The following is a 144,179-nucleotide window of genomic DNA, read 5'->3' on the forward strand; positions in this document are numbered from 1 at the left end:
TTTAGTCCAGGATCTGACAGCACTTCTGTAGGAAAGTTCGAGTAGGGAGAGTTTTTTTTTCAAAAATGTTCAGTAGGTGTCCTAGAAAGTATTTTGGACTCGGGTGAACATCCCTGCCTGGTCACTTCTCCTGCTATGACGTCATCAAAGATGGCGGCCGCTCGCTCTCATAAATGCTAAGGAATGCGATAGGAACATTGAGTACGGAGAATTTTTCTTCAGAAATGTTTAGTAGGTGTCCTAAAAAGTATTTAGAGCTTATGTGGACATCTGCCATTTCGTACATGTTCTAGCTATGACGTCATCAAAGATGGAAGGCGCGCGATTTCGTCTCCATATAAACCCAAATTTATGTTATTACTTAACAAAAAAAAAAATTAAAATTTGGCCAGTAAGTTACAATTAGTGTTTTTAAGGCGAATAGCAATGTATTTTTACTACTGCTATAATTTAATAACTATTTTTTTATTTTTTTTGTTGCACTTAATAAAATTATACTTGAAAGAGGTTGTTGGTTGCAAACCCGTACTATTACACTTACAGAAAGAGCAACAGGTTATTTCATTTGCTCTACAAGTACAGGAAGATTTGGCACATTTCAAGCAATTACATGCTTTAATAAAATCAGCTGGAAATCTCTGTAAGTTCTTTTCTGGCATCAAATCATCAATCATGCAAAACCAAATTCACAAGGATCAACAGTAACATCGTCAACAGTAACATCGTCAATACAATGGCGTTGTAGGTATGTGTAAAAATATGATCTTAATAAGTGGCCCTAAGCACTTCTCCTAGTCGGTGGCAAGTTATCAGTGTTAATATTTTTCGCATGATGATACAGCCATAACCTAAGTTCATCTAAAGCTTTACAGAATGACCCTTTTTGCAGTACTTGCACTAAGTATTCTTCTGCAGATTTAAGGCTTTGCTCTATATAAATCCAGTCAGATGATACGCCAAAACTCTCCAAATACCCTACAGATGCACAATAAAGAGCAGATTTTTTTGGTACCAAATTTACTTGTATAATCTGATCCAGATAGTACGTGGGGTGGCAGGAAGCAACGAACATAAGTTTTCACCTATTTTTCGGTGAATATCATTAACAGATAAGAATCGCGTAGAATCACCAACTCCAGTACGCACCTAAAGTTCCCGAACACCAAATCGGTTGAAGAGTAAGATAGTGAAACAAAGCTAACACCATTATATCAGTGTCGGCGCTAACAAGAACGATTTAGTGAACCCACACAGGGATGCATGTTTTGAATGAATCAACATTCTGAAGTCAGCTTCCTCTACTGTCAGACAGTTTAATTCTGGGTGATTTATCTGTTTTCCACTTTGCAAAGATGTACAGTTAAATATTACATCATCCTCTTCATCACCATGAAAGGCACTAAAAGTGTGTTGGTATTATGTGGTGTTTGAGTCAAAGAAGCTGTCACTGTATCAGTATTTGCAACATCAGTTTGTTTCTTTGAAGATCCCCAAAAGCTGCTGAGTTGGACAGGCAATGGAATATCTTCTGAGATTTTGACCACATCTATAACGATCCTGCTACCTTGTCTTTGAACCCTTTCAGCCTTTTTAGGAGAAAATTTGCGATAAACTGTCAAAAATGTAATCTATTCTTCCACATTTCTTCGTGATGCTCCCGATGTATGACGAAAAAGCTGAAACAGCTCCACCAAAGGTTTTACTTTCATTTGTTATAACCTTTCGTACAGAGTTCATGACGTCGACTATAAAAACAGGTTTTATCGTCAGACTTGAACTACGAATCAAATTTTTGAGAAGTTGGACGAGTTTCAAAAAATTGTCTCAGTACAAAATTGCTCTGACATTTTCCTTCCTCGGCTGACAAACCTCTCAAAGTCCGAGAAGAGTTTTTCCACATTACCATCTACATCTATATGATCTGATTTTTTTTCCCATGCCAGAGAAATATTCTGCTGAATGTTCTGTAAGTTTTCAAACTCTGTAGCGTAGGACTCAATGGAACGTTCTTCCAAAAAAAGATTTCACTTGCAATCTTGAACATGGTTTCTCCCAACATGAACATCCCCTTGACACCTCTCACATAATTCTTTCCATGTAAAAACGATTGAAGCAAATTTACTCCAAACACTGAACATTCAATAAACACATCGGATATTCCACTTCCTCGAAGATATTTACCTAAACAACATAGCACAATTTTAGCCATATGGAATGCACCCATCACCAGTACAATACTGGAAAATTTATCTGGATTGCTAAGTTGCACTTCGCGTGTAATAGCGTATACACCTTCGTCACAGGTTACTGGTAAACAATTTTGATCCAACTGGTCAAGAACACTATTGAAATTCAATAGAGCAGTGTAAACTGTAGCATGCTGATTTACTCGGTTTGGAATCACTGGTAGATATCCGACTTGTTGTTGCTGCATATTTTCATCTGTACAAAGTGCATTAAAAGCGCTTCAGGATGGGACAAGCTGTTCAAGGTTTTTTTCTTGATTACAATGCTCGTAATCAACAATGACATCAGAGCTGTGTAAAAGAGGTTGTGTAATTCTTAAAAACTGTCATAACTTGTCTGAATTTTCGTATTTCTTCTTTTCATTCTCATCCATTCTAAACAAATCTGAGGAAACTTCATAATCGCTTGGAAGATCAGGACATTTTGCCGGTTTGAAATACAATTGTATCTTCTGGCATGAAAGTAGTTCTTGAATTGCTTTCAAACCTCGTGTGATACCAGTTTCCGATAAGCATGGTTCAACTGATATGTCTTGTTGTTTATCTTGGAATAGTTCGCACACAGTGTCATGAGAGCCTCCTATACCGGATAAAGTATATTCTTCGTGGTCAAAGTTATCCAAAGCGCTAACCGTATATAAATCAGTCTTAAAATGACTGGGCATTGGCACTGCAGTAGGAGATTATTTAAGAGCATATTGTGCAAGATTATGGTGGTGACGAATGACCTCACTGTAGCTGACACTGAAGCCGAGATGATTCAAGCTTGTTATCAATGTTTTACTTTTGCATTTCTGATGTATTGCTTCGCCCATCATCATATGTAAAGGAGTTTTTTTTAGTTCCACGATGAATGTTATAGTACATTATTTGTAAAAACGCTTGTGCCTTCAGATACCACTTCTGAGAATACTTCCTCTTTTCTTCCTCTTCTTGTTCATTGTCAAGTTATTTCATGGAGTTTGGATCTATGTCAAATAATGCACTGAAAAAGTTTATTAAAACATCAGGTATTTTACTTTTAGTCGAAGAGCTTTTAAGGTCTTGCGCATCACCAAATTTATCGCTGAGCTCGAAATCTAGCCCCTGCAAGGCGTCTCTTAGTAGAATGGCTCATTCTGTTACAGGATTGCAGCTTCTAAGGACATCTGCTACTTCTTCTGGGTGAAGATTCGCAGAAAAAAATATAATCGGTTTGTTTGTCTCTTTAGGTTTGGCGAAAGTAATGTCATTTTGAAAGTTATTACACAGCATTAGTTTAAGCTCCTTGTTGCTCATTTTGATGCCCTCATTTTGCATATTAAACTTGTCTCGAATGTAACTGAGCGTGTATTCGTAGTCTTCATGCAGTCCAGATTTGATGTCATGAGCTATAAGCGAAAACGCTGCCATCTTTTCTGAAACTGGAGGTGTACTCTTCTCATCTGCTTCAAGTTTTTGTTTGTACTTCAATAAATATCCAGAAATACAATTGTTATGGCACAAAACATCGGCGCCGAAAACACTTGATACATCCTCCAAATCACAAGTGCGGTTGCAAACATCATCTTGTAAGTATAATGTGGCTTTTAAAAACTCCTTAGCTCTCGGATACTCACTTATTCTGTTCTTCTCGCAAATGCGATTATGTGGTACATGGTTACAGATGATACACAATTGTAATTGATGAGGAATACCTCCTGCTTGAGGACTGTGATGACGCGCACACTTCTTTCCAGATTTCCTTAAACTTTCCTACACATTTGACTGAGCAGTAATGATACCGTCATCTTTATCTTTTGATATTTCCTTCTCATTTTGAAACTGTAAAAAAGGTTTCTTATGACACTATTGCTTATAAGCATTATTCATATGGCAGTACAACAACTCTTCTTACTTAAGGCGTTCAAACGCTTAGTAACTATGTCATTTCGCAATTTTGCAGCTGCCCTGTATTTTTCACGACCATTTTCTGTACTTACCACACTATTGTCGCTTTTATTACACATAATGCAAGCCTTTTCAACTGGTTTAAGGTCTTTTATGCTGTCTTTTGACACTCTCGACAATTTAATAATATCCATATCTCAATTTTGTTTCGATAAATCACGAACAAAAGAATCATTCAGATTAACAGCGTTTCATCATTTCAAAAACCACCCTCTGTCGCACTCGTAACACATCGCTTAATTCAATGGCTGCCAACTTACTGCTTCGAAGAATAACAACGCGCTCGAATGTTACGTCTGCGCCGCCTATAGTGGCGCGCCTAAGTGGAGCGACTAATAAACATTCTGATTGATTAGTCACACCAGGTAAAAATGGCAAATAAAAATTTTTTACGTAAATAGTTTTTGAGTATAATTTTATACGGTTATTCAACGATTGACAGTTGAAAAAATAATTTTAAAGAATGAATTTTAAAAAAGGAAAATAAATAAAAAACAATAAAATAAATTGTTTTCAAACTACTTTTTCGGGAAAACTTTAACACTGTAACTTAAAAGTAAAATAGTTAATATAAATTAGTATAAAAATGTGCAAGAATCACGCAAAAAAGTCAAGTATTAAAATAAATATGAGCATTTATGTGATCGAGCGGCCGCCATCTTTGATGACGTCATAGCAGGAGAAGTACGAGACCCACGTGATAACAGGCCAGACAACTCCTTTCCCCCCCCCCCCCGCTTCGTTACGCCACCAGTCGTCGCTCTATGAACTTGGCACGAAACTTTGAAAGCAGTGCGTTTTACCAGTAAACAGTAGTGCTCTGGCTGAAATAGATGAAATAGGAAATATGTAACTTCGAATGCACATTTTTGAGTACAATACTGTTGTATTTATCTCATCCTTTCCGCGTACCGGAATGTAGAGGCAATTAAAAATATATATAATTAAGTATTGCAACTGTCTGCCGAATCTAAGTGAGTCAGCGATTTCAGCTTCCGAACAACCTGCATGCGAAAAAAAAAGTTGGGCTTCTCATGGAATAAATTTTAAAGTTCGGAGGTAAGTACTTTTCTCAGATAAACAAATTTACATTTTATGCTTTTAAGTTCATGCAGTTAAGGTTACTTAATTTTTCCTCTATTACACAAACAATTGTCAGTTTCCTTTCTGATATCTTTGTCTGTAATTTGTCATTTCAGCGTACTGCTTTAATATTTGAAATGGTTAACTTGCAACTTTTTATTTCTTTATTTTTTCAACCTTGTGCACGCATTTATTCGAAATGGATTTTCCAAGCTGACAATATACATATGTCAAAAATTTCTGCAAATATACTTGTTGCTATCAGAAGCAACGTAACTTGGTGTTGATATTCAGTTAATATGTATGTAAACAAGTTTATTGAAACAGGCTTTTAACTGAACTAATCTTATATTTTCGGTTTCGATTAAATTGTTTCATACGCTAGCATGTGTTATTTTGATCAAAAAACATTCCTTGATGGGCTTCCGTAGTTCTGAGATAGAAGATTAGCTTTGAACGCCGGAGGTCGTGGGTTCGATACTCAAACATTTCCCCCGAACTACGCCCCTGCAATGTTATTCAAACAAGCTGGTTCTGTGCGTAAATTAAAAAAATATATATATGTTTTTTTCCACTGTTGTCTTTAAGTTTTATGATATTTATGCACAAATTGTGGTTGAGTTAAAGGTATTCATAATTTCTGAGCTTACGAAAGATTACTTTTGAGCAGTGGATACGCAACGTGTTTTTGCCAAATGCTCTATGCTTGTTTGTTTATGCTTAAAAAGGACAAAATGTTTTGAACTAAATATTTTTTGAACTCCTTGGGTTTTCGGTTAATAAGCTTTCAGGAACTCTGAAACTGTAACATAAATTGAATTAAGGGGCTGTCCATAAAGTATGTTGCAAAATTTTGAACAAATGCCCCCCCCCTCCTTGTTACACGTAACGCTGTTCAACATGAGCATATTGTTATAAACAACGCGTGATGTCATACTTCTTGTTATCCCCTCCCTTCCCCCTGTCACAAAACTGTCACACTGAATTCCTAAAAGAGCATACCCAGCAAAATGTTGATCTAAATTTAACATATATAAGGTTTTAAGTATTGAAGAAAGTTGCTAAAATGGTCATTCTACGAAAAGTTTTTTGAAAAAGGTTACTTTGTCATCAATTAATGCTTTTTAAAATAATTTTTCAAAAGCTTAAAATGATGAACTATTGAAGCCCCCCCCCCCCCACAAGAATCATTAGCAGCAGAAAAAGCTGAAAATGGAAAAGTAGCCAAATTCCAAACAAAAAAAAAAAAAAAAGTCTGCTTAGATATTGAATACATTTTTTTTTTTTTTTGATGTACAACATACAGTATTCATGATGTTGTATAATTCCTTCTTTAATTAACGTTTTTCAAGTTGAATTCCTGTGGGCAATTCCACGGTGTCGGACGTAAGAATTGCACGTTATTTACTTCAAAAAACCAACACATTTATTGGTTAACAATTTTGAAACTGAGCAAAATATTTTTTTAAATACTTACTAATGTATGTAGAATTGTTAAGCGTAAAAAGAATTTCTGATACAGAATTTTATTTTAAGAAAAGAAATATTTAACTCATGGTGTCGGACGTATGAGCTGAATCTGAAAAATGAGGCTAGCAAAAATAAAATCTAAGATTCAGGTCAATGGCTTGATCTGCAACAATGTAACTACTTTTATGTCAAAGAGCAATGATGAAATATTAATAACTCATAAATATTTTTTTAATTTTAGAGGTATTAAGTGCCAAAATAGGGACTTTGGTATTGGTGTCGGACGTAAAAACTTGGTGTCGGACGTAATATGTACAAAATTACCATGGTGTCAGACGTAAACAAAAGTTTAAAACCTTTTCAAATTACTTTTAATTTTGCTTTAAACCTTAAGTAATATGTTAATGACAATAAATAAGATGTTTACATAATTACAACATTAAATATCAAATATTTTTCGTAAATGTTAATTATCACCCACTTTTAATTGGGATAGGTGGAAAAAAATTCTTAAAAATATTTTATTTTTATAGAAGATTTTATCTTCCTCTTTTTGCCATTTAAAATGCCCTTCTGTCCTATACATCAGATATTACAATCATTTCACCATTTAACAAGGGATTGCATCTTGTGTGATGTACAGACTCTTCGTTAACCGCAACCCACTTATGTACTTTAAGTTGTGCAACAAATTCTGTATCTTCAAATTCATCCAATGAATCACTGTCAGATAATTCTTTAAATAGAGCAACCATCCTAAGTGTTTGTGAGAAAGAAGTGTCTGAGATAGTAATTTTATTCAATGAAATTGCTTTGACTCAGTGCATGCAGTGCTCAAGGATTTTCTCAAATATTGTTCCACTGTTGCTGAATTATGCATGATCTCTTCTGAGGATATGTGTACTTCAAGTACACTGCTGATTAATGAAGGAGCCACAGATGCATAAATCTGGTGGCATACCACTTAACACTATTCCAGCTTTTCTAGTACAATGGATCTTTGGTTGCAGTGGTGGTCTGATTTGGTTGAGCCCCCCCCCCTGTCATTTTACTTCCAGCTTTAAAAAGAGGCCACATTTTTTTTTTTTTTTTTTAACCTTACCAACTATGCTGTCCACAGCTCCTTCTCCAGGGAGCACTGAAAAGAAATTCCGGGTTAATCTGGGGTGAATTTCTGCTCAAATAAATGTAAATTTTGTTAATAGGTATTTTTGCTTAAATTGTAAGCTGAGTCTATCTGACAAAACCTATTTTTAGTGCTTGGGTACTTGGTTTTAAGATATTTTAACAGGTAACTTACACAGCATATAGCACGGCGAGTTTAGTATGATCCAAAGTATCAAAAATTATTGCAAAAGTTTGAGAGAATTCTTTGGAAATCCACGCATGGGATGTGAAGATTGTGGCTTGGGCATGTTTACCAGATTGAATTTCGTTCTGCTGTAAAAATGCAACATTTTGAGATGCTTAAAATAAAGAAAAACTATTCCTTATAACGTCAGTGCTTCTAAAAAAAAATTAAGTAACAAATTGAACCAGTTAATCAATTACCAGTTTCATGGTTTAAAAAAAAATGTTTTTAAGTAAACGTACCTATTAATAAAGACATTTTAATGACTAAAGTATAAAGAAATGTTGTTATTGCTGTCCTCTATCCCTTCTATTTTAAATCAGAGAAAATCTGTAATCAGAACGAGGTAATAATTTTAAAATTCTTGGTGTCGGACGTAATGTGGTGTCGGACGTAATTAATTTGTTACGTCCGACACCATAAAATAACAAAAAACTATTTATTTGAATTTTGTTCGGATTGCACATTTTCAATAGTAACTGATGTTCTGATTTGCAGGTAAAATGTTTTACAAAATATTCCATTCTATTTTATACAGCACAAACTTTTAGGCAATTTAGTGTCGGACGTAATATTATCAAAGTGCCTGTTATAAATAAGCTTTTAAAGACAAAAATATTTTAATTTAGCTCTCATTTTTTGTGCTACATTTGTTCTAAAGTGTTGTAGCAGGCATCTGAATCAGTTACAATTTGAAAAATATTACAGCAATAGTTTGAAATACCAATTCCAACAAGATATCAAAAAATCCATTATGGCAGCAAGTCGAAAATACCTTTGTTCAAAGGCTTGTAACTCTTACAAACATAAACTTTTGCGATAATTTTTATTATTTTCATATAATTCAACTCATAAGCTTCAAAATGATACCTAATTTGTGAGAAAAAAAGGATTTTGAATATTTGGTCATCAGTTCCCCATTTCCGTGGAATTGCCCGTGTGTAATTTTTCGAGAGTGCCTACCGAAGGGGGGGGGAGGGGTCGGAATCATAGTCTCATAGTAATGGTAGCTTTTCAACGGCTATGGTTAAATAACTGTGCCCTTGAAATTTTAAGGGAGATGGGGGAGATGTCTTTTGGATATTTTTCTTGAAGTTTTCATAATTGAAGGGGGTAGGGCAGTGTTTATTTTGGGGGATGGCACCCAAGCATTCATGTCTTTTTAAAAGCATAAATTTGCTCAGCTAAGTAAACATTAATAATCTGGTATTATGTACTTTAATTTGATGTTATGTCTTTGAAACACATTGCAGTCATGTTTCCCATCTACTTAAGTAAAAATGTTTATTTATTTTTTAAAATTTCATTTAATTTTTATTCAAATACAATGGTAAAATTATTTTTTGTTTTGATGTAATTGTAAAATGAAAGTTCATTTATTTATTTGAATACTTCTTAAGAGTTAATGTTTCAATACAATATACAAGTAGTTAAAATACGATTAGGTTAAAAAAATTCAAATGAAAAATAAAACTGTTTATTTATCACTTCGTTTTAACATGATTGTAAAATAAAATCGTGTTTAGTTATTTGAATACTTTGTAAGACTTATAAATGTTTTTATGTAAAATACTATGAATTAAACTTAGTGTATTTTTTAGTGTATGATTATCGGTTCCTTTTTATGTTTTCAAATGAAAAAGTAGAACTTTTAATACTACTAAAATAATAGAAGACAATAATAAATAAACCAAATAGTTTAATTAAACCAAAATACTAATCGAAGTGCTCACTTCCCAATATCATTGTGGATCGACTAACGATGACGTCATTTGCTAGTTGGATGGCCTTCCTATCTCGAAGGTCTCGAGAAGTGACCAGGTGGCGGATGTCCACCCGAGTCCAAAATACTTTCTAGGACTTCTACTAAGCATTTTTGAAAAAAAATTCTCCCTACTCAAACTTTCCAACAGAAGTGCTGTCAGATCCAGGACTACTTCTAATATTGACTTTAACTCGAAAATTTCTAAACCTGTATTTGCTAATACTGTTAGCCATTCTGTTAAAGACTTAGTTTCGAATTCTGATCTGGTTGTTAGAGCATCAAAATTATGTGAAAAAACAACAATTAAATAAGTCTAGTATTGCTCAACATTGTTGGGATTCGAATCACTCTTTTGATTTTAATTCTTATTAGATTATCCAAAAATGCCCCAATTCATCAGATCTTGATTTTTGGGAATCTTTTCATATTTTGTGGAACAGTTCTAACTTAGTTAATGATCTTAAGCAGTTCCATATTTTTCCAACATTCGGCTCCCATTTCTTTAATGCTGTCCTTTCCCCATCCCCCCTTTTTTAATCTATTTTAATTTGTTTATTTTTACCTTTTTTGTCTTGTTGACATCCCCCCCCCCCCCCATTTTCTTCTATTTATCTTTATTTTTCCTTTTTTCGAATATTTTTGTTTCTGTTTCTTTATTTCGTGTTTTTTTTTTTTCTTCCATTCAGCTTTTCCTTTCCTGCGGTTCACGGTTACCGACATTTTCTTTTTGTTTAAACTTTGGCTTAATCTTTGTCCAATTGAATTCTTTCTTTCTGGTTTCCGTACCTAAGAGAAAGCGCTTGGCCTTTGCTTGAATTCCTATTGGTTCCTGATCGGTTTATAATTTTCTCATTGGTGTTTGGCTAATCCGCTATTTTTATCTTTTAAACCGCATGCTTATCTACTCTTGGCTTTTGTCGGATGTCTTTTCATCCATAAGCTCATTACTTTTTGCATTGAAAAAGGCGTTCCCTGTAACGCCGAAACACCTGTCTGCTGTAATTGGCAAATTTGTGTTTTTTTAACGTTGTTTTTCTTACTTTACATAGGATAATATCTGTCTGAACTGTAGTTGAGCCTGTCTGCCAAGAGCTTTATTGTACGGGAGAAATAGTTCTGTCAAAGAAGTCTTGAGCAAAATATTTTCTTATTAAGTCAGAGGGATCCCAAGGTTGATTCAGTGGCATCCTAGGGTTGGAGTGAGAGAAAAGAGCGTCCTCAAATGCCCATGGCGTTAATATATAAACTTTTGTAAAAAATAGAGATAGACTGGGATGGTGTGATAGAGTTCTAGTTCTTCAAAGAGTGCTGCAAGACAGAAAATTTTGGGAACTCCTGGATTAAAGTATTAAAATTGGACGATTTACATATTTCTTTTGCATTTATATGATTAACCCTAGAGAAGTCGCGCTTCGGTCGATTCCCCGCCTGTTGTCAGATATTTTGGTCCATCCCACCACCCCTTATTCTAATAATGGGGCCGATCTGTGTAGCTGAAGGTCAGACTCTCCCCAGCCCACACACTTAGTTCTGAGAATTTTCTTCGGTATTGGTATCTTTTGAAAATGTATATTGGTCATTTAGACAATAGCGCGCCATCCTAGTCAGGTGTCATTTTCTCCCCGGCACTTCCTTTCTTCTGCTTTCGTCTTACGGATCGCTACGGCGGGGAAAAGACCGAAGCACGAGCACTAGCGTAACAAAAGGAAACGCGACTTCTCTAGGGTTAACCAGTTTACTGGAATGATTTTCCGTTATTATTAGCTTTACTAACTTTATTAATTTCATCGATAAAACGTACATGCAAACCTTTACTGGCTAAAATCTAATATTATTTAAAACTGTGGTATCTATGTATCTATATAACTATCTATATGATTATGTATATATGTCATCGCTACTCCTGGTGAACGACAGAAAACTGAGCATCGAACCAGGTATCGATAGGCTCGTAATTTTCCAGGCTACATGTTTAGCTAGGTAAGATAATTGTATGACTTAAGTTATCGGAGATATTAATTAAAAACTTCATTTTTCCCCTTGGCAAGTAGCCAAAGCGGAAGCAACTCGCAGACAGGAAAACAGGCAGGGAAAATGAATGCTTTTCGAGTGGCGTGAATGAAGCACGTTTTTCGAAGAGTAGAGAGAAAATTGCGTCGAATGGTGTAAAGCGCGTTTTTTGATGCCATGATTTTTTCTTCCTTTCCTTTAACGAATGTAATTTACATCCAAAAAAACGTCGATTTAAATTCCTTCACTGGCTTAAGAAGTCTCAGGGGGCAAGTACGGGGCAAAGCCCCAAAAATACTGCTTTCAGGAAATGGGTTGCTGCACAAACCTGTTGTAAGCGGGTTAAACGAGCAGCCGTAGTCGGCGAGGCAGATGCTGCGCAGCAGGCGGCAGCAATAAATCCGCCCAGCCGTTGAAGTACATCTTCAAAGGTGATGTACACTAACCCACCGCATTCGGCTAATCTAGCCGCCCTGGCGACTAGTTATTTTTTAATAAGTGTTGTTAAAAACTATTTTGATTCTATTTTATCATCAGTTGAGACACTCGGATTGCATACAAAAAACATAGCAGATAACTTCTTCTCATTTCAAATTTAAAGCTCGTTTTCTTCCACCATTTCAAATATGTCTTTTTTCTCCAATTTTGCATGTGGATTTAACGTCTAGTAAGCTTACTCCTTATAGACGTAATTGATGTAAAGAGAAATATGAACAAAATGTTACTTAAAAATGTATCTAAAAGTAAAACAATCAAGATTTTGGGAATCGAAAAACTATTTCTGCCAGACATAATTTAGTGATTTATGAATATTTTGGAGACTTTTTTTAGGTTTAGTTAAGGTAAAAGGAAACATGGAGTAATTGAAAACGTAATTTATTACAATTAAAAGATTACTGTCGTGAACACACACACACAAATCGTCATTTTTAGAGAACTGCACCAAAATAATTAAGAGGCAAAAGCGCACAGCTGTAACGAACAAACTACCACCTCTGCAAACTAATAGCTTTAACCATTTCCGCCTATGAACCGGATTTTCGCCTTTCCATATAATCGGGGGTTAGACTGTTGGAGCAGAAATTTATGTTGAGTAGCTAAACTGAAACATTTTACTCTTTTCAACGTCTTTTTATTCCTTTAATCTCTGATTCCAGGACCCTGGAGGAATCCTACGTCGATAACAATTTCGTCTCTGATTTATGAACTAAAGTTCTTACTAGGCATTTTTTTTTTTTGATCTCATTTCTTCTTTTACCTTCGCTGAAATCCTCGAGCGCGATTAATGAAGTAGGAAAAATAATTTGTCTGCGTAGTAAGGGAAAAAAGAAAACCATTTAATGAATTCAACTAACGGTAAAAGCTACAAAATTAATATTTTATTAATCACTAGAGACATACTCAAGTATAAATTTAATGTTTTAGAACAATTAATTTCAGATACGAGTTTCGTTTGAAAGTTATGCAGTACATAGAAAAATATGCGAAAAAAAAAAGTTAAAAAATTTTGGTCTTTTGACCATATTTAATGAATCCTCCACGGCTGATGAGCTCTGGATTCATACTTTATCTTTTCCTATTAAATAGCTTTTGCAATTTCCCTTTTTATCATTATTATTTTTATATAATTTGTTTAATATTTGGAATTTGGCTTGCTTATTATATATATATATATATATATATATATATATATAAGAAGGCTCGTATCTTTGGTTTGCATGTGTATGTCTGAAAAAACTTTCTCATTGATATTCAAAGATTTTTTTTTTTTTTGTAGAAATAATCTTCGTTCCTGCATAAATTCTATCCTTTTAACATAATTTACTTAATCTCTCTTATATCGTGATAAATCGGCTATTTCACTAAGTGGACTCGACTGTACTTTGTTTACTGAAATTTACCTGCATTTTTCGCGGATATATGAAGAGTTTAACATTTGAAATATTTAGTTAAATTACGTTAGCTACGTTGCGTAATTTTTGGGGAAAAGCAATATTGCAAACCGTTGTAATTTGTTATTTTGATCCCGGAAAATGGAATACTTCGGATATTATAATAATAATTATGTCGTGGCAAATTTGTTATTCCACAGAGAAGGCTCGACTGTACTTTTGTTTACTTACACTGACATGTATTGTTCTCGGATATAAGAAGAGCTTGACTTTTTTAAATATTCCATTAACACTAGAAAGACGGAGGGGCCTATGTGGCCCCTCGCTTAGTTTGTTGTTTAATAACTCGGATAATATCTAATGGAACTTAATGGAATTTTCTGACTTTTCATTATTTGACACTATTTGAATGCTTGTTTAATCATCTAATCTTTCGCCTCATAGTACTGTTAATATTGATCCTTATACCTAGAAAGACGGGAGAGGCCACAGTGGCCCCTAAGCATTTTGACAATTAAAAAATTTATTTTTTTCCTTTCTCCTAATTATTGTAGCATAAAAAAAAATGCCATTCACTCTAGTTTAACCTGTAACTTCCTCTTTATGCAGCCGATTGGATATCCAAATGCTATAAACAGTACCGACTGCTTACCATCCTAACGGTGGCCATTGCTCTTCGAAAGGAAAACTAATTCAACCTTTTGCCCAGTATAGAGAGAAAAACTAAAAATAATTAAGTACTAAGTTTTTATTTAGTCATGAAAGAAGGTGTATCAGGCATGTGGACTCCCTCAGGAAGAATTTTTTAAAGAATTCACTCTAAAAAGGGGTAGGGGCCACACTGGCCCCTTCAGTCTTTCTAAGTATACATAAAATGTCAGTCGTTCTAGTGTTAAAGTGCATTAGTTACGTTGTGTGAATTTTGGAGTAAAGCAATAATGTAGTTTTGTTTCACGTAGGAACTTATTTTAGGTAAAAACGTAGGTAAACCAGTACTGCTGTGCGCAGGTAAAGGGCAATTTAAACTTTCTTTTTTTTTCTTTTCAATTTTTTCATCTATTGCACGCTAATTTTATTCTACAAGCTTGCTTTATTTGGTTTCCGATGAAAAAAAAGCGCGAAAAACCATCTGGTTCCAACATTTTCATATTGTTAGTATTGTATCTGTTTCTTGAAATATCTCGAAAACTCATTTCGCCGGATACTGCGTTTTACCTACCCACAGCCAGAGTACATATTCACACGCATAATCTAAAAAAATGTAATAAGCATTAATTTACCGCTAAACCTATTTTTTGCATAGTTTCCTTAAAACATTTGTATAGTCTTTAATTCAAATGAGATTACTTGCTATACCCCTTTTGAATTTAAAAATTGAATCTTCAAGCAGTACACTCAAACCTGTTTTCGTGCGATCTTTTTTTTATGCGATTTATTTTTTGTGCGATTTTTTTTAATGCGATTTTTTATGCGGTCCCAATCTACCGCACAAAACCAGATTTGAGTGTGCACTTAGATCAACTTGCACTTAGTAGCGAAAAGTAGCAAAATAGAAAAAAATAATGCAAAACAAAATTTCAATCAATTTTATCCATTTAACATTATGTAGATGTTCAGCAAACGAATGTATAATTTATTTCGCATCAGAGAATTAATTAGGGTTATTTAGGGTTTATTATGAAAGGAAAATATCCGTCTCTCAAAATTGAAAATACATTTCGTCACACATTCTCAAGGAATAATTATCAGACATTTACTTTTCAGGGCAGATTATGGTAAGGATTTTATGTAAGTTTGGTAGCTTAACCCATCAGTTTTAAACAGGTCAAACTTTTTAAAAATAGTTAAGGTGACATTTTCGGTTTAAAAAGGCATTGAGGATATTTTGCGGATTACAGTTTAAGTGTCTACCTTTTTTCAGAAATATTTAAAGTGGTATTAGATAAAAGTTAGTACTTGAAATGCTAAGAAAATTTTTAGAATGGATTTAGGGGCCTTTTAGCTTGAAAATATTTCTTACACTTGCGTATAACTACTTTTCAGTCTGTACTTTATTTTGGATCAGGGCCGCCGAGAGGCCGTATCAACTTAGTCGAAAATTAGAGTCCCGCCTGTTTAGGAGGCGTGGCTTTGGATAGAAGTATTAGTTGATTTCAGATATCTCTGCGTACACAAATTAGAATAAAAAATGGTTCTACCAAGGAGTACATATTAATTTACATATGTCATGGATTTGCTTTGTGTGTGTATGAGACTTATGAAACTTATCTTTAATCACCAGAAAACCCATGCATATGGCATACATATGTTTAAAAACGGTATCACGTAAAATTTACACATTTTGTTACCATTATAAAAATTTCTGTAAAAACTGCGTTCAAATCGCTCTTATTTTCTTGCAAACAAAATATAAGAAAAAATTAACTCAAGTACAAAACTAAGGAAATTTGCTTCATTTGTTCAATGTTTAATTCTCATGCTTATACATTACAGCAATTTAGCAAAGCAACTGAAAGAAAATGTTAAGCAGTTCGACGTGACAAAGGAAAAAAAGACAGTTTTCTTCTGATTCCTTGTCTCTGAACAGCAAATACATGATTATGTAACGTAATGATATTTGTCGAGGGGGGGGGGGGCATTATACGCCCCCTATGATTTACAAAAAAGGGAACGGGATAAAAAAATTTGAAAAGTGGCCGAGATAATTTATAGACAGCCCCTTTGGCATAAGATAAACTACAACTTTAAGTAAACGTTGCGTTTAAGTTATAAAAAGACTTCTGGAAGCAGGAGAAGTTACACAGAATGTCAATTTAACTGTCCAGTTAAAATATATTAGAAGCCTAACCGTAATAAATTATTATTAAGATAGTAGCTATTATTGGTCAAAAGATAACGATAATTATTTCCTTTTCCAATTGTACTGAGTTGCTCTAATATTATAACTAATACTAATTAGTTGATTAAATATTTTCCGTGATCATAAAACATTTTCGTTTAGCTTGTTAATTCTCATCAAAGTTACTATCGCAAAGTGCACGCAATTAATTTAGACATAACCGAACATATCTTCTAATTTTAAATAATGTTTTACATTTTTCGTCGATTGGTTAACGTTCATTAACGTATCGATTTCCCATTAACGTCCAAGTGATGAATTTTTAACAAGTTTCTGTTTTATCTTTCATCGTTCTTAGCAATCACTATTTAGTTTTTACCCACCCCGGCCATCCCCTTCTTCTGCTTAAGATATGACTGCTATATGTTGCCTTATTCTTTGTTTATTCCAAACTAGGGAAGTTGCAACCTATTAAATGTTCATATTTCGGATTATTTATTTATTGGATATTGTTAATTGACCCTCAAAACTAAAAAATTCACCATCGCCGAATTTTAAAACATCGTGGTTGATTTTTAATGAATTTTTAAAAATCCACGCGCAAAAGTGCACGCTTCTGAAACGTCACGAGCCTACGTCACAGGGCGCGAATGAGCAGCCTTCCGCCGAAGATCCCTTGTTTTCGCTAGGAACATTTTGAGCGCGCTGATATTTTTATTTTTTAGAAATTCAATAATCCTTTTAAACACACTATGGAGACCGGATTCCTTAAAGCACAATCTAAATAATCTTCCTCGTGTAACATCAATGATTTTATTCGAATATTTCCGAGAGGATGAGAGGTTTAATGTTCCAGAAACGCGAGGAGTTAAATACGAGGAGATAAGCCTTTTATGTTTCGTTTTCGAAGGCGAATGCGTGACCTTCGGCTTCTCCCCTATCGGAAGAGGTCATGACGTCACTTCCTATGCTAATTGACGTCACAAGCGCTTGAACATTAAAAATTTATTTAAAAAAAACTACTTATCGTATCGCAAAATTTTTTTCACCTATGATGTTCATACATGTTACTCTATCATATAAAAATAAAATTGAAAAATCGAAAACTTCTCTATTTGGAAACCGAATTTCAACATTCGGAATTATTTCTTTCAGTTTCTATCGATGAAACTTTGTATTTTTAAAACCGTTAATATATTCTGTGAAACAATTGACAGTTGGTAACACAAGTAAATTGCCGTCTTATTCTGAAATCACTGCTTTGTAGCTATTTCTGAAATAGTTAAACCCCGATTTTGCGTCCCCCGAATCTATGTTTACTCCGTATTTAACGTTCTTTCATCGAGTCCCGTTATCAACTTTGCCGCTATGTAATTCCTGTATTTTACGTTATCCCGTATTTTACATTTTTACCCAGTACCTTGAGAAACGTAAAATCGGGGTTTCTCTCCAGTTGAAAGTCAGGCGTTTAGTATAAAAAACCAGCGCAGTAGGTATATTTTTGAAATTCATTTTTTTCCCTTTTTTAATAGTTTTTCGCTGATACTATTACGGAAAGAATGATCTAGTCCCTATGTACTTTAAACGCGCAGAAAGCTGTTGTTAAAAAAAAATAACTAAAAAATTTTTAAAAAAACCTATTTTTTAATGGCAAATATTCGGGAGTATTTTTGGTCTCCCCTGTAAAATTAAAAACAGAAAGAAGACTAAACTGGTGTTGATAGTAAACGTTTCAAACGGTATTCCTAGATTGTAATATTGTCAGCAACAGTATAAATGATAGAAATCTTGCTATAATGTGAAGTACAAAATAGAATTAAGCAGTAAGTAACCGCCCTTAGAACTAAGGCAGAACTACATGCAATATACTGACAGCCCATTTGTAACACCCAGACACTGCAGTTTCTGCCTTATTATGGACTCACCAGGAAGTAGTCAATGGGGTCGTTTCCAAAATTTTAAAAGTATTTTTTTCTGAAAGAGCATGCTTAAAAACATAGTATCTGATCATTTTTTAAATAATTTATTTAAGTTTAATATTTTTTAAAAAAATACTTAAATCGGTGCGCTTTCATTGTTTACACTTCTGTCGTGTGACATCACAAATGATGAAATGCCATTCAATGTTGCCATTCACAGAACAATATATTTAATTCGCATCTTTACTCACGTGTATTGGCAACGATAGGGTTGATAGCAAGCGAGGAGCAGTGTTGCCAGATTGGGGGAAATTTCCCCATTTTGGGGAAATCTGGTGCTCCCTGGGGAAATTTTGGGGAAATGGGTTTTGAGGGGAATTCTTTGGGGAAAATTTTTTTCTTGGGGAAAACCAGGGGGAAAAAACTTCAAGGAAAAAAGAATTCTTTTCGTATTTAGATTCGTGTCAAGAATTAGTAGTTACATTGTTTGTATCAAACAACGTTGGTTTAGCTTTGCTCAACTTTATGGAATTCGCATTATGTGGAATATTATGCTACGGAATTCGCATTAATGTTCTGCATGAGTAACTAGTTGATACATGAAATGGGTAAAAATAAGTGTGATGAAGAATGTTCTTGGATAAATATATACAAAAATCATAGTTTAAATGTACATACAGAAGCAGAGTAGTAATTGCAAGTAGAAAAAAAACATTTGGCTATTTCTTATCTTTCGGTCAGACGCTTGTATTTATGACTAGTAGCACCTGCACGGCTTTGCCTGCAGTAGAAAATTAAAAGGTCTTTTGATTCCCCAGTACATTTACAAATAATGCATGATGAATTTCTCGCCAATTGCCTTGCCCACGTAACGGTTCCACGTTATGATAGGTTGGTAATTTACTCATCCATCTTATGATAATTTTGCTCGGGAAAATGTTCTTAAAATTGGACTAGAAAAAGAACAAAATCGAATTTTCGAAATTCACTCAAAGTGCGCACACCCATGCTACAAACAGCAGCAGCTACATGCAACAGAGAGATGTCCAGACAGAGAGACTTTCACCTTTATTATTAGTACAGATAAAGAAAGATAAAGAAGACAAAAAAAAAAAAAAAAAAGAGGGAAAAAAGGTGGGGAATTTTATAAGAAAATTTGGCTATTTGGGGATTTTAAAATTGAAAAATTTTTTTTTCAAGAGACAAAAATATTAGAGGAAGTCGATTCATTTCTGAAATATTAGTGGAAAAATAATTTTTGAATTTGGGGAATTTTTGTAGAAAACATCGCTTTTTGGGGAAAAATTGGAAGGGAATTGGGGAAATCTGGATTTGACCATCTGGCAACACTGGCGTAGAGCGCGATTTTAATTCTCTGCTTGATTATCATAACGTGGAAACGTGGTAGAAATATGTGCCAAATTGCATCATTTGTGACGTCATCAAGACCACGCCTTGTTTGAAAAATCGGACATTAAAAAAAATTAATTAAAAAAAACCTGTTTGGAAAATGAAAGTATTTTCTGGGTCCATGAAATTTTTTTTGCTCATTCTATCCATTTCAATGACTAAAAGTTCTACTTTTGACTGAAGGAAAATACCCCATTACCAAGCTGGAAGCAGAGTGAATCTGATCTCATTGAAGCTGAGAGTGCCAACAAAGAACCAAAAATAAATTTAACATAACAGTGAGACTCCGCAGCCATGGTAGGGTTCAACTCGTAATTTGAAGGCAAAGGTATTAAACGATAAGCTACCTCCTTTAAAACAGAGCTAAGGCAGAACTACAAACAATATACCGACATATACGTTCCAAGGTTCTTAATAATTAAGATATGATTAGGAACATGGAACAATGTTCAAATCTTATGTAGTCTTTTAAAAACACACACATTTAATGTTAAATAGTTATTCATAATTCATTATTAATTATTAATGATTTAATTCACCACCGTGATTTTTTTTTTGGTGCAAAATGAGTTTAAGTCTATGGCTGTTTTCTGAATCATGAATTCAAAGTTAGTTTGTAGCATGGGGGTGTGCAGCTCGAAGCAATTTTTCGAAAATTCGATGTGGTTCTTTTTCTATTCCAATTTTAAGACCATTTTCCCGAGCAAAAGTATTATAAGATGGACGAGTAAATTTTGAAATTATCATAACGTGGAACCGTAACATGAGCACAAGCCAATTGGCGAGAAAATTCACCATACATTATCTGTAAATATACAAGCGAACCAAAAGATCTTTTAATTTTCTATTACGGGCAAAGCCGTGCGGGTACCACTAGTTAAAAATAAATCGATTTTTGTAAGATATGAAGATTTTATTTATTTTTTTTTTTTTGAAATTTTTGAGCAATCGCGATTGCTAATTATTTTTATTTGACCGTCCTTGGAGTCTGGTTCCTTTTTCAACCCCACCGTCCTCTGCAGGCGCGACTCCTCTGGTCCTGAGCACTATCCCTCGGTAGCCGCTGCTCCTGGACGGTGGCGTCCATGTCCTAAACACACGCACACTCATACACACTAACACACATACACATACACACACGCGCTTTTACACACATACACGCACGTCAGCGTGCATACACACAGGTCTACGCACACACACAAGCCTACACATACACACCTATACACACGTAACCGCACAAGAGGAAGGGCAGGAACCGTTTCTAGAAACAAGCGAGTGGGGTAGTAACCAATGAGTAGGGTCCTGTCGCAACTCGTGACTGCGAAAAACATAATTTGAGATCCAAATTTTAGAATTAAAATCAATTTTGAAAATTCGAAAGGATTTTTACTTTTTTATTTATTTCATTCATCATCACTTATATTACGTAAGCACAGTAAAAAATGCAAAAATAACCAACCTTTCATATTAAAATTAGACAAACAGTATTTTGTTAAATAATTTTTTTTTCAAACTCTCGAAATTTTCACCACAGAATTTGAAAAAGCTGTTTACTGCGTAGGTGTCTTTCTTCCCTTTTGAGCAACATTTCCCCATTTTTAAAGGCGGAAAATAGTTTGATCCCTTGGTGCGAAACTTCCTAAAGCTTTTCAAAACATATTTTTAGAAACGGCACTGTGAAAAAAAAAAAAAAAAAAAAAAAACTTGGAAAAAAAAAAAAAAAAAGGAAAACTCAAAGGAAGTTTTAAATCCCGATCACGGAATGGATTTGGTTTTTCCTGGAGACTGAAAAAAAAATGTCTTGAAAAGAATCTCCAGTTTCGAGTATGTTATGTATAAAAAAGTACTATTACTGCAGCTGTGGAAAATCCTTCAGTAAGTTGTGTGTAACATTCCAAATTTAAAATAAGATTTACTCAAGAGGAACATTTTTCATGGCACTATTTGATGCATTTAGGGTCAGTTCAGGTAACTGGAAACTTTAAATCTTTCTCTACTTCATGGATAAATTTAGAGACAAAATGTTGGTCATTTCTGTGTAAGACAAACTTGACTTTATGACTATTTGTTAGCAAATGAAATTGTATTTTCTGTTGCTTCAGCATGTTTACATTTGCTCCGGAGTCTGCACTGATTTAAAAAAAAAAAAAAATCCTAAAATTTTACGACAGAAGTCACAGGCATCCATGTTGCCATTAACTGTTACCGCAAATTCCTACTGCAAATTACTGTAAAATTTTTATGATATAATAAACAGAGCTAAAAAACGCAAAATGTGTATAGCAGATTCAAACTCGGGCCATTCGTATTGGCAAGCGCATTTAGTGACCACCGTATCACTCGGGCCCCATCGACCGTGGGGAAGCACAGTATCTACTTTCCACTCTAAGTCACGTGTTGTATAAATAGGCACTGCAATTGTTTTTTTTTTTTTCGGTAAAATCCACTGTATTATTATTTTTTTTTTTTTGAGCAATCACGATTGCTTATTGCTTTCATTTGACTGTTTTTGATGTCCTATCATTTTATTTTCCCACCAACACCCTCTGCACCATCACCGTGGACAGGCGGGCGATGCCGCACCTATAGCGAAAGCCGTCTCCAGGTTGCATCCATGTCCTACACACACGCGGATACATACACAACTACACACACACGCGCGCACATACACACACACACAAACACATACACAACATACACCTACACACACATACACCTACACACACAAACACATACACACACAAACACATACACACACAAACACACACGCATACATACACACACATACACACAACTACCCACACATTCATGCCTGCACACAGACACAAACACATATGCCGACATACACACACGCATACATACACACACATACACACAACTACCCACACATTCCTGCCTGCACACAGACACAAACACATATGCCTACACACACATACACATACCCCCCCCCCCCACACACACATACACATACCTCCCCCACACTTATGCCAGCACACAGACACAAACACACATACCCCGTACACACAAACACCCCCCCCCCTCACACACACACAAACACACATGCCTACATACACACACTCGTGATTGCGAAAAACATAATTTGAATTCAAGATGTCAAAATTTGAATTATTTTTTTTTTTTACTGTTAACACTCCATTTCATAGTAATATTTACCATAAAATTTTCCTGGATTTTTAACAATGTAGGTTGTAAATGGAAAGTCATATTTCTGTGCCTCTGAGCCAGACTAACGCAAGTGCAGTGATGGGGTCGTTTCCAAAATTTTAAAAGTATTTTTTTTTGGAAAGAGCATGCTTAAAAACATAGAATCTGACCATTTTTTAAATAATTTCTTTAAGTTCAATATTTAAAAAAAGATACTTAAATCGGTGCTCTTTCATCGTTAGCGCTTCTGCCGATGACATCACAAATGATGAAATGCCATTCAGTGTTGCCATTCACGGTCCAAAATATTTAATTCGCATCTTTACTGATGTGTATTGGCAACGATAGGGTTGGTAGCAAGCGTAGAGCGCAAATTTAATTCGCTGCCCGATTATCATAACGTGGAAACGTAGTAGAAAGATGCGGCAACGTTCATCATTTGTAACGTCATATAGAACACGCCTTGTTTGAAAAATCGGACATTAAAAAAAATTATTTAAAAAAACTGTTGGGAAAATGAAAGTATATTCTGAGTCTATGTTATTATATATTTTTTTTTTTTTGCTCATTCTATCCATTTCAATGACTAAAAGTAGTACTTTTGACTGAACGAAACCACCCCATTGCGATGCTCCATGTATTATTGCATTGTAACCGCATCGAGCCATATGAACGTAATCCTAAAAAATGAAATCATTTGTAATAATTTACCAGTGTTAAAAAAACGCGAGCCCAATCTCTTGTATGCACTAAGCGACCATTTTTTCGGTGTCTTGTAAAATAGCAACTACGTGACTAACGTTAGCCTGGTTCTGAGGTACAGATGTTTCCTCTAATTTGATGTAAATAGAAAATCCTGACATACGCGTTCAATTTAGAAGTTTATGAAGATTTAGATAATGATATCAAACATCCGGCCTATTAGCAGTATGCGACTTTCAAAGGAGACAGTAAAAAGCAAAGGAATACAAGCAAAGAATTTTAGACATAACACGAATTTCTCGTCCGCAACACGAAAATTTTCGGAAGGGAATAGCGGTTTGTAAATAATCGGATTTGTTAATGACTACTAATGTATTTTACTTCCGTTTACAAAAAAGGAAGTATTGTATTCGCGAAAAAATTTTCACTCAAAAATCGGCCTTAATTTCTATTTTTCTCACCCCCGAATGAATGTTGCGTTTTTTTTTCGACCCGACCACAGGTGGATATATGCCTACAGACCTACAGACAACCGAAATACCCATTTTGACAACCCCTGAGTTAATTACAACGAATTTTCTCGTGACGTCTGTATGTACGTATGTATGTGCGTATGTGCGTATGTGTGTATGTATCTCGCATAACTCAAAAACGGTATGCCCTAGAAAGTTGAAATTTGGTACGTAGATTCCTAGTGGGGCCTACTTGTGCACCTTCATTTTGGTTGCATTCAGATGTACCTAAGAGGGTCTTTTGCTCCTTTTTGGGGGGAAATCATTATTAATTTCGATGTAAACTCAAGTGCTGTTATAATTTGTCGGACATTTGGCGATACATCGCCAGTCTTTTGGTCGCCAAGATTTGTCGCCAACTTGGCGACAAATTTTGCGATGTTTTTTTTTTTTTTTATTTGGTTTTAATATGGCCACTGTTGGTGATATTTAGAGAGTAAATTATTGAATCACATTAAAATTGCCAATAATGAGGAAATGACATTAAATTGGAGTAAAAGGAAGTCATGTGATGCACACATCAGCTCGTTTTTTTCGTGAATGGACCTTCATCCCTTCAGCATCACTGAGAGCGGAAATTCTCACACCGTACTAGTCAGATACATCGCTTATACAAATAACTACTCCGCATTTTCCATTTTTTTTCATTCTAAATGTGAAAGTTCTTGAAATATAATGACAATTAAGAGCGGTGTTTCATCTTGTGAAGAACGAAAGGAAAAGAGAAAGTTTCGGACAATTAAAGAAAAGCTAAAGATTATGTGCTTGAAAAACTATAAAATGTGTCAAAGGTAGCACGACAATTAGGTATGAGTGAATCGTCTATATGAGGCAGTGAGAAGCAAAGGGACGTAAGTTCCAAAATCGAAAATTTTGAGATAATCAGTACAAATGGCAGGAGATCCTCTCCTCTGTTTTAGGACAAGAAATGGAATTAGTAGCTCTCGTGGGTGCTGCTACGTAGCGTTATTCAGAAAAATATTTCATTGAAAGCCAAACGATGATCTGAACTTTAAACGCGTTTATACTTGAAACTTAATAAATTCCACTTACATCCCTTTGCTTCTCGCTTTCTCAAATTTAACCTGAATTCCATTAAAGAGAAATATCTTACATTCAATTAAATCACACGCTAAATTAATGAGAATAATGAACACAGAAAAGTGTAATTTGCATCAAAATCAAATGTATATATCTTCCAAAAAAACAAAAGGCACTAACTTGCTTCTGTTAATCCCAAAGTGCAATGTGTATGGAATAGATGTAAAATCGCGCAGAAGAAATAACAAGGAATGTGAAATTTATAGCCAAAGTAACATTTCACACAATAAATTAGATGAAATCGCCAAGTTTGTTTTTGAGCTGTTGCGAGGGAGGAAAATAAAAAACTTAACAACCTTTTCCACAGTCTAATGTTTAAACAATGATAAAATACCTATAGTTCTGTATAGAAACAACTGAACTTTTTAAATATCCATGATTCCTTTGTCTTCGATCATCAAGGGTTTAGTTTCAGAAATCACCACAAGTGTGCTTCGAGTATGATCCATCCAAGCTCCGCATCTGGAGCGTTTTTATTTTGCCCCCACCATATACTAATAATAAGAATGGACCGAGCTATGGCAACCCTTTGCTGCTCATGAACCAAACCATGTGACTAGTGGATATCCTAGCAACAGCGGGCGTTGATCGTAGCAGACGATCAACGCCAGCGAGAAATAAAATAAATAGAATTGATGGAATGATCTTTTATGGAGTCCGATTTGTAAATTTGTTATTCTAAGTTGTAAATATTTTGTTAATATAATGAGTTTTTCGTTTAGATAGTATTGTGCATTTTCTTTAGTCAATTTCAATAATTCTCTAAGCAATTAAAGATGCAAGCGCCCAAATAGAATCGGCAAACGGTAAGATTTTAACCTACAATTTCAATTTAAGATTCTGATTAGTACATTTTTGCGTTAACGCAAAACGTTTACGCCATTACGTTCACGCCAACGCTAACGTAGCAGTTCCAAATAAAATAAAAGTTACTGAAAACCGTGATCAAAAACAAATTACTAATGTCAAAATAATTCATAACTAAAAGAAAAACAGTTCAATCTCTGCACCTGGGAAAAAATTATAATGAAAACACATTACTTAAAATACATGTCGAGATCCAAACTATAGATAATGTTGCCATCTAGCAACCATGCTGCCAAAGTTTTTGCCAAGTCTTCCACCAGTCACATGATGTATCCATGAACCAATTTTTTCATCAGCAAGTCTGGGAAAGCTCGGTCTACTCTTAATTATTAGTCTATGGCCCCCACAGACAAGACATTATTCAGAAATGGGATTTACTAATATCCATCACATTGGCGGGAAATCATAAGCAATGATAGGAATTCTATCGTACTGTAAATATTGTGATTGAGAAATGTATAAAAAAAATGCACCATTTTTTCCTCCTTATATACGGACAGTACAGACATCTCCCCAGTAGACCTAATAATCCTTTTTACGAGACCCATAGATAATAGAATTTCAAAACTCGATATAAATTGACCTCTAATATAGAACTAGTACATTATTGAAAGAAAAAGATATCCATAAATTGTTGACGCAGATTGATGGATGATAGTCGACTTGCACCTGATTTTGCATTAAGTTTTCTACTCATTCAGTACGTTAAAAATATGAAGCCCGGGAGCATTCTATATATTGATCAAATTCTTTTATGCAACAAATTCTTGAAATAAAGGAAGGTTGTCACCAAAAATACAGTAAAAATTTAGAATGAGTTTTTTTCCGCTTTAGAAAACTCATTCTAAAATATTTTACAATATTGGTAATGATTGACTTACTTGTTTTATTTAAAGATGTCAGCTTCAGAAACCTTCTTGGGTGTTAGGTTTAAGGCGCTATAACTAACTGTTCCTTTAAAAATATTTTATTGTAGCATAAAACTAATAAAACAGCAAAAAAATAAATAAAAATCATTAGACTGAAGACATGATTCTAACTTGTACTAGTCAAGAAAGAGCTCCATATCAAGTCACAGTAATTTAAAAAAGCATATTATTCTAAACAAGATTTATTTCAATTTGTTTTCAGAGTTCACGTGGTATCACCTTTAGCGTAATCTGAAAATATTTTACGCAGACGATAATTACTGGTTAATTTAATTCCTAACATTGCGTGATAGGAGATAAAAGCTGTTTTAAGCATAGACTAATAATAAGAATAGACCGAGCTTTCTAAGACTTGCTGATGAAAAAAATTGTTTAATGGATACATCATGTGACTGGTGGAAGGCTTGGCGAAAACTTTGGCAGCATGGTTGCTAGATGGCAACATTATCTATAGTTGGGCACTCGACATGTATTTTAAGACGTAATGTGTTTTCATTATAATTTTTTTCCAGGTGCAGAGAATGAACTGTTTTTCTTTTAGTTATGCATTATTTTGACATTAGTAATTAGTTTTTGATCACAGTTTTCAGTAACTTTTATTTCATTCGGAACTCCTACGTCAGCGTTGGCGTGAACGGAATGGCGTAAACGTTTTGCGTTAACGCAAAAATGTACTAATCGGTGTCTTAAATTGAAATTGTAGGTAAAAATCTTACTGTTTGCCGATTTTTTTTGGGCGCTTGCATCTTTAATTGCTTAGAGAGTTATTGAAATTGACTAAAGAAAATGCACAGTACTATCTAAACGAAAAACTCACAATATTAACAAAATATCTACAACTTAGAATAACAAATTTACAAATCGGACCCCATAAAAGCTTATTCTTCCGTGTTCCATCAATTCTATTTATTTTATTTCTCGCGGGCGTTGATCGTCTGCTACGATCAACGCCCGCTGTTGTTAGGATATCCACCAGTCACATGGTTTGGTTTATGAGCAGCAAAAGGGTTGCCATAGCTCGATCTACTCTTATTATTAGTCTATGGTTTTAAGAGATTAAATCGTTTTCGACATCATTGACAGCCTAAAGCTCTACTTCCAATTTTCACAGGCAAGCAGCCTTGTCCTACTGCTTATTCCAAGCAGTAGGAATCCAAAAATGGTGCTTCAAAAGCAGTTTTTAAATTGAAAAAAAAAAAGGTATATAATTGAAGTAAGAGAACGTATTGAAATGTGTTTATTGCACAGTTAAAACTTGCTTTTGATGCTAGTAAAATAAAACTATCATGTTTGTATTAAGGAGATACATTTCTTTTCTGCGACGTTTTTATTTTATTCATGAAATATTTATCTGATAGAAGATAATTTTCACTTTTTTTTTTTTTTTTGGTGTAAACTTAATGTTGTAAGCTTTTATTGGACTACAGTAAACAATAAACCAGAACACGTTTCAGCAAGCTTTTACATATAAGGTAAAATGTTTCGTTTTTAAATCGTATACAAACTGAATTTTAAAACAGTAATGTGTAAAGTAGAAAATAGAAACATTAGAATCGTTCGTACACAAAAAAAAGTTGCCTTTCTTACTACGTTCAGGTATTTAAAATTCTGTAATTTAAATTTCTAATTTTTTCAAACAATATTAAATCTACATACTTTTTTTTTTCTTTCCAAGTATTTTTCTTCTCTTAACGAGATAGAATGAACGTATAATTTAAAATTCCTGCATTTGTTTTGCATAAAGCCTTACCCCTCCTGCTTTTCTTAAGTTAAAGGCTTTTGCTTTGTCCGCAGATGACTTTTAAACAGCGTTGACGAAAACATTAAAATAAACAAATAAACTGTTTTATACCCTCTACGTTCAAAACGTTTTATACCCTCTACGTCAGACGAAACTCATTTAAACCAAATCAAGAATTTTAAAAGATTGATATATTTCCTTGATGCCTAAAGAAAGTTTTAAAAACTGTTTCAGACAAACTGTTCAGAAAAAATAAAATAAAAAATCAAACAGGGAACTAATGCACAAAAATTTGAAAAACAAAAAATAATCTGAATAAATCGGGTAGTTTCCTTCAAAAAAAAAAAAATCGTTCTTTCCTTTTTTTTTCGTGGGTAATTTCTTATGTATGGAGACATTTTCTTCATCTAAATTAACTTTTTTTTTTAACATTTAATTTCAACTTAATTATGTATTTTGTATTTATGGGAACTTTAGATGACCTCTTATGCCCTTATATATTTTTATTATTTCACTTGGTTCGTCATTTCTTCTTAATTTGTTTCATCTTCAAACCAAAAAGATAAAAAAATCTGAAAAAAAAGTAAGAATGGAGCATTATAAAAGCAAAGAGTTTCAAAAAAGATCAACAATAGATTTTCTGAATAAACCATTTTTTAAGCAAAGAAGTTTTTTCAGAACAGATTGATTATAGAGGCAGGGAGAAGCAAAAGGATGTAAGTAAACTTTTAAAGTTTTCGAGTAAAACGTGTTCAAAGTTCAGATTCTACGTATGCTTTCATTGATTTTTTTCTGTCTAAATCAAGCTGTATAGCCGCATCCATTAGAGCTACTAGTACTATCTCTTACCATAAGACAGAGGAGAGGTTCTCCTACCTTTTGTACTGATTATCTCCATAGTTTTGATTTTGGCGTTTACATCACTTTTCTTCTCATTGCCTCAATTGATTTACTCTTAAGGTTCTAAGTAGTTTCAAGTTCAAATTACTTTCTAATGATCTTTTCTAAGAGATGATTTTGTGTTTTTGTCATAGATTCGTTTCATAAAGCCGGTTCACGGTAAGGAGAATACCGAGCCAAATTTCAGTACTTTTACTTATGAAATAAGTATTATATTTTTTTATTCGTTTTAAAAATGTATGGTAGCCTGACTTGTTAATAAGCACTGAAGCACAAAAATGTTTATTTAAATACATTTAACGCGCAATAACGCCAAATATTTGCCTCAATCACATATTCTTAGTTTATTCCCATTTAATTATTATAATTAGCGATAATTATTGAATGGAAAATAAAGTCTCTAACTTGAACAAATTCGAAATGCGCACAACTTTTTCGATCGCGCCTATTCCATGATACAATAATATTAAGCAACGTTTTTGGCAACTAAATAAGTGGGATGTTATGTTTCATAGAACAAAAAAAAAAAAAAAAAAGTAAAAAATTATGGTATGCAATCACTTGCAGGAAAGCATTCTCAAATCTCAAAATGTTCGTCGTAAATTTCGGTTTTACAAACGTTCTCTAAACTTTATTTTTCTAAATATATATATATATATATATATATATATATATATATATATATATATATATATATATATATATATATATATATATATATAACACGTTCCTTTTAACGTTACAACTTTTTGCTCTGATCTATATGCCAGTAGAAAAGCTAATTGTGCTTATCAACAATTAAGTGCACAGTTCTTAAAGCAATGCTGTTTGTAAAGGTAAATTTAAGGAGGATCCTGCCGATAGCTCCATTCTTAATGAACGGTAAGTTATGAGCGTAAATACAAGCATATACACTTTTTTATACACTTTTTCACTATTTCTACCTTAGCCCCGGCTTCAGGGCTTTAACTTACAGCTAATTACCTAAAGCGTTTACCTTCATTTTACGAGTTGTGCTGTACCATTGTCTGCGGACTTTTACTGTTGTGCCCAAATTAATTTAATTTTAGCTACCAGTTGGAAGTTAATATCGGCTTCGATGAGAGGACTTCTACTTCCTCGGTTATCGACTAATCCAGATCCAGAAGCTGATAGCAAGAATGAGATTGCAATCTCATGATGTCGTAACTGGGCTATCGGTACATGCTTTTTTAAAATCAGTTTCAAGTATACTCAGGTTATTTTGTACTTTAAAAACACAATACTAGAGAAAAGCGGGGTATCACGCCCCATCAAGTAAAACCCCCAGTTTCTGTATTTCAAGATTTGAACAACAGAGTCGACTTTTTCAAGAGTATTTGTGTATAAAGAAGTTTCACGCAAACACTACAGACATTTTCAGCAAACTTTTACAGATAGTTAATGTTTTATAGCAAAGTAGATGTAAGAATGGCACTTTTTAACGCAATTTAAAACCTTTTACATTTTTATTTTACTCCAATAAAATTAACATTAATTTTTCTTTTCTTTGCTCATATCATATGATTGGTATTGATTTTCATTTAGTTGATTCTAAAAATCTTTTGCTTTTTCTAAAAAGTTTGGTGAATTTTTATCTCAAGTATGGCATTCAAAATGATAGCGTTGGGCGAATTGCCTGACTCTCAAGATAATATGCCCCAAGCTTGCTTTTTTTTTCGAAATAAAAAATTTATTCGTAGGTTTTGGTCATGATAGATTTTACATAGCATCTAATTTTACGTTAAAAGAATTAGGAGGCATTAGCTTTTATTTTTCGTTAACATATTTTTTTTAAAAAACATTTCTTCTGCGGTGGCGCGCAATACCCTGATTCACTCTACATCAGTTCTTATGAGGCAGTGAGAAGCAAAGGGATGTAAGTGGCAAAACTTGGAGATAACCAGTACAAATGTTAGGTGAACCTCTCCTCTGTCTTGGGGCAAGAGGTGGTACTAGTAACCCTGGTAGTTGCTGCTGTACAGCATGATTTAGAAAAATATTTCAATAAAAGCCTATCTAGGAGCTAATCTTTAAACGCGTTTTACTCAAAACTTGAAAATGTCCACGTACATCCCTTTGCTTCTGAATGTCTCATATGTACAAATTGCAAAAATAAATGCCACTTTCTTCTTGTTTATGGGTCGTTCTTCAAAAAGTGTAACTTTTCTGTCACACGCTTTTTACAGTACAGATTTTAAGGAACAATTCATTTAACAATATTTTTTAATTTCATCGAAAATATATCTATTTAAATCTGCCAACAGTTTTTTAATAATAATTTTTATCTAAGTATATTTTTGGTTCACAACATGTGAATTCTTACCTCCGTGACATGTCTGTGTTAATGATGCTTTATAACTTGTTTAGTTAAGGGGAGTCAGTACCCAAAATACTTTCAAAAATTCGATTTTTTGATTTTTATATATTTTGAAACTCCATTTCAATACCTTTTTAATGATACAAACATCTTGAACGTGCTCATAATAGAAGTAAGTTAAAATATGCTTTAAAAAATGTAAAACCTATTTTGATGAGGTATGATTTTCCCCTTTAAATTGCAATATCTCGAAACGGTATTTTTTAAACTAAATGTTCCTTTTTCTCAGAAACTAAAATGTGTAAGGCTTTGAAAATTTTACCACCTATTCCATACATCTAACTGCATATACTGAAGTAAACTTTTTCTCATATTCGGAAATTATTTTTTTATAGAGCTGATTTTGTGTGGCAAAATGGTATTTTTTGAAACAAATACAGTGACTCACACATTAGAATTTTGTACAAAAAAACTAAGCCTTCTTTCTGTAAAATTTTACTTCAGTATAGAGAACAGAGTCTACTTGAGGTACAGAAAAAAATTCATAGTTGTATCTCTCATAGATTTTCAGAAAAAGGTACATGAACCTGTGCAAATTAACATTGACGGTATAGGGGGTACTGACTCCCCTTAAAAGTATATACTTATTTATTTATTGTTCCTTTCACAAGTGACTCAAATACTAATTATTTAAGTATATTAAATTTTTTAATATTGTGTTTTAGTTCGTTTTAGTAGGACAAGGAGTCATGTCACACAATAAATTCTCACCTCCGTTACCTAAACACAAAATGTCATTCCTCAGTAACATGTGGAAGTAATGACATCAAATTTTATTTTCCATGATACAAGGGAGCTAGCTCCCTAGCATATTTTCAGCCATAGTTGAAGTTGTGAGATTTGTGTCGAAGAACAAGAAGATAGATTTTGCTTTAAAAACTTAGTGTGGTTATTCTGACTTCTCATTTCCGTGAACTTGAATTTCAGGGATGTAAATTAATGTAAAAAAAAGTGGACATGTTTTCATATGCTTAACATGTGCAGATTGTAGCAACGAAGAAAAAAAAATATTTCCCTGAAAAATGTATCCATTAGGCCCATATAAATGGAAAATACCTCACCTCCGTTACAGACCTTATCAATGTCATTATTTCTGAGGTGAAAAAAAATGATGGAGGGGAATACATCAATCTTAGGCATTCTACCACAACCATAAATTGCCAGTATATTCTCAAATTTACTACATACTATTTTTAACACGCATTTGATCTAAAAGGGCGACTACTAATTTAGCCGTACATTAATTTGGAGAGCTTAATATTAAAGTCCCATTAATCATTGAAAGAGCTCATTGTTTGCACAATTAACAAAATTATTACTTTGATGCTAAACTAGCCTCCATTTTAAAACATTAAAATTTTTTTTCCTTTTTAATTTCCGTGAACAAGGAATTTTTTAATCTTTTTTATTTATGAGTAAAATAATTGAAACTTAGCTGTGGGCTATTGCTTATGGTTACTTCTAGTAGGTAACACTTTCATGTAAGAGTGAAGAAAAAAAAAGAAATCAAAAGGTTTCGAAATTGAAAAATATTTGCGTTCAAAAGTTACGTTTTCTGGAGAATGACCCTTATATACAGATGCAGTTTTAGCAGCAAGTTACATTTCCTAAACCAGAGCTAAGGCACAACCATATGCAATATAGCACAATGCCATTTGCTGGTGAGATAAATTCCTTTATCCTCCAGTTCGTTTACTTTCTCAGCTTTAATGAGATGACATCTGCCTCCAGCTCAATTATTCACTAACCCAGACTGATGAGTTCTAATAAAAACGAAACTGCAGTCTCTGGATGTGATAACCGGACTGCCTGCTATATTATGCAGATGCAGTTGCCAACATTTTCACTTATCCCAGTTTTATTCAAAAAATAAACGTTCACTCTAGTGCCTTGAACTGTTGCTCCTGTGTTACAAAAGTCCGCATTGCCCCCCTAAACCAACAAAGATGCATTATTTAAATTGTTTTGGGGATGAATTTCTACCAGGAAGCTTTTTATTTTAATTAGCTGTTTCTTTTCTTTCTTCGAAAAAAAAATAAAATGTTTTCTAAAGAAAACGAGCTGATGTATGCATCACATGACTTCCTTTTACTCCAATTTAATGTCATTTCCTAATTATTGGCAATTTTAATGTGATTCAATAGTTTACTCTCCAAATATCACCAACAGTGGACAAATTAAAACCAAATTAAAAAAAAAATGCCAAATTTGTCGCCAAGTTGGCGACAAAACTTGGCGACCAAAAGAATGGCGATATATCGCCAAGTGTCCGACAACTTATAACACAACTTGAGTTTACATTAAAATTAACAATGAGTTCCCCACCGAAAGGGGCAAAAGACCCCCTTAGGATAATCCGAATGCAACCAAGGAAGGTTGCGCAACTAGACCCCACTAGGAGTCTACGTACCAAATTTCAACTTTCTAGGACATATCGTTTTTGAGTTATGCGAGATACATACACATAAATACGCGTACGCACATTCATACGTACATACGGACGTCACGAGAAAATTCGCTGTAAACTCGGGGGTCGTCAAAATGGATATTTCGGGTGTCTGTACGTTCCTAGGGATATATCCACGTGCGATCGGGTCGAAAAAAAAAAATTCAACATTCATTCGGGGGTGAGAAAAATGGAAATTAAGGCCGATTTTTGAGTGAAAATTTTTTCGCGAATACAATATTTCCTTTTTTGTAAAAGGAAGTAAAAAAAGCGACATAATTAAAAAGAAGGAAAAAAAAAACGATCTTTAATTATTCACATCCGCATTATTTTTCTCCCAATAACAATACCTATAACTGCAAACAATCTCCTCAAGTTCAGTCCCTCCCAATTACGCAACTGAGCATGCGCCCTTCTTGAGGGACGAACTCCGCTGCCAGCTCCCTACGCTTTCACAGTCTCTTCGGATTTTGAAGCGGCTAGTTGAAAGGATCGTCTGCGATTTGTACTTCCACTCTGCCGGGGAAAGAAAAAGAGAAAGGCCATTTTTCGAATGTTACTCGTTTGACGTCACTTGTTTGATGCTTTGCAACAGCTGGTAAGAAATTTCGCGGTCAAAGTTTGCGGCAAGGTAATAACTGTTGTGTTTGCAAATAAAGCAGGTTTGAGAATTGGAGGATTTTTTGGAGACAGTCAATTTTACGTCAGTCACCTGTGTTTTGAAATTTTAAATTGAGTAATTTGTTGGTGTTATTTATGCTTTGCTGATTTAAATGACAATTCCATGAAGTAATAAACTGAAGGAATAAGAAGAAATAGCACTTTCATTTTCGATAAAATCTTGTGTTTGTGTTTGAAAATCTCTACAAGGAGACATGCGATAAAACTTTCTGCGTAATTTGTGCATTTTACTTCAAGCACTGAATTCTCTTGCAATTACAACATTACCGAGTTTGTAAACAAGTTATTATATATTTAAAAAGATTCCCTAGAAAATTGTTTGGAAACTGATGCATGAAACTAATTTGAAGTTTGAGAAATTCGTAAACAGTCTAAAGGTAAGTGTCCCAAACTAAAATTTACCGATTTTATCTCCGTCATATGCTGAAATGATATATATCTTTTTTACATACATTATGTTTGTTTTTTTAAACTGCGTTTCATGTTTTTAACAAATCATAATTTGTGTTTATGAATGTATTTTGTTTTTTATACATACTTTTGACACGCTGCCTTTTTCTTATTCTTGAAAATATTTCACTATCCTCAAGAACTGATCCAAATTAGGGTCATACTCCCCGCTCCCCCTTCCTCCCCTAAACAGACAAATGTAGCTTAAAATTGCATTTTGGCGACACATATTTCGAAAAATTCGCCTGAAATCTACAATTTCAGCTCAAAAATATCAAAAAGTAGCACATTGACCCCCTTCACCCCCGCCCCTTTCCGATAATTACTCCCATCGACTTCTTGGTATCCTATTTCGCCAAGAACGAGGAAACCCCCCCAAAAAGTATCCAAGACTCTTTAAGATATCCCCTAAACTAAATGGAACAAAGAGCGCCCTCCCCCCCCCCTCTCCGTCTTTGGAGATCAAGGCTGGTGCAAACACTTTTGAAACCATTATGAGTTACAGTACGCATAAATAAGCAAAAATGATTAAAAATTCTTACTGCTAAGGTAGGTATTAAAAAAAAATATGCGTAGATACGCAATATTTGTTTCACGATTTCGGCTTTATTTACGTTGGTTAGTGGTTACATTCATATATGCAGCTATCTCAAACGTATTTAGCACTCAAGTGAATCTTTGTTAGTACGAGAAATGTATCAGATTTCAAAAGTATGATTCGTTACGTCAATTTTTCAATCATTTATTTTCGTATGGCGATTTTTGTGGAGTTATAACTGCGGTTAAGGTTAGGGTCACAGCAATTCTAAAAGTTAAATCAAAATATTTTCTGCCAAAAATAAATGAATAAATCAATATATTAGGCAATTAAAAACTATTAAAACTTACCTCAAAGTTAAAAAAAAAACTTCAAATCAATAAAACAAGCCATTGAAAAAAACGTTAAAAGTACCATTGAAATCCGAAACAACTATTTTGTCAATTGACAATGTTACGACCAGTAGCCATTTCACAATACAGTAAAACCTGTCTACAACGCTACTATTTCGACCTAAAAAATATTGTTATACACAGGTTATCGTTATAGACAGTTTGATTATTTATGCTGAAATTTTGCTGGGACCAAGGAAAATATCGCTATAGATAGGTTTATTGTCATAAACAGTATCGTTACACACAACTTTCACTATAACGCTTCGCGAAAACAAGCAACCCATTATCTAAGCGCTGAAGTGATATCGTTAATAGAAACGGGCACAATATAGATAACTATGCAATAACGCATAGGAAAAACCAATTCCTTTTATAAGTCTGAACACATGCTTTACATAAGATCAATAGTTAATCATGCCTGGGCCGAAAAATATTTTGTTGGTGAAATCATGTTGAATTTTATCTTTTTTCGTTGACTATAGAAACAAGCGAAAATCGTTTTTGAACTTCTCGTATTAAATTTTCAAAACCAAGTTGTTTGATTATTTAGACAATAAGATATAGTCTAGTGGTCAGAGGAATATGACTGCGATGAGGTGGTCCTGGGTTCGAATCCCGGCTGGAGCATGGATGTATTTTCTCTCTCCTGTCCTTCCTTTGTGTGAATGTGGTGTTATGCTGTGAATGGGTGCCTACCCTATAAACGGGTCCCTATGGCATGTGTGTACTGTGGAAGTCGGACTTCACACCAAATTACGGTACAGTTGGAAAAGTGAAGCAACGCACCCCATATTGACAGCCTAGCTGGCACAAGACAACAACAACTGATTCATGCTTAATGCTAAGCTTTGTAGTGCAGCACAAAAGAGGAACATGTTTCAAAACAACTTGTACTCTTTTTGTAGACTTCAGTTGGTGTATACCACCCGCCGTGAGCAGGTAAACGGTAGTATCTACGGAAATGAGTTTCCGAGTGTTCGTAATTCAAACCATATATGAGCGTTGTGTTCATATAAACATCACTTCTTGATCTTCAAGCACATTTGTTTTTCTTCGTCTTCGACAAATTGTGCAATATTATAGAGCACTCCAGAGAAACTCCAAAATCTCAATCAGTGTAAGAACGAAAATCCAACCTGACACATGCTAAATGTAGAAACAAAGCCTTATAAAAACTTATGCGTTAAGTGGATCTTTAAAGAAAGGAAAATATTGACCCTTTAACCCCTTCAGACCTGGTGTCCGGTATACCGGACATACACTTGAAACAGCTGCTAATCATTTAATAATTGATTTATTTAGTTGATTCTTTTGTAGTTGACTCTTTACATTCTACTTATTATAATCTGTGAAATAATTTTTCGTTTTGGAATAGACAACACTGACATATAAGGATTGAGAGATAGAGAGTGGCCCATTTTTCCAACCATGGATTTTCATCTGAAAAGCGAGGTTTTTTTCCTGATTTTTTAAAAAATATATAATCTTTAATTAATCGTTTCAAACGCTTATATTATGTTTTATAATTGTTTGTAGAACATTTTATAATGACGTTTGTTCGGTATTTTATCGTTTTTGTACATGAAATATTGATTTCAAAACTATAAGTCCGGAATATTGGACGTGACATAACTCTTTTAATTTTTCTCCTACAAACTCAAAATTTTGTCTGTTAGATACCCTTTACCATAGTACACTGTGTACCAAATATCAACATTTTTGGTCCAATATTTCATAATTCCGACTGAAGGGGTTAAGACGATCGTTGCACGTATGTGTCCAACCAAGGTCAAAATTATTTCATAAGTTATCCAAAATAAATGGTTTTTCTTATTTTCTCATGTTAAATAGATTTCCAAACATTAATTTTTGCGAAACAAGTAAGTTATGATTAAAAATAAAAATAAAAAATATATTAATTTTTGAATTTTTGGCATCTTAAATTTAAATTATATTTTTCGCAATCACAAGCGTGTGTATGTATGCGCGTGTGTGTTTGTATAGGCGAATGTGTGTGGGTGCGTGTGTGCGTGTTGTGTATGTATGCATGTGTGTGCGTAATGTGTATGCAGTGCTTGCTGTGCGTGCAGGCGTTCGTGTGTGTGTATGTAGGCATGTGTGTCTGTGTGCAGGTAAGAGTGTGTTTGTGTGCGTGTAATTTGTAGGTGTGTGTATGTATGCGCGTGTGTATAGGATATGGACTCAACCTGGAGACGGTTTTCGCAAGAGGAGCAGCATCGTGAGGCGGCCCACAGTGGAGTATTTGACTGAAAATCCTGGCCAAAAGTCCAAAATTAAAAATTTACCCGATTTTTATGAAAATTTATTCTATGATAGTTGACTAACTGGTGCATCGATCGGCACCTGGTTTGGAAACTTGAGTCACATACAATTGCTCATAGCCTCGTTGAAAGATGAGATTTCCATAATAATTTTCGCTTTTTTGTTACGTTTCAGCTTAATTATTACGTTTCAATGTAGATTTTTTTGTGGCTTTCTAAATGAATGGAATTGAACCAAACCAATTTTACGATATAAAGAAATGTCATGGCTTAGTGCTAATTACAAATCAAAGTAAATATTTTTATTTTATTTTTGTGAAAAAAAATAAAGAAAACTTGGTACATGAGGTTTTTAAAGGCTTTTCGCCTTAATTTATAAGTAGAAAAAGCTTTTTAAATGGGTGTCGGGCTCGGTCGGGCTGTTTTGAAAGTTGCATCGTATTTGGCAAAGTCTCTAGTGCTAACTTCAGCAAAAAAATCTTCCGCCTACAACTGCCCTTTTTTTTAATGATTTTTTTTAAAAAAGTGCATAATCCGATCTTTTTGTGACAAGTCATGATTTTAAACTGAATTTACCAACAAAGATTTAATAAATTTGTAAAAAAGTTATCATAAGCACTACTGAATGAAAAGATCGACATATTTGAGCGCACAAACAACAATAAAATTTCAGACACGAGTTTCATGGTTACGAGAAACTGCTTCATCAATGGGTAAAGATGTAAGTTATGGAATGAGAATCCTCCAATTAATTTCGAAACGCTTACCTTTATGCATCGCTAAAGAGATTCATTGCACCCCTAAAACATATGTTTGCGTTCAGTTATGTTAATTTTCTCATGTACGTTAATGAGTTAATAAATTAAATTATTTTGTGATCTCGCTAAGAAAATTTGCTCTTCCTTAAAATTGAGATTTTAGATGAAATAAATAAATATTTATATTTTTTCAGATCATTGCTGCAAATAATTTTCCGGGAGAGGGGGTCTTTTCCCCCTTATACGTAGCAAAAGGGGGGAACCCCCCCCCCCACTTGCTAGCGTTAGGAGACAATTGTAATTGTCTCCTAACGTTCCTACGCTAGCGAGCTATCCATATTTAAGACATTTTACCTACTCATTGTGAAATTAAAGTTATATAAAATTTAAGTTCCAAGTTTGTTCGTACAATTTTTAGCGGACACATCACGCGATGTCAAACTAAGAATCGACCCAAGGTACGAGTACAATATATACAATTCAAAAACAAAGAGCTTTTGAATATCCATTTTCGAGTGTTTTTACAGTTATAATATCCTAGTTCATTTATTTATTTATTTTTTTTAATAGAAAAAAGGTTCTTTGTAACCCCGAAACCCTTGTCTTTAATTCTTTTTGTGCATGATTAACTCAGGGTTTTAATGATTGAAACCAAACGAAAAGAATAAAATTGATTATTTTTTTGGTTTCAAATTAGTGTTTTGTACAGAATACTAGGATTTTTTAACCGCTTTTTGCTTCCCCCCCCCCCCCGAACAGTGCATTTAATTACATATCTTCAAAGGAAAATAGCCATTCGCATCGAACATGTTTACTTATCACTTGTCTAAGCATTTTGGCAAAGAGCCAACAGTGGCATCCATTTCGGATCGAGTGAAAATTATTGAAAATTTTTATTTCAACTCATTGAAAAAAAATTCATTATAAATCAGTGAAAGAACATAACTTCACCGTTTTCGCTGTAAATGAAGGTAAGATGTTTATATTATTTCCTTAAAAAGTTTCAGAGCCATAACATTATTAGAATATTGGATGCAAGAATTTTAGTTTACATTGATTGAATAATTGAAAAAAGTCGAAAAAGTGACCTCCCTTTGTAAATTCTTAGAAATTCGGTTAATTACGTTAGAACATCAAACAAACCATAATCTTGAAGAAAATTATTTTTCCTATCTAGTGATGCATTGGGTTTTTTTCTACGTTTACTAGGATCGTTTTTACGGTCGTAAACATGCAAAAGTCTAAAACGTGGATAAAATATTAAATATTTCATTTTCTAATTCAAATTTTAAAAATCGAGTTTCAAATTGTAACATCAGACATTTCAGACAACTTGTATACTAAGTTTTGTGTCTATAAATGGGATAGCTTTGCCGTACAGCGCACAAACGCACACAAGGGTGTCGCCTTCAGAAGAGTGAAAATTTCAAACTAGTTTTGGCCAGGATTTTCAGTCAAATACTCCACTGTGCGGCCGGTCGACGGTTATGCTGCAGAGGGTGCTGGGGGGAAATAAAATCAGCGTAACATCAAAAACAGTAAAATGAGAACAATAAGCAATCGTGATTGCTCAAAAAAAAACCTGTACTTTTGTTTAAAAAGAGCCGCAAACTTTAATAATCTGAGCTTAGGTCAAAATAAAAAGATAGAAAAATAGAAAAAACTATATATAGTGAGAAATTAGAGGCGTCTCGTCTGTTATAGCCTTTTTCCAACTAGTGCTTGATAAAATATCAAAAACACTCTCGACGCATAGAATTTCAAGGGAATTGAGGGGAACATTGTTGGGATAAAATACTCTCTCGAAAAAAGCTTTGACGGATGAAACATTTTTAGAGATATTTTGCGTATATCTTCATCAAATCTGAGTGAAGAAAGGTATTTTCTGTAAAAGAAGGACAAGCTTCAAGAAGGAATTTAGTGAATTAGTCAAAAGAGAAATCTAGGCATTTTGTGTTACAAATTAGGGTTTAATAAGCCCTCAATCTATTCTTTAGATTCCTAACCAGTATGAATATATTAACGTGAAGTTTAAGCAAAAATGAATAAATGATAGGAAAAAAACATTTTTAGTTCGTTTTGAAACTTTAATCTTTCGCTTCCTCACAAACTTTGAAATTTGAAGTTTTTGAAAAGTCCTGACGTAATGGAAAATAGCTAAAGGTCATTTACAGGATGAGTAATAAAGAATTACATCATTGGAATCAATTATCAAAAGTGAGAAACTATAGCAGAACAGAATTATTAGGCTATTTTATAAAACGCAATTCTGATGACAAACAAGGAAGTAGTTATTTATGCATGCATATATAATAGTTAAAAAAGTTGTTGTACTTCAGGAAGTAGAAGAAAACCATTCTAGTGTTCTTTAACGGAAACTTTATTTGTCATCTACCGTAAACGTGATAACCACTAGTTTCAAGGAAGCACTGTTGCACATCGGGTTTTTCTATGCGTAAAATAGGTGGTGGTTGCTGCTGTTGTGATTGTGCTACTCGGGAATCTGTGAAGTATAGTGCGCTTCGTAATTGTTAGAGATGACCACATGTTTCAAGGAAGCACTGTTGCACATAGTTTTTCTATATGTAAAATAGATGGTGGTTGCTGCTGTTGTGTTTGTGCTACTCGGGAATCCGTGAAGTATAGTGCGCTTCGTGATTGTTAGAGATAACCACATGTTTCAAGGAAGCACAGTTGCACATAGAGTTTTTCTATGCGTAAAATTGGTGGTTGCTACTGTTATGATTGTGCTACTCGGGAATTCGTGAAGTATAGTGCGCTTCGTGATTGTTGGCATTAGTTCTCTGACGAATATAGTTCAAAACTGACTGAAAGCGAGAGAAATAAGAATGGCGAAATCAGACATTCTCGAAACAAGTTTTTAGTGCGAAGCATCGTTGTTTATTAACAATATTGCAAATGGCGTGCCCATAAAAGAATTGCTTTTTTAGTTTGCCGAGTGTCAACAACAGGGAAGCGGACTACATAAATACTAGAAGCATGAAGTGAAAAGAGGGGTGCTCGAAACGAGCGCGAGCACTGAGACCTCAGGTCTATTGTACTGTCCCCGCTTAGATTACTAAAGGAGCCCAGTAACAGAAATAAATTTCAGCAGTTGCCTAACCGAAATTCTAGGCAGCTCCCAGGGATCTAAATAGTGGTATCCCAAGTGCTCGAATCTTTGCGCAGAGTAGAAGTCACATTCACATCAAACATGAATTGAACTCGCGTCAGCCATATGGCATCCTCTACACGAAGGATTGTCGGTATCACCCATCAGATTAAGATGTCTGTTAAGAGAGCAGTGTCCGGTTACTAACCCAACAAACTTCTTGATCTCATATCTATTCAAATTAAGGGGTTACAGTAGCTCAAAAATGATGAAACGATCAAAAATATTTTTATTGCTTATTTCAAAACTAAAAACTATTCTGAACACAGGGGAAAAGTTTTATTGCTTTTGTTCAAATATTTAAAAAGGTATGAGTGGTTTTAGGCCATGCTCGCTATGTGTTCTTATGCAAAAGAAAAACTTTAAACTGCTTTTTCTCGATGATGGTATTTTTGTGTTTTCATGTCATTAGAATCCGTAAGGATTTTTTTTTTTAATTAAAGATACAGCTTTAAAGTAATACCTTTTGTAATTGGGATAACATATTTGACAAAACTGTGCATTGCATAAGCATTTTATAAATTACTCAAATGTTTAGAGCATGTTAAACCTTTAAAAGCCATTTTTTTAAAAAAAACTTTGATTTTTTACAAAATTAATCACAGAAAAATTTCTAATAAACTCATAAACAAATGAATGCACATATTTTTAGAGATGATTGTAGTGATCGTTTAGCAAAAAAAATTTTTTAATTAGTTCAAAAATAAAAAAGCCTTAGGAATTTCAAAAAATTGAAATTTTCTTAATTTTTTTAAATTTTTAAAAAAGTAGTAATATTTTAAAATTTTGAAAATAATTCATTAAAAAATATGTATGCATAGTATGGTTTCAAAGTAATATAAAATTTACTCAAATTAAAAAAAAAATGTTTGAAAGGTATTGTGACCCCTTAATCAGTTCCTTGGATCTAAGCAAGGAAGGCTCCTGGTTCAGAGTCTTGGCCTTTCTTTAAGAGTCGGACTGAAGCCACAGGCCATATGATTCATCAATAAAAACGTTCTTTGCAGTAGTCCTTACTGCATTGTAGGGCAGGCAGAGGGCAGGCTCGGGTCCCATAAATAGTGCATTGGACATAAATACTATAGCTGTGCCACGGAGATATGGCGGAAGAACAGTACGTCGGTGGCTTGGGTCACAAAAACGTAGCTACATTCACCATAAATTTTCAATGACACAAAGTCGTGTGAGCCGTTACGATTATGTTTTTCTCTAAACAAAATAAAAATTATACGTAAATACGCATGCACAAATCAGAACTTGTGCGAGGTGGGCGTACGCTCTTGTGACTCTTAAAAAATAGGTTGAAGTCTGATATGCCTGTACCCAAAAGTAATGAAAGAAAAAATGTAGTTACGTTTTTGTGACACTAAGCCCCAACGTGGAAACAGATATTTCACTCAGATGTTTTTATTTTTTAGTAGGTAGGATTAGCGAGAACGCGCAAGCAGTAAAATTCTTACTACCCACGCGTTCTCTCTGATCCTACCTGATTCCACTTTCAGTTCATCATCCATCTCTTCGTAGTACAGCTATACCTAAATTAGGGAATAAGTATAGCGCTTTCTGTTTGGACCAGCGCCAACAGGATGGAATTCTTACTCAGTTAAGACAACAGTATATACGGAAAACACCATCAACCGACACTTCCAAATTTTTATACAGACCAGATGCCGAAAAAACCCTGATCCAGAACCTTCAAAGATTCAAAGATACTCATTGGGGAGAAACCGGACGGCTGTACCTTTAAAAGTGTCACAAATTTATCCCATGAGGCGGTGGCTAGATTGCCCCTTTGTCTCCCCCTCCCCTCCAGAAACAACAAATGTGATTTGTGACTCTAAGCGACGCCTTTTTTTTTTGTTCAATTAAAAAAAAAAAAGTCTGAATACTAATTTTCAAAATTAAAAATTGACACTAAAGCATTTAAGAACCTTTTTGGTTGAGCTTGGCGAGCTACGTGGCTTTAAGAATTTGTAGAGTCGTTTACTCTTTGGTGTGAGTTCGCAATAAAGATGCTTTTATAACTCTACTGAACATTTATTACATCACACGAAAAAATAACATTTACAACATGAATTCAGAATAAATATAACTTAGAATGATCGAGATATTTCAGAATGTGATGTAGCAACGCTGCTTGACTTATCGCTACTACGGAATCTTTTTGTTCCATCAAGAAAAATAAATTTAAACGTTGCCACTCACGCGAGCACTGAAAATAATAATAATTAAATCAAAGTCTTAGGCTTAGCTGTAGCTGCAGACGATAAGAATCTACCACTTTTAAATATATATTTTAGAAATATTCTGCTTTTATGAAATGTATAGCAAAATATTAAATGCATTTAAATCAAACCAATTAGCTGCTCTTTATTTCCCACAAAGAAAACATTTTCTTCTCATTTTAAGATATGCGACAACACGACAAAAATTTGGCGTTCGCATTATATTTTTTACGGGCTCGCACCGTGATAAGAAGCAAACTCTTGGGAAATTATGTGGAAAAGAGCATCATCACGTTCTTCAGAGGAAAACAAAACTTTATTGAACAAATCTTTTAAGTAGCCTAACTGAAATCACAGCACGCAAGCTGTTTAAGTATTTTGTTGAAGAGGAATTTTCTAGCATTTTTCATATTTATTTGAAATATGTCAACTAAGAGTCCAACAATCCATCATGGAGCGAATTATTCAAATTTTTTGCTCGCTTTGAAATATTTTTTCCTCTTTCTGTGTAGAATTTTAGATGTAGCTTTGGTTTTGGAATTTGTCTGCAAGATTTATTGTTCTGCAAACAATTGCGTTGATAATGGAATTGTTATCTTCGTGAAATATTTTATAAAAGTAAGGCACATGAATAAAATCTATTCTTAAACGCGTAGGTTTTTCACATTTTGGTAGTAATTAGAATGCTATCTTTCAAACCAGCCATTTTCATATCGGTACTTTTACGTTACAGGTACGTCGTATTTATTTAGTGCTAGCATAAATTATTTTAATGGACTGTTAATCAACGTGGCTTTAAACAAGACTTAAATTTCATTAATTGTAAAAAGAGCTGCCATTCAATTGAACTTAACCATTAATAGTAAAACAATCCTATAACTTAATAAAACAGCACCAAAAGTTCTATTAAAGAGAAAAATTATTTGCCAAATAAATGTATGGAATCATTAATAGTTAAAATTCGATTAAAGTTTAAAATTAAGAAAAGAGGGAGGAAAATGACGGCGACGGTAGACGTTATTTTTTTATTTTGGCCAAGGTAGATAGTAAATATATCAACAAGCTAAGTTTATATACTTCTATTTAACAATTATGGATGTGGATTCCCGTTACGCCATGCGTGTTTTCAATACCACACAAAATTAATGGTCAGTTGATGCAAAAAGAAACCTAATAATAAGTAAGACATCGTTATCCTTAACTCAAATTAACAATAACTGACTTAATCACCGAAAGATGGCGTAGCCAGTCACCTCTACTTTCAGAATTTTTATATGGGTTGAAATGAAGGGAAATTTTCTTCAGTCTACTACACCATATCGAACTGCTTAACTATCCTCCTCAGGACTTTTAGTCCTGCAGATTTCTGCACACACAACCAGGGGCGGATATAGAAAATTCTTTTGGAGGGGGGACGGGATATTGAATAGCCCTTCCCCCGCCGCCTTCCATGTTTCATAAAAAGTTTTAATGACTTTATTTTTAAATGTGCGTGTTTTTTAATTTTTTTTTAGGATTCCTTCAGGTCAATGAATCAACTTCAAGTACATGAATATTATGCACTAATATGCTTTGAATGTGGACGGAAAACATCTTTAATGCTTTAAGTCATTTAAATATTAAACCCAATATAATGTCACCGAGATGCTAGATAATGAGCGGTTTTACTTAGGAACATTGTCATAATATTTATAACACGAGGGCAAGGTTATAACTATTATGACAATGAATTAAATAAACCCATACCTCAGTTGAGTTTTTTAAATTAATTTATAAAGAAAATAACTCCATAACATATAAGTTTTACTGAAGAATTCAAAAATTATTTCTGCGTGAATTTAAAAACAGTTGCTGATTTGTTCTTAAAGCCATGATACAGTTGAGATTTTTTAACGATATTGATACTCTACATATTGATACTACAGGTCGTTTCCATTAAAAATCATGGTTTTTCCAAGAAACCACCATATGATTTCTTTCATTTGTATTTTTATAAGCTGAAAAAGAAATTTATTATTTCGCAAATAATTTATTGGGTCAAATTGACTCTTTTAGGTGCGCCTACACACTAAAAAAATTTTAATTATTGTTAATTATTCATCAAAGAAGAATTAGTGGACGAATCGCGATAATACGGTCCCTTGAATTCGAAACCAGTGAGTTAAATGTATTCTGCAACTCTGGGCTCCTGACTTCAGTAATACTTCTTTAGCAAACAAAAATGCTTTATTCAAAAAATGCTGTGTATTTTGTGTTCTTTTTAATTAACTACATAACAAAATGCAAAATAAAGGTCAATTTAAAAGTGATAAATAAAATAGTGAAATTCATCCCCTTGGGGGGGGGGCACGGATCCCCTGGGCCCCCCTAAAATCCGCTACTGCACACAAACCGAGCGAAGTCATATGTTGCGGACACAGTCTTTATAACTTCGAGCATCAAGAATGAGCACGTTGCAAGTCTGATTTCCAAGACACTAGTTTCTAAGGCCCATTTTAACATTATATAAAGCCAGTCAATAGGTGTATGTGATAACTTAAAACTTTAGATTCAATTGATACACATGGTAGAAGAAATTTTCACCTTTTTCCATGAACGGATACAAAGGAGGAACTATAAAGTGATCGCTCCACCCTTGAGTTTAATTAAAGAAAGTGGAATAAATGATGTCTAAACAAAAAAAAAAAGGACGAAAATTTTATCCTTAAGTTTATTAATTTTTTTTTTTTTGGAATCATGCGTTTAAATTTGTTAACATAAATTATTTAGTCTTTTAGGAGGTGAGTTTTTTCTCGAATAGTTCTGCAGTTTTCATAATAAAGAAAATACCGTTTTTTTTTTTCGAGAACTGTCGCAAAAATAATTCGTACTTTGATTAATTAGTTCAGTTTTCATTGCAAACCACGGCCAATTAAAGTATTTTTTTTATTTCAGATGTTCATTTTAAAAACAAAAAATGTATTCATAAATCAAGTGTCTTTAAATGTATTACCATCTGTTGCAAAAATGCTAAAGGAAAATTTGAACCCAAAGTTATTTAAGTTATTGTAGTTTAACTCTCCTTGGTCTTTCGAAAAATATTTTAAAGTTGCGATTCGCAACGTTTTATGCTATAAGAAATAAGAAAATAATTTTTCAGCTTTATTGAAGTAATAAAGAGTTTTTGGTTGAGCTGAAATGTTATGAAGTTTTTTTTTTCTTTTTTTGAGCAATCACGATCGCTTATTGCTCTCACTTGGCTGTTTTGATGTGCTATCATTTTATCTTCCCGCCAGCACCCTCTGCAGCATCACCGTCGACCTGCTCCTCACGTTGCTGTTCCTGTAGCGAAAACCGTCTCCAGGTTGCATCCATATGCTACACACACGCGCATACATACACAACTACACACACGCACAAATACACACACCTAAACACATACACAAACACATACACACACAAACACATACACACACACACTCAAACACATACATACAGACACCTACACATACATACAGACACCTACACCTACACACAACTACCCACACATTCATCACACAAATGCCTGCACACAGACACAAACACATATGAATACACACACACACACATTCCCCACCATACACGAAGACTCATACACACAAATGCCTGCACACAGACACAAACACATATGAATACACACACACACACATTCCCCACCATACACGAAGACTCATACACACAACTACCCATACACTCATACCTGCACACAGACACAAACACACATGCCTACACACACATACACATACCCCTACACACAAACACACATAAACACACATGCCTACATACACACACACACACACACTCGTGATTGCGAGAAACATAATTTGAATTCTAGAGGTCAAAATTCAATTTTTTTTTTTTTTAATTGATGAAAAATTACGACATGATAGAGACTAGGATTCAGTTTGGTGGAATTTGTACCACAACTTTCACTTCTCTGTGCAGAAAAGTAGTTTCGATACTTCCAGTATAAGCTTCTTTTTTCCTTATGTATACACTCATTCTTCAGTCACTTTTTGAACATGAATACTTGTCCCCTTTTCTAGAAAACTTTGAAGTACACTTTTTGGAATCGCTTTCAAAACACTTCTGAAAACTCTTTTCAGTTACTTGATTTAGCACACTTTTTTACCATTTTTAGTCACCAAAGTTATTTTTACCACTTTGAAAAGCATTTTTGTACACTAAAACATCTCTCCTTTTACAACATTTTATAGTGCACTGTATGGAAAACTACTTTAATAATATCAGTAGTAATCATGCTGTTCATTTTACACCTATCTCGCGGCCAGCTGTCAGCCGCCGCTGGGCAATGGAAGGTCTTCGAACAGGGAAAGTTATCCTTTTTGGCGACGCTCGCGACACCAAACGACAGCAATTCATTGCAACAGATCTCTTACTAGTATACTATTGAAAGATTCGAGTGACTGGTAGTTAAAGAAAGTGGTTGAAATTACATTTGTACGAAAGAAAGGAACGACTTTTCAAATATGCCCAAATGTGTTTCTAATCTATTCTCAAATGTGTAAATTCAAGAATTATCCTCTGGTCGTGTACAGAACAGATTCAGTACACTTCTTGTTACCCGACTGCGCGTGCGCGACGCAAAGGAGGGTAATGTGTTCATAAGTCTATGTATGTATGTCTGTTCCTATGTGGCGTTCTAGAGGCTAAACGCCTTGACCGATTTTGGTAATTCTTACGTCAATCGATTTGTGACGTAACGTTGTGGCGTTGTTAACCTTCGGAGTGATACTAAACACATGACAGAAATCAAAATTCACCATATCAACAACCGGTTGCTCTCTTTTGTCAGTTCGGGATCGGCGCACATTGGATGTTGCACACTGTGTCGCACGCTACCTGCGTGCGGCAAATAATTCGAAAGCAGAATAGAAGGATCAACAGTCGGGGCCCATTCAAATTTTACGGGGTTCCTTGAATTAGAAAGGAATGGGCCCCGACTGTTGATCCTTCTATTTTGCTTTTGAATTTATTATTTGTCTTATCTCTGTACGGTTGTAAAACTATTTCAACGGTGTAGTTATTCAGTAGTAATTAATACATTCTAAACTACTGGGCTTATACATTTTTCTTTATAGTTTTTTTTTTTTTTTTACGCAGTCGGGTATTTTGTTTGTATTTAATAATTTTTTATTAACGGCACACATTCGGAATAGCTTTTAGTGTACATTCAGGCATCTTTAGCACGTTTTTTGGATTAAAGTGTTTGCAATGTGTACTAGAAAATTGTTTGGTAATTTTAAGAATCAATATCTAACCAACTGTCTTACTCTTTCACAACTGATACTTTTGGGCCCATTCCACGGAAAAACAGGCAATTTGTTCTGCGCATGAGAACTGCATATTTCATTTCAAAACGTGTAATAAACACACTCTTTTGCCTATGAAATAACTCATGTACAGTGTAAGTGTATGCCATGTACGCTTGCGTGTGATTTCTCAGGCAACAAATTTTTGTTTGTTACATTTTGTAGTCATTACTTTTGAACTTAAACGTAGAGCTGTCATGTGCAGGATAACAGGATAAAACAAATCTGTGACGCATCGCAGTATTTGTTTCGGATGGTATTTTCTGAGAATCGAAGCGTCTAATACAAAATTCAGAAGTATTTCCTGCGTATGAAAAGGAATTTTTTTGTAAAAAAAAATAACTGTTAAAAAAGATATTTATTCATTTATTTATTTTTTGCTCAAGAAATCACAAAAGCAACGTGGATAAATGTGAAGCAAAGTAAAATAGTTAAGATGACTGAACTTTTTCATAATGAACAAACTGGAAATTTGTTTTGAAAATTACAGTACATAAAGAAAGAACATTGTATTTTATAATTAAACTTTCATTGAAACATTATTTTTAATTTTAGTCGGTAAATTTGTGCCTTCAAAAAAAAAAAAAGTGGAAAATTTTCACTTTTTTTTTTCATGTGGTAAAGTGAAATATAAAATATTTTCCTAATGGAATATTTTCTATTCTAATATAAAAAATATTTTTGATCAAATGAATCAGTAAATGAAAGGTAAAAGATAATGAAACAATAAGCGAATAATTAAACAAATAAGTAAATTAATTAATATGTAGAAAAATAAATGAGTGAGTGAAATAGTGAATGAATCAGAAGGTAAGAAAATAAATGAATAAAAAGTAAATTATGCTGTGAAAGAATGCAAATGAATATATTTATTTATGAATACGTAATTATTTTCTTAAAGGATTGAGTGAGTAAAAGAATTAAAATCTTTCCCTTTGCACCATATGTAATAGACTAATTGTAAAAAATATTTAAAATAAGCTTAATATTATCTAAATAAATATTTCACCGAATATTAGAAAGTTTCAAATAATATTTAAAATATTAATAATAAGAACTTTATCATTTTATAACAATACGAGTGGTTATAAAAAATATTTGAAAATGGCCTGCATTATCACTTGCTTTAATCTTGGGCGGCATTTTTTCCTGACTTGAATAGACTTCATGTGATACTACATATTTAAAATATTACCAGATAGGTGGCACTAAATGTAGAGTAAGTATTTGGCCAATTCACTTTGCCTTGCTACTTCACTTTGCCCTACATTCCCCTACTGTAACTAGCTGACAAATTTTAATTTTTATCCCTACATAATTTGTAGGCTTATAAAAATGTACGCAAGAATTTAGTCCAATTTGTCCTTCACGTGACAATGGAATCTCTTCAAATGAATTAGGGCATTGCGGTAGTAAGAAAAATGGAATAAATGAAAAAAAAAAAAAAATTTTCACCACGCCTGTGGTAGTTTTGAAACTAAATTGTTGCCAAGTGAAGACAAGATAACACGTATAAGAGGTTCTGAGAATTCCGTTTGTTTCTAAACAAATGCATAGACGTCATCTTTGCTTTAAGATGACACTGAAAAAAGTGGTTTTCTTGAGTTTACTGATCTTAAAAGTTCTTCTAAAGCAAGTCTACAAGTACGTATTGATAAATTTTACCTGTAGTTGGGACTACAGCCGCTATAAAAGATAGGTCGACGCATCACCTGAAGTTTAGCCATTTTAGATTGGATGTTTAATTGTTGCAGAGTTAATGTTACCAGAAAAAGGTTTCGGCTTTTGCTAAATTAACCAAAATTAATATTTTGTTTGATAAACAACTCACGTACGGATGATAATTGCTCGGAGTGAAAAATCACCAAATGCAATAACTCGCCAGAAAAAAACTTTTCAAACACGCTCCGATCCAAAATGGCTGATCTTAAGGTGATGCGTCGACTCGTGTATGTAGTGGCCTAATCTGGTTGCATTATGAAGGCTACACAGATCCTAATCACAGCATGTTAACGCTGGGAGGTTAGGTTTGCGCCAACTACAGTTTTTTTTTTTTTGTTTTTTTTTTGTGTTTTTTTTTCTTTCTTTTTTTTTTTGTTTTTTGTTTTTTTTTGTTTTTTTGTTTTTTGTCACATGGAAGATTGCTAAAAACATTTTCGTATGAGAATTACCTTCCCGGCTATTTTTGATTTGTAATTTAATGTTTCCATTTCTCTCATAAATACTCATAAACTCTCATAAAATATCTGAAGTAGCGGGCAACAACTAAGTTTTCCATTCTTCCCTGTTTAGAGATTAAATTATGATGTCAATTATTTCTGCAGGTAGTTTGCGTAAAATCCTCGCATGTTTTAATGCTTTGTATGATTCTTTTAAAATGATTTCAGATTACAATTGGATGATTCAGCGAGTCGCATGTGACCTACGGGCCACATACTGAGCTAAGCTGATAGCGTATAGTACGATTATCTGTCTAAATCGACGTCATGGAAGGGGGGGGAGGGATAAAAGGTGTTTTTCTATTTTCCTCCCAGGAGTAAAAAGAAACGGTGTCCCCAACTTTTCGCCGTCATGATTATCCCAATTTCCCTGTTTTCAGCTTCAACCTTACCTTTGTGATAATTTTTATTTTTTTATTTTTGGAGCGGGGGAGGGGTAAATGTTGACAAAAAATAAGGTAAACCAAGGCAATAAAATGTCGTTTCTTCATAAAGTCAAATTGTTCATACACAGTTACCCTCAAAGCACAAATGCACAAAATTTTATCTCTCTTGTTCTATCTCAAAGAAAGATAAAGTTTTAAAGTTGAAACATATTGAAATTCTGTTTTCTTTTACCTCAATAGACCATGAAAGGGCTTTAATAATTTCAAAAGTATTGAATTAATGACACAAGACTGAACTACTAAAACATCCAATAATTACTGAGTATATTTACTTCCATAGCAAACGTTATAAAAAACAAAATGCTTTAAATAGTGAAATCACTTTAATGGAGCGAAAACTCGCCTCTTTCAAAAGTGTTCTCGTTCCTTTTTTCCTCAGAAAAATGATTGCCGCAAAGCTGTTTACTTTTCTAGATTGCTTATTGTCGTTTTTGTAGATTGTTTCGGAAAACGAACCATTTGTATGCAGTTTGAAGCTTTGAGGAGGGGTTGAGGCAACGTGAGAAAACTTCAGTAGCAATTTAGGTCACGTATGAAGAAACAAGAGAAATAATAAATTTGTTGAGAAAGAAAAAACAAGTGCTTCAAGAATATGTGAGAAATTTTCATTTGGTGTAATTTAAAATCCCCTATTTTTGTTTTTACAAACAGAATCACTCCTTTAGTTTATTATTTAGAAATTTTGTAGCTCTCCTGAGCCAGTTGCAACTTCTTAATCTTGCTGAGATTTGCTTTTCGCGTTTTGTTGAAGATATCGATGCGTAGTGAAAAGAACTGAAATACAAGTAAGGTGCAGTAATGACTGCTTCAAAGAGATTTAGTTTGGACCGTGATATATTGATGGGCAAGGTACTAGACTCGTAAAGGAAGGGTTTCGGGCTTGGTGCCAGCCGGTTGAAGGTTCTCCGTGTTTGCTAACGGTGACTAGGGTGTGATAAACATGTTGTGTCCGCATATCCTCTTTGATTGCTCAATTTTTTATCATATTGGTTTCAAATTTGCAATCAGTTTTATCCTTTTTTGAAGGAACTACTAGGGGACACACCTCATCACAAATTGTTTCCCTTCTTCGGGAGATTGACTTTTTGTCTTTAATTTAGTGTTAGTTCTTATATCTTTGTTTTAGTCTTGTCTTTTTTTTTTGTTTATGTTTTTTGTGTTACTCCTAATTCTTTCTCAATGAATTCTTATGGATCGTTTGTCGAAATTTAAAACTTCCTTCATGTCTGTTTTTTTTTTTTTTCGGGCCATACTTTTCAAAATATTAAAACTTTTATGTCCTTTACTCTTCATCTACATTTACCCTTTTGGCACTTTTTTCTATGTTTTGGCGATTGTTAGGAGCAGTATAGCCTATTAAGGTTCTTGCGCCACTAAATTCAACAGAACCAACCTCCCAGCTCCCATTCCAAATAAATCGGGATGCTGAATCAGTAGTGATTCGGCTTCTGGTTTAGAGCAAAATTATCGAAATGTTGATAGATGGTTCTTGCATCTATCGAGTGCTTTCTGAACTAAATCGAACTTCCACCTTAGTTGTGCTCTGTAAACGGAAACCGTACATTTCTGCCTGAAATCGGGTTGCATTGACTGTTCGAGCTCGGATAACCGAGTGATTTTAGCAACACACAACAATATATATACAGCGAAACCTGTATATAACAATACTGTTTATAACAATAAACCTATCTGTAACGATATTTTCCTTGGATCCAGCAAAATTTCAGTATAAGTAATTTAGCTGTCTATAACGATAACCTGTCTATAACAATATTTTTTATGTCCCCATAGTATCGTTTTAGATGTCCGATTTTTCAAACAAGGCGTGGTCTTTATGACGTCACAAATGAAGCAATTTGGCGCTTTTTTCTACTACGTTTCCACGTTGTGATAATCAAGCAGCGAATTAAAATTGCGCTCTACGCTTGCTATCAACCATATCGTTGCCAATACACGTGAGTAAAGATGCGAATTAAATATTTTGTTCTGTGAATGGCATTTCATCATTTGTGATGTCACACGACGGAAGTATAAACAATGGCAGCGCACCGATTTAAATATTTTTTTAAAATATGAAACTTAAATAAATTATTTAAAAAATCGTCAGATCCTATGTTTTTAAGCATGTTCTTTCAGGAAAAAATACTTTTAAAAATTTGGAAACGACACCATTGCCTACATAATAAACTTGTGATTAGAAACTAATGTTTGGCTACAGTTTATACCCATTAGACAGCCAGACCCGTCAAATAGGTAAACCAGGTCCCTTGTATTATAGAAACATAATGTAATGACGCATTTTTTGCATGTATTTTTATAGGTTTTTTTCCTTTGTAAACTTTATTCAGTTTCTACTGCAACGATGCTCCCTCACCTTGGAATAACTTGAAGTAACAGGTCTGACGGGAATCCTAGTTTATGTTGTCATATTTGATCAAAGTTACAGGGAGAAAAACTGAAGGTAATCAAGGAACTTCTAAAACAGAAAATATGCGTAATGAAATCCGCAAATAAAGAAACAAATTGTAGACACTTATTTTGGGGTTTTATGGACGAAAGAATTTGAAAAATGTAGCCAAACTTTGAAGTAATGTAGATTACCTCTAAAGAAATAAGGAGTACATAGGGATCCAGAGCCATAAACGTCATGCATAGAACAATTGGTAATGGGAAACATTAACTTTTATTACTAATAATAAAACTGAAAGTCTCCCTGTCTGTCAGGATCTCTGTGACGCGCATAGAGCCTAGACCGTTCGGCCGATTTTCATGAAATTTGGCACAGAATTTGTTTGTAGCATGGGGGTATGCACCTCGAAGCGATTTTTCGAAAATTCGATGTGGTTCTTTTTCTATTCCAATTTTAAAAGCAAAATTATCATAAAATGGACGAGTAAATTACGAAATTATCATAACGTGAAACTGTAACAAGGGCACAAGCCAATTGTCGAGAAAATTCACCATACATTATTTGTAAATATACAAGGCGAACCAAAAGACCTTTTAATTTTCTATTACAGGCAAAGCCGTGCGGGTACCACTAGTTGGAAATAATTAGAACAAATTGCGAGTTGAATGAAATGTTTGTAATTTTACAGCGGTTGCTCGAATGTTTTAGTTGCAGTCGCGATGTGAAAGCGACAAAAACAGAGCACAGCATTAAAATACTTAAGTTAGGCAGTGGTTGTCTTCATAAGAAGGCCATGGTATCCTGATTGGTAAGGCGTCGTATTCGTAACTGAAAGGTCCCGGGTTCGAGTCCAGTCGTTCGAAGATCCTCCGTGTTCGTTAATTGCGTATGGGGCACGTTAAGTATGTTCACAAAGTCCTCGCAAGAGAATCGATACCTTTGGTGCTGAACCAGAGATTGTTCGACTTCTGTTCTGAATAAAAAAAAAAAGCTGTCTTCTCAGGGCCCCTATTATTCTATCAGTTAAACCACTAATAGTGGTAGGTACGGGGACCCGGAAGTGTGATATGATACGCCAACATGATAAGAAAAGTTAGATTTCAAACAAGAGGAGGTTTCTCGTATTTGCCATGTTTCTCGCCAACTCATGGGGAAATTAAGTAACATGTTTTACCAAATCGAACTCTTTGCCGAAACTAAAACTGTTCCTTCCATCAAGTTCCAATAGTCAAAACCGTCTGTACGAGTACAGTCAAAAAGTAACCTCATATCGTGCTCTAGTTCTGTTGTCACTTTAGAGGATGGGATACTGGTTGCCGAACGCATCCAACACACTGAGTTTCTTGGTTTGTTGCAGTTAAATGAGGATAACTTTAAGTATCTCTTGTAATATTATTAGTTTTTTTCACTTAGTATTCTAGTAGCACTGACTATGTACAGTAAATATTTCCCGTGAAAATCTCTTACATAATTTATTTATTTATTTTTTTTTTGAGCAAACACGATTGCTTAAAACTTTTATTTGACTGTTTTTGGCGTCCTATAATTTTATTTTCCCACCATCACCGTCGACCGGCTCCTCACGATGCTGCTCCTATAGCAAAAGCCGTCTCCAGGTTGCGTCCATGTCCTACACACACGCGCATACACACACGCGCATACATACACACACGCACACATACACACACATAAACACACATACACCTACACACGCATACATACAGACACTTACTCACACACAACTACCCACACATTCATGCCTGCACACAAACACATATGCCTACACACATATACATACCCCCCCCCCCCCACACATGCATTCATACACACAACTACCCACAAACTTATGCCAGCACACAGACACAAACACACATGCACATACACACATTACACACACATACACATACCCTCTACACACACATACACATACCCCCCTTACACACAAACACACATACCCCCACACACAGACACTCACGCCTACATACACACACTCGTGATTGCGAAAAACATAATTTGAATTCAAGATGTCAAAATTCAAATTAATATTTCTTTTTTTGAACTTCTGCTACCACTTTCCCCTGTCGTTTCCAGTTATGCCTTACTAAGTAATTCTCTCATTCCTTTAGATGTAATATCTACCTACCCAAAATATTTATATATTAATATTATATTACGCAATATTTTTATTATGTGCATTTTTGAGACAACAAGTACATATTAAGAAGATTTCTGGATTTTCAAAGTTAATCACTGACTCTGTTTTCTATTTATGGCTATTCTTATATTCGTGTGTATTTATTCACATTACAACAAGGAAATGAAAAACTTTTGTCTTTTGTAAGGTTAGTTGATTGAATATACTGGTTTCAGTGGCATAGGAGCCTTAATAGGCTGTACTGTGTCAATCCTTGATTTTAAAGCAAAAGAAAATTGTATCAAAGATGTACTAAACAGTAAAAGACATACTTTTAGAATTTAGAAAAAAATTGCTGAAATAGACAAATATGCAATTTTTAAAACTAAATAGCTTAAGGGAAAAAAATGAAGTGTAATTTCGAAAAGGAATAAAGCATACAAAATAAAGTATTTTACACCAAGGATGTTTGTGGTAATGAAAAGCAAAGGGATGTAATGGGTGCTTTAAAGTTTTGAGTAAAACGCGTTTGTTCAGATCCTAGGAAGGCTTCCATTGAAATTTTTTCCTAAATCTTGCTGTAAAGCAGCATCTATGAAGGCTGCTAGTACTATTTCTTGTTCCAAAGCAGATAGGAGGTTTTTCTATCATTAAAACTGGTTTTATGCATTATTTTTAAATTTTGCCACCAACATCCCTTTACTACTGACTGCCTCATTTGGAAAAACATCAAGGGAAAGATAAAAAGATAATTTCTTGAATTAAGAGGAAAAAGTTTGGATGGGATAACCTATTAGTTTCTTAAAAGATAGATGTACATGGCTGAAAAAATTAAAACAAATATGATTCAAATTTGGACAAAGTATATGCAACACTTTTTGTTCTGCCAGGAATCCTGCAACAGAATTTGTTGTCACTTTTGCCCTTTTAGCAAAATACATCACACGCTATGTCTGGGTCTTTTAAAATAAGTTCGTATGTATTGATTTTCAAATTACCTAATCCCTTCTATAACACTTTCAAAATTACCAAATCCCTTCTATAACACTTTCAATCGAGATCAAAAAGTCCATTTCTTTGATGACAATTTCCCAAAATGAATAGTGGTCCAGATTATTAAAACATCATCCCAAAATCTGTATCTATACAAAAATGGAATCAACAAATCAATGTTTTCTTTTGCAGAAATTCTCTCTTAATGACATTCTAAAAGAGTGCAAATAGAAGAAACAAAACGGTATTCGATTAAGTTTCATTATTTGCGCTCAAATGTAGCACAGTCATCGATTTGCTGGATTTCGGCCACAGGAACTTTCATTAGCCTGTACTTCATTCCTATTTATCTTGCGAACCCCCAGCGACTTGGGCTCAATTACCCATCCTTTATCGCCGCATTATTCGGCGGTTAGAGACAAAAGCAGGAATAGTCTCGAATTTCCGTCTTTTAATCGTCCAATTAGGATCAGAACAGTTGATTGAATGATGAGAATAGCGCAGCAATTTTAGAGGATCCGATTCGATTTCGATTGTTTGAGAAGTTTTGTTGTTCTTATGAGATTTGCTTTGTCCTCAGGGCAACAGGAAATGCAAATTGAGTTTTAAACACAGTTGATTTCTTGCTAAAAAAGTTCAGTTGATTTAGAAATGATAATACAGTAACTAAGAACTCGAGATTTAGAATTAAATTGTTCACAATTGTATACTTGTATGTGTGTGTGTGTGTACGGGGATAAAATGGCTTGATTAGAATTTTCTTCAGTATGCAGCATTAAACATATCGCTAATTAATTATTCCGATTTAAGAATATATTTTAAATATAGAACATTTTTCGAACGCTCGTGCATATACAACAATTACTATTAAAACGAGATGATGTGTGCATCATATGACTTCCTTTTACTCCATTTCATTAATGTCATTTTCTCATTATTGGCAGTTTTAATATGATTCAATAGTTTACTCTCTAAATATCACCAACAGTGGCCAAATTGAAACTAGATTAATTTTTTTTTAAAGTCGCCAAATTTATTGACAAGTTGGCGACAAAACTTGGCGACCAAAAGACTGGCGATATATCACCAATTGTCCTCCAAATTATAACACCTCTTGAGTTTACATCGAAATTAATAATGATTTCCCCCAAAAAGGAGCAAAAGAACCCCTTTAGAGCATACGAATGCAACCAAAAAAGAAGGTGCATAACTAGACCCCACCAGGAGTCTACGTACCAAATTTCAACTATCTAGGACATTCCGTTCTTGAGCTATGCGACATACATACGTACATACAGACGTCACGAGAAAACTCGTTGTAATTAACTCGGGGATCGTCAAAATGGATATTTCGGGTGTCTGTACGTTCCTAGGCATATCCACGTGTGGTCGGGTTGAAAAAAATAACTCAACATGCATTTGGGGATGAGCAAAATGGAAATTAAGGCCGATTTTTGGGTGAAAATTTTTTCGCGAATACAATACTTCCTTTTTTGTAAAAGGAAGTAAAAAGGCTCTTAGTTATTTGGTTTACTCCACGTTTCGCCAACATTTAAAATGTCCTCCTCCACCCCCCCCCCCTCTAAAAACATCAAAATGTAACGAAAAGCAGGCTAGATGAAAATGTCGATAAAACAATAGGAGCACTAGATTTTTGTTATTGTTTGATTTCTCTGAATGACTGAAGTGTTTGAGTTGTTTGTTTGTTGAGAATGTTTAGAGATTTCTTGTTAAAAACATATTTCTCGAAATGACTTATATGAGAGAAATGTTTTACGACATTTTTCTTGTTTGTAATGAACATCAACTTAGTCCTTGTTTTCCAGACATTGATTTTTTCAAAGCAAACATACCGATTATATGATGTTGGATGTTCTTTCCTCCATTAGCTCACTTGATTTGCAATAAAAAAAACGCGATTTTTGTACCCATCAAAACACATGTGCTTAATTATTCGCATTGTTAGTGCCTAGTTACGTTTTAAAAATTATTTTTAGATTTGTATAAAGAAACTTTTAATGTTGGCGTTCTCATAAAACTTTGAGAGTCCATCCAATTTTTATTGACATCTTATTTATTCATTTTTTCCGTCAATTTTGACTTACAAATCTTTACTAATAATAAAGCTGAAAGTCTGTCAGGATCTCTGTGACGCGCATAGCGCCTAGACCGTTGGGCCGATTTTCATGGAATTTGGCACAAAGTTAGTTTGTAGCGTGGGGGTGTGCACCTCGAAGCGATTTTTCGAAAATTCGATGTGGTTCTTTTTTTATTCCAAGTTTAAGAACAAAAATATCATAAGATGGACGAGTAAATTACGAAATTATCATAACGTTTAACCGTAACATGGGCACAAGCCAATTGGCGAGATACGAAATTATCATAATGTGGAACTGTAACATTGGCGAGAAAAGTCACCATACATTATTTGTAAATATACAGGTGAATCAAAAGATCTTTTTTTTTTATTACGGGCAAAGCCGTGCGGGTACAACTAGTATATATATATATATATATATATATATATATATATATATATATATATATATATATATATATATATATATATATATATATATATATATATATAGTCACAAGAATTTTCGTGCATTATAAAATAGGTTATAATCGTGATTTAATTATTTTTTAGGTTCATCTCTACAAGTCCTCTTTTGTCTGTGGGAGAAGAGAAAACTTATTTCGTTTAAAAACGTCAAATTAGATTTGTCACCATGGGGTAAGTATTTTATTCCTTTGATGTTGTCAGAGAATATATGCTACACTCTTATTAGAAATCTATCTAAACATAGGTAAAACCTTTATGACGGTCCCGCTCGTGATATGTAGCTTAAAGAAAGTTTATTTGAATTCACTGTAATCCGACGACTGTATTTAAGCTTCACTGTGGCCTGAAAAATGAATTTCAGTTGACTGTGAACTCTCAAGTTCATTTCAATTCGCTGGGACGTGAGAAGTATATTAGAGCAGACTGTGAACCGTCTCTATTTCCTCTGCTCAGAAAAGCATATTCCAAATCGCTATGGCCTAAAAAGAAAGTTTCCATTGCATGTGAATAAAGAAAAATATTTTTACTCACTGTGACCTGAAAATAGTATTTTAAGTATGAATATGTGCACTGAGTAAATTTTGAATTGGCGAGAATAAGATAATTAAAATGAACGTCTCATGCATGACCGAAATATCTACGACTCAAAGCTTTTCTTTTTTTTTTTTTTTTTTTGCAAATGATATTATTTTCATGGGCTGTTAGTGACTTTAAAAAAATGCTAAAATTTTTCCATATTATTTTTAGATACAGAACATGAAAGCGTACTACTAAAAAGAAAATTGTTACAAATAATTGTATAAAACTAAAATAACAATCAAGAGCGCCCATATGGGGAGGGGACAATTGGGGGATCAAGCCCCCTCCCACCTTGAAATTTGAACTTTCTTGCTTTTACTACTTTTTTCTTTGCAAAATTGTAAAAAAAATATTCTCCAGCAAGTAATGAATAAGTTATTAAATTTTTTTTAATAACTCTAATCTGTACTGTTATTGGTTTCTTTGGGGAAAATATCCTGCTAAACCATGGAGAAAATATCTGAGCCTCCCCCCCCCATTTAAAATTTTGCACATGGGCACCCTTGATAACAATTGTTATGTACATTTCTCATCATAATAGTGATATTTGCACAGACTTTATGACTTTTCCTTCCAATGTTTTTAACACAACAGGTCGGTGTTTATCTAGAAGTCTCGTAGCATTATCTGATTTCAGAGCTTTTGCAACGATATGATGCCTTGCGCAGTTAACTTTTAGCAATTTTTTAAAAAATCATCATTTTTTAAACAACAGGAAACTGATTTTCTTTTTAATCCGTTATTTACAATGTGAAAACTGTTGTTTACTTTTTGGGGAAAAACGAACGTTTCTGCTGTTATGTCGACAGATGTAATATATATGTTTTACTGATTGCAATATAAGTTTTATTCGTAAGTTTATCTTTCAATCAAATGAACACATTCATATTAAATGTTAGTGTAAACCATAGCTTTCAGCATTAGTTCGCCACAGCAGAACTTTCGAAATAAGACTCGACTTCTAAAAATTGGAAAACTCTGAAAATTGAATATAATCAGAACCTTAAAAATAACTTCAAGGTGTAAACATACTGAAAACATACAATTCAAAAGATCTGCATGAAGTGAAAAATAAATAATGTCTTGATATATAAATATTTATTTTAGTTTCAGTATTTTTATTATGTTCAATTTATGTAGAGATAAAGTCATAAAAAAAAGTTCATAATTAGTTGACGTATTAACTAGTGCAATGTGATTGTAGAGATGTTAGTTACATTTATTCAGTGTTAATACAACTAATTCCAAACGTGTAAAAACATGTTTTATCTTTATTACGATCTTACTTTATAACTCCTTTCATTTTATGACCTTTTCTTAATGTCACTCTTATCAATAAGTAATGTGATCCAAAAATGGAGTGATAAATGTAAATGGTTTTTTTTTGTGTTAATGATTATATTTGTTTAATTATTAAAAAAATTGTGGCTGTTCAAAAAAAAAAGCTGATACCTAAGGATAAGTTGTGAGTTTAACATAATACATTTAAAAACCAGTTGATTAACCACGGGTATATATACAAATAAACATTTATCGTTTACGAAAACTTATCCAACGATACCCTTTTAATATCTTTTAATATCATTCAAATTAATGCCTTGAAATAAAATTAATGATGACCAGAATGAACTATCGTCATATGCTTCGTATACATTTATTACATTCTTTTCCCAACGAACTAGCTGAAAAATAATTTTTAACTACTAAATTTATGACAACTACGCTAAAGTAGAAGCAAAATTATCATAACTTGCTTGTAAGGAAACTATTTTAAGATATACCGTACACTGTTAAAACAGATCCTGAAATTTTACGAAAAAAGTTATTGGCATCCATGTTGCCTGAAACTTTTACTGTAAAATCCTATTTTACTGTAAAATTTTACGGTAGGATAGACGAAAGTTAACAGAGCAACATGCGAGCAGCTGGTTCGATCTCGGGACCTTCGGATTGGCAGGCGGCTTTTCTGACCACCGTAGCGGTGAGACACATCGAGTCAGGGAAAATACAGTGTCTTATGCTTCGCACTGCAAGTCACGTGGTGTATCAATTGGGGCTGCAATCGTTTATTTTTTTCGGTACAATTCACTGTAATTTTTTTCTGTACTGTAAACACTCCATTTTGCAGTAATATTTACCGTAAGAGTTTCCTGAACTTTTAACAGTGTAGTTTTCTTAGTAATGTTATTTTTAGCATATACTTAAATAATAATAGCACTTAATATTTTCAAAACCTGTTCTTCAATAAAATTATCTAGCTTATTTCATACTCAATCTCACTGCAAAAAGTAAGTTCCATTTAAAAAAAAATTAAAAAATAAAATTTCGCATACCATTTTCTATTCGAAAGTATACTGCTAGCAGAGTTTTAGACAATTTTTAGCTTCGAGGTGACTTTATAACTTGGCAAAACCATCGTAAATAAAAAAAAACAACACCGAACCACATTTTGAAGAGGTTTAACAGTACTTTCGTATTTCGCTTGTTTTCAATTGTTATTTTTTAAATTTTTCTACGTATTACTACAGAATGTAAAGGTTTTCAAAAACGTTTTCAATTTCTTTATTTTAGAACAGATGCAGGAGCTGGGTAAAAATATTTGCATTAAGTTTATTTTAAGAACAAATTGTTGATAAAAGACAGTTTGAGTCAAATAAATTCGTTCTGAATTATTAAATAATTTTTAGAAAGTGCCTCTTTGCGAATTTCTATCAGTGTAAAACAACTGCGAACTTGTTTGTGTGTCTGTAAAACGCTTTTAACTGCAGTAACGACCTTATTGCAGTAGAAACAATACTATGCTTGTTTCTCAAGGAAAATGAAGACGCTCATGCGGCATTTTTCGCTCATCATTCTTTACAGTTTTATATTTATTTGTTCCTTGAAGCTGCTTTTAAAAACTATTTCCTAGAATCAAAGTAAACATTTTAACAGAGCTGTTACAGATGTGAAACCATGTTATATTTATGTACCATAATTATGTTGGTATGCTACAATCTTTAAATATCTTTAATTCATATAACATATTAATTTTTCAATAAACAGAAAATTTTAAAAAGCATTTTAAATACAGCGCAAATAAAATAAACAATCTGTAGTCTTAGATAAAGGGCAGAATAATAATCTTAGGTTCGATATCTACAAAACAAACTTAAGCTTAATAGTGCTTAATATGTTCACTTATGGTTAAAAGAATAATATATTTTACTTCCTAAAAGAAACGCGGTTAAATCTCAGATAAATTCATTCTCAAAAAAATATTACCAATTCTGTGAAAGGATTTTTTTCTCATATACGTGAGACTGCTGTAAAGAAATCTTTGCCGAAAGAAAAAGAATTACCCAGAATCTTTGAGAACATTCGAAAAAATAAGATAATAAGCAGAAGATAAACTAACTGGAGACACCTGCGAAATGAATGTCAAGAAAAATAAACTGTGTTATTAACCTTTAGACCGAAAGCGAATAAACCAAAATGGAGCAAAAGATTGATTACCAAAATGGGTTAAATCGATCAAAGAAAGAAACACTATATAAAGGTTTTTTTAGAACACTTTAGCCGTAAAACTAGACTCAAAATCAAATCAAACATTTCATATATTTTTTTAAATTTTGTAAGCCTGTTTGCAAAAAATTATGGATTAATGCAAAGAAGTTCTATATGTTTATGTGCATTACAAAGCAAAACAAAACAAACAAAAAAAAAAAACTCGAATGGAAAGACTAATTTCGTTGTACAACAAGTACAAAAAATTAAACTACTGGTTGTAATAGTGGAATAATTTTAAACACTGTGTAAACAGAAAAATTGTAAATTCAGATTTGTGAAATTCAGAAAGCAATGCTACAGAATCATTGACTTTCTATTTCAAGTAGATCTTTAACTTCAGTTGAAGCGTTGGTTTATTAAAATATAATTTCGTGCACGTATGACTTGAAAAAAGTTTAGAACAATATGTAGAAATTGTAGTTAATTTTTTTCGAGAAAAAAAAAACTTCGCTATCATTAATGATCGTTAGAAAAAAAAAACGACTGGTTTATGAAAATGATGTGATTTCTTGTTAGTATCAGCAAATTCAGCCACTTTAGTTATTTTTATTTTCCGAGAAAAACTTTGCTATTAACATTTGTTTTCAGTAAAAATTTTGATAGTAAACGAACAGTAAGATTTTGACAATTAAGAACAATAATAAAACAAGGGTAAAAAAATTAAAAGTTCTTGCTTTGAGCCCAATTTTGTGTTCAGAATTATTTAAAATTTTCCCACGACAATTGCAGATATTGTTATGAATAATATGATTTTATGTACATTGACAATTGCAAGAGTGAAATGATTAATTAATATGTACTTTAATTTACATTCAAAAAAAGAAAAAAAAAATCGGAAAGATTCCTGGGAAATAATGGGCAGGTAGTGTGCCTAATTTTTATCAGTAAGATATCGGGCAAAAAACAGGAATATTTTCCAATAAAAGTCAGAAACAGACCTAGAATTAACCAGGAATCATCATAAAGAGTTCACAAAAGCTTCCCAATAAAAGCCCACCATGTTAATAGAATAAACCAGAAACTTTCCGAGATAATTGTCATGAGGCCCTAGAGACGTCATAAAAACGCCATCGCTATTTTCCTTCCTCCCCTGTAGATTCATTCAGATAAAATCGCCTTAACTGGGCCGCTTGCCAGATTCCACGTCTTATGTGGACGGACTGTGCCCGATTTTTCTATTTTTGCATTGCATCATTTTATTAATATTTTTAGTTTATTTCAGAACAAAACGTATTTTTCTTCTGCGTAGGATCCTACTATAGTTATTCTTTAGTTTGTATTAAGAATATCTATTATAGTAAGTTAATGCTCGAAATAAGTCCGCTACACTTTTATTTTTCCCAACTCTATATTTTCTTATAACTTGTAGTTTGACATAACGAGTAAGTTGCATTTTAAGATTTACTTAGACCCAAACAGTTCCTCCGACACTTCCATATTAATCCCACTGCAAGTTTTGAAACGTCTACCTAATCCTTTTACGGAAATAAAGAGCAAAATTTCTCCCAGCTGTCGGTAAATTTTTAACGGTAAGAGTTATTCGCACATAAATCCTTACATCCGGCTGACATTTAATCTTGTAAAAAAACGTTCTACTTGTTCGATTAGAAATTCGAATAAAACCCTAGGGCAACATAATGAAGTTCATATTTTATTTACTATTTAAGTAAGGGCTTGGAGACGTATGAAAAAGCCAGAATAAATTGAAAACGTATGATTTGTTATCGCCTGCTTGGAACGCTTATGCAATAACGTGTTTTTTTCCCCTTAAGGAAGAAATTTAAATAGATAAATAAATAAGAGAAGATAACAAAAATTAGAACTCTCCTTAAAAGAGTAAATAAGTTTTTGAAACTACATCGTAAAAGTTTTTTAATGAGTGAAAATCATGTAGAAATGCATCTTTAATTATTTTCTAAATTAAAGATTTACTTAACAAAAACCTTTTTGGTAGCATTTATTTACGTGGAGACTATATTAAATTGCTTTTCTCGAAAATAATTAGAAACATGGTTATTATACAAACTTCCATTTAACGATACCCGATTTAACCATTACCTAATTTTAATGATACATTTCAATGGATGATGGTTTCGATTTACCGATATCCTTGATTCAACGATAACTTTTCCCAGTCGCTTGACAAACGTTAAATCGGGATTACATTGTGTATCAATATACGGCTGAATTCGACAGCGGGGTTTTTTTTTAAATCTTGAATTAAGTGTTTTTAAAACTTTTAAAATTTTTGCAAACGATCCAAGGTTTTAAGGAATTCCTTGTCTTACGTCATCAATTTAAAAACATTTTTTCACAATATATTTTTGAGCAATCACGATTGCTTATTGTTCTCACTTGACTGTTTTGATGTCCTTTGATTTTATTTTCCCACCGCCACCCTCTGCAGCATCACCGTCGACCGGCTCCTCAAGATGCTGCTCCTATAGCGAAAGCCGTCTCCAGGTTGCATCCATGTCCTACACACACGCGCATACATACACAACTACACACACGCACGCACACACTTATACATACACATAGACACACATACACCTACACACATACACAAGCACATACACACACAATTACATACAGACCCCTACACATGCACACACACACACAAACACATACACACACACATACAAACAACTACCCACACATTCATGCCTGCACACAGACGCAAACACATATGCCTACACACATACACATACCCCTCCCCCACATACACACACATTCATACACACAACTACTCACACACGTATGCTTGCACGCAGACACAAACTCACATGCCTACACACGTACACATACCCCTACACACAACACATATACCCTCCCCCCACACAAACACACACGCCTACATACACACACTTGTGATTGCGAAAAACATAATTTGAATTCAAGGTGTCAAAATTCAAATTAATTTTTTTGAATTATTTTTAAATTATTTTTAAATTTTTCAGGAAAAAATAAAAGCTTTTAGGGGACTTAATAAAGTAGGAAATGAAGCTGAACCCTAAAGAAAGTAATATCAATCCTTTTCTAATGTACTACCTTCATAAACAATATAGTTACTTTTGTTCTAGAACAAAAATTTTAGAACTATTCCCCTCAGTCAATCCGACAAGTCCCGGGAGAGCGAGATTGTTTGCCAAAGATCAACAATAACATTCGGAACATGTCGCTTGCCTTGTTCGAACATTGAACCGTCTTCGAAAGCGGCGGGTATTCTCGTAGAATAATATTTGTGTATTCCAATTACACTATTTATCGTGATCTGGAGACTGGGAACGAAAACTTCGGTCGCTAGAATGGAAAGTAGAGAGCTCATCGAATATTGCATTTTCGTTCTATTTCTTACAAAATAATGAGGTCTTTTTCTCCTTGAAAATCTTCAGCTTTGAAGATTTTTTTTTTAAACATAAAAAAGGACGTATCGTACTTTTTTCCCCCCTCTCTATTCGTTGATTTTTGTTCATTTTCCACATATTTAATAAGTATGTTCTGATTTTTCAGCAGCTTTTATGCGATATTAATAGCCATTCTACATGTAAAAGCAGTGATGTTAAATGAAAAAGAAGAGAAAAAAAAGAACCTTTGAGTATTATTTGCGATTTGTTTAAAAAAAATCAGGGTTTTAGCCTAATGCGTTTTTGACCACTTTTTATTTAACCACTATACATTACAAAAAACTGCCAAAGAGCAACTTTTGCTTGAATTATTTAATTAATAAATTTATTATTATTACTTTTATTATTATGATGATTATTATTAATATAATCATTGTATTTCCTATTTCTATTTGCTATTACTATTAGCATTTTCATTATTATTTTTACTATTGTTATTACTATTATTTGAAAGTTTTTTCTCTCCCTTTTCTTTTTTATAAGTAAATACTCAGTTTTACTAAATGGATTTGTATTCTTACATGAAAGAAAAAATGAGCTCTTGATTCAAATTATTTGGACTTGAAAGTGATTTAAAATGAAAGAGCAAAATAATTTTTCAGTTAAATTATATCTTTAACATAAAAAATGTTGTACACCTATTTTATGTATGTTCCTGTTTTTCAACAGCTTTTATCGAGCAATGACAACTACGAATCAAAATCTACGAATAGAGCGGGGAAAAGTATAAAATGTTCGATTTTATATTTAAAAAAATTTAAAGAGCTCCAAAACTGAACATTTTCAAGGAGAAAAAGACCTTATTTTCTAAGAAATAGAATGAAATGCAATATTAGATGAGTATTCTATTTTCCGATTCTAGCGACCGAAGTTTCCGTTCTGAGTCTTTTCAGATCACGATAGATAGTGTAATTGGAATATGCAAATATTATTCTACGAGAACACCCGCCGCTTTCGAAGACGGTTCGATGTTCGAACAAAGCAAGTGACATGTTCCGAATGCTATTGTTGATCTTGGGCAAATAATCTTATAATATATGTCACATACAGCTTTTATAGAGTAATATTGTTTCAAGTCCAAATAATTTGAATCAGGTGCTCATAATATTTTCTTTCTAGTACCAAAGCAAGTCCATTTAGTAAAGCTATGTAACTATTTGTAAAAAAATATATATATAAATTACTTTTAAATTAAAAAAAAACCGCCTTCAAAATATACCCAGGAACTAAAAAGCAAAAAATAACTGATTACACTTACATTCTATTCCCTACCCAAACATGGAAATGAAATTTATTTTACAATTCCAGTACAAAAATCAACTAAACTAAACACCGAATTATAAAATAAACACTGATTTAAAATTATTATGCGATGACTTATTTTAAATACCTAACTAATTAAATACGATCTCTTAATTTTTTAGTAACCTTTTGAAGTCAGGGCCTCCTATAAACAACTAACATAACGTAACTAACAACCCACCGAATCCTGAATTAAACACTAGTTTAACTATATTCGCGAAATTAGTCTTTAAAACTAAACCTACTCAGTTACGTTAGGTAGACAAATGCGCCAAAGACCATCATTTGGGACGTCATAAAGACCACGTCTTGTTTTCAAAATCAGACGCTTTGGAAAAATAATTAAAAATTAAGCGTTGGGAAAATGAAAGTTTTTTTTCTCGCTCCATGTTTTTTGTTTTGTTTTTTGCTTATTCTATCATTTTTTGTGACTAAAAGTCGTACTTTTGACAAAAGGATACAAACCCATTTTATTTACTTTATTTTTATTTGTTGTTGTTAAGACGAAAATCTTTCAAAAAGAGATCAACCGGTTATATGCATTTCTTAATTTTAAAAGGGCTGTGTGAGAATTAATACAATAAGGTTGTATTTACTGCATTACATTTTAGGTGTGTTACTTTTTATTTTATTATGCTTAAAACAGTGATAACGTATGTAAAGTAGGAATCTATTTCATTAACTTGAGTATTAATTTATCAAAATTTAATTTATGTTTTAGCATTGTAAATCTATTTTTCAATACAAATATTTAATAAGTTTGTTCTTGTATCTCTCTTAAAATAGGCAACTCTCTGAATAATCCAAATATTAAATATCAATGCTTTTAAAGGGTGTTTTTTAGAGGTAGAGAACTTTAGGTTCCAATAAAACACAGTTAAATGTTGTTAATTTCCATGAATGTTGCTTTATTCGAAAGATGATTATTTGCCATTTTTATTTAAATATGATTTCTGGCATATGGCCACCTCGGCTGGCTCGGAGAAAGTCCAATTGGATAGTCCAATTGTCTCACTTTCGCAGCAATATAGGGGCCGTATGTCAGTAATAAGTAGGACTCGACCGATGCATCGGCTAGGCCGATGAATCGGCGCTGATGGTTCAACAATTTAGCCATCGGCATCGGCGGCCGATGCTAACTTGCAGGAAACATCGGCCCATCGGCCCTAAAAAACATCGGAAAGCCGATGGAACTGGCCGATGTTTTTGAACAATAAGGACCTTGGTTGTTTTACTTTTTAATACAAAGTAAAGGGAGTTATTGTTTTCATATAAAATTGTTTACTTAAATTTCAGTATGAATTTCTATTTTAGTCACCCCTGAAAGAGTTTTTATTATTGCATTCAGGTGCCAAACGTGTTAATTATTGCGTTGTTTCTTGCGGCTGGATGTACGTATGTATCTCTGATAAGTCATAACTCAAAAATGGTAAGCTGTAGAAGGCTAAATTTTCGCATATGGGGTGTGCGTACGTTCCAGTTGTGCACTTCCCTTTTTGTTTTCGATCGAGTGTTCTAAAAAGCCTATTTACTCATTTTTTGTGGCTATTAACTACTTATTTCAATAGAAAACTGATATAGCGTCTCAGACTAACGATCATTTGGTGATATATTGCCGAATTTGAGACGATGGAAACAAATATGAGATGGCGAAACTGGTTTTGTTTCATTTTGTTAGATTCCCGTTAAACCGGCGGTAATTTTTAATTTTTCGATATTTGTAACATTAATCACAGTAATGCTGTCTTTCTGTATTGCTTCGGCGGAGCTACAAGTTTGGGGCCCGTCGAAATACCTTTTTGGGACCCTATTTCTCTATCACAGAAGTTCTGAAACATTTATCATAAGCATTTTTGTAACTTCTACGGTGCCCCAATGGTTATGGGCCTCTCGCGCAATTGCAACATTTGCTAAATTTTAAATCCGCCACTAAACGTCAAAACAAACTCGGGTGCAAGTTTTAAAAGGGTTTTTCTGCTCAATGTTTATAATTGTTTTAAACTCTATTTTTACGACTATTTTTTGTATTTCCGAGAACACTTGCGTGCCCCTCCTCTCACTCCCTCAATTTCTGAAACTAAACTCTAGTTGTACTTCTTAGTTGTTTAAAACTAACACCATTCCTAAAATTAGAGATTTTTTTTTTTCAAGCTTTATCTATCGTTTAGGAAGAATTTAGAGCATTAATGTAAGAAATTGATCAATGACGTTTTGAATGGTGACATAATTCGGAAATCAAAGGGACTTTTGAATTTTTTCTTCGGAAGTGCTGAAGTAGATTCAGAAACTCTTCCGAGGCGTTGGTCCTAGCGGTTCTGTACTAAAAAAATGATCTTTGAAATCCCTGACAATCTTATCAATTTATTTCTGATAGATTTTTTTGAGCAATCGCGATTGCTTATTGTTCTCATTTGACTGTCCTTGACGTTACGCTGATTTTATTTCCCCACCCCCGCTTCCCTCTGCAGCACTCCCGCCCATCGTCCTCCGCAGACGCGGCTCCTCCGGTCCTGAGCAATGTCCTCCGAAATCCACTTCTCTTGGTCGGTGGCGTCCATGTCCTACACACGCTCATACACACACATACACACACACACGCCTATGTCCATACACAAGTCTATGCACATACAAGCTTACACATGCACAAGCACCTACACACACAGTGACATACACGCCTACGTGTGTGCACAGGTCTACGCACACACAAGCCTACACACACACACAACTTTACACACGTAAACACCCAGGAGAAGGGCAGGTTTGGGGGGGGGGGGAAGGAGCAGTTTCTAGAAACAATAACTCCAATGAGTAGGGTCCTGTCGCAACTCGTGATTGCGAAAAACATAATTTGAATTAAAAATATTAGAACTCAAATTAATTTCTTTTAAACTTTTTTTTGCCATCGGCCAACGGCATCGGCCATCGGCCATCGGCAATCGGCCATTTGGAAGAAAACAATCGGCCATCAGCCATGGGCCATCTTTGAACAATCGGCCAACAATCGGCATCGGCCCATCGGCCAAAAAATGCGATCGGTCGAGCCCTAGTAATAAGGTGGCGAATGTTCTCTTCCAAGGCGTCACTCGTCTGTGGCTTATCGGTGCAGACCAGAGACTTCAAAAAGCCCCACAAAAAGTAGTCCAGTGGTGTTAAATCCCATGATCTTGCAGACCAATTCACGGGTCCATTACGCGAAAATATTCGTTCAGCGAACGTTTCTTTCAATAAATCAATTGTAACACGCGCTGTGTGGCATGTTGCACCGCCTTGTTGTCTATTCATGATAAAATGGCAAACCGAACTGAACACAAAACAAGTGACAATTATCAAAATGGCACACATATCAAACGGTGTTGCCAACTTAAAGTTCTATATCTCTAAAAAAAAACCACCCTTTACATGCCATTTAAATACATACTGTGTACTAAACGGAATTCACACATTTTTGCTTAGAAAATTGTAACACTGGGTTATATTTACTAAGCAACTGCTGAGCGGAAATATATCAAACCAATTTGACAAAGGAAAAGAAATATAAATTTTTAAGGTTACTATTGAAAAATTCACTGATAATTAGGAGGAAACATTTTCTTTTGTAAACATAAACACTGTGTATGGATATATAAAAGAGCATTTTATAATAACAATCGAAGTTTTTTCTTTCTTAAAATAACTGTCCGTTGCTTGGAGTGTAAGCTATGCAGAATGAATAGTATTGAACAATCAATATGAGACTGGTACTCGAAGAAATGGCCGATATTTTTTAATGTTCGTTATGTGAGGTTTTACACAGATAAAACGAATGGATATCAATTTATATCCAAAAAAGAAAACAATGAAAAGTAAGGAAAATTTCACAGATATAAAATTTCAATTACTGAGTTTTAACACCATAAGAATAAGTTTTTCTACAACTAGAACTGCCACACTACAGTTCGACAGCAATCCGATTTCCAAAAAAAAAAAAAAAAAGCCCGTAACCACGCCCATAACTAGTCATTTGTCCATAAACAAAAATTTTAAAAATTTTTTATTCTCTTTCACCTTAAAATGACAAACTTGGAGGATAGGCATCTTGAACAAGTAAATTTTAAATACTGAAAAATTAAAGTCTTTTGATACACATAATTAAATCCGACTCAATGACATTTGATTTACAATAATTTTTACAAGCTCATTATTAAGTTAAAACATGGTTGGGTTTTACTTATTTGTTGTCGCATTTAAGAAAACGTCCTTGTTTATCTTAAAAACAATTTCAGACGTGCATTATTTTTATTACCAAACTAGTGATACCCGCACGGCTTTGCCCGTAGTTGAAAATTAAAAGGTCATTTGGTTCGCCTGTATATTTGCAAATAATGAATGACGAATTTCTCGCCAATTTGCTATGTTCATTTGCTCGCTATGTTACGGTTCCACATTTTGATAATTCCGTAATTTATTCGTCCATGTTGTGATAATTTGCTCGGTAAAATTTTCTTGAATTGGAATAGAAAAAGAACAAAATGGAATTTTCAGAAATCGCTTCGAGGTGCACACCTCCATGCTACAAAGTGATTCTGTGCCAAATTTCATGAAAATCGGCCGAACGGTATAGGCGCTATGCGCGTCACAGACATCCAGACAGACAGAGATCCAGATATCCAGACCAGAGAGCTTTTCAGCTTTATTATCTTTACTAGTAATAAGGCTGAAAGTCTCTCTGTCTGGATGTCCGGAGGATGTCTGTATGTCTGGATCTCTGTACCGCGCATAGCGCCTAGACCGTTCGGCCGATTTTCATGCAATGTGGCACAAAGTTAGTTTGTAGCATGGAGGTGTGCACCTTGAAGCGATTTTTCGAAAATTCGATGTGGTTCTTTTTCTATTTCAATTTTAAGAACAAAACTATCATAAGATGGACGAGTAAATTTCGAAATTATCATAACGTGGAACCGTTACATGGGCACAAGCCGATTGGCGAGAAACGAAATTATCATAACGTGGAGCCGTAACATGGGTACAAGCCGATTGGCGAGAAAATTCACCATACATTGTTTGTAAATGCACAGGAGAACCAAAAGACCTTTTAATTTTTCTATTACGGACAAAGCCATGCGGGTACCACTAATTAGAATAAAGAAGAGTTTCCAGAAAATCGATTATTTTATTTAATTTTTTTCAATGACATTTCATTATAAAACAATTTAATGCAACTAGAGGAAGTCAGAAATTTTAATATCAAATTCCATCTGAGATTAAAGGTCGCAACAACTTCTAAAGCTTATCTTAATAAAGTGCAAACTATATGTCATTTGATTTTCACACAAACAGAGAAACGTTCCTGATTATATTCGTTCAATAACGAAACTGTGAGTTTTAATTTGATAATGGCAGCACCCGACTTGGCAGCGTATTGTGACCAATCATTGCGAAATGTTGATACAGGAGTCCATAAACTTAATTATGCTGTCAGCTTGGGCCCGAAGCTTTTGTTCTATCTTTGAGGGTAACACGCTTTATAATGGAATTAAAATTATTCGGAGAGGAATTTATGGGAGGAAAGTTTTAATCTGGCTGCACGTTGCGAAAAAGTAATGACACAATGAATGAGTTATGCGTTTTAATTAAATCTAGAAGGTTTTGCAATCAGTTTCCTGGAAAAATGACGCTTTAAGTTTGAAGAAATTGCTTTGACACTAACGTGATGTTTTCATCTGTTTCGTGTTTATGTTCATTATTTTGAAGTAGTTGTGGCAATATACGTCTAAAGTTTACTGTCTTGAAATTTGTAAACATGACCATTCAGAGAATAGGAGTTTTTTTTAATCCACAGTTTAGTTACTAGAAAATCGCCCGTCAATTTATGACGAATGAAAATTCTGTACGTCAGAGCCAGACTGATGTGTCCAAAAATTACAATTTTCTGTTTATTAGTGCATTGTATGCAGAAGCTTAGCCTGCATCGAGTCATGTGACCGCAATTCTTTTTAAAAAATCTTTTTTATTTTTTATCAGTGTTAAAAGAGCGCGCGTTCCCTCCTTAGTACCGTAAGGAAAAAGTTTTTCTTCTCCCCTGTAAGCTACCATGAGACTTATGTCTGTCTGGCTCTGGGGTACAGAATTGCTTGTACAAGAACAAGCACAGTACAAGCCCATTGTACAAGTACATTGCTTGAACAGAATTGCTTGTACAAGAACAAGCATACTACAAGCCCATTGTACAAGTACATTGCTTGTACAAGAATAAGCATAGTACAAGCCCATTGTACAAGTACATTGCTTGTACAGAAGCCCATTGTACAAGAACAAGCATAGTACAAGCCCATTGTACAAGTAAATTGCTTGTACAGAATTGCTTGTACAAGAACAAGCATAATACAAGCCCATTGTACAAGTACATTGCTTGTACAGAATTGCGTGTACAGAATTTCTTGTACAAGAACAAGCATAGTACAAGCCCATTGTACAAGTACATTGCTTGTTTAGAATTGCATGTACAGAATTGCTGAGGTACAAGCAATTGCATATAAACGAAGCCATGGCTTGGATTTGATATTTTGATAGTTTAAAATGTTAACCCTTACTCCAGTGGAATAACCCTAAACTCCAGTGGATAGCGTTCATTGTTGACCTCTTTTTCGTTTCTTCATTCTCCTGAAATGACAGTTTTACTAGTAAAACAATTAAGTGACCGGATCCAGTTCAGCCTTGTCAGAATAACGCATTTCCCTTCATGTTAAACATTGCCAAAAAACATTATCAAATTATCATGCTCTGACGCGAGTTTCAATGTTGATGACGCCAGGAGTGTTACTCGATCAGGGAATTGGCTATTATATATATGTAGCTTCCAAACAGTAACACAAGAATTACTGGGACATACAACTATAGTGCATTCGGCCAGAAGTGATAATGCAGTAAACAACGCAACGTGACACTTAGAGATATCGTTGTCTGCCTGACGCTTGGACGACCGAAAACAAAACGTAATTAAAGTTTTCATGAACAGTATTTATTACCAATGCAACGAGTAATTTATGAAAGTGGCAACTGTTGGCGCCAAACAGTATCCTGCAAATAAGCAGAAATCTGAAATTATAACTTAGTCAGCAAAGAGCTGTGTTTATCAGATTTTCTACTGTTTCTTTTGAACTCAAATATCCTAAGATATATGAAATAACGCCAAATTAACCCACTTGGTTTTAAATAACCCCTTAATGATTTTTTCGCTGGTTTACTAATAGTGATTTATTCGTATATTGTTATCCATTTATCATTGTAATAAATCTTTTAAAATTATTTTTTGGCAGAAGTTGGAGAAGTAGTAGCTTTTACTGAATTAGAAGATTATACTAAAGTAAAAATAAAAGTAATTTTTCAGCCGAAAGTTTTATCTTTTGTTTAGTTAAGTATCCCTTTTTAAAAAGGTATACAATTAAAGATTCCTGTGAAAATGAAACTGATTTATACCACCGAAAATGTATCACTGATTATAGTTTCTCGTTCAATTGAAACTTCTTGTACCACCCGTCTGAAATATGTCAAGTTGATTAAAGTTTACGATGCTTCCTTTGGCTCAAGTTTTCCTGAAAAACAGAATCTCCATGGCAACTTAGAATTCATTTTACTTAGAAGGTTCGACAAAAAGCGGATAAAGGTTAAGATGAGTTTAAGTATTCAGCCTCAGAATAAGAAAATAAGTTCAAAAGTTCTTGGGAGTTCTTTTTGGTTTTCGAATGTTGTTTTAATCCAGATTTTTTTTTTTTTTTTTTTTTTTAGAACGACGGCTATTTTTAAAGAACATCTCGTCGGAAATTTCTTATTGATGACTGAATTCATTAACTAGAATAAGAAAGTTTCCTTCAGTCAAAAATACTTTTTGTGTCACTGAAATTGGTAGAATAAGCAGAAAAAAGAAAACATGGACCCTCAAAATACTTTTATTTTCCTAACATGAAATTTTTAGTTATTTTTTTAAAAATGTCTGATGTAACCAAAATGGTTCATTGTTTGACGTCGCAAGTGATGAAGCCATCTTGAATCGGAGCGCGTGGTTGCCAGCAATTTATTAGCGGAGCGATAATTGTTAGTTAAATAAAATATTTTAATTTAGCGAAGTTTGGAGGTGTTACGAAATTTTCTTCTAAAAACCATAGCGAATTGCTCACTTGTGACGTCAGCAGCAAAAATTAAAACAATGGCTGAATGTTGTTTAAGATTAAATTTTTTAAAGAAAATAAGACAAAATGTAAAAAAAAAATATGAATTTACCCCATGTTCGTTACCATTCGCTTTTGGAAAAAAAAAATATTTTTTGAAAAATGGGAAGCAAACCAATTTAGTTTAATGATTGCATTGGAAATAACTTGAACTTTTCTAACTGAAAGTTTTAGCGTAGGCTTCGTAATAAATGAGCGGAATACATACATCAACTCGGATAATATGCAAGCATGTGACATATAATCATACAATGTGTTTTGCAGGGTGTTTTTGAGCAATCACGATTGCTTATTGCTTTTATTTGACTGTTTTGATGTCATATCATTTTATTTTCTCACCGCCACCCGCTGCAGCACCACCGTCGACCGGCTCCTCACGATGCTGCTCCTATAGCAAAAACCGTCTCCAGGTTGCGTCAATATCCTTCACTTACATGCATACATAGACGCACGCACACACACAAACACATACACACATACATACACGTACACATTCACACTCGCATACATACAGACAGCTACACACACAACTACCCACACACTCATGCCTGCACACAGACACAAACACATATGCCTACACACATATACACATTCCCGCCCCCCCCCCCCGCCCCACACAAACACTCATACACACAACTACCCAGACACTCATATCTGCACACAGTCACAAACACACATATCTACACACATACACATACCCCCTACACACAAACACACATACCCCCCATACACACATAAATACACACGCCTACATACACACACACACACTCGTGATTGCGAAAAACATAATTTGAATTCAAGAGGTCAAAACTGAAATTATTTTTTTTTTTTTTTTTTTGAGCGATCAGGAGATGCCCATTGTCCTCCCTTAACCAAAATTGGTGTTGCTCTTATTTTTCAGATTACCAGGGCAGCGGTTGTTTTTAATATTTATTTAGAGTATGAAATTTTCGTTATCGTAGCTACAAATCGTCTGCGGTTTGTGTTAATTCATATCTTTTTTTCCAAGGCTTACTTCAAGCAAGCTTTACACTAAGAAAGGCTTTTCTGGTGTAACGTTTTTTTTTAAAGAAAAAACACCTACAGTGGCTCCCAAAAGTGTTCGTACACTTTGAAATTTTTTAGTAAAATCAAAATAACTCAAAACTGAAATCGAATATAAAGTCCAATATTTTTTCATATCATTCCTATGTCATTCTAAATATAACTCATTGGTTTTTTTCAAAATATTGACGAATCTTCTTTTTGAAATGGGTCAGAAAACGAAGAGACAGAGAAATAACACGCCACAAAAGTCATCGTACACTCAAATATTTTCGAATATATTCATGATTAAAATTATCATATGCCATTTTATTAATATTTTTGCATTGTGTTGACCCTTATAAGTCATTTGGCTATAATTTTTTGTTTATTTATTCCTTAATATATTGCTTATTACTGTAAAATGACTGGTATGCGTAAAAATCCACAAATGCCATTCAAAAAATTTTTTTCCCACAGTAGTGGTAAATTGGTTTGAAATGTCTCTAAATTAGTTAATTTATTTGTTTATATAGTAAAGTGCTTGATAAAATGCTTTAAAGAAAGGAATCGGATCGAAAACAAGGTAAGAAAAGGTCAACCGGCAAAGTTGACAAAACGTGATTGTAGGTTTAAAGTTAAAAAATTTATGAAAAATACACATATGAGTACTGTAAAAGTTTCTGCAGAGTTAAATGAAACATTTTACATTTAATTTTCACCTAAAATTGTTCGCCAAGTTCTTTGATTAGCTGGATTAAATGGGACCTCTTCCCGCAGAAATTTTCTTGGTCGTGTGAAAAACAAAAAGCTTACGCTTTTCGTCCCAAAATCAATGATAAATAAGCTAAAAACAGTTTAGAATCATGTCTTTTTTACAGATAAAAATTAATTCAACATTTTTGGTTAATTTGTTGTATAACTGTAAGTAGAAGAAAAAATTAGGAACTTAATCTTAAGAACTTAGTTGGATCAGTTAATCAGGACGGTGAAGGTGTTTTAGTGTGAGGGTGCATATCAGCATCAAGACTTGGTAGTTTGTAATTTTTTCATGAAATAATGAATCATGCTGTTCCTTTAAATATTTTAAAAACCAATTTTGAACTCTTAGCCAAAAATTTGGTTATTGGAAACAACTTTGTTTTTTATCAAGATAACGATAAGAAGCACAAGGTTTTCAACGTTTGCGTATAGTGCCTCGAAAATTGTCCTAAAGTTTAGAAAATATCCCCTCAATCGCCATATTGGAACTTAATGTACTGTATTTAGAGATATCTGGAGGCTAGATTACGAAAATAGGGCTTTAAAACGAAAATAGAGCTAGAAACAGTAAGGCACGAAGTGCGGTTGAACACTTACTCAGAAATTACGCAAAAAAAAGAAAGAAAAAGAATGAAATCTATTCCCAGACATTTAAAAGGTGTTATGAATACTGTATGATATTCTACTAATTAATAACTTAATCAAAAGTTAGATTATTCAATAATATATAGACTTTTTATAAAGTGTACGAAGACTTTTGTGAGATAAAATTTCCGGCACTTTTCGGTTTTTGATTTTTAAAAAATTAAATTTTAATATTTTTTAAAAACTTTTCATGCAGTTTTGTTAAAAATTGAACATAGACCTTATAATTAAATACCTATTCCGAAATATTAATTCTAACCAATGATTTGGGGCCTATTTCGTTGAAAGTCGCAGGTGTACGAAGACTTTTGGGAGCCACTGTAGATAAATCAAAATGCAAAACTTCATCTAACTGAAAAACTTCTAGATTACTAATTCCCATCATGTAAGATTTATAAGAAATAAAAATGCATAAGGTTATACGCTGTAAATAATCTTTATGATAAGCGTACTGGTGGATATCGGCCATAAAATTTTAATCTATATTACCGTCTCGAAATCGACATTTCTATTTTTATTCATATGCCTCGTATTACCTATTCTTCAAAATCAACAGTCATAATATGACGGGCGCAAATTTCTTGGCCATTTCCATTGCTTTCTATTTGTAAACAAGAAACAACGAACAAGATTCTGTCGCAATTCGTGATTGCGAAAAACAAAATTTGAATTCAGGACGGCAAAATTCGAATAAATGTTTTTTATTGTTTTTATTTTTTTGCGTAAAAAACCTTTTTGCTTATTACAAGTAATTAAAACTGTGTGAAGCCTTCCAAGTAATGTGTCTTTTTCTCGGACTAAATTTGTGTTTTTCAGCATTTACGACTTTCAACTAAAAAAAAAAAAAAGCATTTTTAATTAAATAACGTATTTTATTTAAAACAACTCACTAAGTATTTAACCCCTTCAGACCTGGTGTCCGGTATACTGGACATACACTTTAAACAGCTGCTAATCATTTAATAATTGATTTAATTAGTTAATATTTTTTGTAGTTGACTCTTTACATTCTTCTTATTATAATCCGTGAAATAATTTTTCGTTTTGGGATTGACAAATCTGACATATAAGGATTGAGAGGTAGAGAATACCTCATTTTTCCAACCATAGATTTTCATCTGAAAAGCGAGGTTTTTTCCTGATTTTTTTAAAAATATATAATGTTTAATTAATCGTTTCAAACGCTTATATTATGTTTTATAATTGTTTGTAGAACATTTTATAATGATGTTTGTTCGGTATTTTATCGTTTTTGTATATGAAATATTGATTTCAAAACTATAAGTCCGGAATATTGGACGTGCCATAACTCTTGTAATTTTTCTCCTACAAATTCAAAATTTTGTCTATAAGATACCCTTTACCATGGTACACTGTGTACCAAATATCAACATTTTTGGTCCAATATTTCATAATTCCGACTGAAGGGGTTAAAATTACAGCAGAAGTACATTTTTAAATCATTACAAAATTTTATACATTTATCTGGAGAGCAAAATGAAGAAAACTCAGAAAATGACGCCTAAAACCAAATAGCATCGATATAAATATGAAGTGATGGTTGAATAAACATGGAAGATTCAGTGTGTTTGGCAAAGACCAACGGCCTTTTTTTCCCCTCTCTTCTTAAAATAATTTATCTTTTAGCTGTTTCTATTTGATCAGCAAACAATTCATTCTATTGCTTTTGAATTTAAAGTTTGAACGTTAGCCAGATATGAGATGCATAAAACATTATTAATGTATTGGAAAATGTTCAAAGGCGGGATACAAGGCTAATAAATGAACTTTCTCATTTGGACTATGATTCCAGGCTTAAAAGGCTAAAAATGAACAGTCTTGAGCAAAGAAGAGACCGAGAGGACATGATTCAGTTGTTTAAATTTATTAAAATGAAAGATGTTACGGGCTGAAGTTTAGCACTGAAAACAGGACAAAGGCTCATTGTTTTAAGCTATTTAAATCTCAGGCTAACATGGATATTAGGAAAAATTATTATTTTAGCAGGGTAGTGGAACCTTGGAACAGCTTACCGGGGGAGGTGGTAATGAGCACGGGAGTAGACAGTTTTAAGAGGGCCTTTGATCCTCACTGGGGATTGTAAATTGACTGGGACCAGTCTAGCTGGGCCCATTGCTGGTCGTCACTTTTGTATTTGTATTTGTATAAATCTGTCTCTGATGATTACAGACTGTTTTCAGATTACATGACAGCTGACAGCAATACAATAATATTATAATAATAATTTTGAAACTAACACTTACCCAGCGTCGGATAGAAGAGTTCTTGTCATGGGGGTCATGACCCCTTCCCCAAACATCTACAATATTATCCATCCCACATTGCGTTCAAACACTTAGTACGTAGGCTGTTCAATAAGTAATAAGACTAATTTTACTGCCACAAAACCGCTCATCAGAATGTTAATTTCTGTGGCATGAAAAATGTCTGTTGTCTGTATTAACAAAATCTACCGATAGTTGGAGCGTGCAGACTAATGTTCCTGAGTATCAGGTGATTAATTTGAAGACTGTTGGCGGGTATCTACATGAAATAAGACTGATTTTACTGCCACAAAACCACTCATCGGAATGTTAATTTCTGTGGAATGAAAAATGTCTGTTGTCTGTATTAACAAAATCCACCGATAGTTGGCGCGTGCAGACTCGTGTTCCTGAGTATCACGGGTTTGAATTGAAGCTTGTTGGCGAGCGCCTACAAGACGCAACCAGTTGTCAAAATAGAAGCGTCGTTGGAACAAAGTTATGCGATTAAAAATTGTTTTCGTCTGCAAAAATCAGCATCGGAGATCATCTTCGATGTGATACGTGAAGTTTTCAACAATGAAGCAATGTTTAGAGTCAGTACTTTTTGCTGGCATAGCATAAAGCTTTTAAAGAAGGCAGGCAGAAATATAGAAGATGTTGAACATGAGTGACAACCTTCAACGTCCATCACAGAGAAAATGGTTAACACTGCTGCTATTATTATCAAAGGAAAGCTCAGAATCATTTTACATCAGTCAGTTCTGGCTATTTTCTCAACTTGAGAAACCATTAGAGGGCAAACATTTTAAAAGCAACAAAGTATGCCTAAACTCTTCGGAGGCGGTTTTGAAATAGCTCTCACAAACTTAACGTTCACAAGTTTTTAAGAAGTGGACAGAACGTTGGAATAAATGCATTTAGTCCCGCAGAAGTTGTTCTTAAAAAAACAACATGTAAATTATGACGATTAAAGTTGTTCTGATTTTTTTAATTTAAATTTGTCTTATTACTTATTGAACAGCCCTCGTAAATAAAATGTATACGTTTTCAGTAATCTTTTCAGTTCGTTAATTAGTTTTGAAAGAAAATATTTGAAATATTACTTTTTTTCACAGACCAATTGAGTGCTTTTTATTGACATCCAAGCAGTTTCAGATTTGTTTCGTTCCCAAAACTGAACGTTCATTCGTGGTGGTGGGGGAGGGGGGATCCTTTGGGGGTCCTTTCACCAGCATGACCCCCCTCCCTCTAAAATGGAATTGTGTATTCCCCCTGCATTATATCTTCTCTTCTCCACTTTTCATTCCGTATTAAAAGTTTTAAAGTTTCATTTCACGTTTAGAGCCCTCTGAATTTTGGTTTTTCATATCTCTTCCGAAACGTTTCTTTAAAGTCTTAACTTATAATATTTTTCTTTCGGAGCTTTAATTAACTGGTGGATTCACGTGACAAAATTTCATGAGAAAACATAACATACAACATTTGATGGATTTGGCAATAACAGGCCCGCCGAGAGGCAAGGCGGGTCCCTTGTCACTTTAGTCGCCTGGACAAACGATCGGTCCCATCCACCATAAAACTTACAAATTTTATATTACTCCGTTTCTGAGCCGGGCCCCCACAAGCGCGGCGAAGCCCCCAACGAAAACCGGGCCCCTAGTTTCCTACTAGGCTACCATGGTCTCTCGTTGGGCCTGGGCAGTAGAAGCAAGTAGGGGAACGTAGGACAAAGCTGCAGAGGTACGTCAAACCGACTCCACCCGTCTTTGTGTAATACGTATTACTATTTGATAAAAAGAATGTCGATTGTTGAAGTAACTGCTTTCGGAAGTAGTTAAATTTGTATTTATTCGCTTTAGTTTAGGTGTGTAAAACAGTTACATTTTATTAGCTTTTTTTGTGAGCTTAAGATGATAAATATTCTATTTTTATCAGAAAGTCGAATATTTTTGTATGAAGCAAGTATATGTAGAAATTCACTGCATTTATTATTATATTTTACCATAGCAATGAAATTTCCCGTTTCGCAGTACAGCCCTAGGAGAAATGTCGGTTTTTCCCCATCCATATATGGAAAAAACGTCATTTTGCAAACGTGTGCAAAACGTTTATAATAAAATACTATATCTACATCAACGCCTCGGAATTCAAAATATAGCCTCTTAAATGTTTACGTTAGTATCTTGGAAATACGTCTGATTGAGAGTTAATTTTACTTCTAAGCTTAAATTTGTGATTTTGCTCCACTTTTCCCTCTATTTTTTTTCATCACCTCCTGGTTTGACGATGTTAAATATATAAAGTAGCATCTATTATAATTGAAACAAACATTACTTTTTACATAGTATGTATATAAAATTATCTTCGTATTTTCTAACTTCTCTTCAACTAGATAAAGTGCACAAATTGGAAAGTATTCCCACTAGAACTATTTCTCTGGAACTCAATTCCCACTAGAACTCAATCCCTTCCCGGTACTTTCAAACTCAATTATTTTATCAGATTCCTCCAGAGCGTATTCATGCGTAGGAAAGATAAATATGAAATATTTCTATGTTTAAGCTAGAGTTTATTATGCTATAAAGATAAAAATATAGTAATTTATTAGTTATGCAACTTAAATGCGTAATCTTTCACAGTACGACGTATTACATTTCCGAAACGTCAATAATTTTGATTTAATGTACTGCAGTTAAAATTCAATATTTTATGCTATGCCGGATTCATACGTAGTGTTCGTAATTATTATTTCCTAATTTCCCTGTTTTCAAAAATGTACCAGTACTTTACACTTTTTTTTCAAATGTTCACTTATAAATTGACTTTTGTATTGATTGCTAAGAATCGAAAGATGTGGAGAACAACTCTGTAATTAAATGATTTTAACCATTCTGAGTTGTGCGTGTGTTTTTTTAATTTATTTTTAATTTTCTTGAAAATGTATTCTATACAGTTTTTCGGAGTCGGATAAAATGTCAATTTTTCCATCTATTTTTTATTAATTAACACCACCTATCGGCAATGAACCTTGAGTAAACTTGTATTTGAACTCGCGATGGAGCACAATGACATTTCAACTTTCGTTTTTTAGTAAAAGTTACTATTTTTTACGAAACGCGTTCTTTTAGTAAACTATTTCAATTGCATAATACAATGTTAAAAAATTTAATCCCTTTTAAAGTATTGTGTAAAAATTATTGTTACTTTACTTAACATATTTTTTATCTGGTTGGTTTTGAAGTTTGAATCGGAATGATTTTTTTTTTAAACTAACGAAAGATAGTTTTCATTTTAGATATAAATAGATTCATTTGGCACGGAGGGAGCGAGGAGGCGGTAAGCTCCAAGAGCGACCTATTTGAGGAGTTACTTACGGTGCATTTAAGAGATTATCTTTACTAATAATAAAGCTCAAAGTCTCTCTATCTGGAGGATGTCTGGATCTCTATGACGCGCATAGCGCCTAGACCGTTCGGCCAATTTTTCATGAAATTTGGCACAAAGTTAGTTTGTAGCATGGGGCATGGTAGCACCTCGAAGCGATTTTTAGGAAATTCGATTTCGTTCTTTTTCTATTTCAATTTTTTAAGAACATTTTCCGGAGCCAAATCATCATAAGATGGACGAGTAAATTACGAAATTATCATGACGTGGAATGGGAGAGCGAATGAACATAGCCAATTGGCGAGAAATTCGTCATCTTTATTTGTAAATATACAGGCGAACCGAATGACCTTTTAGTTTTCAACTACGGGCAAAGCCGTGCGGGAACCACTAGTAAAAAATATAAGTACTGTTCCCCAATATATCTTAAATTACTTATATATTCGCTCTATCAAATTTTAACTAAAATAGAGCACAGTATTGCGGGGGGAAGGGGGTTGTTACATATGCTTCTCGGGGTAAATTTAACATGAAATGTTAAAATGTTGCTCTTTAAATTAGATTTTAAGTCAAAAAAATAATAATAATAAATTACTCAGAATGTTGCACGAACTTTATGTTTACATAAAACATTAAAAATTAAAATTTTTTCGCTGGATGAGGGTGCACTAACCAATACAAAGCCGGTTTTAAAAATCCAGGATTCTTTCATTCTCAAACGACGCCCCATTTCAAAATACTCTTTCATCAGTAGCCCTTTTAATTAGATTTTACGCCAAAATAATAATACTAATAATAAGTTATTCAGAATGTTGCACGGACTTTGTTTACATAAAACACTAAAAATTTCATTTTTTTTTTTTGCTGGATGAGGGGCACTAACCAATACAAAGCCAGTTTCAAAAATCCAGGATTCTTTCATTCTCAAACCACGCCCCATTTCAAAAATACTCTTCCACCATTAATTGCATAAAACTCATCTATCGAATGAATTGTGAATTCATCAGAAAGCAAACTAACCATTCTGGTATATTGGTGGAAGAGTCCTTACACAATAAGGCGTTGCTTAAAAGTGTTCGAACCCTGGATTTTTGAAAATAATTCTTTAAAGAGGGAACTAAGTGTTGTTAATTTGAGGGACAGCTTTTTTTTTGTCTTTTGTCTTTTTTTTTAATCAAATCACATGAGTCCTTTTCTTTTAACTTTAATGAACAAAAATGGATGGCAATACTACAAAAGTATATTTTTCCATTTGATCAGTTTCTTGTTCAAATCATCCTAAGTTCTGAACTCAAAAATGGGAATTTTTTAGAATATTTTAAAACGTTTAAGTAGCACTAAAATATTGAACCCCTTTTCTTCGATTTCCCTAAAATATTCAATCTTTTTGTTCTAAAAGGTTCAGACGCATTTTTGCATGCATAGACACGTTCGTTTTCTGCCCAAGGTGGACGATGGGAACACCTTCCTTTGCGAAAAAAATTCATACATTTTTTTTTTTTTTGACGAAGAAATATATGTCTAGATGACCAAGAACTCCCACTCATAGTGTTTTTTCATTTTCTAAATGTTTAACGCCTAGCCCTTCAAGGTTTTATAACAGATCACCTTGAAATATCTAAAAAATGCTCAAATATAATCATAAAATACCAACATCAACAATTAGCTCAAAAGTATTCAAACTTAACAACTAATTAGGGATCAAGGAGTATATGAAACACATCTTTCGAGTCACAAAATGTGTAAATAATCCACCGTTTCTCTCTTTTTCCTTTTTTTTTTTTTTTTTACTTTTACAACTTCTATTTACCCTATAATAATTCAGGCTAGAATTAACTCTCTCGTGAAGATAATGACGGGCTTCTTCCTAAAGCTTTTCACAACAGTCGTCGCTTCCAGCTAAGAGTTAATACGATAAATGAAAAATATGCATAATGCAGTCTCGCCTGAAATCTTGTTCAATCCCGCACAAATGTTTTCCAACTTAATTATCTTGTCAGAGAGAAGCTGTAATCATATTTGCGCGGGAAAAATAGGCTGTACAGAAATCAATGTTAGGCTCCGGAAATATAGGACATTATTATTTTTTAATTTTTAATTAATGCACGGATTTCTAGTTGAAGAGCCTAATAGAATAAACTTCTATTTTGAACTTATGTAAGCCTTTCGTAAAAATATTCAATGCTATAGAATGTCTCAAATTTACGTGAATGCTCCCTCCCCTCAATAGGGGAGGCCAAAGGTTAGAAAACAATGGGAGGCGGGGATGATGAGACGGAAGCTTAATTCTTCATACAGTACGAACGGGAACGCCCGAACTTAAAATTTTTGGGAGGGCAAAAATCAACCATTTGCGAATAGAACTCCAAATTTTGCCGCATGATGATAATTTTGCCAATTGGAACACTAAATTTCGCCAAAAGAACCCAAATTCCAATGAATTATGATAATTTTACAGAATGCACTCCCAACTTTTGCCGAATGGAACTCCCAACTTTTGTCGAATGGAACTCCAGATTTCGCCGAATAATGATAGTTTTGCCAAATAGAACTCCAAATTCTGTCGAATCATCAAAGTTCGCCAATTAGGGACATTTTTGGAAAAGTCACAGTGACCTCCCGTGATCTCTCATAAGTGCGCCCTTGCATACAAAGTACGTAGCTTAAAAAATTGGAATTAGACCAGCATCATGATTTGGCAAGGGGGACCTTTAATAAAAGCAGGGTCATGGCAATGATTTTAAAATTGTAATCTGTATCAAGCCTTACTTTTCAGTGAGTTTATTGCTTGTAAAATAGCTGAAGTTTGAACTGGAGTTTGTGCTATTACCAACATTAAAAATGCAAAACTGAAGCTAATGCATTTCTCTGAAAGGCTTTAAATACATTGCCTTGCTCTTCAGGTTTCTACCTGGAAAAATTTTTTTACTGCTGTCATTAAAATGTTTTCTTGGTACAGTATTCAGTAGAAAATCTCTTCACATTTTTCTATACCGAATTTAGGCACGAAACAATGCCAATTTCTAAAATGCTTTGAGAGATATTTCCCATTTTTCTGATAAAATCTGACTAGCGTTGCCGTTTTTTATAGGGATGCGTATCAGTTCACTAGCTCTTCAAATCCGCCAGTTGCAGAACTAGAGCATTCCCCCAAAGATGACATCCATTCTTCCAGGTGGATCACCATTACCAGTAGAGAATTTGAAAGCACATTTTCCAGCAGATGGAGACACCTGGGCTCTCTCGATGCGAAATTTCACTGTTAATTTGATTTACACGAGAGTGCCCAAGCCAAACAAACTGTTAAAGTATATTTATCATGCCACGTAATCATGTGTCATGGACACTTACGATTTTGTACGTCTTGAAAATCTAGCGCCCCGAACATAATTCGAACCCGCGTTTTTGGGCACAGGAGATCAACGAATAATCACTACGCTACTCTGAACTTTGAACATGAACTCCAGTACCGAGCTCTGATTAGTTCTCAGAATGATCTCTAGGTGCACCTTTATTTCACTGACAGTATTAGTTGGGCAATTCCACAGAAATGGGGAACTGATGATCAATTTTTCAAAATCATATTTTTCTCACAAATTAGGTATCATTTTGAAGCTTATGAGTTGCAGTATACGAAAATAACACAAATTATCACAAGATTTTAATCATTTGAGAGTTACAAGCCTTTAAACAAAGGTATAATCGACACGCTACCACAACTCATTTTTTGATATCTTATTGAATTTAGTATTTTAAGCTATAATTGCAATATTTTTCAAATTGTAACTACTTCAGATGCTTGCCACAATACTGTAGAACAAATGTAGCATAAAAAATGAGACCTGAATGTTTCTTTTTTTCTGTAGAAGCCCATTTCAAATAGGCACTTTGATGAAATTACGTCCGACACCAAATTACCTAAATGTTTGTGCTGTGTAAAATTGGATGGGATATTTTACAAAACATTTTACCTGCAAATCAGAACATCAGTTACTATTGAAAATGTGCAATCCAATCGAAATTCAAAATAATAGTTTTTTGTTTTTTCATGGTGTCGGACGTAAGATAAAAATTACGTCCGACACCGCATTACGTCCGACACCAAAATTTTAAAATTTAATACCTAGTTCTAGCTATGGGATTTCTCTAAATTCAAACAGAGGAGGTGAGGGTCTGCAGTAATCTCATTTATTTGCACTGTAGTCATTTAAAATGTCTTTATTAATAGTTGTTCTTCCTTTAAAAGATTTCTTCTTAATAATAAACCAGGAAATAGATTAACCATTACTCATCCAATTTTTTACAAAATATTTTTTTCTAGAAGTAAACTTAAAAAGAATAATGTATATACATTTTTTTTTCAAACATCTCAACTCCACAAAGTTCAGTGTTGAACATGTGTTAAATCAGTGTTCATTCTTCCCCAGAAGTATATAATACATACCGCACAATGTATGCGTTTGTATCTACCATGAGAATGTAAGGCTGATCTTACAAGCGCTGAAAACATACGGCTCAGACCTTAATGTGGAATTCTCAAGTTTTATTCAGCAAATAACTTGCAATCCTGGAATAAAAGAGTGCATGTGCTCTGAATGTGAGGTTCACGTTGATAAAATTCACTGGTTCAAACCAAAAGCATACATTCAATCTACCCCAATACGATATTTTCAGTGGCAAAAAGGTGATGATAAAATGTCAAAAGTAGAATTACTTAGTACATGCAGAGAGGCTTTTGGGGAACTTGTAAAACAGAAACAAAATTTTCTCCTTCACACGTTTGTTAAACGAGAGCAAGCTCAGACTTTAGAACAGTTAAAATCTCAAGTCAATGGTGAAAATGTTGTAATGCAGCTAGATTTTTCCGAAAACGCTGCAATTTTACAGTAAAATGATATTCAATCAGAACATTGGGCACATGCCCAAGCCACAGTCTTCACAGCTCACGCATGGATTTCAAAAGAAATCACTCAAAGTTTTGCCATAATTTCCGATACTTTAGATCACACTAAAATCGCTGTACATAAATTTGTAAGTTACCTTTTAGATTACCTTAAAGCCAACTACCCAAGTATTCAAAACATTCAAATTTTCTCAGATGGGCCCAGTTCACAATTTAAACAAAAATATTTATTTTCCAACTTATATTTATTTGAACAGAAGGGCAATATGAAACTAATCTAGAATTTTTTTGTGACGTCCCATGGGAAAGGGGTTGTTGATGGCATAGGTGTTACAATAAAAAGAACTGTCTGGAGGAATGTAAGAGCTGGAAATTTGTTCATCAGTACACCGGAAGAGTATGCATCTGTGGCTTCGTCATTAATTAAAGACATGCATGTCTACATATCATCTGAAGAAATCAAGCAGGATTCTGCAACTTTGCTCCAATATTGGGACAAAATCTTTCCAATTCCAAGTATTCAATCCGTGCAAAACTTGGTCAAAGCGATTTTGTCCAATAAAATTTGTACTTCAGACACCTTTTCTTCAAAAACTTTTAAGACTGTTATGCTGTTTACAGAAGATGCTGTTTGACAATGATGTCTCTGACGAATTTGAAGATATGGATTTTATTTCAAATCTTAAAGTAAATGACTGGATTATCGTTCGGTTGAGTCTGTATGTTACCCAGGATGCATCACTCAATTAAATTTTGGAAAGATTGAAGTCTCGGTGATGCACAGGGCAGAAAGTCACTTTAAATGGCCAAAGGAGGAGGATAAAATCTTTTACTTGAAAGAAAATATCTTTAAAAAAATTTTTTCGACCTATCCCAATAGGAAGTAGGGGACAATTCACATTAATGAAAATATTTAAAGTAATATTGTAATATATCTCATTTATTGTCCTTTGCCATATTATTTAAAATTCAAAACAAGAATAAAATTCATTTAACTTGGTATTTAGAACTTTTATTTACGTCCGACACCATGTAGTTTTGTACATATTACGTCCGACACCAAGATTTTACGTCCGACACCAGTACCAAATTCCATATTTCAAGTCTTAATACTTCCAAAATTAATTTTTTTTAAATGTGTTATTTATCTTTATCATTATTCTTTGGCATAAAAATAGTTATAATGTTATGGATTAAGCCATTGACCTGAATCTTAGATTTTAGTTTTGCAAGTCTCATTTTTCAGATTCAGCTCATACGTCCGACACCAAAATTTGATAATTTTTTTTGTCTAAATAAAATTTTTTGTCAGAAATTCTTTTTATGGTTAATAATTCTACACACATGGGTAAGTATTTAAAAAAATATTTTGATCAGTTACAAAATTGCATACCAGCAAAATTAATTGTTTTTTTAAGCAAATTTCGTGCAATTTTTACGTCCGACACCATGGAATTGCCCAGTTGCACTTTTTCACTGACGGCTATTGGTTTATTAACGAGCATAAAAAAAGAATCCTTCAAACTCAAAGCTTTTTTTTTTACATATAAGAATGTTTATTTTACAGTATACATCTTTACACTATACAGTTACAGCATACAGTTTACATTTGAAATTCGATGAGAATAATGTTTATTAATTCAGAAAAATAAGTTTTTGTCTTTCTTATGCCTTTTCTTTCGCTAAATAATTAAACATTTCATTAAAAACACTTTCTGAATTCATAATGGAAATTTAAAGTCGTTATTCATTATTACTTTACAGTAATGCAGACATACATACATGCATACACACATACGTACACATGCTGATAGGTTATTAAAACTTGATGGAAAAAGACATTTTGCCCTTTCCGTAATGACAAACTGTCACACTTTGTAAAACTTATGAAGAGCAAATAAAAACGTTCGGAATAAATAGACAGTTTACGAGCAGATGTTTTGAATTTTTCCCATATGATTACTTTACTGCCGTTATTCACAGCTTTTGTTGCCATGACGACAAAGAAATGATACAGCTTTGAAAAAAGTAATATTATCTTCTTTAAACGTCGTAATATACCGCAATTCTTTTCTTACTTTCTTGACGCATTTAATCGTCTTGAAATGTATGAATTGTTTCTGTTTGCGCAAAATAAATTCTAGTCTCCTGCAACTAATAATAATAATAATAATAATAATAATAATAATAATAAGCTTTGCCTCAAATTTGTAAGCTTACAATGGATAAATTTGAAATTACTGATTTTTTTTTCTTATTACGATTTATCCAATTCTACCAGTGTGGTATTTAAAACGTAAAAGGAGAAAAAAATAAAGGAGCTAATAAATAGAAAGCAAGTTTTTAAATAAATTACAATGCAAGTGTTTTAATCGGTATTCGAACAATTGCATATAATTAGATACATTTATTCTAACCTGGAGGCTTAAGGCACATATAATCTCTTTCAAGAGATAACAAAATTGCATCAAAATGTCACTAAAAGTCTGGACGGCTGGTCAAAAAATGTTTCTGCGTACATACATTGAAACAATACAAAACAAATAACCATCCAAAATTTAAAATAGACACGCATTATCATAAATAACACTCGTTAGAATCAGATGGTATGAAACAGCGGTTGAAAAATTGAACAAAAAAAATGGGTTGGTAGAAGTGTGGTCCCCTATAACAGACACATAGGCCTTGCAGTCTGACTCCATACTTAAAATTAAGCAGTTTATGGAATCCTGTGGCAATTGTTTCCACTCGTTCAATAACGCTGTACTCGGGGTATGTGTTCGACCATCTCCAAACTGCGGCGGCATCCTTCTCCTCTGCTAACCATTTTGTTTAATTGGTGGTACTTGAGATACGAATGGAATAAAGCTACTCTTTTGGTTGAAGACTAACAAAGAAGGTTCACATTTGAATTACATGCTGCTTTGACGAACAGGTGGAGCTGAATACTGTCGCAGGGTGTCGGTGCATGCCTCATTTCCGCACAGAGCAACTAGATCCATCTCTACAGCTTCGGCTAGGGCTTCGTGACTCACTTCAGGAAGAAAACTATGGTAGCCAGGTCAACCCAACACCGATTTGTTTGAGAAACACGACAAAGTTTTTTTTCTTAGCCAGGCATGGGAAGATGTGGTATCATATTCACTAAATGCGGAAAGAAAGAGTACAAATCCAAGAGGTATTCCATTTTTCCTCGGTTGAAAAAAAAAAGTATAAAACTGAATACAAATTAACTGGAGTTTGGCACTTTTCAGGAAGGAAATATTTTAAATGTTTGAGACAAAAACAGCAATAAAGAACAAATAGATCCCAATCCTCTCCATCAACGATCATTATCTGTTGAGATGTACTTTTTTCGATGGCGGTTCGGATTATGATTGAATCTGTTTCTCTTGTTTTCTCTTTTTTTTCCGATGCCCTCAAGTCCAATCGTAGAGAGCAACTCGCTATTGAGGTGTCCTTTATTACACGCTTTGGAAAACTTTTTCTCCTGGACACTGTGATGTTTAGAAGTCAAATATGACCATATTGCTCTAGCGCGCAGTCGTTCTGATGTATCCAAAGACAGTACAAATATGTCAGAGTCATTCTAGTTCCCCAATAAAGTTTAACATAGACACAATTCATTAAACTCTCCGAAAAAGCACACAGCTGAATTGTTGAGTATAATACAACTATAGATTAGTTATTTTAGTCTCTCTCTTAGTTTCATTAGAAACTGTTCATTACGCAAGTATGCTCACAAACTAGGGGAAAATTTATTGATTGCAAAAACCATTAAGTTTCTTTCAGTGTTCATAAAAAATCCTTAGAATCTATTCCCATTTTCAGATCTCTTGTAAATATATGGGAGCATTTTTTGCATTGAAATCGAGACTTGCTAAGTGAAAAAATAAAAGCATTTTGGTTAATGTCTCCATATGTATCCTTATTTTTCATTGCACCCAAAGTGTACAGGGTGGTCTTTTACATTCTAAGTTTTCCACTGAAGTTTTAGTTTGATATGATGAATCTGGACAGTTTATTTTTTCTTTTCAAAAAAAAAAAGTAAACTCTCATTTTCATTTAATATTCATTGTTTTTCTGCTGAGTTTTTCCTTTGAAGCTTGCAAGTGTTTAACTTTTTTACATGAGTAGGTTACCGGCCTACTGCATAACCCCCAACGTGGAGGACCAGCTTCAATTTTTCTGCTTCAATTTTTTTTTCTGCTTCAATGAAAAAATTACGGAATATCGTAACGATTGGAAAAACCATGTTCGACGTTTGGCACGAGGAAGACTTCCAAGAGCTGCCTTTTGTTACAGACCAAGGGACAAACGAGACCTTGGTATTCCCAGGAAGCGGTGGGACGACCAAGAAGCCGAAACAGGCTATATGCGTAATCCCTGAAGGAGATGATGATGATGTTTTTCTGCTCGTCCGTCTTCGGATAGTTGAATTGCGTCACAAATTTGTCTGATATCAAAAATATTCTACATTCAAAATAAAACTCGGTAGGTAACTTTCCTGTCGAGTAACGAAATGCGGCTGAAAATTCATAGATGTGAAATCTAGATACGTAAAGGAAGGAATGTTTGTGTTACCTGCATATAGGGCTGTCAACTAATTAAACTGTTTTTTTCTCTTCATGACCGGCGTGTTTTCATAACACAGATAACTTGTATAAACACACATAAGACTCTTATTACATCATTCTTTTCCCCCTTTATTTGGAATAGGATCTTCCATATTGTCTTGAGAAGTGTTTTGTCTCATTTCTTCAAAAAATGAATCTTCCGATTATTTGTTTGTTTGGTGATTGTAAAAGAACTATTGAAACTACAAACCTCGTTTTTAGCTTAAATAAAAGCCAATTAAATTTAGTGTAACAGCATATCTAGTTTTTTTCTTTTAGAGTGGGAACTTATGTCTATATTTGACCTGAAATGTAATCGAAGCATAACTTTTTCATTTTTCGCAAAAAATGCCCAATTTTAGAAGTACGTTTTCTCCTGAACTATTGGTCGTACAGTACGCGACTTGAGCTTAAATTGTTCCAAATTTAATGTGCTTTAAAACGTGCAGTGACATTTAGTGCAAAAGTTGCATAGCTTAGGAAAGGAAAAACTAAAAGAAGTCAGAAAATCTCGCAGTTTTTCTCGAAATACACAGCGAGCACTGGTTTTTAAACACTGCAAACTTAGATTTACACTACCCTAACTGACCCAAACAACACATTAAAAAATCAGAACTACATCGCATTTTGCAATTTTAATGTCTAATATGACCGGATTAAATTATTGTTATAAATGTAAAACATTCCTCTTGAAATAGATACATAAGCCTTGATATCTCGTGGAGTTAGAATTGAGATTAATTAATTATCTTCAAACTCTGTTTCGAGTTGCAAAACTAATATAGTTATAAGGAGTGATCACGATTTTAAAGAATTCCTCAGCTTTCAACCTCAACAGCTCACCGAAGAACTTTTAACTCCAACCATTTGCATCAAGAAGTTTAATTTTCAAATCTCTTCATAGCAATTCTTTTTAGACAGTGAAAATGTTACTAAAAAGCTATTGAGAATCTTTTTTCCTTTATAATAAATTTTCCCGACATGCGCTTCTTTTAATGAACGAGAAAACATTAATCTTTTTTGATAAAACTAAAATTTATTAATCAAACTAAACTTCAACCAAATTTTTCGTTAGACATAAATTAAATTTTCTTCGAGTAATTCTTTCATAATTATTTTTTAATTCTTTAAGGCAGTTTCTGGATCAATTCCGATGAAACAAAAGTGCAGTGGAAACGTTCGTGAAATGAATTATTTATATTCAATTCGAGACTTTTATGACAGAAATTCGAAGAGGAACTAAAATACTTTGTATGCAATTTTCTCACTGTTTATTTTTTATTTATTTATTTATTTATTTTTTTTGAATGTATTTTAAACTTTATTTTTTTATTATTATAAGACAAAACGAATCGCTAAATTGATTCAAGAAAGATAATTTTATTTTACGTTCTTCGATGAAAAAGTAAGATTACGCTGTTTGTAATGTTTATGTTATGCGTTACGCGTTTCTCCTTTATCTTGATTTTTTTTTTTAAGGTAGCAGATTAGTGAAAATATATTTTGGCAAGAAAAAGTTTTATTTATTTATTAGCGTATCTATTTGTCTATTCAATGAAGCCAGTTACGTTTTTCACGTTGCTTACTTTTATACAACTAGAAATATTTTTATAATAATAACTTTATAATGTAAACAATTACGATGTTCATTAACTTAAGACGTGTATTTTACAGATTTTCTATAATTTTTGTTGGTTATTTTGTCTTTAGTTCGAGTTTTTATTTCTGAAATGTTAACGGTAGTGATATAATGCTTGTAACATACATTGTGTACGGGAAATAATTTTTTATAAATCATAATTTGCGGCTGCTTGTAACTGTTTTCAACTAACATTAATACATAGCAATCAATAACGTTTTGACCCACAAAATTGGCAGGTTTCTGCGGAATTGACTTTTACTGGATGTCTTTACTTACAAAAGCTCACTATTTTGCATTGAAAAATGGATTTCCTGTTATTTCGAAACACGTGTCTGGAGTAATCTTCTAATTTTGTGCGTCAAAACGTTATTCATTGCTATTTACTTCTCGGCACAAAGGTAGTCATTTCTTCACTAACATTAAGGCCAACGTTTTTTTTAATTTTCTAAATGTCAGAAAAAATATGCCTTTCCATTAGCTACAGTATTTGTTTTGTTTGATTTTGTTTTTTAGATGTTTACAATATCTAAAAGTGGCACGATGTTTAAAGCACTTAAACTGATTGTAAAGTTGTTTTCCACCATTAGGGCATTGTCGTATTATCGCATCGAGAATTGACCCAAAGTCTCAAGTTCTTGGTGCCTCAAACACCCCCCCCCCTATGTTTACAATGTCTAAAAGTGGCACGATGTTGAAAGCACTTAAACTGAGTAAGAAGTTGTTTTCCACCATTAGGGCCGTGCCGTATTATCGCATCGAGAATTGACCCAAAGTCTCAAGTTCCTGGTGCCTTAACCCCCCCCTATTTTTTTAACTATCATTTAGACCTTTTAGGGTAAAAAAGAACATATATATATATATATATATATATATATATATATATATATATATATATATATATATATATATATATATATATATATATATATATATATATATATATATATATATATATATATATATAAACAAACCAGGAGATCTTGGTTTTCTCAAATTATAATACAGTGAAGCACCGTTCATACGTTTTTGAAGGGACTGTATGAAAAAAGCGTCTAAATGAAAAAAACGTATAATAGGTGTAGGTAAATGTGTATTACTTTGCAGGAACTAATTTTAAAAAAACGTATAATTGATAAAAACGTATTAAAGAGAAACGTATAAACGATGCTTTACTGTATATTTAACCTATTAATTTCATTTATTTCTTCTATGTGAGATTAGTTATAGCCTATTCTCTGATTTTGATTATTTTACGGGCCGAAAAGTCCTGATTTTTACAATATCTGACCTAATCTGGCAGACAAACATTAATATTTTCACTCCTCTGAACTTTTAATGGAGCAATATAGGGGCTTAGAGTTGCGTTTTCAATTGCACGCTGCTTTGCCTATTAAATAAAAAGTGCAATATTTGCAGAAATAGAATTGAAGAAGTCTGTCAGGGCCCCATGTTCCGATAGCGTAGTAGTTGTGACTAATCCTGAGGCAATATTGTGTATATGGGGAAAGAGAAGCGGACATATTACGAAATCGATTATATACACCTAAAACTGTTTTTGTGCGGTCTTTTTTTTTTTTTTTTTTTTGTGCGGTCTATAAAAAAAATTCACACAAATTAGGACTCAATTGACTAAACTAACTTTAAAACGAGTGCTTAACAGTGTAATTTTTTAGCGACTTTTTTAATGCTGTCCCTATCTACCGTTCAAAAACAAATTTGAGTGTTACCAGCATGCGAAATTTTTCCAAAATTAATACTAGGCAACTTCCTTGGAAAAAAACTGTAATATTGTACTCTTTTTTCCCCCCTTTCTCTCCTTTAAATATCTTTAACGTAAGCATATTGTTTTTGTTTGTAGTTATTCACTCTATCTGAATTAACTAGCATTTTCAATTTTATAGTACTTAATTTCCAGTTTGATTGAGTTGTATTTTTTTTTTTTATTGTGTGTGTGCGAATTCCTAAGCCTCTACTACATTAATTCTGTAGCTCCAACAGAGCTAAAGATAAGCTTCTTTTTTGGAACAAAACCGTAAACACTTTTAGTTATTTTACTCAGTTTATAATTAATACAGTTCCTCTTTTTTTTGGCAAATGTCTTTAAATTTTGTTCGTATACTAACCGTCGTCTTATCTGGAAAATTTTCAAGATCTAGCTCTGGAATTTTAAGTACTTGAATTTCAGGAAAAACTTTTAACACACACTAGAACATTATCACAAGAATAAAATGAGATTCTCAATCCGAATCATTTGATATCGGTTTTCTTACCAACCGATCCATTTATAACAAATAGTATCTAAGTAACAAGCAACCCACGCCTTGCTCTTTGACGTCATAGCCATGGGTGATTAGTGACGTCACAAAGTTTCAAGGTAAGTAATATCTGCTCCAGTTATTACATAAATCGCTTCTTACTCAAAATTGCTTCTCGTTATACAAAAAATCCATAAGCTAAGAGTTTTCTGTAAGATTTTAGCATTCAAATTTCTAAATAAGAAACATGAAATAAGTTTCAAGAAAGGAAATTGAATTTTGTATTCTGCTCTACAGTTTGAAGCAACTGGTGGAGTTTAAAATAGGATTTTAAAGAGTAAAAGAAAAAATAAAAATAAAGTTTCAAAGAGAAAAAAAATACTTTTCTCATATCGGTCTTTTTTTATTAATTTTCCCCTTATTTGGGTGATAAGATACGCTATAAAATTTTACCCCAAGACTTTCCTTTCATTACACCACCAGTGCAGCCAGCCCGAGTTTACCTTTTTTTTATTGGGAAGAGGCACATAACAGTCCTTATACAAAAATAAGTATGAAATTAGGATTGCAATATTTTTTAAAACAAAACATTTTGCAATGGATTGCGGACTCGAAGTCATTCCTTTGCTGCAGCCCCCGCATCATACTTTTGTTTTTTCACTGTTAATTTTAAAAAGCTTTTCTTTGAGAATTGTCCTTTGTTGTTAACAGGCATTTTATTACGTGTGTTTTATGGCTCTGTAAATCTTACATCTATCACACATCGAATGAAAGGAACACATTTCAAAGAGAATACATCAATACTGATCATTCTTCATTCTACGAGTGCTATATTATATCATACTAGCGGAACCCGCACGGCTTTGCCCGTAGAAGAAAATGAAAAAGTCGTTTTGTTTGCCGGATATTTATAACAATGGATGATGAATTTCTCGCCAATTTGCTATGTTCATTTGCTCGCATATGTTACGGTTCTACGTTATGATAACTTGGAAATTTACTCGTCCACGGTTTGATAATTTTCTCTGTAAAATGTTCTCAAAATTAGATCAGAAAAAAGAACAAAATCGAATTTTTGAAAAATCGCTTCAAGGTACTCACCCCCATGCTACTAACTAATTCTCTGCCAAATTTCATGAAAATCGGCCAATCGGTTTAAGGGCTATGCGCGTAACACACTTCCAAAGACATCCAGAAGATCTAAACATCCAGAGACACAGACTTTCAGCTTTATTGTTAGTAAAGATTACAAATATTTAGAAATGAGAGTAATAGTAATATATGTATGCCTCGATTGCCAAATATTTTAACTCTACTTTCTAAAAACATGCTCATTTCTGCTTTTATAGTGCTTTATCGATGCTTAGCCTGTGAATTTGTAATAAAGTTTTAGTTCAGTACATTTTTGACAATGTGATGGCAGAAAATGTAACTCGAGGGCCTATTTACTCCCATAGATATCCCATGGACCATCTTTTTCGTAAGTATTCTCTATTTTTTACTTCATTTAACAAAAAAGGAAGTATTGTATTCAGGAAAAAAATTTCACTCAAAAATCTGCCTCAATTTCCATTTTTCTCACCCCCGAATAAATGTTGAGTTTTTTTTCGACCCGATCACACGTGGATATATGCCTAGGAACATACAGACAGCCGAAATATCCATTTTGACGATCCCCGAGTTAATTACAACGAATTTTCTCATGAGGTCCGTATGTGCTTATGTCTGTGCGTATGTGTGTATGTATCTCGCATAACTCAAAAACGGTATGCCCTAGAAAGTTTAAATTTAGTACGTAGACTCCTAGTGGAGTCTAGTTGTGCACCTTCCCTTTTGGTTGCATTCCGATGTTCCTAAGGGGGTCTTTTGCTCCTCATTGTTAATTTTGATGTAAACTCAAGCGGTGTCATAATTTGTCAGACACTTGGCGATATATCGCCAGTCTTTTGGTGGCCAAGTTTTGTCACCAACTTGGCGAATAATTTGGCGGTTTTTTTTTTTTTTTTTGAGCAATCACGATCGCTTATTGCTTTCATTTGACTGTTTTTGGCGTCCTATCATTTTATTTTCCCACCGCCACCCTCCGCACCATCACCGTCGACGGGCTCCTCACGATGCTGCTCCTCTAGCGAAAGCCGTCTCCAGGTTGCATCCATGTCCTACACACACGCGCATACATACACATGCACACACGCACATACACACACGCACACATACACATACACACATAAACAAACACATACATACACAAACACACCACTACCCACACATTCATGCCTGCACACAGACACAAACACATATGCTTACACACACATACACATACCCTACCCCCACACACACAAACACTCATACACACATGCCTACACACATACACATACCCCCTACATACAAACATACATACTCCCCCCCCCACACTGAAACACACACGACTACATACACGCACACACTCGTGATTGCGAAAAACATAATTTGAATTCAAGATGACAAAATTCAAATTAATTTTTACTTTTTTTTTTTTTTGATCTGGTTTCAATTTGGTCCCTGTTGGTGATATTTAGAGAGTTAACTATTGAATCACATTAAAATTGCCAATAATGGGGGAAATGACTTTAATTGGAGTAAAAGGAAGTCATGTGATGCACGCATCAGCTCTTTGTTTTATATACATAGTTAGTCGATTTTGCAAGTGAGGCATCAGTACAATGGACGCGCTTCGGTACTTTAAATTTTGATGTACTTTAGTTGCTGATATTGTACACCATATACAATGTTAATTATTGTTTAAAACCAATAATGAAGTAAAGCACTAATCAATGTTTAATGACGGTAAATTATGGGGCAGGAATAGTTGAAGTTTTGTATTTTTAGGTTGAAGCCTACATTTTGGTTCACAAAAACTATTCAATTGTTTTTAAATAACTTACGCATTCATTCATTATTTCATTTACATTCATTCGTTTAATTATACACTTGTTTTTTTTTTTATTTTCTTTTTTTTTTTTTTGGTCTACTCACTATTTTATTCTCAAAATAGATTATATAAACAAATCATTTTGGTTATTAATTCAATAGTTCTTTATATTATTCATTTTTTGTTTATTTTTTTTTAAATTATTTCAAAAAAGCTATCTTTTCTAATCAAATAAAAGTATTGTAATCTCCACTTTTCCCAATGTTTGTGGAAAAATGATCATTTTCGTCTTTGATCTAAGGATAAAAATTTACCACCGACAATCAAAAGTAAATCACAATGCCAGTTCTAATATAAAATGCATTATTATATCTTTATATAAACTTTAAAAATACATTTCCAGTTTGTTCAGTTTGAAAAATGTAACTTATCTAAACCATTTTAATTTGCCTCAGGTTCCAATATATTTCGCTGTCCCAGGTGGAAAGAGATACGTGATCGCTTGATATCTTCAGGAAATATATTTCAAGAACTTCCGATATGCATTTATCGCAATACAGGCATAAAGAGCTTTTCGTTAACTCTTTAAGCATATCGATTCTCAGAGCGTGCTTACTCAAATTCGGAATCATTATGATTTCGGATTCTTAAACTTATATGAACAGGAAGCTTTACATTTCACTGAAACTTAATTGATTGACATAAAACAGTAAGGGAATTTTAATTAACGTGCTTATAATGGGGTTGTTTCCTTCAGTCAAAAGTAGTGCTTTTTGTCACTGAAATTGATAGAATAAACAAAAAAAAGTAACATGGACCCATAAAATACTTTCATTTTCCCAACAGCTATTTATAATTAAGTTTTTTAAGTGTCTGATTTTTCAAGCAAGGCGTGGTCTTTATGACGTCATAAATGATGCACTTTGCCGCATCTTTCTACCGCGATTCCACGTCATGATCATCAAGACGCGAATTAAGATTGCGCTCTACGCTTGCTATCAAGCATATCGTTGCCAATACACGTGAGTAAAGATGCGAATTAAATATTTTGCTCTGTGAATGGCAACACAAAATGGCATTTCATCATTTGTGATGTCAGAGGACAGAAGCATAAATATTGAAAGCACGCCGATTTAAGTAATTTTTTACAAATATTCAACGTAAACAAATTATTTAAAAAATGGTCAGATTCCTACGTTTTTAAGCATGCTCTTTCAGACGAAAATACTTTTAAATTTTTGGAAACGACCCCATTGTCGAAAAATGTCCCTTTACTTTTTCAGTATCTAAGTTGCTACTGAGACGGAATCAATAAATTTTAATATTTGTAATTATTTTTAACTTGTTTAGTTTATTCTTCATCCCAACTAGTGATTGCAATACTGGTATACCAAATACCGGTATTTGAAGCTATTTTGCAATTTTGAAATACCTGTATTTGCTGGGGTAGAATACCGGTAGTTTCGGTATTTGCTAAAAAAAATAGTTTTTAATTAAAGAGTTGTCAATTTAACTAATTAGGTTTCTACAGTGCTGGCCAAATTATTAGACTAAGACTGTTTTGAAAGCAAATTCTTAATTGATTACATAACTATAGGCACATTAACAAACAATAAAATAATTATCTAATATTTAGTATGCATTCCCTTGTTCTTGATTGAGCATTTTAAGTCTTTTGGGCATACTTTTCACAAGGTTTACAAGGTTTCTTAACTTTTTAAAAAAGGAGGTAAAAAATTGTTTATACTCACTATTATATATACTCACATACACATACTCACTAATTACCTAAAACTAACTTTAAATATAACAGAACACACTAATAAAAAGAAATAGTGAACTGTTTAAGCTGATTGAGGTTATGTTCCTGGTAGGTAGATAAACAAAGAACATAAACAAAGCAGAAAGTGCTGCCACCTGCAAACATTAAATGATGCTAAAATAACGTAATAATCAGTGTACTATATGTACTGTAATTTAACAGTAAAATAAACAGTATTTTAGTAAAAATAGTGTACAAAAAACAGAAACAAAAAAACTCTTTAATCTAATAATTTGGCCAGCACTGTACTCTGTTATTTTAAATGTAAATTTCTTTTTCGATGAGATAGTACCAAAATCATTCTATTGAAATAAATATCTGACTTCAAAAGCCCGAATTTATAGAATATCAATGAATAAAAGTAGCGGAAAGATTTAAAAATAATATTTTCATCACCAGATGGTGTGATGAATCGAACTTGCGTGAGTTTATGTGAACCACGTTTTTCTTTTCTCAATTTCCTCGACTTGCCTTCTTTTAAAAATTAGTTTTAAGTACAATACAAATGTGCTTGTGTTATGAGCAATTTATTCCAACCATCAGTTGCAGCAATTCTTTCTTCTTTTTTTTTTTGAGCAATCACGATTGCTTATTGTTCACACTTGACTGTTTTTGGCGTCCTATCATTTTATTTTCCCACCGCCAACCTCCGCAGCATCACCGTCGACCGGCTCCTCACGGTGATGCTCCTCTAGCGAAAGCCGTCTCCAGGTTTCATCCATGTCCTACACGCACGCGCATACATACACAACTACACACACACACACACGCACGCACGCATACACACACACAAACACATACACACCTGCATACATATTGACATCTACACATACACACACACACACAACTACCCACACATTCATGCCTGCACACAGACACAAACACATATCCCTACACACATACACATACCCTTACAAACAAACGCACATACCCCCACACATAAACACACACGCCTACATACACACACTCGTGATTGTGAAAAACGTAATTTAAATTCAAGATGTCAAATCTCTAATTATTTTTTTTTATACATTTGCCTCAACTGTACTGAATTTTGTGATTTTTTTTGTTAGTATAACAAACAGTAATCCTTTGTCCCTCAGCTTTATACCAAGCGAGATAATCTTTATAACGTCGTGAAAGTTTGCAAAGAGGTAAGACATAATCAGTTGAAACATATTTTCAGATATTTACATGATTGTAAAGAATTTCGAAATGGCAATAAAAGCAAACACGAACCTATTCTGATTCTGACCAAGAGAAAATCGTTGAAGATGACGTTAATACTGAAAAAGAATTGTCGCTCCAAGAACAGTTACAATTAACTAGAAATGATAATGATAAAAAAAAAAAACTACCCATAATACCAAAAAAAAAAAAACACTCATACTCTCAAAACTGATTTTCCCAAAACCAGCTAGTTAAAGACAGAATTATTTGAAAATGTAAGCCTTCCAGGAAACTACAGGAGTTGTATCGCGCATTATTAACAGTATCAACGGCCTGCGTGAATTCAGAAAGAATATTTTGAACTGCAGGAAATATTTCATTAAAATGAGCTGCAGGTTTTGTGACAATTTAATAAATACATTATATTACTTGCTATACTTGCTATTATGGATTTGTTATTGTGATATTTGTTGCTTCATTTTATCTTTGTTCACAATAAGTAAATAATACACTTTTCGCCAAAAAATAATAAAATATGGCGCCGAAACATTATGTTTTTAAATTTTTTTTTGGGGGGGGGGATTTCTAACACCGGTATTAATACCGGCATTCCGGTATCACGTTAGAAAATACCGAATACCGGTATTGCATTTTTGGTCGGGTTTTGCAATCCCTAATCCCAACCAACACAAAATATTACCGATGGTGACACAAACGACTGTGCAAAGAAAATTATGGGTACGAAGTCTTGCACGGGGACGAACTAGAGCGATTTAACCCTATATTTATCTTAACATTCATGTGTCACTTATTTTATTACGTGCAGTATTTTCGAGAATATGTTTTATTTCTTTTTAAATCTTATCCATTATCTATTCAAGAATTTTTTTAATTCTCCGTACATCAATAGAAACAGGTATGCAAACAATTGCAGAAAACGTGAAAAGCGAAGCATCGGGTAGTATTGTCTGATAAGACAGTAGTCAATTTTAATTTTAATAGTAAAACATTAGAAAAATAAAACATTTAAATATTAGATTTGAAATACAATTCCTTTGTTAATTAGTTTTGTACAGTTACGGTTTTTGCCAATGTTTTCACAGCAAGGGCGTTTTGTGTGAAAGCCTAAATTAGATCTCTTAACAAGAATTTTAAATAGAATAACAAGAATAAAGGGAACAAGAATAAAGGGAAAATTTTCTTAACAAGAATAAAGGGAAATTTCTCAACACAGAATTTTCCCTTCACTTTCTTGTTAAGAGAACTAATTTAGGCTTTCAGACAAAACGCCCTTGCTGTGAAAATATTGGCAAAAACCGTAACTGTACAAAACTAATTAACAAATGAATTGTATTTCAAATCGAATATTTAAATGTTTTTTTTTTCATAACGTTTTACTATTCAAATTAAAATTGACTACTATCTTATCAGACAATATTACCCAATGCTGCGCTTTTCAATTTTTCTGCAATTGTTTGCATACCTTTTTCTATTGATGTACGGAGAATTAAAAAATTTCTTGAATAGATAATCCAATTTTCCTAAGTTTAAAACGACAAAAGGTCCAAATGAAAGAAATGCGGACGTTTAGTTTTTTTAAAAATTCGTCCTCCTACACTTTGCATATTTTAATACTAATGCCTGAAATTTTCATAAATTTCAGCCTGAGTACCATTTGTGTAACTTAATGCTTTTTGTTGCCATGGAGACAGTGTAGTCATTTTTGTTCCCCGAAGCTTTTTGCACTTAATGTTGAAAATAAATTCTCTAACAATTTTACCTATTTGTTGTGACTAGCTAAAATACTTAATAATCTTCGATTTCTCTTTTTTTAAACTACGTGATCATTTTTTAGGTTTATTTATCTTTTTTTTTAACTGGGGAGCTCAAGTAAATTTGCAAACTATTTTCTTTTATGCTTCAATATTCAATTCTTTTTAATGTTAAATAATAGGAAATAATGTAGACATCATCACTAAGCCTAAATGATGATGAAGCGCTTTCGAAAGGCAGCTTGTTATCAACAAGTAAAAATGTGTTAACATTTATTACAAACTAGTGGTACCCGCACTGCTTTGCTCGTAGTAGAAAAATAAAAGATCTTTTAGTTCGCCTGTATATTTACAAATAATGTATGGTGAATTTCTCGCCAATTGGTTTGCCCATTTACGACTCCACGTTGTGATAACTTGGTAATTTACTCGTCCTTCTTATGATATTTTTGCTCGGGAAAATGTTCTTAAAATTGGAATAGAAAAGGAACAAAATCGAATTTTTGAAAAATCGCTTTGAGGTGCAAATCGGGCGAACGGTCTAGGCGCTATGCGCGTCACAGACATCCAAACAGAGAAACATCCAGATATCCAGAAGAGTCAATTGCCTGACAATATTTTGCAGTAAAGTTTGTTCTTTCGTTCTTCACTCTAGTTTACTATCATAAAAAAGTTGTTGATTGTTTTAAAAAAAATGTATGTAGTTGACGAATTCAAAAAGAAAAATATTGTGTACCGTCACTTCTTCCTATGATTTGATAACCTTAGAAGAGTATACTTTAAAACCAATAAGGCCGTGGATCGCATCAATTAGACTATGGTGTCCTTTTTAGGAAATATTTCTCAAATTACACGGAGGAAAGAATTACCGACTAAACAAAAAGAAAAAATCTTGAAACAAAAACAAATTCACTGAAAAAAAAAATTACGCCATTAAAAAATAAGTTATCCGCCAAATACTAAAAAACAACCAAGCTATTGAATAATATGAACTATCTCCAGGAAAATAATTTTCCAACATTATAAAACATATCTTAAAGCTCTTTTAAAAAGGTAAATAATTAAAAATCGTTACAATTTATGAAATAAACAAGTCAATAAGCCCCATTAAAATTACTCTAAAACCTACAACGAAAAAATACTTGAGAAGTTTTATATTTCTTGTTTAAAGATTCCGGTAATTGAAAGAAATCTTGAAGAAGTCATACTTTCTCCAATTACTTGACAGAAAACGTATTAATATTGGATAAACATTTGTGATGCTTTGCTAGAATGTATAATCAGCAAAGATTTTTGTCATTATTGAAATGAAATTGCTCTTGGTTTGTGAGGATATCTGAAAACTAATGCCAAGTAATTGCTCCGCTTTTCGTCTCAGACGATATTGCTACTTTGATTGTACAAGAAGCCATTTAATAACAGTAGCTTTGGGGGAGCTTTTGATATCGCATGTGGTTGCGGTTTAGAAGTTATTGAAAGGTTCTGTGGATGATCTTTCCTCTTAGAGATACTAATTAAATACTTCAGAATAATCACTCGGCGATTTCGTAATATTTTGGAATAACCTTTGTTCTTTACTGTAACAAGTTAATACAAAGTGCAATATCGAACTGATTCTATATACAGTCAAACCCGCTTAATGGAACAGCCATTTTGTAGCGAAAAAGTATTCTTATAAGCGGGATATTTCATTAACCGGGCTCAAAATAACACATTACATTGGTTTGGTGCACTGGAAGTATATCATATTAAGCGGGTTATTTTTTAAACCGATATTTAGCGGGTTCGACTATACTCTTATCTATCTCTTTTTTTGCATATTAAGAGTTCGTGATACAACTTCAAACTTTCTTGAAATAACGACACAGTTCTTGAAAAAACACAGGAGATTTATTTACGGCTATGTACAGGAAGCGTAGTTACAACTGCTAAATCAATCATCAGCAATTAAGCAAATATCAATTAACACCGTAAACTCAACGGTTACACACGTATTTACATCCAAATACGCAAAAATATAGCTCAAAGGCTTCACAAAGCAGAGCTAATACATGCTCTCCAGCGTACCACTGACAAGATTCACAAGCAAAAACTAACTCGAGACTGATTCCCGCCGTCGGCCGTGGTTATTTATAAATCTCGAAACAGAAGTTTCCACAAAATTCGAAATGTTTCTCGATTTTCTTTTTTTATTCATTCACGAATCCTATCAATGAAAAATAAGGGGATCGTATACTTCAGTCGAATGTTAGGGAATTGAATGTACATTACAAGAAATTATTTACAGGTTACGCTACTACAATAATTTTAGATGAAAGATAATGGAATAAACAGCCAATTTAGCCAAATTACAACAAACTAATAATAAAAATAATTACTATTTACATAATTTGTAACAATATATTTGCCTTTTTTCCCGGAGTTTCTAACTTTGGCTTTTAGTCGTAATGTATTTGAACATGGGAAACCATTATGCGTCACAATATGACGTCAACTTTATAAAGAATGTGTGCGTAAAAATTAATTATTTTTAAATAAATAATTTAAAAGGGATCTGTACGTACTGTGGGCGTGACGATATTAGTTTTCTTAATAGGAAATGAATCAAGTTAGCTCCTTTTCCAATTTTTAGTGTCCAATTAAGGCCAATTCCATGTCAGATTAGTCACATTCTTGACCTCACCATTTCCGATCGTAATAAAATTTGTCACGAAGAGGACACACATGACAAGATAAGTAATCCTGCGAATTTTTAGACTTCTGTTTTGAAAATAGTTCAAAATATATGCCTGTAAAAAAACTCAATATGTGAACTCAAAAAATGAAAAGCGTGCCCTTTCATACGACTGTAACTTCTATCCTTACTAAAGTAGAATAAAACAAAATTAAAAACTCAAAGCTAAGAAATATAGCGGTCTTTTGGCAAACGTTTGGTACAGTGGAAGAATAATGTTGGGGCGTGCACACATATATATATATATATATATATATATATATATATATATATATATATATATATATATATATATATATATATATATATATATATATATATATATAATGTTGTGTGTGTGTTTAATTTCTGAGGGGTCGTGGTTTGAGGAAATTCAAGGTCGAATGTCAACGTAAGGGACCTTGAAGCTCTATCCTGTAGTAAAAATGCGTTGTTATGAATAGAAAACTGTATTCCTTTAGTATTTAAAATTTTCTTTGACTATAATCGGGAGAGAAGTTACAGTAATTTGTAAGAACAGTTTTTTTTCTTTTTGCACATTTTGAGCTTTCTTTTTTTACAGACTTATATTTTGAACAATTTTCAAAATAGAAATCGGCGGAATTACTTATCGTTTCATAGATGTCCTTTAAGCCAAATTTTATAAAAATCTGAAATGCTGACATCGAAACTTATTTTTATTAATTGATCTGACCTGGAACAATAGCTCTTAAACTGAATGACAAGAGCATGCTGTACGTAAATAATACATTATTTCAAGAAGTATTTAGAATATCTGGGCTCTTGGAGTTTGTCTTGTTTAAAACAAAATGCATTCAAATGGTTTCTAAAGAGACACTGAATGCTGTCTTCTCATCACAAGGGCGTTTCTGTTTATAATACATACAATGCATGCCTTATGAAGAGTGAAGTGAAGTTAATCCTTATCTTCATCCTAGAAATGTACTAATTAGGACCGAAATGACTTAACAGAGAAAGTCTTTTCTGTCTGAAATAAACCTTATCATTAGCTTTATTTTGCTCGAAACCCTTCACCTTCTTAAGTGGAGCTTCTTTAATTGCGTGCCATAAAAGTAATGTTAGTTACACATAGCACATTCTAAAGGAGCTATCGATATACTTTTCTTGATGCTGCTTTTAGGCTTGCATCATTGCTTGTCTTCTATTTGTGTGAGTGCGCTTCTACACAAAACAAAAATGCAAATAAATGAATATCCGAATTTCTAAAACGTAATGAAAGAAAACAAATAAATGTACAGTATGGTTATTCCTTGCAAATAAATGCATGGCCTATTTTTGTCCTTATTTTAACTTGAAGACTGTTAATAGTAACTTTCGAGTACGTGGATTTAAGATGACAATCGAATTGAAAAGAAAAAGTTATGGTTTTTGTCCTCAAAAAATTGGTGCATTATCTAATTGGGAATTGTATGTTTGAAGGTATGATATCTCGTATCTGCCCATTTGAAAAAGGAACTAAAAGTGAAGGTGTCACAAAGCAGTATTCTCATTTCTGGACAGAATTTCTTTGTCGTATTAAATACTACATATTTGATAGGTTGGCTCTGATACGCTAAAGCTTCAAGTGTTCCATTATTGAAATGAAAAGAGAAAGCTATGATTTTAGTTCTCAGAAAATTGGCGTTCTATCTAATTGGGCATTGTATGTTTGAAGGTATGATATCTCGTGTCTGCCCATTCTAAAAAAGAGGATCTAAAAATGAAGGTGTCACAAAGCAGTATTCTCGTTTCTAGACAGAATCTCTTTTGCCGTATGAAACAGTATCTCTTTGATAAATTGGCTCTGATTCGCTAAATCTTGTGTGTTCCATTGTGTTCCATTTGAGGCAGAGTGGAGTAATGGGATGTAAATGACTTTTTACAAGTTTCCACTAAAACGTTTTCAAAGATCAAACCGTAGATAGACTTTCATTTTAAATTTTTTTCAAAATCACGCAGTCACGCAGTGTTACAGCACCTACCAGGGTCACCAGTACCATCTCTTAACACAGAACATAGGACAGTTTCTTCTACCATTTGTCCCAGTTATTTCCAAATATTTGGTTTTGGAACGTACGCCTCTTTGGTTCTCGCTGTCTCATTTGTCAAAAAAGCGGCGATCAAAGCCAATTTGCATTGCTATATAATTGACGTTGCGTCAGTCGAAAAATTTCCCCTCGTTCAGTCCAAACCCTTAAGAACTTGTCTAAGGTTCAGGGTGGTCATTCCAAGCTCGTTAGCTTGTGAGATCGAGATTATCGCTCACGTGATTGGTTGTGATGTAGAAATGTCGCAAAATAGCATTCTAATCTAATCGAACTTAGCTTGCGGCTAGGTTCGAGTCGATTAGAATACTACTTTGGGACATTTCTACGTCACAACCAATCACGTGAGTGAGAATCTCGATCTCGCAAGCTGACGAGCTTGGAATGACTGCCCTGGTGCATCAAAATGCCAGGGCTGCACTATGGATGAAATTCCTTCAACCAGCAAATACTTTAACGAGTCATATAGCAAGAAGCATAATGGACTCAAATCTCAAATGAAAGGAGCTTTTCAAATAGCCGGTTTGCAATTTGATGCTTCACTTAGCAAATCGATTAACTCCATAGAACAAAAAGTGGAGAAAAGTAATGAAGACGATAGTGTTATCCATAAGAGTGAAAGGGCTCTCGTGTTACATTTTCTACCGTCGCAGGATCAGAAATATACTGAACCAAAAGTTAAGTTTAAATTCATATTATAAGCTATGATTAAGCACTATTAAAGCAGAAATGATGATTTTTTTTAATGTGGAGTTAATCGATTCGGCAACGGGGCTTTCAATTTTCGGCTATTATCTTTCGGAGATTAGCCATTTAAAATCTACTCATTTTAGCGATTTGTGGGTCACTTAAAAATATGCATGCATAATTTTGTGATAATGGGGTTGTTCCCTTTAGTTAAAAGTACTACTTTTAGTAGCTAAAATTGATGGAATGAGCGGAAAAAAAAAAACATGGATAGAGAAAAAACTTTTATTTTCCCAACAGTTATTTTTTATTTAGTTTTTTTTTTCAATGTCCGATTTTGGAAATAAGGCGTGGTCTTTATGACGTCTCAAGTTATGTACTTTGGCGCGCTACTCCATTGCCGTACTAAATGTTAACTCTTTGCTGTCAACCGCGTTGCCAAGTTATGATAATTTTCGCTGTGCGCTAGTGTCATCAGTGAATGCCAGTTCATCCCTTGTGATGTCATATTAAGAAGCGTAAAAAATTAATTTCAATCTGCGCACCAGTTAAAATAATTGATACAAAATATTAAACTTTGTCAAAATAATTAGAAAATGGTTAAATCCTATGTTTTTCAACATGCATTTCCAAAAAAAAAAAAAAATTTTTTTAAAGTTTCGGAAATCATCCCATTGAATTTAATTTATCTAATTACATGCACTGTAAAAAGTTTTGAATCCTTAATTTCACGACCACGTATTTTTTTCTACCAATCTTTGTTAAAAGAAATATCTTTTCTCGAACTTCCAAGAGAAATTATCCAACTTGAAACAAGCGCGAAGATCAAAGCATAGTTTAAATTACTCTCTTTGCCATCTTTTGTCCTGTCTCCATTTCTTTTTTCAGAATATTTTAAGGATTCAATACCACCTTCGCTGGCTTATCTTTTTGAATGTATGCAAATATTTCTAGTGAGTGGAAAGTCAAGGATACAATCGCTAGTTTCACCTTTACTTGCCTCAAAAATATTCTGTGCAGTAAAACTCGGAATATTCTAAACTTTTTTCTGGAAATAAACAAAGACAACACATTTTAAAAGAAAAGAAAAAACAAACGTAAAAGTGACTACCCTTTCAAAAACGAATATTTATCTTACTTTTCACGGCAACATGTTTGCTACAATTTATGTAACATTAATTTCAGTGTTATTCTAAAGCAATAAGAACTACCAAAATTTTCAAACTTAGTTAAAGCTAATTGGTCTGTAGTAAAATATGTTTTACCGGTTACGGGTTGGTTCTGATAAAGAAATGACTGTAAAACAGAGGTTCCCCTTAAAAAATTCATCATTTTAATTCACATTACAGCTCAATAACCATTTTTAGGATTTAAAAGCAGGATGAATGAAGATAAGTCATAAAAAAATAAAAAAAACAAAAAAATAATTTGAATTTTGACATCTTGAATTCAAATTATGTTTTTCGCAATCAAGAGTGTGTGCATGTAGGCGTGTGTGTTCGTTTGGGGGGGGGAGAATGTGTGTTTGTGTGTCGGGGGTATGTGTATGTGTGTAGGCATGTATGTTTGTGTATGTGTGCTGGCATAAGTGTGTGGGTAGTTGTGTGTATGAATATGGGGGGGTATGTGTATGTGTGTGTGTCTGTGTGCAGGCATGAATGTGTGGGTAGTAGTGTGTATGTTTTTGTGTGTGTATGTGTAGGTGTCTGTATGTATGCGTCTGTGTATGTTTTTGTGTGTGTGTTTGTGTGTGTATGTGTATGTGTGTGTGCGTGTGTGTGTTTTTGTGTGTGTGTATGTGTAGGTGTCTGTATGTATGTGTATGTGTTTGTGTATGTGAGTGTATGTGTATGTGTGTATGTGTGCGTGTGTAGTTGTGTATGTATGCGCGAGTGTGTAGGACATAGATGCAACCTGGAGACGGCTTTCGCCATAGGAGCAGCATCGTGAGGAGCCGGTCGAGGGTGATGGTGCGGAGGGTGGCGGTGGGAAAATAAAATGATAGCACGCCAAAAACAGTCAAATGAAAGCAATAAGCAATCGTGATTGCTCAAAAAAAAACCTATTTATTTAATACAAATGAATTAACCTTGCAGTAGATTGATAAAGTGAGTTACTGTCCGATATTTTAACGCGAAACCTTACTCGAATTAGCGCATGCGTCAGGTCTCTTCTGATTTTATCAAAACAGAGGTGATAGCAAGAAGGAAGTAACGATCAAGCAAAAACTGAATGCATCGGGAAGTGCGCTCCCTCAAACCATCACCCCTTTTTCAAATGGAACCGTTCGCAGCTGATAGTCGCGGAGTTCGAGAACAGACAGTAACTCATTATAAGAAAAGATAAACTTAAAGAAAAACTTACAAATTATGATCTATTAACTATGAAACTAATGCAATATTTTGATGCTATGCACATGAATGTTATTCATTTCTTTTTGTTTGTTATTATTGGTCTCAGTATTAGGAAACATTTTTCCAATTCCAAAAATAAGTCTTGACCAAAAAAAAGTGTACCACCAGTTTTGAACAAAATTCTCACTTATAGAAAAATGCTAGCTCTGAAAAAACAGAGTGAATAGCAGAATATGAATCTATGAAGAGTGTATGAGAGAGAAAATAGTAATTTATATTAAAGGCTTCTAAAACATTAACTTCCTATGAAAAAAGGAAAGAAACGAAACATCTGCTTTACAGTTGAAGACTTGGACGAAAAATGCTTTACAAAAAAGGTATCTAAGAGCACTAAAAAGAAACACCGTAAAACAGTTCAATAAAGGAAATGATCGTCGTTAAGAATAATATTCAAAATTATTCCTCAATATAGGGTAACAACCCCAGTAATTGGCACTTTAAGAGTTTGTCGTTAAATTTACGTCCGTTTTCATTTCTTAAAAAAGAAATATTTACTCGTACATGTTTTTGCATCAAAGAATGCACATCTGTGCATTTATTTAGATCACTGGAAGTACAAATATTTGAATTGATATTTTTATAAAAATATATGCATGAATAGTTACCAAAATCACCAGTAATTGCCACCTGATACCCAAGTGTATGACACCTTGTGATCCAGTGATATTGGCATATGTTAATAGAACTGGAAAAAAACTTTATTTTCTAAAGTTAGATTACATACAAATTTCATCATCATAAGAAACATAATTAATGTTAATTTATAGTAGGTAGTTTTACATAAATTAATGTTAAATCACACATCTTGACGTTAAACATGTATTTTAGAGAAATAAAAATTTGGAACCTTACATGAAAAAAAAATATCGAGATTATTGCTGTTTCATCAGTCGGCATGCAGTTTTGATTTTAAGAATTACAGCCTTTTTCACATAAAAAGGAACATTAAACCGATGATTCAAAGGGACCGCAAAAAATGAAACATATCTCTTCAGTCGTAACATCTGACTGTGGTGGCCAAACATCTCTCTTTTTTCTTTTTTTTTTAAATGTAAGAGTCGATTCTAAAGGATCCAAATCAATAGTAGAACCCGTATAATATTTTTGCTGCAAAAGGATCAGAAATCAAACTAGTGACAAATTGCACAACGCATTAGAGACTATAAGGACATGTGCCAATTACTGGGGACTATCAAAACTGAAGCACCACTAAATGGCATCCATCATTTCTTCGAAAAGCCAAAAAGAGACAAATATTTACTTCTACCCACTCAAAGTAACATCTTTCATCTAAACAAAACTTTTGACAACCAAAATTTAAAATAAATTTTAAGTCAGATTTTAATGGATTGATGTGCATGCTTTCCTTAAGCCAGAGCAGAAGCTTTTGCAAAAAAATGGTTGATTCAGCACAAGTAATAATATTTTCTCTTTTCTATACACTGCTACTATTAAGTAACATGAATTGAAATTATAATCTTTGAAGTAAAAGTACATTTAGTTTATATATAGCCTTCTGCTTTTAAACGATTGGATAGGAATCTTATTTTGGGATATTTTTGTTGGGAGTACTTATCACTGGTGACCTTCCATTTACTGGGGGTGTTACCCTATGTAACAGCGATAACTTTCTTTACCACAGGAGAGTCTGCAGTTTCTCAAAATAAAAAGAAAAAAAATCATCTTTAATAAGTAATACTAAAACTTATTCAATTTGAAATTATTATAAGGTGTTATTTAGAAAACAAACTGTTTGAGTTTAGCAGCGGTGTAGAAATAACTACGAAATCATAGTCTAAAATTCAAGTTAGGAAATGTTTGGGTAACTAATGCGAATTCTTAAGCTGAGTGCATAAAAGTACGATGGACGGTTTTAATTCTAATAAACGCAATGAAGAAATGTGTATGTTCATTGAGTGATTGACTCAATAACAATTGAGAAAAGGTTTCTGTAGTTATAAAGCAAAAAAAAAACATTGAATATGTAATGAAAATTCTCAAAATCCCTCCTCCCCCTCCCAACTTCCTTCTATTGTAAAAAATAATCGAATCATAGATCGAACTTTTAAAATATATACAAAACAAGCCTTCAAAACAAAAAAAAATCTATCCTAAAAAATTAAGCGCAAAAAGTCATTTTCGCCAAGATCATTTTTTTTAATCGTTATGCACGTTATGAATAGTCATACTTTCTTTGGGAAGGCCATCGTAGGGAAATGTTGAAGGAATAACAGCGTGAGAATCTAAGAATCGTGCTCGAAAGAAAAAAAAAAAGAACTTAGATCAGGTTTTATTTAGTGTCTAGAGAGAAAGAAAGAAACATTTCTTTTATAGAGTTGAATATAAGAAAGAGAATTGCTCTTTAAAAGATACTGAACATTGCGAAAAAAAAAGAAAAGAAACAGAAAAACGGTGAAACAGTTGAAGGAAGAAATTTATTTCAATTAAGTTTCGAAATTGCTTCCTAATAGAAAAAATACTGATAACTTTCTTTATGATAGAAGGAACCATTGTTTTTCAGAAAGAAAAAGTACATGATCATGAATAAAACTATGAGAAAATTCAGCTTTAATAGCTAATAAAACTACTTAATTTGCTATTAATGTTGAGGGAATTTGTTCTATTTAGAAAATTAACGTTTAGAATTTTGCATCAATTAAGAAATAACTAATGGGAAACTGTAGTTAGAAAATGGGTGGGTAAATAATGCAAATAATGTGGCTGGGTTTATAAAAGCATAATGAACAGTTTTATTTCTAATTTAATCACAAAAAAGTAAGGGAATGAGAGGCAAAGTTAAATGGTTAAGATGACTGAGCTTTATCAAAATGAACAAATTGTAAATTCGTATTGAAAATTACAGTTCATAAAGTAAGAACATTTTATTTTACTTTATAATTTCCTTTGCAACATTATTTTAAATTTTTGACAGTAAATTTGCGCCTTCAAAAAATGAAGTGGAAAACTTTCTTTTTTTCATAGGGTTAAGTGAAAAATAAAATATTTTTCTAATGGAATGTTTTCTATTCAATGTAAAAAATATTTTTGATCAAATGAATCAGTAAACGGTTCAATGAATAAATGAAACATAATTAAACGATATACGAATAATTTAATAAATAAATTAGTAATGAATAAAGAAAAATAAATGAGTGACTGAAAGAGTGAATGAATAAGAAAATAAGCGAATGAATGAATGAATAAGAAATAAAACTTTACTCTATGATGGAATGTAAATAAACTGATTAAAACATTAATACGTCAGTAATTTATTAAATGATTGAGAGAGTAAATGAAATAAAATATTTCATTTGCCACGCATGTACTTGATGAATTGAAGGGTTCGGGACAGATATGTGACAAGTCACAAGGAGTGACTTTCGATCAAAAATGTCTATTCTCATAGCTAAAATTGAAATAAACATGACAATGGATTACGTCATTTGGAGAAAAACATATGAGGCAGTGAAAAGCAAAGGGATGTAAGTGGACATTTTCAAGTTTTGAGTAAAACCTGCTTAAAAGGAAGGCTTTTATTGAAATCTTTTCTAAATCATGCTGTATAGCAGCACCTACCAGGGCTACTAGGACAATCTCATGCCCCAAGACAGAGGAGAGGTTCACCTACCATGTGTATTGGTTATCTCCAAATTTTTAATTTTGCCACTTACATCCCTTTGCTTCTCACTGCCTCATATCTGGTTTTAGTATTGCAAAATGTAGAGTGTATAATATACCTTTGAAAAATCCTGCAAATATTTTTTATAAGTTGGAAATTGGCCAACTGAAAAATTTCATCATGTTGCATATCACATTCTTTCCCCCAAACCCTTCAATTGTACAAAATATTAAAAATACAAATAAGCTCAATATTAACTAAAAAAATGCTGCATCGAACATTAAAAGGCCTCAGTTAATATTTGAAACGTTAATAACAAGAACTTTATCATTTTATAATAACACAAATAATTTTTGACTTACAACAAAGTATTACATTACGATTATAAATTTTTGTCTTTATTACCATATATCTTCGGCGGCAATTTTTCCTGACTGGAATATATTTCATGTGCTAGTATATAGTTGAAATGTTACCAAATAGGTGGCGCTAAAAGCAGAGTAAATATTTGACTATCACATTCCTCTACTTATTTTTAAAAAGTCATTGCTTAGAAAATTCCAATTTCTAATTTAGAAAAAATAACTGAATATGTGATCTAATTCCTAAGATACGTGCAAGACAAGCCTTCCATGAAACTCAAATCTAAAAATTAAAAGGTGTAATCGAAGGAAACATCACTTACATATAGACCATTTTTTCCGTATTTATTATTAAGAACTTCACCCATTGGAAGCTTCTGATCCTTTCTCAGAAAAGTCATTCCCATATTAGTCCAGGATCTGAAGGGGGTTGAGCATGCATGGAAAGGCTGACGCAATATTATTTCTGATTATTGTTACAGGCACGATTGTGATTATGAAACCACATGTCGTCGCCCCCCTGGGTGGTCGACAACCCCGGGGGAGGGGGGAAAGCAGTGGGGGAGCCGTTTTCTAAAACACTCATAACTCGCGAACTATTTGAGATAAAACATTGAAAAAAGTGGCAATCGACGCAACAAAACAAGGGCTTCATAAAAGCTAAATATGATTATGGACCTATCTTTGTTGGTTTCTGAGTAAAATTCTATTTTTCGCAAACAAGCAAAATTTTTGAACAAAATGCGCAAAACAAATTCTTTTTGACCAAAATAAATTCCAAATCAAAATTGTTTGATTTTTTTTTCAAATCAAGTCCAAAATATCGTTATTCAGTTTGTTAAAATCATTTAAGTACTGCTAACGCGTTGAAAAACAAAATGACAGTAGAAAGCTCGAACACGATTTGAATTATAGTTCAGGATCTGAAGGGGTACTTTGAGCATGCATGGAAGACCTGACGAAAAATTATTTCTGATTAATGTCACAGGCACTATAGTGATTATGAAACCACATGTCTTCGCCCCCCTGGATGGTCGACAACCCCGGGGTAGGGGGGAAAGCAGTGGGGGAAGCCTTTTGCTAAAACACTCATAACTCACGAACTATTTGAAATAAAACACTGAAAAAAGTGGCAAAAGATGCAACAGAACAAGGGCTTGAAAAACCTAAACATGTTTATGGTCCTATCTTTGTTGGTTTTTAGTTAAAATTCCTTTTTTAGCAGCCATGCAAAAATTTTGAATAAAATACGAAAAGCTTTTTTTTGAAAGATAAGTTCTTTTTTTAAATTATTTAACCGTTTAGGGAATCAATAAAACGTGAAACTTCATTATTCAGTTTGTTTAAAACTACTTAATTATTACCAACGTGAGCGTTAAAAAGCGAAATAGAAAATGCAAGCACTTGCCTAAGTTAGCGCATTGAATAAAACGGCAGTATGCTAAGGAGAAAAAAATAACCTTATTATCCTTATGACGAACTATTCATTCTTCAGTTTACAAACTTATTTTAATTGCAAAGTATTCAACTATGGCTTTAATTTTGTTATATACTGCTTTAAATTTGAGAGGAACTAGGGAACCAGGCCCAGAGTAGTTTTAATTCAAATATAATTTTAATTTATTTCTATTAATTTATGTTTTCAATTTGCAAAAAAGAATATTGCGGATATTGTTTTGCGGATATTGCTTTTTATAATTTACTCAACAAAGAACAATGATACAAGAAATAATATGTACTAAATAGATATAAAAAATGAGAAGCTTGAGCTTTTATGAAAACGAATATAAATATAAAATTATACACTAGAGTTCTAAAAAAACTAATTAAATAAAATTAGTAAAATAATGCGTATTAAAAAATAATTGTAGAACATCAATATGCATACATAAAAAGCACTAATATATCAGAAATTCTGAAAGCTGGATCATACTCTTTTTTGTTGACTTGTAATTGTTCTATTGAATCGTTCTCTTCCGAGTATTTTGTAGCTTATGGGTTTTTGCTTTAGCCTTAAAAGCACAGTATTTACAGCAAGATGAATTATTAATAAAAAAATTACAAGATTATTTACAGTTCTTGCCTGCGCAGGGTGGAATTAAACTCTCTGGTAACATTGGCTGCATCATAAGGTGTGGGGCTTTATTGTTTTATTTTCATTCAAGTGAAACCCAAACTTGGTTACATCTAAAGGCACTGCTAAGGTACAGGGGAATTGATTCAATAGTAGAGTTGAGCAATACTTCTTAGCACATGTTGGGAAGAATTGCAGGAGCATGGTAAAGAGCTGATATTATATTTATTTCTGATGGAAATGACAAGAAATTATTGTGTGTGTGTGTGTGTGTAATGTATTTTCTGGAACTTCTGGTTTTCAAGTTATGAAAACGACAGTGAGATGTACCGATCGTGTTTAAGGTCCACTCTTGTAGTTTGACTATTGGAGAGAAAATTTTATTATTTTTTATTTGGAAACCTGCAAAATCTTTGCTACATTTGAAAGTAGTGTTTGGGACATTATGGACCAGAGTCATTCCATCAATAACTTGAACTTTGTTCTTAAAATAGTGTGCTTCTTCCAGAGTTTTGCTGCAAGAAGTATCATTTTCAATTACATTCACGAAATCGGACCTCCGCTTTGCTTCAGTGAACCATTCTGATGAACCTAACCTAGCATTGGGCTTATTGTATGGGAATGATTTAGATGTACTAACATCACTTTTGAGCTAACGTTTCCAGGTTAAATGTTTTTTGGTTTTCTTTTGCTGTTTTGCAGTTGCTATTGAAGACATTGCCATTGCAGGACTTCTCTGGATAAGAGACTATTCACATTTTCTTTAACGTTCCACTGAAATTTTGATGCTGCTTATGTGGCAATAGCCTCGCTCACTATGTTTCATAACTCAGGTGTAAAATCTGCAAAAAGGTTATCCTGATCATTTATCCTTTCCGTAATTACTTCGTACTTGCAAACTTGAATGTTTTAATTTTTAAAAAAGTGCCATTGTGACCCATACTAAGCAGCTATAATGCGGTAAAGGTTAAATAATTACTTAACTGGGACATTGTTTTGATAATACTACGAAAATAAACCGCCAAAACAGGAGAGCCACAAAATTTACTTTGGTTTACGTCGAGTCTTCAAGGTACATCCCGCAAACTTGTTTTTTTTTTTCCTTTTGTGAATTACCTCAAATGCTTTTTGAGCTTGCTTTTATTTCACTTTTACACGCTTTGATAATATTTAAGTAATTTTTAACTAACTGGATAATGATATTTCAGATTTTATTTGTTCCTTAAACAGTTAAATAATTTTGATAATTTGAAAAAAAAAAAAAATGCTATTTTATTCAAATTTTTTGCATGTTTGCGAAAAATAGAATTTTTACTCAGAAATTAACAAAGATATGATCATAGTCATATTTAGCTTTTATAAAGCCCCTGTTTTGTTGCGTCGATTGCCACTTTCTTCAGTGTTTTATTTCAAATAGTTCGCGAGTTATGAGTGTTTTAGCAAACGGCTCCCCCCCCCCCACTGCTTTCCCGCCTCCCCCGGGGTTGTCGATCATCCAGGGGGGCGAAGACATGTGGTTTCATAATCACTATAGTGCATGTGACATTAATCAGAAATAATTTTGCGTCATGTCTTCCATGCATGCTCAAAATACCCCTTCAGATCCGGAACTATAATGCAAATCGTGTTCGAGCTTGCTACTGTCATTTTGTTTTTCAACGCGTTAACAGTACTTAAATGATTTTAACAATCTGAACAATGATATTTTAAACTTTATTTGAAAAAAAAAATCAAAAAACTTTGATTTGGAATTTATTTTGGTCAAAAAAAGTTTGTTTTGCGCATTTTATTCAAAAATTTTGCTTGTTTGCGAAAAATGGAATTTTACTCAGAAACCAACAAAGATAGGTCCATAATCATATTTAGCTTTTATAAAGCCCTTGTTTTGTTGCTTCGATTGCCACTTTTTTCAATGTTTTATCTCAAATAGTTCGCGAGTTATGAGTGTTTTAGAAAACGGCTCCCCCACTGCTTTCCCCCCTCCCCCGGGGCTGTCGACCACCCAGGGAGGCGACGACATGTGGTTTCATAATCACCATCGTGCCTGTAACAATAATCAGAAATAATATTGCGTCAGCCTTTCCATGTATGCTCAACCCCCTTCAGATCCCGGTCTATATCGTTGGTGTTTGATAAGATGTTTGTGTTCATCACTTTACGCGGGTCATTCAACGGATGGCTTAGCTTGATTAGATCTCGTCTCGCAGGGACATGAGACATAATTTCTCCTGCTGCAGAAGTAAGTGTTACCAAGTTCCGAAAGATGTGTAAGGCAGTTGGGAATAGAAGATTCGGATGATTTTTTTCTTTTTACTTCCTTTTAAAAAAAAGGAAGTATTGTATTCGCAAAATAATTTTCCCTCAAAAATCGGCCGTATTTCCATTTTTCTCACCCCCGAATGAATGTTGAGATTTTTTTTCGACATGATCACACGTGGATATATGCCTAGACAACCGAAATATCCATTTTAACGACCCCCAAGTTAGTTATAACGAATTTTCTCGTGACGTTCGTATGTGCGTATGTATGTGCGTATGTGTGTATGTATCTCGCATAACTCAAAAGCGGTATGTCCTAGAAAGTTGAAATTCGGTACGTAGACTCCTAGTGGGGTCTAGTTGTTCACCTTCCCTTTTGGTTGAATTCGAATGTTCCTAAGGGGGTCTTTTGCCCCTTTTTGGGGGGAAATCATTGTTAATTTTGATGTAAACTTAAATTGTGTTATAATTTCTCGGACACTTGGCGATATATCGCCAGTCTTTTGGTCGCCAAGTTTTGTCGCCAACTTGGCGACAAATTTGGCAATTATTTTTTCTGTTTTTTTTTTTTTTAATTGGGTTTCAATTTGTCCACTGTCGGTATTATTTAGAGAGTAAACAATTGAATCACATTAAAATTGCCAACAATGGGGAAATGACATTAAATTGGAGCAAAAGGAAGTCATGTGATGATTAGCTCGTCATTCAGATAGTCATCAGCTCGTTTTTTGACCTTTAACTGGGGAGAGTGGTATGTTTTACACCACACAAGAGTTAAACTTTTACACTGAAACGTTCTGTAATATTTGAACATGTGTTTTTTAATCTACATGTATGTCACTTTCGGTAGTTTTCTGTAGTATTCTTTTAACTAAAAATTACTTCAAGAAGTTCCGCCTGGAACTAATCGAGTCTACCTTCTCGTAAAACAACACCGACTTTCTAGCATTTGGTCAATATTCCATTAATTAACTACGACTGAAAAGTATGTCAAACATACATTTTTAGCATTTAAAGCTGATTTAGCATTTAGAGCGCATCTGCTGAAATAGATAAAAAATAAATAAACGTACAAATGAAGTAGTAGTACTTATTAAACAATGCAGCTAATATATTTTTTTTTTGTTCACTAAAAGGATCTTTAGTCCTTAATGAAAAAAAAGAATAAAAAAAAAAAAAAGCACGTTAAAGTAAATACGTTTTATGAGAAAACAAATTTTCGCTGTGCTTTCTTTTAGGTAGAAATAAAGCACCTCGGATTTATTTTCCCCGCTGCCTACAATAAAAAACGTGTAAAAATCAGCATTTTTTACAATAAAGAAATAAAAAATAAAATGTGTCCTTAAATAATATTCTTCAAACACAAAATAGTCTGAGCATGCCCTTACTTTCGGTTAAAAAAATGCACTCCGAAATTTCTTTTATTTCTCGTTGCCAAAAATGAAACTCATAATTTCAAACTTTGAAATAAAAATTAAAACACTTCATCTGGACAATCATTATGTCACAATTAAAACCAATGCTGCGGAGTTGAAGTAAGACTTTGACCGATATTTGGGGTAAAGGCGTAGGAGCTGTGAGTTGAATTCTCTAAAATTCCGAGAGTAGAAGTCGGCCATTTTCTCTTCGAAGAGTAAGAATTGAAAATCGAGGAGTCGGAGTCAGAGACAAAATCCCAAACATTCTAGGAGTTGGATTCGGGAGTTTGTCATTCTCCCACCGACTCCCCAACCCTGGTGAAAACATTTGGATTTTGCATTTATTTAATTTTGATTCAGTCATATTTATCTCTGACTTGCGTCAATATTAAGTCTAAGAGGTAAGGTATTTATATTTTTCTTAACACCTTTTTTCGATTCACTGACACTAAAAAGTGAGATGCTATTCAGAATCTGCAAAATTTAAAAACATTTTTGGTGCCTTTTTTTTAGTGTTTTTTTTCATGTTTAAATACTTTTAAATAGCTAAATCAAAAGAATCTTCATTAAAGTTATTTTTGAGTTCGGCATCTATATTTGACTAAAATTTCCTCGTAGATATTGATGTAACGCATTCTTCTCTTTTTTGAACTGTTCAAACGAAAAATTATTCAAACGAAAAAGTGAAGTATGGGAATTAAGACGCCAAAATCGTTCTATTTCTGCCTTATACCTGGCTATAGGGCGGTAACATACTGAATATAAATGCCTTGCCTTCAATCTTCGAGTTGAACCGAACCATTGCTTCGGTCACTCGTCTGGCCAGTGCTAATTCTATATTAGCTACCAGTTTGTTTTACACTCTTGGCTTCCTTAAGAGGTTTTCCACTTTCAGCTCAGTCACTTTCCTATGCCGGGCTGATGAGTGTTAATAAGCACGAAACTGCTGGCCTTGGCTGGAATTAACTGAGCTGGCGTTGTATTTCATGAAGAAAAAGTTTGTTTGCATGTTGGCTCAAAAGTTTTTTGAGTGAAGAGGGGGCTGGGAGGGGACAGGTCGATTGACGCACATTTTCTCCATCTTAAAACCATAACTTCCAATTTTTACTTTTTCTAAAAACATTTTCACTTCTGTAAAAGCACTTATTTTCGCGATGTTTTAATTTTCGAGATTTTCGCCTGTTCGTCGAAATCGCGATAATTTAAGCCTTACGAAAATCAACTTTATATATAGTTAATGAACTTTTGGTTCAAATCATATAAAATCGCGAAATTTCCAGTACCTTAATTTTCAATTAAATAAGTGCTTTTACAGTACGTCCATGGCTTTTTCTTTCATTTTTGGCGATATTTTTAGGAAGCACTAAAGCCTTTGTTCATGTTTTTTCTTACTTGTCTGTCTTTCTACGGGAAAGTAAGCTGAAAGCGACTGAAAATGCTTTCTGCTTTAATTTGCTGAATTTTATGGAGTGCACACGAAATATAATGTTGGGACTAAGTACACCGTGGTGGGAAAACATGATGCACAGGTACTAATTTCTGACACTGTTCTTGTAACTTGCAATAAGTTATTTAAATAATATTTTTCTGAGCTCTAGCGCAACCAGAGTTATCTTCTGGAAGGTTTTTTTTTGAGCAATCACGATTGCTTATTGCTTTCATTTGACTGTTTTTGGCGTGCTATCATTTTATTTTCCCACCGCCACCCTCCGCACCATCACCGTCGACCGGCTCCTCACGATGCTGCTCCTATAGCGAAAGCCGTCTCCAGGTTGCATCCATGTCCTACACACACGCGCATACATACACAACTACACATACACACACAAACACACGCATACACCTACACACACACATACACACAACTACCCACACATTCATGCCTGCACACAGACACAAACACATATGCCTACCACACATACACATACCCCCGCCCACACACATTCATACACACAACTACCCACACACTTATGCCAGCACACAGACGCAAACACACATACCCCCTACACACAAACACACATACCCCCACACACAAACACACACACACCTACATACACACACTCGTGATTGCGAAAAACATAATTTGAATTCAAGATGTGAAAATTCAAATTATTATTTTTTTTTTGATAAAAACAGTCCTTAAATTTATAGATTAGAATTAGCAACAATAATAAAACCATCACCTCTGGTGGTTCTTTTACCCCTAACTCCCCTGAGGTACAGTTATTTGTAAAATGTTTAAAGCCTGATTCATTTATATACAGTAAAATCTATGTAAGTTGACCACTTGCGATACTCTACTTTAGTCGTCACCTTATGAAGGTTGAATTACAGTCGAAACCGCTTAATGGAATAGCCATTTTGCCCTCAAGAAATATTCTAATAAGTGGAATATTCCATTAAATTGGATCAAAATAACACATTATATTGGTTTGGTACACTGAAAAATGTATTATATTAAGCGAGATATTCTTTTAACCGATATTCTAACAAGCGGGCTCGACTGTATATCACATACATCTAGTTCTGTGCTTAAAAAAAAGCGATCAACTTACAGGTAGTTATCAAAAATAATGGAAACACCTGTGAATAAAAGTGACATTTTTGAATGCGCTTCGTAAGTAATCTATATATATAAAAATGAATGTTTGTCTATATGTCATCCATGAATTCAAAAACTACCCGGCAGATTTGGCTGAAACTTTCACGGTTTGTTATTTTTGGTACTGGGAATGATTATAGACCAGTTCGAAAAAAATCCGATCGATAGTTCCTTTTTTATTCCAATTTAAGTCACAATCCATTGGATAAATACGAATAAAATTAATTCGCATGAAAGATCTCATTGATAAGAAGTTAGCTGTTGCCATTTTTCTTGAGTTTGAACAAATAAATTCTTTCTTTATTGTTTTATGGCTTTTCATGCAACGGGGGGATTTAAAACTTTTTTTATTTGATATTTTTAGCGATTGATTGATCTTGCAAACTGCGTGAGTACAAAATTTGAGTATAGTCAGAGTACAAAATTTGAGTATAGTCACGGCTTTACTTGATACCTGGACCGATTATTATGAAAATTGCTATATATATGTATTTTTCCACGGAGAAGGTGCATAATATGCTCATTGAAGCCACTCGCCACCAGGTGGCACTGCAGAGTAGCAACTTCCGCCCCGTTCAACCGATTGTCATGAAAATCAGTATAATGATGTATTTTTTTGTTGGCGTAGCAACGCGCGTCGGGTACAGCTAGTAAAGAATAAAACAAGCTAACTTTTTTTTTTCGTAAACAGCAATGTACATATTCTGGTAGTATATGGTGGCTGAATGAAGTTCGGGAAGTCTTGGAGTTTTTTCAAGCGCGTAAAATGTCGGACCTATCAAATTTTAAAAGAGGACAAATTGTTGGAGCGCGTCTAGTCGGAGCAAGTGTTACTGAAACATCTCAACTTTTTATCGTTTCTAGAGGTACAGTATCTAAAGTCATGACAGCATACACACAGCGCGGTAAGACAAGCTCCGCAAAGAAAAATAGTGGAATGAAAGAAAAGTTTAGTGAAAGAAACCGACGGGTATTAAAGCGGATTGTAAAGTCTACAAATCAGACAATAGCAGCAAAAGTGACCACAGAACTCAACCACCATCTGGATTCACCAGTGTGAGTGATTACAGTCAGAAGGCACCTTTACGGCAGAGTAGCGATTCCCAACACACTTGTCACAGAGTGTTTCCATTATTTTGATAACTACCTGTAGATAGGTGGTCAACTTACAAGGGTGGTAAACTTTACAAGTTTTACTGTATTACCAACTGTATACATCGAAAACATAGTATTCACCCCTTTTTTTCAGAAAACGAAGTTTTTGCATTCAAGATTTACCAATGAAATTGTAGTACCGCAAATTTTTTGAGCAATCACGATTGCTTATTGTTCTCACTTGACTGTTTTTGGCGTCCTCTATCATTTTATTTTCCCACCGCCACCCTCCCCACCGTGACCGTCGATCGGCTCCTCACGGTGCTGCTCCTATAGCGAAAGCCGTCTCCAGGTTGCATAAATGTCCTACACACACGCGCATACATACACAATTACACACACTCACGCACGCATACACACACAATTACACACACTCACGCACGCATACACACACAATTACACACACTCACGCACGCATACACACACACACAAACACATACACGCATACACCTACACACACATACACCTACACGCATACACCTACACACACATACACATATACGCATACATATAGACATCTACACATACACATACCCCCCTACACACAAACACACATACCCCACACACAAACACACACGCCTACATACACACACTCGTGATTGCGAAAAACATAATTTGAATTCAAGATGTCAAAATTCAAAAATTTCTTTTTTTTAACTTAAAATAAGTTTTAATCGTATAAGAAACAGAACATTGTAACACAATCTCTCTCTTATACGTAACAAGAAGGGAACATTAAAATAATACAATTTTGATAAAGGGGAAGTAGTGCTAACATTTTTCTCCCTTGATGTTAGTGAATCTAATGTATTTTCTCTACTACTATAAAAATCCTCTCTCTCTTTATAATGAAAGAAGGTAGAAAACAGTGAAAGAATAATAGTCAAATAAGAAGGTAAATAATAGAATTAAATGAAATAAATGTTTCTTCATATGCTTTTAAATTTCTTCAGCATTTTTAACTGGTTCTCTTGCCACTTAATCATTGTACTTTTCATTCGCAGACCCGCGAACGCAATTCAATTTAAAAGTATTTTTATTCACAGATTTGAACAGATTTTTTTATGCTTTGACTGATTTTGTTGGGAATGTGCTGTCTTTTGAATTATTACAGTATTTGTAATTTGTTTTATATTTCGTATAAATAAAAACTAACTAGTAATAGTCGTCTTTTCGCTTAGAATAGAAAATAGAAACGAGCTGATGTGTGCATCACATGACTTCCTTTTACTCCAATTTAATGTCATTTCCCCATTATTGGTATTTTTTAATGTGATTCAATAGTTCTGTCTCTAAATATAACCAACAGTGGAAAAATTGACACCAGATTTTTAAAAAAAAATCGCCAAATTTGTTGCCAAGTTGGCGACAAAACTTGGTGAACAAAAATACTGGCGATGTATTGCCAAGTGTCCGCCAAACGCTAACACCACTTGAGTTTACATTGAAATTAACAATGATCCCCCCCCCAAAAAAGGTCAAAAGACCCCTTTAAAAACACCCGAATGCAACCAAAAGAGGAGGTGCACAACTAGACCCCCACTAGGAGTCTACGAACAAAATTTCAACTTTCTAGGACATACCGTTCTTGAGCTATGCGACGCACATACATACATACGTACATACGGACGTCACGAGAAAAGTCGTTGAAATTAACTCGAGGAATGTTAAAATAGATATTTCGGGTGCCTATACATTCTTAGTCACTTATCCGCGTGTGGTCGGGTTGAAAAAAAACTCAACATTCATTCGGGGGGTGAGCAAAATGGAAATTAAGGCCGAATTTTTAGTGAAATTTTTTTCGCGAATACAATACTTCCTTTTTTGTAAAAGGAAGTAAAAATAAAAAAGACAATATTTTAAACCAGTTCATTTCACATTCAAAACTCGAAATAGCATTTCGCTTCGTTCAACCTTAATATTGAATGTTTTATTTTCGAAGGAAAATTGAATTTTGAAAAGAGAAGCATAAATGGTTTTAGGAACGAAACATTAAAATAAGTATTTTCATGTATTTCCATGCAATTTCTTCTAACAAATGTTTCGAAGTGTAACGTTTTTGCTAATGTCAGGCAGGACGAAAAACTAAGTGACTTAATTTCAACTAATTTCAAGTACATAAAGCATGCTGATTTAGCCGTACCCATAACCGTACTCATAAACGATACCCCCACCCCTCCCTGTGCATCAAAGTAGCCTCCAAGAAAGAATCCCCCCCACCCCCATATGAGATTAAAACCCCTAAAAATGTTCCCCACCCCCTTCAAATTTCAATGTCGCCGGGGGGATGGTCCTTGTCAGCATGCCTAAATTTAGGACCATGCGCTTTTTGAGAAAGTGAAGGAAATATCTAATGGTGATTTCTCATCTTTAGCTCAACACTGTAACCCCTCGTTATATCGTGCTATCGAGGCAACAAAAACGGTCACTATATCCGAAGACGAGATATAACGAAGATTATAAAAAGTAAATGTTTAATTAGTGCACAAGTTATTGTCATGAGCAGCAAAATCATTAGTTAATTATCAGATTAGGGTGGTTTTCTAAATTGAAGTAATAACCTTTAATTACAAAAGTAAATTTGCTCACCAGTTGTTATTAAAAAATAAGTACGCATAATATATCTATTGTTTTCTGATGGAATACATTGAGAAGGAATAAAAGATGGAGAGAGTAAGTATTTGAATTTTGTATTTGAAAGTAAAGTAATGGGAAGAAGTCAGGTTTCTTCCACTCGTTTCACCGAAATCGTGGCTCCCATTCGTCGAAATTGAATCATGTGATTTGAGATCTTTCCCTCAGCCTTTCTAAGCCAGGGGTTCTCTAACTTTTCGAGTCACGGAATCTTTGAAGATTAAGAATTTTCTCACGGCACCTTAGTCCAACTCCAGAATGTAAACAAGTAATAAGTTGTTATTTTCGAGGGGGTTTTCTCGCCCCTTTCACACTTAATGCACAAACGTGCATCATATTCAGCACAGAATCATATCCTCCTCTCAAATGCTCCGATCTTATATTATAAGGACCCGGAGTGTTCAGGCGAACCGTGGTTCGTATCGTACAACAATCTACTTTTCTAGATTATCAAATCTCGGGAAAAAATGGCGGCACACAACGACATTTTTCTATTTGAATTCGTCAACTACATAATTTAGGTGTAATAATAATAACAATAATAATAATTATTATTATTATTATTAATATTATTATTACTGTTATTATTATTAATAATATTATTATTACTATTATTGTTATTATTATTATTATTACTATTATTATTATTGTTACTATTATTATTATTATTATTGCTATTATTATTATTATTAATATTTTGAAGAATTTATGCTCTTAAGATTTGTTCACTCCAAATCTGGAAATTTTTGATGATTTTTTTAAATATTTTAAGTGTTTGAGCTAAATGCTTAATAGTAGTTGTTACATGCATTGCTGTAGTAAACGTTTGGAAACAATAAATTTTAAGATGCATTTTACTTATTAAATTGTAAAACAAATCGGAAACAATGCAAAAAGGGGATTGTAGCCGTAATCCATACAATCCATTTACTATGAAATTAAACCAGATGCTCAGTAATAACGTTAAGGATATAGAATAATGGGATTTTCAGGTCTAAATCCGAATTTCTTTCAACCACCGATCATTGCCACAAATAACGAAAGCATTATTCTCTGATCGTAAAGATTAGACTCCGTGGAAATGAGAAAATGTGTTCAATTGTGATTAAAGGTTATATCATTGTTGGATGAGTAATTCAGATGGATTAACATTAACAGAAACTCATCCATGTTATTTAAGAAACCGAATACGAATGAATTGAAATGTGTACGAATGAGCAGCTTTTAAAGAACTGGAAGGAAATAGTTCTTGTTATACAAAAAAAAAAATAAATAAATAAATAAAAAATACGTTGAAGAATTATGTATAACTTTAACTGGAATACTATGTTATACAAAAAAATAAATAAAAAAATTACGTTGAAAAATTATCTATAACTTTATTTGGAATACTAAAATATGAAAAAGAAGATTGATTAGAAATTTCTAGGAAGGTGGACTACGGACGAAGGAGCTGAGGATTGTAAACAGTTAGTTCATTAGCTGCTCTGAAAACGAAGTAGTCCAACATGAAGAAATAAGTATTAAGATGGATAGTTTATAGTTCAGAAATGAAAACAAACCTGCGTAAGAGAAGGATTTAGTGCCAGCTTTCTCATTTCATACCTCGACAAGGAAAGTAACGCAACTGAAATTTGGGAAAAAACGTGCTGGTTATTGACTTGAAATCTATATTTAATGCTCTTTTTTGCAACAAAACTCACATAAAGATTGCTTACATAACTGGTACATGATGGCAGGAAAATGATATAACAATAGTAATAAATCTTTATTGTCATAATTTAGAAGAAATAACTTTGAACTTTTACGTATGCATTATTAATATTCAGGCAACAAAACTAATCATCACATCATACATTTTTGTGCATAGTGGAGAGTTTTGTATCTTGGGACACTTTTCGTAATTAAATTTTTAACGTCACTGACTTGAATCAAATATAAAATCTAAAAGTCACATTAAAATACCTTAACATATTTCCATGCAATATATTTTTTAAAATTCAGACAGTTTGAAAATAAAATATTGCCAGCCATTTAAAGTAAGAGTTCCAAGCTGTCCTAGCTGTCCCAAGGTACAACATCCTATTGTACCTTGGGACACAGTCTGTTGTACTTCGGAAAAGTCTTCATGATTCAGGAAACAACCATATACGTGAACAAATGTTTCACCAAAAAACAAAAAAATATATTTTTTTCATGATCATTAATTAAATTATGAATAATGAATTATGAATAAATGGACTATTGTCTAACATTAAATGTGTTTAAAAGACTACATAAGATTAGAACATTTTTCCATGTTAATTAAAATATCTTAATTATTAAGAACCATGCATAGTTGAACCTTGGAACGTGTTCTAAGATACAATATGTTTTGCTGTCCCAAGGTACAATCACCACATTATTTAAGAAAAACCAAAATAACGGTCAATTTAGATGCACTATCATTATTTTCTCATAAGCAAATTATTTAAAGTACTTCTCTGTTATAACAAAATAAACTTCAGTTGATTAAATTTACAAATACAAAGACGGAAAATGAAATGAAAATGAAGAAAATATTTATTCTGATGTCATAAAATTTTCTTTTTATCACAAAATTGTCAATTTTACTACTTGCTATAGCAACATTTAGCGCTGAAGGTTTCTACTAGAGATTACAAAAACATGGCTGCCAAAAATAGATTCTTAGGAATTAGCAGTGTCCCAAGTTACAAACATCCGAAGGTACAACGCTCTCCCCAATTGTAATATTTGAGATTAATAATAATCCAGACAGCAAAAAGTAAATATATGCGAATCTGAAAAAAAAAATGTTTTGAAGAGTTGTTTTATGGAGTTAAAAAGGTGAACTTTACGAAAATGAAAAGTCATAATCAAAATTGCTCGAGCTTCATGGAAACTATTAAATATTTTTTATAATGCTCTTTATTTCAAATAGAATGCTTGTATTTTTTCAACGGAAAAAACATCAAATATTGCTCCATCAGGTGAGTATAAATTTAGTGCTATTTTCATGGTGCAGCGAAACATTTATGATAAAATACATTCATTGATTTATATTTATTTAAAATGTAGTTCATTTTCAAAGATTTGCTAGGAATTCTATTCTTTCAGCTACAATCATTTTCATCAAGCATTTTGTATCTATTTTATACATCATGATGTGCAATATTTAAGAAAGTTAGTTTTGCTTAATTGCAAAACGTCCTAATTAATATTGAAAATATTTAAAGAACTCGTTCTATTATATTACATTATTTTTAACATTATCTCTCTCCACCATCTCGTACATGGATTTAATCTTATTCGCTTCATTTCTCGGTGTAGAATAAAAAAATTGGACTTTATGAAAACATTTTTTTTTATTCCTTCATACTGTTCAAAATATCCAACTACAAACATACGCTAATTCTGGAAATGCATTTCAAAATATGAAGCTAAAAATAAGTGCAATCAATATTATTAATTTTAGCTTTGGTCATTAAAATCATATTATGGTAAAAGAGGGATTATAAACAGATTCTATTGCTTCGTGCATGAAAATAAAATGTTATTTTTTTTTTCTTTTTTGTGTTTTAAAACAATTTGAAGATTTTTGAAAAACACAATTGGATTTATACGAAACAGTATAGTGATTAAAATGGCCATAAGTAGACTACGTTGTAGTAGTTGAAGTAGTTGAAAAGCCTAAAAGTATCACTCCATTCATTTATTTTTGAGCCGGTAAGCACAAGAAAAATTTAAAAAACGAGAAGGCAATAATACCCCGGACACCGACAAAAATTAAACCCACGACTTCAGGCATACGAAGCAAAGCATCTACCAGAAAGCCTCAGATGCCTCAAAAAAAAAAAAAAAAAAACTCTTTTTTATCATCCAAATATATATTTTTTTTTGTAAAATATATTTAAAATCGTGTTTTTAAACACATACTACATTATGTGCGTTGACACTCGTTAAGTTTTCTAAATATAACTCTATAAAGAGTGTTTATTTACTTTTATCACAACGGCCCACCTTGACTTTGCTTGGGTTGAAAAAATTATCTATCTTTGAAAAAATATTATGCAGGTAGAACCATTAACATTATGGTTAAAATATTATGGTGCATAGCATTTTCTTTCTTTTTCCTTTTTTTTCTTTTATGAGATTAAAAAACGTCGATTCCCCTCATTTCCTGATCAAGGGTGATCAACGTGTAATTACCCATAAGTAAGGCAATGTTCCCGTATGTAACGTTGTACTGCGTAAAATTGTACGTTTGACCTTTATTGATGACGATGACAAATGAAATTTCGATTGGATATTGAAATGACTTAAATTAGAAAGTACAATCTGTAGGGATCATAGGAAGGCGAGTAGAATGAACCAACTGACCTGTTGCTGGTTCTGTAAGAATAATACTCTAAATCATATTATTTCTCAGAGATTTTAAATGGAGTCCGATTCCATTGCATAGATAAGTTAAAGTTTCGTAGTTCAATTATTGGAACCTGACTTTAACTTTAAAAGCATGATACATTGTCCATGTCACTTTGTAATTTTGTAGCTTTCAGATAGCAAAGGAATTAATCGAATTGGTTTCGAAAATTAAATGGAACATAAAAAATTTAAAATTTGCTCTCTCTCTCTCTCTCTTTCTCTCTTTTTACTTCCTTTTACAAAAAAGGAAGTATTGTATTCGCAAAAAAATTTTCCCCAAAAAAAGCGGTCTTAATTTCCATTTTGCTCACCCCCAAATGAATGTTGTTTTTTTTCAACCCGACCACACGTGGATATGTGCCTAGGAACGTACAGACACCCGAAATATACATTTTGACGTTCACCGAGTTAATTACGACGAGTTTTCTCGTGACGCCTCTATGTATACGTATGTATGTGCGTATGTGTGTCGCATAACTCAAGAACGGAATGTCCTAGAAAGTTGAAATTTGGTACGTAGACTCCTAGTGGGATCTAGTTGTGCACCTTCCTTTTTGATTGCATTCGTATGCTCCAAAGTGGGTCTTTTGCCCCTTTTTGGGAGGAAATCATTGTTAATTTCGATGTAAACTCACATGGTGTTATAATTTGGCGGACACTTGGCGATATATCGCCAGTCTTTAGGCCGCCAAGTTTTGTCGCCAACTTGGCAACGTTTGGTGATTTTTCTTTTTTTAATCTGGTTTCAGATAGGCCACTGTTGGTGATATTTAGAGAGTAAACTATTGAATCAAATTAAAACTGCCAATAATGAGAAAATGACATTAAATTGGAGTAAAAGGAAGTCATGTGATGCATACATCAGCTCGTTATATATTAGTATAAATTAATTCAAAAGTTGATACTTTAAAAATCCAGAATTATTTACTTTGTTGCTGTTCCACCAAAATGAGTTCTTAAACTTCTCGCAGGCTTGTTCAAAGGGGGTTAATCTAATTTCCTTTCTTATCTGGTAATGTAGATTTGCTCTTTGCTCTTTAGATAAATTTAATTAAAGGTTTTCTTCCTACGTTAGATGAGGTAAATTAAATTCGAAGAATCCGGGTGGGAAAAGGCTGTAAATAAGTGTCTGGATGACTGTAGAAAAGAAAAAAGACTTCCAATCTCCAGGAACTTGGAAAAACATTTTCTAACGAAAACCATTCGGAATAAACTTTTCCGTGAAGTTGGACTTTTTCCATTCAAGAATGCCGATTGTAATTAAAATCAGAAGAATTAATTCTCGTAATTAGTTTTATTTTTAGATTTAATTAATTATGTGCGAAAAACTTTTGACCTTCCTTAAGACCTTTTCCTTGTGACCTTTTTTTTAAATGTTAAACGAACTTAGTGGATCATGCGTGATACTTTGAAACTCGTTTTTAGAGCGATTATTTAGCGTTTCAAATAGAGTTGGAAAAAGTGTAATCTGAAAATGCGGGAATCACAGCTGCTGAAGCTGAAATACTGCATAAAACTCTTCTATCTCAACCCTGTAATTTACTTAATGTGCTAAATGACACACAGAATATAGGGTAACCTTTAACCACACTGTATTTTAAAATTCCCTCAAAAAACGGAAAATGTACTGGCAGCAGAGTTGCCGACAATTTTCCGTTTTTTTACAGAAGTGGTGTTTTCCGTTTTTATCACGGATGCTTTCCGTTTTTCCATACTGACACTTTCCGTTTTTATCACGAACACTTTCCGTTTTAAAACTGCTATTTTCCGTTCTCAATCGGAATATTTTCCGTTTTATGAACTGATGTTTTCAGTTTATAATATAGATATTTTCCGTTTCATGAACTGAAATTTTCAGTTTATAATATAAATATTTTCCGTTTTATGAACTGATATTTTCAGTTTATAATATACATATTTTCTGTTTTATGCACGCATATTTTCAGTTTAAAAAACTATTATTTTGAAAATATAGCTGGGCAATTAAAGCATAATGAATTAACATTTGCAGATTTTAAAAGCCCATATATTTTTTCTTTCTTTTTGAAAAACAGCAAAAAAAAAAAAAAAGGAAGAAAAAAAAGGAAAAAAAAAGTAGTTTTATTAGAGCATTTGCACGAATTTCTTCATTAACTTCCAAAAATTTGTGAAACTTCCTAAAAGTGAGGAAACACATTTTTACTATGCAGAAACTATCTTTCTCTTTTGAAGGTATAGAGGGAAGATATAACAGCTATCTGGGAATGTATTTGCTTTGCATTTTATTGTATTGAAATCTTTTATCAACAAACAATTGCAAAACATATGAAATAAACGCAAATCATACCAACGGTTTTATTTCTTTTTTAAATCAGTCTTCACAAAAATACCCTCCTTCCCCCCCCCCCCCGGCAAAAAAAAGTTCCTGTAATTAACTGTGCGATGTTTTATTTAACAATAACTGCCATAAAATTTAACTTTATCAAAATTATTGAAACTTATCAATTGTGCATAGTTAACATTGTTTTCAATAAAACAAAACATTTATTACAAGTACAAAATCATTTATTGCAGATCTTGTGCTACACAATTTTTAAAATTATTTACTTGTGCCATTGTTGAATTAATAGTTCTGCACTCATATATAGAGATCAAATAAGATTCATAGGTACAACTGGGCCATCTTTCGACGATTCCAATTTTTCACAATAAATGTCACAAACCTAAATTACAAGAATAAAAATATCAATGCATTATATCAAAAATATTTAACACATGGACTTTTTATTGAATAAATTACCAAGTGTCATGACATAAACATGCAGATGAAAACATCAATTACCTACGGTAAGATATTTGACTACAATTTTTCTTGACAACGAGGTAATACGCTGATGGCAAGCGAAAAAAGTAGTCAACAGCACTGTCGAAATTTGGAGAGAAATTAGGCATCTTACTTCAGAAACAGTTAATTTGTAAAAACCCATGCATATTTTTTTTTGCAACAATATTTAAATTAATATTTTCAATTTTAAAGGCAGTGTGGAGTAGTAGATATGTTAGAATAGGGAAGTTTTCGATTTTTCAATTTTATTTTTATATGATAGAGTAACATGTATGAACATCATAGGTGAAAAAATTTTTGCGATACGATAAGTAGTTTTTTTTAAATTAATTTTTAAAGTTCAAGCGCCTGTGACGTCAGATGGCATAGGAAGTGACGTCCGATAGGAGAGAAACGCTAGCCAACCGGTTCCCATGTCATGGGAGAAATCGAAGAACGTGCATCGACTTCGAAGATGAAACGTAAAAGGCTTATCTCCTCGCGTTTCTGGAACATTAAACCTCTCATCCTCTCGGAAATATTCGAATTTCACCATTGATATTATTTGAGGAAGATTATTTAGATTGTGCTTTAACGAATCCGACCTTCATAATGTGTTCAAAAGGATTATTGAATTTCTAAAAAATAAAAATATCAGCGCGCTCAAAATGTCCCTAGCGAAAACAAGGGATCTTCGGCGGAAGGCTGTCCATTCGCGCCCTGTGACGTAGGCTCGTGACGTTTCAGAAGAGCGCACTTTTGCGCGTGGATTTTTAAAAATTCATTAAAAATCAACCACGGTGTTTTAAAATTCGGCGATGGTGAATTTTTTAGTTTTGAGGGTCAATTAACAATATGCAATAGCCAAAATATGAACATTTAATAGGTTGCAACTTCCCTATTGAACGTGCCAGCCAATAGCTCAAAAACAATTCTCGATCTCTTATAATTCTCGGCTAGCTATAGTTTGAGGTGAACCTAACCTGGCAGTCAAGTAATGCTGAGCTTCGGGTATGCTTAGCTTTCACAATGCTTCCAGGTTAGGTTTGCCCTAACTATACTAAATGTAACATTTTATTTGCTAACTCAATTTTTGCTCCGAACCTCATTACTTGACTCTCCAGAAACAAAACAAAACTTATCCATGAAAAAATAATATTTTAGCAGGTTATAAGAATTATTTTGAGCATATTATTCAATAACTTCAAAACAATTGTCATGAAAGGAATCATGAATTTCTGAATCACAATAAATATCACGGAGTTATACCTGGATGTTTTTCTACCATATTCTCCCCCCCCCACAAAAAAATTATTTTTTTTTATGTTTATAATTTGTCCTTGTACTGTTCTTTCAATCTCCTTTTGCATTTATGTGGAAGGATGCAATAATGCACAATTCCACAAAATCGTATAAAATTGCATCTGGTGCGGAAATAATTTTAACTACGAGAAGACAATTTTTTCAATGTATATGTTATAGTTGAACTCAGGTCAACAAGAGCTAAGGTTAGTCCTTCTTAGTTTGGTCGCCTTAACCCCTCCCCACATAAAACTGTAAAAATTATATTATTCCGATTCTGACTTAATATACACCTGAAAAACTTTTCATGGAAACTTCTTTTTTTCATAAAAAATTTATTTTTAAAATAGTAAAATATTGTTAGGCTTTATTTTTCAGGGCCAATTGGGTTTTTAAACTTAAAGTATATCCTTCCGCAAGTAGAAAGACTTCTGTTTAACATCAGTTACTCTTTAAATTATCATTAAATTCGGTTTACAGACATTCTGCATTTTAGAACAAATTGTGAAGTGTGTTGGGTTAGGATAGGCTGTCAGCTTTATTAGTTTTATTTGATAACTCAGCTATATCGTTAAAATTAAATTACACTGCAATAATTAAAATTTACTTTTGTTAGACTTAAAGCAGAAAGTTTTCATGTGTGTAAATTTTGTCGTCATAATTCATAGTAATCTAGTAACTGATAAACAGCCAGCCATTTGTGCTGAGTAGGGCAATGTGGGGTAAAGTGAAATAGTTAAGATAACTGAGCTTTTTCAAAATGAAAAAAATTAGAAATTTATTTTGAAAATTATAGTAAGTAAAGAAAGAACATTCTATTTAAAATAAAACTAACATTGAAACTGTTTTTTTTAATTTTGGCAGTAAATTTGCAGTTTCAAAAAAAAGTGGAAATTTTCAACTTTTTTTTTTTCATGGAGCAAAGTGAAAAATGAAATATTTTATTCAATTACTAGTGGTACTCGCACGGTTTTCCCCGTAATAGAAAAATTAAAAGGTCTTTTGGTTCGCCTGTTATATTTACAAAAAATGCATAATGAATTTTCTTGCCAATTGGCTTGTACCCACGTTACGGTTCCACGTTATGATAATTTCGTATCTCGCCAATTGTAGAGTGATTATCTGATCAACTTTGTTCATCAATATATTTTTTGCAAAAAGGTTTTTAAAAACAATTGCATTTACTACAAGTTTTGGGAAAAGTGAAAGTTGTTCGTTCGCTTATGATACTTCTTTGCAGACAACCCCGCTTTTAAATGTTCGGGAAGAGATGATTTTTTAATTTGCCGAACAATATCCTGAATTTTACCGAATGATAAAATACGAGCATGAGCACAAACGTGCATCTAATGAGAAGAGACATTAAACATCACTATTTAAAATTTTCAAACAGTTTTGCAGTGAAGTGTCCAAATTTACAGAAGCATCAGAAAAAATTGTCGACGTAGAACACTGTTGGTAGACACTGTTGGTAGTTCACAGTGACCTCCCGTCAGAGTGCCGCTTCCAGTGGCACTTTGAAACAATAAAGATATTACAACGGCAATGATCGTAGACCGGTGTCCGTACAATTGGCACTTCGATTTGCAGTCAGTGCGGAACCAATGCATTTGGTTCCGCACTGACTGCAAATCGATTTGTAAAATATCCCCTTAGCAAACAAAAGTTTTTAATATTATTAGAAGTTTTTTAATTTTAAAAACTTGTCAAGATGTTTTAAAGTTTAAACAAAGGTCTGTGGGAAATTAAATGTTCAAACTAGATTAAAACTTAATTTTAAGCAGCAATCATCGTTACAGAATTCAAAAAGTAATTATTTGTAGTAAAAATGTAAACACTCACTAGCAATCACACAATCCCGGATGAGAAGATACCAAAAACTTCGTCTTCGGCGATAATGATTTCTGACCGCTACGGCATCCGCCATTGCTGCAAGATAAAAAAAAACCGTAGCCTACGAACCAACGCTCTAAGCGTTTCAGTTAAAATCGGTAATCACTACTTTTGTACAAAACAATTAGATGTTGATGGAGAAGAGGAAAAAGTTCGAAAAATGTTCAGTATACAGCTATTTCCATGCACGAAATAAACAACGTGCTTCGCCGCCATTACTCATTTGCTGTCATTAGTCAATACTAAAAAAAATCTTCTACGCTGGAGATATTCCGTTTTTTCACGGATAAAGGCTCCCTCTAACGATCACATACGGAGATGTTCTGTTAGTGCGTTAAGTAAAAGAAAATTTCCAGTAATTCCATGAAAAGTTCCGTTTTCAATCCAGAACGGAACTTTTCCATTTATAAGGGGAAATTGTACAGTAAATTTACGGAAAAGCATTAGTAAATTAAATGAAGCAATTTTACAGTGCATGTTGGGTCAACCTTTCACCGCTTCGTATTTTTTAGTATAATTAAGTTAAAAAGAAATTCAAGTAGGCTAAAATGCGATAGTACCTGTATGACTCCATCTATTATTGTTTTCTTAAAACAATCTATACATGTAAATTTTAACAAATGCTCATTTTCTATTCCTAAAATCTATATTATCTTTATAATAATAAAGTTGAAAGTCTCTCTGTCTGTCAGGATCTCTGTCCGGATCTCTGTCTGTCAGGATATCTGTGACTCGCATAGCGCCTAGACCGTTCGGCCGATTTTCATGACATTTGGCACAAAGTTAGTTTGTAGCATGGGGGTGTGCACCTCGAAGCGATTTTTCGAAAATTCGATGTTGTTTTTTTTTCTATTCCAATTTTTAAGAAAGAAATTACCATAAGATGGACGAGTAATCTACGAAATCATCATAACGTGGAACCGTAACATGGGCACAAGCCAATTGGCGAGAAAATTCATCACACATTATTTTTGTAAATATACTGGCGAACCAAAGACCTTTTAATTTTCATTACGGGCAAAGCCATGCGGTTACCACTAGTTACACATAAAAAAACATTCTAAGAGACTTTAAATTGATTACTTCTACACGTTTCCTGGATATACTTAATATATTTCAAAAAATGAAAAACCACTGAAAACACAACAATGTGAAATTTCATATGCATTCATCATAGACATAATTGGAGTTAATCTCGCAAGAAAATTGTTCACACTGAACACAAGAGATTTATTTTTTTTAGATTTGATCCCCAGCTGGATTGACCTCCAGTTGTAGATTTCCTTCCAAAAATTAAAGGCGGGTTTTCAACAAATGAAAAACACCTACTACTGGCAGGTTTTGTTGAAAGTATTTAGAAATTAAGCTACTAAAGTTAGGATTCAAATCTGTTGAATTGCACACTTGAAAGTATAAGATTGTAGGCAACTGGGGTTACTGAGGACTCCACGCGAGTTCTGCAGGGTCAAGACTGCCCTCTGATGTCAAGATGATATTGTAAAGTAAGACAAAACAACGTTAGGAGAAGCTTGTCTTACTTTACTGTTCAGCAGAAAAGGTATTTATTTATCTTAAGATGATATTGGTTTACTTCTTCTTTTTTTACAGTATAAGTTGGCATGCATAGCACAAATTTTAGTACTTCATGCTGACTTTCTTTTTCGCATGAGATAGAAAATGGCCCAATCACATCGGTTTACATTGTTTGATTTTATGTTTTAAACCAAAAAAAAAAAAGATAATTAATTTGAATTCTGAAATTTTGAATTCAAATTAGGTTTTTCGCAATCACGAGTTGCGACAGGACCCAACTCATTGAGGGCTATTGTTTCTAGAAACAGCTCCTGTCCCCCCAAGCCTACCCCGCTTCCAGGGCGTGCGTATAGTTGTATGTGTGTGTGTGCAGGCGTGTGTGTATGTGTAGGCTTGTTTGTGTGCGTAGACCTGTGTGTATGTACGTAGGCGTGTGTGTATGTGTGTAAAGGCTTGTGTGTATGAGCATGTGTGTGTGTATGAGTTTGTGTGTGTGTATGAGTGCACGTGTGAGTAGGACATGGACGCCATCGACCAGGAGAAACGGATTCTAGGAGGCAGTGCTCGGAGCCGCGCCTGCAGAGGCCGATGGGCGGTGGTGCTGGTGGGCCTGGTCCAAGCTGAAAATGGAGCTTTAACGCCAAGAACGGTCAAATGAGAACAATAAGCAATCGTGATTGCTCAAAAAAAAAAAACCTTGGGAGTTTTTTTA

The sequence above is a fragment of the Uloborus diversus genome, chromosome 9 (assembly GCF_026930045.1).
Source record: "Uloborus diversus isolate 005 chromosome 9, Udiv.v.3.1, whole genome shotgun sequence".
Lineage (NCBI taxonomy): Eukaryota > Metazoa > Arthropoda > Arachnida > Araneae > Uloboridae > Uloborus > Uloborus diversus.